The 144179-nt window shown below is 42.4% G+C and overlaps 3 protein-coding genes across 3 annotated transcripts in view; 1 reads left to right on the top strand and 2 right to left on the bottom strand.

Moving 5' to 3' along the window:
* The window catches only part of LOC120545642 (steroidogenic factor 1-like), a 20967-nt gene extending 687 nt beyond the window's left edge, over positions 1-20280 (bottom strand). Inside the window, exons 1-8 of the mRNA XM_039780177.1 lie at positions 20236-20280; positions 20138-20150; positions 19910-20018; positions 19643-19784; positions 8359-8918; positions 6354-6473; positions 5737-5884; positions 1-57 (exon numbers count right to left, since the gene is read on the bottom strand). The exon at positions 1-57 is cut by the window's left edge and continues 687 nt beyond it. Coding sequence (XP_039636111.1) covers positions 1-57; positions 5737-5884; positions 6354-6473; positions 8359-8918; positions 19643-19784; positions 19910-20017 — 1135 coding nt within the window. The 5' untranslated portion in view covers position 20018; positions 20138-20150; positions 20236-20280. The remainder of the gene's footprint in view (positions 58-5736; positions 5885-6353; positions 6474-8358; positions 8919-19642; positions 19785-19909; positions 20019-20137; positions 20151-20235) is intronic.
* A 34531-nt stretch (positions 20281-54811) lies between these two features.
* Positions 54812-56004, top strand: LOC120545827 (histone H4, major-like). The gene is made up of 3 exons (XM_039780443.1): positions 54812-54898; positions 55085-55194; positions 55884-56004. Exons 1-3 carry the CDS (start codon positions 54812-54814, stop codon positions 56002-56004), a joined length of 318 nt encoding a protein of 105 aa, XP_039636377.1.
* Positions 56005-58948: 2944 nt separating this feature from the next.
* On the bottom strand, positions 58949-137181 carry LOC120546092 (LIM/homeobox protein LMX-1.2-like). The gene is made up of 8 exons (XM_039780867.1): positions 136829-137181; positions 135108-135282; positions 89719-89951; positions 75246-75421; positions 72494-72571; positions 68236-68299; positions 66141-66305; positions 58949-60008 (listed from the first exon to the last, which is right to left on the bottom strand). The coding sequence occupies exons 1-8, from the start codon at positions 136878-136880 to the stop codon at positions 59851-59853; spliced, it is 1101 nt and encodes a 366-aa protein (XP_039636801.1). The 5' UTR covers positions 136881-137181; the 3' UTR covers positions 58949-59850.
* Between the last annotated feature and the right edge of the window lie 6998 nt (positions 137182-144179).

Here is a 144179-nt window from a genome sequence, read left to right as displayed (position 1 = left end):
CTTCAACCTGCTCCTGCATGCTCTCTATGAAGTGATGGTCTTCCAGCTGTTTCACATCTACTCAGCGGGGCAAAAGAGAAAGCAACAACCAATGATGCACATAGAACAAAGGTTGTCAAACATTTTCATATGTTTGAGTGAAGTACAAAAGAGTTGTAGAAGTATCTTCTTCTTTCTCTAACTGGCACAGTTCATTTAAAAATAATACCCCTGGAAGCCCTTGAGTAGTCTACACAGCCACTTTTTGACCAAATACTTTATCATTGATACAGGTAACATGTTGTCTAATTCACCTGTTGGATCTCAAGCACTGGGTGTCCCTAGTCATTGTGAATGAAGCTATACACAAGCTGAAGCAGCTGTCTATGTTTAACCAGTGAACAAAGTTCAGTCCTGCAAATTCCTTCTTTGACACCAGGAACCATGGCTGAGGAATAACATTTAGACCCCGGGTCCTCTAGTCCAAACACAGGTACAGTTCCCTAAATGACTTCTGTGAGCTTTAATGTAGAGCTGCTGACGTGCTGACGTGTACGGTGAGCGTATTGTGTCACTTCCGGTGTTCCCGTGTTCCCGTGTTACAAACGCTATTTTGCTGCTCCAGCAAAAACTTACTCAACTCTGCTTTATTGTTTAAATTAGCAGCTATTTGCCTGGATTGCATTTGAATTACAATTGTTCTACTCACTTATACTTCGCTTCCCTTACAGCGATTGCCTCGCTGATCTTACAGTTGTTAAAATGCTGTTAGCTACTTTAACTTAGCCATTAGCAATGGCTAATTCCTCTCCCTCTCCTGCTCTCTCTTGCTCTGTGTCAAATGTTTAGCTATTCCTCTGCCTCCTTTAGTGATAACGATACATGTAATAAATGTAGAATATTCGCTGCTCTGGAGGCAAAGCTTAGTGAGTTTGAGGTATGGCTCCGCACCATGGAATCAGAATCATATGCTTCCGTAGCTAGCCAGCGCCACGTAGCTGATGCGGGCCAACATACTGTAGCTTCTGCTAGCTGTCCCCCGGCAGACCCCGAGCAGCCGGGTGAGTGGGTGACTGTCCGAGGGAAGCGTAGTGTTAGATCTAAACCAGGGAGTGCACATGATGACGGTCGCTCTAAACCGGAGCATCTTTGCCTTTCTAACAGTTTCTCCCTACTCAGTGATACACCCGCTGAGAAGCCAATTCTGGTTATTGGGAGCTCTATACTGAGACATGTGAAGCCGGGCGCCCCAGCGGCTCGGTGGTCATATGTGTCCCGGGGGCTAGAGCGGCGGTATATAGAATCCCATCTAGAGCTGCTGGCTAAAAAGAACTGTAAATACAGTAAGATCATACTTCACGTAGGTGGTAATGGTTGTAAATCGGAGATCACTAAAATTAATGTTGAGTCACTTTGTGCATACGCAAAGACAATGTCGGACTCAGTAGTTTTCTCTGGACCCCTGCCAAACCTGACCAGCGATGAAATGTACAGCCGTACGTCATCCTTCCACCGCTGGTTGTTGGGGTGGTGCCCAGCTAATGATGTGGGCTATGTGAATAACAGGGGGGCGTTCTGGGGAAAGCCTGGTCTGATTAGGAGAGACGGCATTCATCCCACCTGGGACGGAGCCGCTCTCATATCTAAAAATCTGACCGAGTCTATTATCGGTCATAAACCATGACAACCCAAGTTTGATATTAGTAATCAGAGGTGAAGTGCAATGCACTCCTCTGTGCTTCCGTTGGAGCAGTCGCCCACTCATAGTCTAATAAGCACGGTGTCTGTCCCCCGGCTCAGATCGGTTAAATCAAAGGTAAACAAAAGATGTGCTATACTTAACAACCTAATTGGAATTAAAACGACTGCAACGATAGAACAAAATAGGAAAATTAGATGTGGACTATTAAATATTAGATCTAGGTCTAGGTCTTCTAAAGCAGTATTGGTAAACAATTTGATATCAGATAATAAAATTGATCTATTCTGTCTTACTGAAACCTGGCTGGGCCATGAAGAATATGTCTAAATGAAGCCACTCCTACCAGTCATATTAATACTCAAATTCCTAGAGGCTCAGGCCGAGGATGGGGAGTTGCAGCCATATTTGATTCAAGCCTGTTAATTAATCCTAAACCTAAACTAAATTATAACTCGTTTGAAAGTCTTGTTCTTAATCTTCAACATCCAACATGGAAAATATTACAGCCAATTATATTCGTTGTTATTTACCGAGCTCCAAGTGTGTATTCTGAATTTTTATCTGAATTCTCAGAGTTTTTATCATGTTTAGTCCTTAAATCAGACAAAGTACTTATTGTAGGTGATTTTAATATCCATGTGGACATTGACAATGATAGCCTTAGTACTGCTTTCAAGTCATTATTAGATTCAATCGGTTTAAGTCAGAGTGTGCATAAGGCGACGCACTGTTTTAACCACACCCTCGGCCTTGTGCTGTCATATGGTATTGAAATTGAGGATTTAATAATATTTCCGCAGAATTCGGTATTATCAGATCATTCTTTAATTACTTTCAAATTCTTACTACCTGACTATACTAAATTAGATAAAAGCTTCTACACTAGATGCCTTAACATAACAGAGGACCTTTATGTTAACCTCAGTCCCTCTCAAATTGATACATTTGTAGACGGTGCTACGACTTGCCTACGGACGACCTTAGACTCTGTTGCTCCCCTCAAAAAGAAGACGATGAAGCAAAGGAAACTTGCACCTTGGTATAACTCCCAAACTTGCAAATTAAAACAAATCTCGCGAAACCTCGAAAGTAAATGGTGTTCCACCAAAGTTTTACGAATCTCGTTTGGATTGGCAAGTAAGTCTCAAAACCTGTAGGAAGGCCCTAAGAAAGGCCAGATCAGACTATTACTCATCACTAATAGAAGAAAATAAGAACAACCCAAGGTTTCTTTTCAGCACTGTAGCCAGGCTGACAGATAGTCACAGCTCTACTGAGCCATCTATTCCTCTAGCTCTGAGTAGTGAAGACTTCATGACCTTCTTTAATGATAAAATTATAACAATTAGAGATAAAATCCATCACCTTTTGCCCTCAACTTCTAACGGTTCACCTTTAAACGCAGGACCGCTAGAAAGAACGACTAGTCCCGACATATACTTAGACTGCTTTTATCCTATAGACCTTCAACAATTAATGTTAAAGATATCCTCAGCTAAGCCATCCACCTGTCTCTTAGACCCCATCCCAACGAGACTACTCAAAGAAGCGTTACCCGTGGTTAACACTTCATTACTAGATATGATCAATATGTCCTTATTAACAGGTTATGTACCGCAGTCATTTAAAGTAGCTGTGATAAAACCTCTTCTGAAAAAAACCCACCCTCGATCCTGAGGTCTTAGCAAACTATAGACCTATATCTAACCTTCCCTTTCTATCCAAGATCCTTGAGAAGGTGGTTGCTAATGAGTTATGTTATTATGTTTTTTTCATGACTTTCAATCAGGATTTAGAAAGCATCATAGCACAAAGACGGCACTGGTGAAAATTACTAACAACCTTCTAACTGCTGCAGACAAAGGACTTGTCTCCATTCTTGTTTTACTAGATCTTAGTGCTGCATTTGACACTATTGACCATACAATCCTGTTACAGAGATTGGAACACTTAGTTGGCATTAAAGAAATCGCTCTAAGCTGGTTTAAGTCCTATTTCTCTGATCGATCTCAATTTGTTAATGTTAATGATAAATCCTCCAAGTACGCTAAAGTTAGACATGGCGTTCCACAAGGCTCAGTGCTTGGACCAATTCTATTCTCCTTATATATGCTTCCTCTTGGTAATATTATTAGGAAACACTCAATTAACTTTCACTGTTATGCGGATGACACCCAATTATACTTGTCAATCAAACCAGATGAAACTAGTCAGCTAGCTAAACTTCAAGTGTGCATTAAAGGTATAAAATCCTGGATGACCTATAATTTTCTGATGTTAAACTCTAACAAAACTGAAGTTATTATATGTATTATTATATATTATATGTGCTGGGCCCTAAACACCTCCGAACATCATTATCTAAAGACATAGCTACTTTGGATGGCATTGCCCTGGCCTCCAGCACTACTGTCAGAAATCTAGGAGTTATTTTTGATCAGGATATATCCTTTAACGCCCATCTAAAACAAACCTCAAGAACAGCCTTTTTTCATCTTCGTAACATTGCCAAAATTAGAAATATCCTGTCTCAAAACGATGCTGAAAAACTAGTCCATGCATTCGTTCCTTCCAGGCTGGAATACTGTAATTCCTTACTATCAGGTTGCCCAAATATGTCCCTTAAGACTCTCCAGCTGATCCAGAATGCTGCAGCACGTGTTCTGACAAGAACTAAGAAAAGAGATCATATTTCTCCTGTATTAGCTTCTCTGCATTGTCTTCCTGTAAAATCCAGGATTGAATTTAAAATCCTTCTCCTGACCTACAAAGCTCTAAATGGTCAAGCACCTTCATATCTAGAAGAGCTCCTAATACCTTATTGTCCCACTAGAGCACTGCCCTCCCAGAATGCAGAGTTACTTGTGGTACCTAGAGTCTCCAAAAGTAGAATGGGAGCCAGAGCCTTCAGTTACCAGGCTCCTCTCCTATGGAACCAGCTCCCAATCTGGGTTCGGGGGGCAGAAACTGTCACCGCATTTAAGAATGAACTTAAAACTCTCCTATTTGATAAAGCTTATAGTTAGGGAGTGAGGAGTTGCAGCGTCCGCCTAACCAGGCCCACATGCTTCTCTTCATAGTCGTTAGATTAATAATATAACAAAAGTAGAGGGAGGCAGGCCAGCACAGCCCGATCCGGCAGGGGAGAGTTCCAAGCCCGAACAGGCAACCTCTCCTTATGACCTGTCTCTCTTAGTTACGCTGTTATAGTTCTAGACTGCTGGGGGACTTCCTTCCTTTGACACACTGAGCTGCTCTCTCCCTTTCTATTACCATTTGTGGTGCATCCCGTCCCAGAAATGCTTGTTATTAATCCTAGCTTCTGGGGAGTTTACTCCCCGGAGTCTTTATGTTTTTTCACCCAGCGTATTTCCTTGGAGAACGTTGGCACCAAGATCAGCTGTCGCCGTGGTCCTGCTGCACTCCCTGCTGAGCTCTGCGGTGCCCTGCAATGTCATGCTGCGTCCTGCTGAACCCTGCTGCTTCCTGCTACGTCCATCCGTGCTCTGCTGCGCCTCGCTACATCCTGTAACGCCCTGCAGCGCACTGATATGACATGAACTACTACAACTACCATTTTAAGTCACTGTTCCATTATTAATGTGACTATTATCGCCACTGTTCATCACATCCCCAAACGGCACCTTCAGACACCACCTACCAAGAGCCTGGGTCTGTCCGAGGTTTCTTCCCAAGAGGGAGTTTTTCCTCGCCACTGTCGCACTGCTTGCTCTTGAGGGAATTACTGTAATTGTTTGGGCTTTGTAAATTATAGTGTGGTCTAGACCTACTCTATCTGTAAAGTGTCTCGGGATAACTTGTGTTATGATTTGATACTATAAATAAAATTTAATTTAATTGAATTGATCCTGGAAAAGCTCTTGTGTTGGAAGCAGGCCCTAATATTTCATTTGCATTATAAGTTCTTGAAAGGTACCTTGGCTAAAACACACTTGAGAAATTATTCACCAAGAATCCATCAGATCCTTATGGAGCTCAAAGACATTTTTACCAATATGAAGCTTTATGAATAAAAAGCATAATTTGTCACTTACCTGGGTTAAAAAGCGCGAGGAACTTGATGCAGGCAAACTCTTGGCGGTCCACCTTTAGGAAGTGGAGCTTCTTAACCAGCTCCTGTCCTCTCTGGACTAGGCTGGCCACGCTAAGACCAGCATGAGAGGCTATGTCGGACAGCTCCATCTGAACCAAAGAACAGACATGTCCCTTAGTACTGCACAACTTTCATATTCAATGTCTGGGGCTTAAGATGTCTGCCACACCAAATGCTTGCTTTTGGAGGTGTGTGTGTGTGTGTGTGTGTGTGTGTGGTGGGGAGGGGGGTCTCAATTATAGTGTGGTCTAGACCTACTCTATCTGTAAAGTGTCTTGAGATAACTTAGTGAGGATTTGTTTGACACTATAAATAAAATTGAAATGAAATGAAGTTGAATATTACAATTAAGTGTGTAAGGCAGGGAAATGGGAGAATTGGATCACCTTGCTCCAAACAACACAGATGCTATCATATCTGGATCTGGATAAATCTAATGATAATATAAAAAATATAATATTGACCTAAAGACAGAGGACAGCAGTGTAATACAAAATATCTTTTCATTGGTACAAATAAAAATGACAAAAAAGAGAGAGAGAAGCAGAGCAGAGTTACCTCCTGCCCAGTGACCAGGAGCAGGCGGCCCTCTCTGCCAAACAGAACCTGTCTGGAGATGAAGTCCAGCAGCAGCAGTTCACTCCAGCAGCTGTGCAGCAACTTCATCTGGTCATTCACCTTGGAGCAGAGAGAAGAAGCTCATCATGTATCTGCTTTTTAAGACAAGACCCTTTTCTTTTCTTCTTTCATCTGAGCTAGCTCTAAATTAAACAATTGCTCTGTTAGCACGCTCACGAGGACAAATGTTGTCGAGATATTTCAGTCTGGATTGACATACATTGCCGTTCCTAAAGTCGTACTGCTAGTATGGTGTAGTGTAGGAACTTCCTGTTTAAACATGATCTTGGTTTCTCCATCATGCATACACAGTGTCCATTTGGGGTTGCTTAGTCTGCAGACGACTTGAAGAATTTTTATACTGATTTATTTGATATACATTTTTCATTAAAAAAAGTCATGATCCACCTGATTCCCTCATACAGACAGAAAATAAAACTTTATAAACCTGTTGTGAGGACATCTACACAGTGGACTAGTGAAGCTGTGGCAGATCTTCAGGGGGGTGTTTGGACTGCACAGACTGGGATGCTTTCAGGACTGCTACCACCAGTCTGGATGAGTATACCAAGGCTGTGACATCATACATCAGCTGCTCACAGGACCGCTGTATACCATCATGTACCACGGTGAGGTACAAAAATAATAGGCCCTGGTTCACAGCCAAACTCAGACAGCTAAGGCTGCTGAAGGAAGACACATTTAGGGGTGGGGACTGGGAGGCAGTGAGTGATGCTAAAAGACTGTACTCTGAGAAACAACAGTTCTCAGCTAATGACTTGGTTTTTGTCTGGAGGGGGCTCAGACAGATCACCAACTACAACCCCCCCCCGCCCCAACATCAGTGACCGGCGCCTGGTAAACCACCTGAACACCTTCTACTGTCGTTTTGAAAGATAATTTATTCCTGTCTCCATCCCTTGTGACTCCTTTCAACAGCTCCAGCATTCCAGCCCCACCTCCCTAACCCCAGCAGGTGTCAGGGCTTGTTCATTACTACCCTTCCCAGAGTCCTCCTAGAGTCTCTGGTGTTCACAGACATTTTAACACCTCACTGGAGACATGCCATGTACCAGCCTGCTTAAAGTCCTCAACCATCATCCCGGTCTCATCCCGGACACAAACTGTTTGAACTTCTCCCCTCTGGCAGGAGGCTGCAGTCCATCAGGACCAAAACCTGACGCCATAACAACAGTTTCTTCCCCTCTGCAGTCAGCCTCATTAACAAGGCCCTGGAGTGGGAGGTCTGGGGGTCGTCTATGTGATTTTGAGTTTCAGAAACTTCTTTTCCTGCATTCTGGAGTTTTTAATGCACCAACTGCAAAGTCCTATGCTACTCTCAACTTAAATTAAGGAAATAAAGAGTCATAAGAGTGGAGCACAGTTGCATCAAATGTAGAAATGATTTAAACAGATCAGAGACAATTATGTTTGGTCAATATTTCCATGTTCGGCTACTTTCTACTTGTACTCCACTAAATGTCAGTGGTAAATATTTTACTTTTTACTGCACTACATTTGTCTGACAGCTTTAGTGGCTTCTCCCCTTCCTGTCCAGTGAAAACCACGATTCTCTAGATGTGTTGATGTTGAATGTTTTAAAAAAAACTGAAGGATGAAGTGTTCCTTTATGTGTTGAGAATCTTCTCCTCCTTCTGAAGCTGTATAAAGTCTTTAATGCGCAGAGGTTTAGCATGAATTTGAGGAACTGGTATTATTGTGGTATGGTATTATTATTCAGTAGCAATGATTTTATCAAACTGGAATGTGATTGTAAGATGTCATCTCAAACGTGGAAAGTTTCAGAAAATGAAAGTAAAATACTGTAAACCATATTAAACATGAAGCTGAAGAACAACATGGACACACATATGATGAACATAGCGTAAAACTTAAGCAGGGTGATGTGGGCTGAGTGTGTGTTTGGTGTAATAGTCAGTCTGACCTTAAGTTGTTTGAAGAAGACGGATGTGCGAGCCCACTCTACAATGGAGAGCAGCGTGTGGTCAGCCACGAGGCACAGCAGGCTGAAGGTGCTGGGGTTGGCTGGCTGCTCCCGCAGGAGACCAGCACTGATCTTACTCTGCAGCTGGAGCTCATCTGGATCACATCGCACAAACTCCATCACTAGCTCAGGCATCCTGGGGCCATGTGGAGAGAAGGGTCCTGGGTCTGAGCTGACTGTTGTAGCAGAGCCTGGGGAACAGTTGCTGCTGTGCTTGGACTTCCTAGTCCAGTTTGAGAAGACAGCACATTGATACTGGGGGGCAGCAGGAGAGTTGGATGACAGTGAGAGTGAACACAGTGATGGAGGCTGGTAGCTGATAGGATCATTCTTTGCTGGGGGCAGTGGGCTGCTGTGAAGGGTCAAGTCTGAGTAGCCCAGAGGTGGGCTGTGGTCTGTTCTGATTCCCATCGCTTGCACCAGAGCCTTTCTCTGCTGCTTCAGTGCACGATCTCGTTTGTACATGGGGCCAAACTTGTTTCTGCCACCTCGCATCCGATCTGCACGAACAGCTGACGGGAACAGTTGATTTGTTTAGAGCAGTTTTTCAAGCAGATTTTCACTTAAATGTGCACTGTTTTGATTTGATTTATTAATTTAGCACATTTAAAAAACAACAACAGTGTTACATTATGAAAAATTAAGTAAACAAGACATGCAAAGGAAATCCAGAAAACCCTCAAGGGGCTTGGCATGTTGTGTTCCCTAAAATAATTCAACGAAACATAGCATATAGAAAATAAAAAAAATAAAAAACACAGTCTATAAAATAGGGACTAAGAAATTAACAATTAAATGAGGGGAGAAAATAAAGAATGAAGAAAGAGAGAAAAGAAAAGGAAAGGAAAAAAAACAACAAAAAAAACATGTTAGGCTACTGATACAGTAAAATATTTTTCACAGATTATTTAAATGATAGAGGAGAAAGTTTCTGTAGGCTGGGAGGGAAAGAATTCCATATCTTAGAACCTCTGTAATTAATTCTGAATTGGGATGAAGTGCTTCGCATTGACGGGGGCGAAGCAAAGTAGTGTTTTGTTTAACGATCCATGAAAAAATTGGGCAACTTGAAGATTGTTGATTTGGTAAATGCTAACAATGCCAAATTTGCAAAACTGAGGAGCCAATGATCCTGACTGCTTGCTTTTGTAGACGAAAAATCTGTCGCAGCTTAGTTTGGTGCGTGCTAGCCCAGGCAATATTGCAGTAACTAATAAAAGGATAAATCATAGAATAAGAGACTGAGGGAGACTTCTGTTTAAGGAGATAATTAATTAGTCCAGTTATTCCAATGCTTTTGGCTATTTTGGATGTAATAAGTAAAATATGATGTTTCTAGGATAGGTTTTCATGAATAAGTACACTAAGGAAACAATTTGATTTTACATTAACTACTACTCTGTCATAACCTGACAAGCCAGACCCACATCCAGATGTTGGGTCTGGGAACACACCATTGGCAGGGCTCAACCTGAGGGGCGGGATAAACGGTTGTCTTTCAAATTCCCTCTGCACGCAATAGGATAATGCTACAACCAACCAGAGCAACGCTAGCTGATAGATTAAACTTTTGCAGTATCCGGTCGGCAAAACTCTGAACACATCTTCCTTTTTTGACTTCAGTGCTCCAAGTCTTCCAGAGTCGCGAAAGTTCACCAGCAGCAGCAGCCATCTTCTTTGTTTTCAAGTAGCAGGGAATTCACGTGGAACTGTTGCAACTCTGCCGTCATTATGTTAAGCCTGCCCACCGACTCGATACACGATGTGATTGGTCTGACTAGAGTTTGGTTTTTCCATCTTTGAGATGGCAGGTAAAATGGAGACGGGTCTGTAGTTTAACGGATCATCTTTGTGAATGGAGATTATTTGGGCTGTTTTTAATTCCTGTGGCACAATTCCTTTGGTAAATGATGAATTAAATATATGGGTCAGTGGTTCGGCGATGGCATTAATATTGTCATAACCAGGAGCAGAATCTTTTAAAGATCCTTTTATCTTGCATACTTCAGTGGAGGTGACAGAGCTAAAATGAAATCCGGTAGTAGTAGGTGATGTTATAAATTGGAGGGGACTTTCATTAAACACAGGGATTTTGGAGGCTAATGTTGGTCCAATTTGGGTAAAAACTGATTAAAGTTAACTTTAAAGATAACTACGTATATTGCTTATTCTAAAAGGTGAGTAACCCAGTCTCACATCATGTGTATTAGCTAAGTTGGTCCACAGCGCAAAGCGTAGTACTTTTACAATATCAGCTCCAAAACTGCGATATGGCTACGTTTTCTTGGCCTGTTCTTTTCTGTTTTATTGACCTGCGTCCACCTTAAGTCAATGTCAAGTTTATTTCTCTTAAAACAAAAAAGGTGGAAACTATTTTAATAACATTTCTAGCGAGAAATGTGCATTTTATTTTCATAATCTTTGTTCAGTGAATGTGTGTGATCTTTAGTTTGTTAGTTAGTATGAAGATTCTTTCAGGAAAATTGTTGGAATTCATGGTGGTTTCTTTTCTATTTTATTTGTGTTGTGTATTCATGTGAGCTGTTATGTTATTTGTGTTATTTTATGTAACTCTTTGTTGAACTTAAATTTTAGAGTGCCCCAGAGATGATGTATTTCTTTTCTTTTTCTTTGGATTTCCAACAGACCAGGCACACTGCTGTTGCCACCCTCCGGAGCTGATCTGTTTTGATTGGGTAACCCTAAAGGCTCTGACACACCAACACGACAGCCGACCTTCGGCAGAAAAGGCAGTCGGACTGACCGCCTCCCCGAGTTGGTCAAAAAAGTGCCTCGGAACACACCGAAGCGACTCCAACTTGAGCGTACGTTCTTCTACATAATATGTCTCCATAACAGCAGGTGGCGCTAATCTGTATTGTTGCCCAAAAAATTAAAACCGGCAGCTGATTGGATGAATGTGTCACGTGGGTCTGGCTGCTCCCGGATTTTACAACCGAGCATAATGGCGGCTCGTTCGGAATAGGATCTCGTATTTTACGAAGATAGTTCACCGAAACGTGTCTCTGAAAACATTTTAAGTGAGAAATAGGCCGCACAGTTGCTGAATCTGTCTTCATTTCAGATCGACAAAGGTCAGTTTAAAAGATTTGCCTCAGATTTTGAGAGACTCTAGTCACGCTCATCCCGCTCGTCATTTCCAGGTTAGCACTCCACCAATCAGATTGGCCAGTGAGTCCGATGGCCCACCTTCTGATTCAACATGCCAAATCGGCCAGAATCAAGGCCGACGGCTCCTCAGACTGACGACGGCACAGAACACACCGAACAGACTCGAGTCACTGACCTCGCCAGACTGTCCGACGGCCGATAATCGGGTTGGTGTGTCAGCGCCTTAACACAAACCTAACCCGGAAGTTATGTACACAGCAAGCTAGCTAGGCTAGTTAGTTGTCATTAGACTAAAGATTGCAATGTCACGAAATACAGCTAAACTAGTTATTGTGCTATGTGAAGTTTAGCAGTAGTATAACATACAGCTGAAGAGAGACAGGAAATGGGGGAGAGAGATAGGGGATGCTGTGCAGCAGAGGGCCTGTATGGTTGGTTTCCAACCCGGGCCGCCTCATACAGTAAATACATTTTGTCTAACAAGATATTCTTGGGCTGGTTGGGTCAAAGAAGAGAGCGCACCCAATATGTGATGGCATTTATCTTGGCCGGAGTCTATAAGGATAAAGAAAAGATGGCTTCTATATATTATTTAGGTGTTTGGTTATATTACCGATCTGGGTGTTTCACAAAGTGTAAATAGTGTTCTTTTTGACAATATGATAGGAAACTTTCCAACTATTTTATGATTCAGTTCAGAAGATGAATGTAAACTATTACACTATCGTGTAACCCATACATTTTCCAACTAGATCTAAACATTTCAAACATAAAACAAAACTACAGACACAAAAATATAAATCAAAAGTGTGGAAGTACAGGGAAGAAGACTAAAGGAATAAGAGGTTAATAACAGTTTTTTAGAAATAAATGACACTGCAAGTATTTTCTACAAAATACTGTCAGGAAGAAGACAGGAAACGTGAAAAACTGCTGTAACTGTGCTGATTTCACAATTAAATGCCGCATTTAATGTAATGTATGTACTCTATGTATGCATGTACTATGTGAGGACGGCTGCTGCGTTGATGAGATTCAGCCATGTCTCTGTGACTCTGCAGCTGCTCGTCAGTGTAACCTGGAACACCTGAGTGTGATCACAGCCTGGCTGCCTGCTGCTGTTTCACATCTCGCTTCCTGTCTGTTGCTCTGGTTATGTTGCTTTAGTTGATCTTAACCCCTGTAATGTGGTAGAAAGCTGCACACATCTTCTGTGTGGGCGTGTCAAATTTGACCCGTGATTTAACTCAGCCCAAAAAACAGATATTATCATCCAATAAAGTGTTTAACCTCATAACTAACTTATGTATTAATTTGCATCTAAACACTGTTTTAAATGTGTGTGTTTTTGGCCCCATGTATCTTTAATCTTAAAATAAACCATTCGTTCATATTTGCAAACAAATATATGACTCTTTTTTTTTATAGACTTTTTAAAGAATATACTAAAATTGTGAGATCTTTTGTTTTGTTAGAACAGCTGTTTCTGGGGATATTGTGAAGCCTTGTTCCAATAAAAAAAGTAAATGGTAAATTTTTTTTTTATTGGTCAAATTTGACCCTAACACAATATAAGGGTTAATGCTTTGTCTCACACACACACACACACACACACACACACACACACACACACACACACACACACACACACACACACACACAAGCAAGGCAACAGGTTAGTTTTAAATAACAGTCTAAGACATTTTGGTTTGGTTTTTCTCTTATGTTAAAGACTAGCAGTTTCCCCTAAACACATCCATACCCATCTCTGTACAAAATGCAAAGAGATTAAATTGGTATACTGTTTATCATCGGATCCTGGGTTTAATGGAAAACAAGCATATTTATCAAACTGACAGATTGCTTATTTTAGCGCCTTAGTAGTTTCAGTGGAGTCCCATTTTCCCATTTAGAATATTTTATGTATATATCGATGCTACAACTCAATCTTAAAGCACACATATCAAGGATAATGTCATTGTATTGGACATTCATCACAGCTAAATAAATTATTTCTGTAAAACCTTATGTTATAGTATGTTGTAGCTATTTGGTATATATTGTGTATACATTTGTTTCTGTATTTATTGTTTATTTCATATTAATGTTCAATATGTTGTTTGTTGATGAATGCACCACTCACCAAGGTGACCACCAAGGTAAGTGTAACTTCCTTTGGTTGTGTCTCCTATGTGTTGTGGCCTGAGAACAGCATCAGAACACCAGAGTAAAGGAAGAACACAGAACAGAGGGCAGTAAAGTTGTTACTGGATAAGACAGGAAATGTAAAAACGTGCTAATTTCACAATAACAAATATTTATGGCTTTATGTATTATATTAAAAAATTAAATATGATAAATAAATGAAACAAAAATACTTTTGGAAATTTTGTTTTAAAGTTTTCAAATATGTAGTGATGTTATTTTTAATATAGTAGAGATGAGTATTGCTGCTGGGGAGCAAGGGTGCACATATGGTTATAAAATAGTTACATATACAATAAATGATCTCTTGGAAGGAGACAGTTCTGTGTAGTCATAGAGCCCTTGGCAGCAGCCAAATGTCCCCAGGTGTCATGGTAGGTGGGGTGGGACATAAACTTATGCTTTACACTAATTCTTTTTTTTAAGCACTGTGTATTTTGTCCGTCTCTGTTATGCCGGCGTTTGTATCTGCGAACTGGGACTTAGCACGGATGTTTACCTGGTGAGTTTTATTTGTTTGTGTGACTGATTATCATGTTATATTTATAGTATTAGCGTCACACAGCGTCACACAGCATCACACAGCTTTACACAGCATTACACAGCATTACACAGCATTACACAGCGTCTAGGTCTGTCATAAATGCAAATTTGTTACCCCTTTAGACTGTAAAAATAATGGACGTAACAACAAGGATGAGCTAGCTGACCCAATGAAACTGACAGAGAGCGCTGGTCACAGAGTGTGTGTATGGCCAACACATTCTCACTCCCATCGTGTTAAAAAGCGACACTTGGTCCGGTGCCTTCAGCATTTGTTATTGCCGCTAAAAGTCTCCTTTAGCGTCATATTTAGACGCGCTTGGTCGGGGCTCTTGGCGTCACTTTTTGACGCTCTGGATCGGGACGTGCGTTTAACTGACATGCAGCACAAGAACGGGACAGTTAGGTTTAGGAAAAGATGGTGGGTGGGGGGTTACACAATGTACCTTTCAGTGACATGCGGGACAAGAATGGGACATGAACCCCGGACTCCTGGTTGAAAGTCCTGTGTTGTTTGACCCCTACGTCATCTTACAATGCCGTGATTGAGCGGCTGCTCTGCCCGATGCGTTCTATACAGACACTAACGGGGGATGTTTGAGTCCGTATCTGATGCTGAGAGACACTGACCAAGCGTCATATTTTACGAGTTCAGAGAACGGGTTGTTATGGTAAACTCATAGACTGTACAGTAAATAAATACCGACTTAGCATCTGTGACGTCAGCCATCGGTTTGTGAACTGCTGTTTTGAAGCCTTAAGTTTTGCATCTTGCTAAGGCTACATTTGCTACGTTTTGGTTTTTAAGTGGAGTTTTGAGCCAAAAGTGATCTCCGTGCACACTGCGTCTGGCAAGTTATTCTCCTACTCAGCCTCTCAGTGGACAAAAATTGAGTCTCAGATTGTCGAAAACTGACAAAACAGAAAGGAAACCACGCTCATACGAGGCAGACAGCTGACTTGCTTATGGTTATTATATCGTGCCTGCATGGGATTGCTGTGGCTATTGATGTTGTTGACTTTACGTTCTATTCATACTGTGATGATCATTTGCATCTGTCTGCATGCACAAAATGAGTGGATCAAGGGCTGGTTCAACTTCAACTGAAAAGGAGAAAAGAAATGATTCTGACTGAAAAGGTTCTGGCAAGCAAGATTGAGTCAACAAATTAACGGGCCAACATCAAAGCACAGTTTGATGTTCTGCTGCAATTGTCTGAAAATGCCACTGCATTGCACAACTCACTGATGTCTTTAATCCCATCTGATGAACATAAAAAAAAATATGGTTGACAAGCATCACTGAATCCAATCAAGGATTTATTGAGGATGTTAAAGTGTGGCTTCCAGAAACCAGGAGGCCTCTTTCAGAGCTAACTCATGATGTTGAGTGGCACCAGGAAGCTCTGGCAGTGAAAGAAAGTGGGATTCATGAGGATGTGAAAAAGGGACAAGAGCATCCATCTTCTCAACATGATGACAAGGATGACATATTGCCATTTGACAGTATATCAAACCTGCAGCGACAAACAAGGTTCAAAATCAAATGTTTCCAGCACCTCATCTGCACGTCTCAGAGCAGAGGCTCAAACGGCTGCTCTGCTTGCCCGTCTAAAGAAAAGCATCCTCTTGAGGAACAGAAAGAGAAATTAACATCTTCAGCTTGAAGCCGATATAGCTGCATCAATGGCAAAAGCAAATGGGAAAATCAGCAACTGGAAATGCTGTTTTACAGTTTGGAATGCCAAAACAGAAAAGGGCAGACATTACCAATTATCTCCAGCAGAGGCCCCCAGAGCTTATGAGACAGAGCCCAGTTCTAAATACTGGTACTACAGCGCCTCCAGTGTCTCATCACAGAGATGTCCATACATGTTTTTCTACAAATACTAACAGTGACCAGAACCACATGTTGTCTAGAATGGAAAAACAGAATGAGATAACAGCAATGCTGGTGCATCAGCAATGTCTTGCATCACTGCCTAAGAGAGAGATCCCAATAAGATTGCCCTACAAACTGAGAGACAAGTAGCGAACAGTGTCATGTGACATCCAGGAAAGGCATCGCTGGAGAGCTATGTTTGTTGATATTGTGACTTTTATGGAGCGCCAAGTGAAAATCATAACAGATCCTGTGTTTAGAAACCTACAGGATACTCCAATGTTTGTGGCAAATAAAGAAGGCAGCAGGACAAAATCACCTCGCTTAAGACCTAAAGGAAGTAGCTTTGCCACTGCTGCTACTACAGTTGAAAAGACACTAACAGAACACAAGGTTAAAGATGGATATTCACCTGAAAAGACATGCCTGTACTGCAAGTGTGGAGTTTTGTACTCTACTGGAGAAGAGAGCTCAAAGTGAGAAGACTGATTTCCTGAAAAAGAATGGAGTTTGTTTCGGCTGTTTGTGTACTGGTCACAGTAAGGAGTGCAGGAAAAGTCTCTCTTGCAAAACATGCGGCTCAAGACCCCCTAGCGTGCTTCACATTCATCACATGGACAAGGGAGCACATGCAAACAAAGGCAGGAGCAATTCAGAAAGTGCAGTTCTTTGGTTGCAGTCCAAACCAGTGGTCTAACTGGGGCCGGTGAACAAGACTTTAAGGTTGCCATCGTACCAGTCAAGGTCAAATCTAGGAGAGTTCAAAGGACAGTGGAAACATATGCCTTTTTGGACTAGGGTAGTTCAGCAACCTTCTGCACAATGGGTCTGATGGATAGACTGAATCTCTCTGGGAGAAAAACAAGGATTCTTTTGCTCACCATGGGCCAAGAGAGAATTGTGGACAGTAGTATTGTGTCTGACTCTGAGCAGCCAGGACTTTCAAGGGAAGACTGCAAGTTCTTGGAAATGGCAAACGATACTGTGAAACTAGTTGATGGCCATTACAGATTGCTTTACCTCTAAAAGACAGAAAGATAAGCATGCCTAAAAACCGTAAGATTGCAGAACAATGCATCCTTAATCTGAAGAGAAGCTTTATCAGAGATGCATTATTTCACAAGGACTACACTGCTTTCATGAATAACCTTGTATCCAGTGGATATGCAGAGAGAGTGCCAACCACAGATCTGGAACACAGTGACGGAAAGGTTTGGTATATACACAGTGTATACCATCCGAAGAAAGGAAAGATCTGAGTTGTCTTTGATTGTGCAGCATCATTTCAAGGCGCATCACTCAACACACAACTCCTGAATGGTCCTGATCTGACTAGTACGTTGATTGGATTCCTGACCAGGTTCAGGAAAGAGCCTGTTGTTCTGATGTCTGACATTGAGGTGATGTTTCACCAAGTTCAAGTTCCAGAGGAGGATGCAGACCTGTTGAGATTTCTTTGGTGGTCCAGTGGAGACTTCCATCAGTGTATGGAGGAGCAACTTCTTATCCAAGCGGCGCAAACTTTGCAAACTTTGCTCTCCGAAGGTGAGCAGAAGACAACAAAGACTTCTTCAGCCAGCAAGTGTTTGTACACTGTATATCATGTACAGTTTTTATGTGGATGATTGCCTTGCTTCTGTGGCCTCAGAACAGGATGCTATATCCCTCTCTATCAAGACCTTAAAACCATCTGTGCCAAAGGCAGCTTTCATCTAATAAAATGGATAAGCAACAGTTGCAATGTGTTGGCATTAATACCTCAGGAAGAGAGAGCAAAGGAAGTCAAAGACCTGGATTTGGACCATGACTCACTACCTGTTGAGAGAGCACTGGGAGTGCGTTGGTGCATCAAGTCTGACACCTTTAAGTCCAGCATAACCATTCAGGAGAGACCATTGACCCACAGAGGGATCCTTTCTACTGTCAGCTCTTTCTATGATCCTCTGGGGATCCTAGCTCCTGTGGTTTTTACAGCTAAAAGGATTCTTAAGGACCTGTGCCGGAACCGGCAGGATGGGATGACTTTATACAACCAGCGGTTGCTCAGGAGTGGATGGACTGGTTGAAGGAGCTACATCAGCTGAAAGGCTTCAGCATCAGACGATGTTTAAAACCACTGAACTTTGGAGAAGCAACCACTGCTCAGTTTGCATCTTTTCGCCGACACAAGTGAGGAAGGATATGGTACTGTTACCTATCTGCTGCTGCGCAATGAATACTCCCAGGCACACAGCACCTTCACAATGGGAAAATCCAGGGTGGCACCTTTAAAGCCTGTTACAATCCCACGCATGGAGCTGACAGCTGCTGTTGTAGCAGCTCGCATGGACAAACTGTGGAGAAAGGGGTTAAGACTACAGCTTCAACACTCTGTTTTCTGGACAGACAGTACCTCTGTACTAAAATACATTAAGAATGAAACTTCAAGATTTCTAATCTTTGTGCCCAACAGGTTCTCAAAGATTTTCAAGGTTTCTAACGCATCTCAATGGAGATATGAGAACATTGCACACAAGACCTTGCCTCCAGAGGTGTGAGGGCGGAGCCATTCCTAAAGAAAGAAACTTGGATATCTGGTCCCTCATTTCTCTTGCAATCAGAAGAAGACTGGCCTGTTAACCCAGACATGTTGCAAGAACTTCCACGTGGAGACCCTGAGGTCAAGATCTCAGCTGCAACTGAAGTTTCTACCGTCAGGGACGAAGATGCAGTGACATGTTTGATCAACCGCACCTCATCTCGGACACATCTAACAAGAGTGATAATAATAATAATAATAATAATAATAATACTTTTTTGTTATCTTTTTTAGCCCAGCAATCTCTTTCAGTTAAGAGACCTGTTCATATTGTATCGACTGATGAGAAATTCTTTCTTTGTATCTATCAACGCCTCAGAACATCACAGCAAAATGCAGAAGGCTACCTCAACACTGTTCCACTGGAGGAACACACTCTCTTATTTCTGTGTCTTCACCCTGTTTGCTCTGTAACTTGCATCTGATCAGTGAGCTTGTACTACAGTATACATGTGCATTCAGTTAAATACATAAAACTCTACTGTCAACTATTATTAATAGTATCATTAAAACTGTTTTATTTCAGCTGTTACAGAAAATTCAAAAGAAAACAAAAAATGTTAAAATGTGAAGCAGCCAACGAAGTCTCCATTAAATGTCATCTTTTTAGGATGAGATAACATACTTTTATTTCTTATTCAATAGTTAGGGTTAGGGTTAGGGTTTATTATTTAAAAAATATGTTTTTCTGACTAACATGAAGAAATAATTCCGCTAATGGGTGGCACTACCCATTTCTATCTGAATTGGCTTTAAAAAGTAACCATGTTGTAACTCTAGGGTGCCTGAAGCAGCTTACAGTCTCACAGTATGCATGGGCATTAAGAAAGGTTCTGCAATATACAAGATTTATTTCTGTATGTGTGGACAGCTGCCCTCCTTACCTTCCAGTTGCATGCCAACATGTAGACACTTTTGAAATCTGCAGAATGGACAGCGTTTCCTTTGAGTTATATCAATTGTGCACTCCTGGTTTTCTGCGCAGATGTACTTCTTGTTGTTTTGAACTGTTCTTTTGAAAAAACCCTGCAAGTGTGAAAGCAGAGGAAGGGTCCATTTAAAGAAGGCAGTTCTCTTGTCTATCTGTTCATAACAATAACTGTCACAGTCCCAGTGCAACAGGAACAATGGAACAGAAAAACTAAATGCACCTTGCAGCTTTCACAGGTGAGCAGACCGTAGTGGTAACCGGAGACTTTATCTCCGCACACTGGACACAGCTCGTCCAAAGCCACATCGTGTCCGTACTCTGCGTTCATCCTGAAAAAGGCAACACCACACGGGTCTCTTTTCAAACAATGACACACATCACGCAGATTATAAAATAAAGACTGTGAAGAATATGCAGAAGTTGAACCAGTCGCTTTGCAAAATCACACCTTTTGATTGAGTCTGAAAGCAAAATCCAAAGTCTGTAACAAATAAAAACATTGTAAATGCTCTCCTGACAATCCAGTGAGAGAAATGCACTCAATACCTGTCCGGATCAGAAGCTGGATCAAAGGGAAAACTAAAAACAGAGTGATCTATTAGTACAATCAAGTGTGTATTAGTTCTTATACTAGTGTTCGTGACTGCCCTACCTGTTGAGTCAGTGTCCGGTGTAAATGCTGAGTGTGGAGTGTCCAGAGCATCACTGCTCTCATGTCCAGGAGGGACGCTGAAGCTCCAGCCAATCAGCTCGTCTGATCATTGACTCACCTGTTTAGGTCTTTCAATACTACATACCGTCACTGGTCCACTGGGTGACAGCAGACGATAATGATTCTGGAGTGTTTCACATAAGAAAACTGAATGCTGCATGCTGTTTATGAATAATTTCCTAGAGTTTCATCATTACAATGGGTCACAAAGATCAAGTCAAACACTTCCAGAGCGCATTGAATACATTCAGTACATTGTAGTGGTAAAACATGTCTGCTTTTATTATTTATGTATTATATCTGCAGATTTAGTGTACTAGCTCAGACTAGTGTAAGTAAAAAGATGTTTTCCTTTTACACATTTTTTATACATCTAATTTAAATGTGTATATTGGTTTGATTATATATTTGATAATTTCAAGTCATAGTATTGATCATGAACTGCAAAGAACTAAACTTTGTCGGGATATCCCTGCCTCTGCTGCACACATTCAGACTATTTGTTGTGAAAATGTCTCCATGGGAAACCAAGACTACATTTCTGGAGTAGCCATTAAAGGTTCTGTACTCAGAATATTATTAGTAAAGATAAAGTGGAGTGATGGAGGGAGTCACACTCCCTCTGTGTGTTGTACTCTGAACTTCTCTGTTCTTTGTTTTGATAGCTAGTCCCGCTGTGAGTGCAGGTGAGTGCACGTGAGTACCTTGTGCATTGGAATCAGTTGCCCGAAGATCGTGACAAAACGTCTGTATTTGATGAGTTGGGGAACGGTCTGTGAGAGCCATGTTGAGGAAACCCCAGACCTTTTTCTTTAGTATTTCAAGTACAGCCCCTTTACAACAGCAGGCTTTAGATTCATTAATACTGAGGTCAATCTGTGTTTACATACATATGTAACACATTATTATGTGTCCACAGCGCTAGTCCACACAGCATTCCTGGATGGGAGAAAAATGTGCTCTGGTTTATTGGCATTTCTTTAAACCAATCACAATCATCTTGGGCGGTGCTAAGCTCCGGACAGGGCCACGGTGCCTCTGCTAAATAGTCTCAGGAAGGAACTTGTTTTGGTGGAACATGTGTACGTTCAAAAGTAGTTTTTGTCATGCGAGAGAAAACTCAGATTGGACAGATAGTCTAGCTAGCTGTCTGGATTTACCCTGCAGAGATCTGAGGACCAGTTAACCATAGTCCTCACAAATCCACCGGAGGTTAGAACGCCAACACAGAGACAGAGGAAGGGGACAGCCATCGGCAGAAAATGAGGGACATCTGGCAGAATTTCCAGTGGCACTGGAATAATCCCAGAAAGGAAACGTCGTCGATGTAGACTATGATCAGTGTAGTCCTCAGTATGGGGATCTATTTCTCCTGGAAACAGCAGTGAGCAGGAAGAATATCATAGAGAAACACAAAAGTACAGTCTGAGTAGAAGTCGACAGCAGCTCAGAGGAAACAGCTAGTCCCTCGCTGCTAACGTCTTCGCTCAGACAGTTCACAGCAAACAACTGGATGTATTTAGCACCTTTCATGCAGACATGCAGCCCAAAGTCCTTCACAGAGCAACATTTAAACACAGATGAAATACTACAAACTGACAAAAACACAACACAAATGAACAACAGTAACATTTTTAGCATGACTAAAAATTACAATATGACGGTAAAATGTTATGTTAAAAAAATAAATAAAAGCAAACAGAATAAAATTACGATATAAAACCAAAAATTAAAACTTAAAAACTAACAGTTAAAAAAGTCAGATAAAAAGAGGTTTTGACAGTGTGGCCAGTCCTCAGCGGTACTGACAATGGGAGTTTGTGGACAGTATATTGTTTGAAGTATGAAGTATCTTGAACACGTTAATCCATTTCTACTTTGATCAACACAATCACAACATCAGAAACTCTACACATGTAAAGAAACTCATCCATTCTGACTGCATCTCGGCCCGTTAAATAAAGATTGACTCTAAACTTCTCCACCTCTCATTGTTTGGAAATGTAGAAGTAGAACTTGAAGCAGTTCAGCATATATCATCAACTTCATGTAAGGGGATGATTCTTGCACTTTTTCGGTTTCTATCTACGAATTTAATGCACTGTAAGTTGTTTTGGATAAAAGTGTCATATAAAGTAGAAAGTAATGTAATGTAGTCCTCTGAGTACTAATAATAATAATAATGTATACTTTATTAATCCTGTAAGGAGAAATTACAATGTTTTTGTTTGTAATATTGTTGCTATGTAAGCGTATGAATGGAGTTTAAAGACGGATGATCATGTTGAAGCAGCCAGGACTCTGGATGAACAGCAGACCAAAAGTACTCCCAGCATCCACTGTGAAGTCCAGGAACAGGAAATAGTTGTAGTCCCGTATGACCAGTAGATGGAGCTGTTGTATAAATCCTGAGACACTGCCAGATGATATTACAGTTCGATTCCTCAGACAGCTGCCTCTGTATGCCTTGTGTTAAACATCATTTAGCCTTTACTAGATACATGACAGGTAGACACAGAAACATGGGGACAGAGTGAGGGGAATCAAACTCTGCCCATATTACAAATTCACTCTATTACCACTATTTTTTTTTTTTTTCCTTTTTTTGTTTTCTTTCTTTCCTTTCTAATACATTTTATTATCTTTAGCGTGTTTTTTCTGTGTATATTGTCTCAATTTCTGTCCATTCCCTCTCTCTCTCTCTCTACACACACACACACACACACACACACACACAGGACATGCACATACATTTTGGGGGGCAGGGGCTCAAGTGAAAAAAGGACAAATAACTAATAAACAATTAGTTATTTAAAAAAAAAACAGGACACCCACGCAACTGTATAAAATAATTCGTTGACACAGAGACCCTGGTCTTTTTTAGGATTCACTCGGTTTATCAGCGCAGAGCAGGCAACAGCAAAGCAAACTGTTATCTATGCTACTAGTTTCAAGAATATATTTAGAATAACTGACGGCACCAGGGAGACGGACATAGTTTCACTAACAATTTCTTTATTTTGCTAATGGCAATAAATTAAATTCTTTTGCTGTTATTGGAATCAATAACACTTCACACAAACTGAAAAAGGCTGTTGCTGCAAAAATAATAGAAGTAAACACTGTTATTATTAGATGAGGAGCCTAGTATCAAAATGATGAAGTTACTGTTTAACGCAGGTCACTTTTTTCATCTCATGGTCAATTTGAAGGTTTTGCTTCCATGACTTCTTTTACTGTAATGGAAAGAAAAAGTCTAAAATACACATTTAGATCTTTGTTTTAGACCTACTACCCTCCGTCTGTTTGCATCTGTAGATTTTGGCAACGGCTTGAATGTAACGGACATTCATTAATACAAAGTAGTCATGCACCATAGCTTTAACGCCTAATTTGCATATCAATGTGGCTATTGTGATGATGTTATTAGACACAGATTGTGCTGTATTCACCTGTAGTGTCTCTATTAAGTACAGTACATTAGCCAGTATGGCCATGATATATTACCTAGCTAAACCTTAGCTAACTTGTTACATTAGTTAGTAGCTCATGCATGTTAGCAAGATATAAGTTAACTATATTTGTTTTTGTCTTTTGGATAATTAGCTGTAATAAATGTCTATTTCAGTTCTGTATTTTTCACAGCTATATAGTTTTGAGAACATTATAGATTCAAGAGGAAGCTGACAGAAGGGGGAGGGGACTCAGAAAGAAAGTTGCAATTACATATCTGTCTGCTACTTCAGCACCACAGATTTATTAACACGCAGTTAGTTGCTGATGTTTCAGAGCTCTGACTGTCACAAACCTCAGCCAGATGAAGGATCAGACCAGACTAACATGTTCACTCTACAGGGGGATGGAGAGGGAGAGGCAGGTTATCAAGGGGCAAGCATTTAGCTACTGTTTGTTCCTATTATTACCCCTCTGATCTTCTAGAACCAGCTATAAGTTAGCTATAATTACATTTATCACATGTGAAGCAGACTGCCCTGTTGAATGCTTTTACTTTTCTGTCCTATTCTTTTTATATTCTTTACATTTGAAACCTGTCACTTCCTGTAGTGACATCACGTCTTCTTGTCTCTTCCTTACTAAAGCCAAAGATTATACCTTGCCACAATTTTTATTAACAAAATGAGCAGTACCTCTAAGAGGTGCTAAAACAAAGTCAAGCTACTTTCACTTTTGCTCCCAGAAGACAGCTGTCATTATGTGCACCGACATCACTGGGTAACGGAAAAAGGTGAACCGGTGTTTTTTAGAATTTGAACAAATCTGTAATTGTTCAGTTTTTTGTCTGTCGATATGTTATGTCCAGATGTTTGCTTTACCACCTCCAAATTATTGACATACTTTCACTTTGTACACTAATTTCTAAATCCCTTAGCAGTGCCGAACAGCTTACAGATGTGTGAGAGAGCAGCATTATGTTGTCTCAGCCGATAACCTTAGTCATATCTTTTACAATACCAACAAGTTTTAATCATTAAAACAACTCATTTGTGGTGAAAGCCCATAGTCAGACGTCTAAGAGGTCCATAGAGCAGGAATAGTGAAGATATGCAGAAGATGAAGCACGCAGCAGTAGATGTTTGAACTTTTGGTCCTTCCAGTGTGGATCCTGAGAGGAAAGCTGAGAGCTTGAGCATCTGGATCCAGGCGGGCAGAGCATCTGCTGGGATATGGGGCAGCTTTGCTTAAACCAGGAGCTCAGGGTGACTGCAGGCACTTCTGGCAGAGCTGCTTTCTGTACTGGCAGTGACTATAGACAAAGGTGAATGCTCTCCGCCATCTGTTTGACCATGGAATGGAAGCAGAAAGTACACCGTTGCAATCAGCATCTAATATTTAATCATGGCTTTTTAATGTCTCTTAGTTGTTTAGCCACATTTATAGCTAGATTTAAAGATATGGACGGGGTTTCCTAAAGGTGACTGAGTTCAAGTAAAACTTTTCATTTGAGTATAATAGACAACGCAAACCAATGATCTTTTCATTAAACAAGAAAGTATTTCCACCTGTTTGGAATGAGCATCTTTTCATCTGTATTCCTGTCTTACTCTCCAGATCCCTTGGTTTGTGTGTGATCCATGTGCAAAGACTCTCCTGCCCATGCTGGGTCACTGAACAAATAAAGCATATACAGGATGTTATCTTAGGAAACATACAGTTGAGGTCCAATGTGTGAGAGTTTACTGAGCCATATGTAATGCTTGTCAGTAATAGTACAGTCTATGGAATGATTTTAATCAAAGGGTACATCCTCTGGAGAGTATGAATCTGCTCAATGGTAAGAGAATCCTACTACATTATATTAAAAACTCTTAATGATTTACTCTGTATTTTTGTTGTTGACTGTAGCAGTACTTATTCTTCATTCCCTTTTTAATATGTTTGTTGTTTACCGTATGCACCATACACTATGGCAAAATGTTTGGCAATAAATCAGATTCTGATTAAATGATAAGATATTGTGTATGAAGATAACATTTTGTCTTGAGGGTGCTCATGAAATAACTAAAAAGAAAAGGGTTGAGTGAATGTGAATGTGAGTGAATCAATGTCCTCACAAGTGCCATGGTATTGTGTTTGTTGTATTGGAATATTGTTGTGTGCATGTGCAAAATATGGCCTAGAGCTAAGGCTAAAGCTGGCCATCATGATTCATCCTCTGGTAATTATAAATTACCACAACAAATGCCATGTCTTTCAGTTTTTAACATATATACTACATTGTTATGGAGCAGGTCCTGTATAACGAAGCAATGTTTGCCAGTCAGTGACAAGAAAGAAGAAAGGTAAAAAATCATTATAAATTGTCCTCTGGGGACCATTAATATTTACACACCAAATGTAATAGCAGTCTTGTTTTCAAGATCTCTTGGACTGGGCCAAACTGTTGGATATATGGATGGGCTGTCATTTCTTATCCAAACAATACATTCTAACTGGTTCATAAGCTAACTGGATTGGTTGGTTAGGACCGTACAATGTGACACAAACATGAACATAACTGTGCATTTATGTCTTGTAACAATTTTCCCCAACTCACTCTATCCGTTCTGTTCTGTAATATTTTTATTTCAAAGGCAAAATCTACGTATGCATCCACTGCGAATATGTCCATAATGCTTTCATAAGAAGCTGAGTTTGTCTATGAGTTTATCTATCTCGCTGTGTATCTAACATGTGGTTTCCACACTGAAGCACTCTGTTTGAGGAGCAAACTAAGTGGGGTTTAGAGGAGAAAATATGAGCCATATGTATGACAACTTTCACCATTGGTTCCTTTGTTTATGTAGCCTCTGGGTCGCGGCTTTTGTCTGGAGTCAGAGTACCTTGGATGATCCTTGGATATGATAGTTCAGGCCTTACAATGTGTCAGAAACTCCTCGCATTCGTATAAGACAGTGTGAAATGCAAAGCTGAGACTTATAAGAACAAGCTGATTTTCTATCATAGCTCCAACAAACCACATGGGTACAAGACTCATTGGTAGAGAGGTTACAGTGACCTCCTGATCACCTGTACTGTTTCAGCGAAGAAAGAAATGAAAGAAAACAAATCAATCACAATGTAATTTTTGGATCAACTATATGTTTTCACCTGTGTTTAATCAGTACCAAAAGGAGATTTACCTGAGTGTAGAGATCTGTAACGTTCACATACAAACCTTTAATAGGAAGGCAAACACAGCAGCCAATGTTCACATTGGAACATTCCCTGCCTCACTATGCATGTCCAGTGACAATACAGGAAGCAGTGTGGCTTTTATTTCCTGTAGCAGAGTGCAATGAATGTCAAGAGTTTTTGTTCTTATTTTTCACTAACCTTGACTTAAGTGCTTCACTTGCCCAGCCCATTTATTTTTACAATAGTTTATTTGCCATAACCACAATCACAATATCTATATTGTAGAAAGAAAGTATTTTGGAGGACTGTCCAATGTCGTACTGGCAGTGACTATAGACAAAGACAAACACAGCTTCCCTGGGGGGCAACACATGTAATAAATCCAAAGTGACTTAGGCTTTAATTTTCTTGTTTTTACTAACATAATGATGCACTGATGATGAAAAAAATCAATGTTGAAATTTACATTACATCACATCTTCATTACAGTGCGATATGGGTAACAAATAGAATACTGCCTTAGACAACCTTTAACTATAGTCAGTTAATAACTATAGTCAGTTAATACAAGTTAAGTTGGAATATCATAGTTGACTTTATGAACAGTGAACATGTTTCAGTCTTCCAAAATTTTATGTTTATAAGAACACCATAACTCCTCTGTTCCCCAACTAAGAACAAACCAATCAATACATGGAGCTAATTTAATGCTGGAACCAGTTAGGCAGGCAACGGAACAAAACCCCGCCGCAGCCGGAAAGCCTTGTGGAATCCAGGTTTAAGATTGATTCTGTGGATTGTACCAAAACTAAAAAGAAAAAATCTTTAGTACTGGTGATCACTGGCACTGTATACGGCCGTGTGTCAGAAACAAATGGAGATAGAGACATGGTGGAGACATCTTCTGTTGTTGGGATTACCCATTTACCTGCCCTTAGGAAATGAGTGTCTCTGTTTTGTAACCAGACAGCAGATTGCTGGCTACGTTCCTTTTCCTGGATTGCTCAGGTGCTGCCGGAAATTCCACCTAATGTCCCCAATTTCGGCCAGATGCCCATCCCCTTCCTCTGTCTCTGTGTTGGCGTTCTAACCTCCGGTGGATTTGTGAGGACTATGGTTAACTGCTCCTCAGATCTCTGCAGGGTAAATCCAGACAACTAGCTAGACTATCTGAGTTTTCTCTCGCATGACTAAAACTACTTTTTAGCACCTTCCTGAGAATATTTTGAACCTTAGCCCCGCCCAAGACGATTGTGATTGGTTTAAAGAAATGCCAATAAACCAGAGCACGTTTTTCTCCAGGAACACTGTGTGGACTAGACAGACCTTCCTCCACAGCACTGTGGAGGAAGAAGGTAACAGACATCCGGACGGAATGAGGGACATCTGGTGGTGTATCAAGAGAATCTGACTTTATTGTTGAACGTTCTTGAATTTTTGCATGTCTTTCCCTCACTTGTTATAATAAAATATCAATTCAGAAGAAAATGGCCTGCTCGCAGTGTACAATATCAGGTCAACTGTAATACGTACCTATACCTATGTCTTTTCCAACAGCCAGTTGATGCTGAATGTTTAACTGGTTGCTAAGGAATACATGAAAAACATGGTTTCAGCTGCCATGGTATAAAGCAGCAGTGTGCGTGTCAGAGCCAGCTGGTGACAAACGTCTTTCAGACTCACCTGAAGCAGCAGGTCACAGAAGGACACTCCTGGCACCGGAGCACGCTGCTAATGGAGCTGCAGACAGGTGTCAGCCATCTTGAATGTTTATGACAGAGCTCCTTTCCCTGTGTGCTGCTGATGTCATCAGGAGCCTGCTGTTATTAATGAATAATGTCTGCCAGAGGGAGCTCAGCTTTCAGCCTCAAATGATTCCATAGCTTCACATGATCTCAGCAGAGAAGGAGCTCTTTATGAAACAATAAACAAATCAGCGACATAAGTCAGGAGAACCACTCCTATTACAGGCCACGGTAGGGCCACAGGGGCCTCTGCAATGACAGACTGTAGTATGGGGCCTACTGAGCTTACACTCACTTATTAGTAGGGCTGGGCATTGTTTGGATTTGAACAATTCTGATTTTAATTCTGATTCTTCCTTTCGATTCAGGTTCTTATCGAATGTCAATTCCGATTCTTTGAGGGGTGGAGTTGAAACGGGTCACATGCTTATTTCACAGATAAGAGGAACTAAAGCCAGACTTTAGAGCGCTGCTTACTGAGCTCCATGGCTGCAACACAACAAGCTCCTGGAAGTACAGTGGTCGCTACGGAAACCAACACTTACGTGTGTTAAATTTGGAACCGATGATCGGATTTGAAACCAAATTTTCCAAATGATCTTTTTAGACACCTGTGTTAGCAACCTTAGCTTATAAATAAAATAATGATAAAATAAATATTAATATTAATACAATTTATAAAAACAAACAAAAAAGACTGATTGATTTTAACTTATTGTATTGCCCTCAACAAACACATAATCTTTGAGCCCATTTGTGCGTTATTTCTTGCCAGATACTTGGCAGCGCTTGAGCTCACAAAGCTGAGTCACATTTGCTCTAATGGACGTTCCAGATGAAACTCTGAATACAGCTTCAAGATGGGCATCTGTAAGCCTTGATCTGTACTTGCTTTTGGTAAAGTTCATTGTTGAGAACAATGTTTCACACACACATGTACTTCCAAAAAGGCACAGTACATGACTGAAAACTCGGGACAGCTCTGGGAATGATGGAAGCAGCTCTCTCAGAAACATTCCAATCTTGTCTGCTTTTCCCTGTGCCTCTCTGAATTTAGCTTTTAGTTCACTGTTGCACTGCAAGTCAATAAGTTCATTTTGCAAAACGCTGGGTACACTCTCCACATCAGCTGAGAAGGGGTCTGCAAATAGCTGAAAGGTGTCACGGCGTACCTTAAAGTCAGCAAAACGTTCATCAAACTCTCGCTGCAGCTTTTCAATAGCAGAGACATATTCCTATTACCTATTACCATTTGTGTGCATCCCGTCCCAGAAATGCTTGTTACTAATCCTAGCTTCTGGGGAGTTTACTCCCCGGAGTCCTTATGTTTTTTCACTCAGTGTATTTCCTTGGAGAACGTTGGCACCAAGATCCTGGTTGCAGCTTTCGCTGTGGTCCTGCTGCACTCCCTGCTAAGCTCTGCGGTGCCCTGCAATGTCATGCTGCGTCCTGCTGAACCCTGCTGCTTCCTGCTACGTCCATCCATGCTCTGCTGGGCCACGCTACATCCTGTAACGCCCTGCAGCGCCCTGATATGACATGAACTACTACGACTACCATTTGAAGTCACTGTTCCATTATTAATGTGACTATTATCGTCACTGTTCATCACATCCCCAACCGGCACCGTCAGACACCGCCTACCAAGAGCCTGGGTCTGTCCCAGGTTTCTTCCCAAGAGGGAGTTTTTCCTCGCCACTGTCGCACTGCTTGCTCTTGAGGGAATTACTGTAATTGTTGGGGCTTTGTGAATTATAGAGTGTGGTCTAGACCTACTCTATCTGTAAAGTGTCTCGAGATAACTTGTGTTATGATTTGATACTATAAATAAAATTGAATTGAAAAATTGAATTGAATATTCATCAGCCACTGAAAGCTGTGCCCTGTTCCACCAAAGATCTGCATGCAGCGAAATGACAGAGGTTTGCTGCAGACAGTTGAGTTTTCCACAATCTCAGTTTTGTGGAGAAAGCTTTCACACTCTCATAGGCTGTTGTGATGAGCTGACCAGGGCCCTGCAGCTTTAGGTTCAGGATGTTTAGTTCTTGTGTTAAGTCCACAAGGAATGCCAAATCCATTATCCATTTTGCTCTGGAATATCCAGCCTTCCATTTTCCATGAATCTCTTCACTTAAGTTCTTATCTCAAAAAATCTGTTCAATATGTTTCCCCTGCTTAACCAGCGCACCTCAGTAAAGTACAGCACATCACCGTACGATGCCTCAATTTCTTCCAAAAAGGCCTGGAACTGGCGGTGTTGTAAACCTCTGGACCTGATATAATTAGCAACTTTGAGTCCTTGAAAAGCGCTATACAAATTCAATGTATTATTATTATTATAATTAACACATTTCAGGACGACAGACACATGTTCAAAATTCAAGCATTTGCCACACAGTTGGTGTTGATGTATAATGCAGTGCAGAACAATAGCTGGACCAGCATATTCTTCCTCTAACTTTCTCTGTACCAGCACTACCAGTCCGTTTTTCTTGCCTGTCATGGATGGTGCTCCATCAGTGGTAATGCCCACCAGTGTGTTCCACAGCACACCAAGCCACTCAATCGCACAACACAGCTGCTGAAATATGTCTTTTGCTGTGGTCCGGCCATACATTGGACACAAACTCAACAACTCTTCTGTCACCTCAAACTTGTCATCAACACCCCTGACAAAAATTGCTAGCTGAGCATTGTCCGTTTTGTCAGTACTTTCATCAAGCGCAACAGAGTACGCAATTAAACTGTCATGTTTCGTCCCTGTGTCTAGTTGTTGTTTGAGTTTGTGTTACATTTTCTGTTTTGTTTTCCACTTCCTGTTTTATCTTGGAAGTTTTCTCTCTTCCTGTTGTGGTCTTGTTTTACGTCCTGCTAGTATTTTTCTGCTTGTGTGATTGGATTGATGATCGGAGTGGGTGCTGTGGCTTCTTCGGTCCAGTCGTCTGCCAATCCCTCTGCTCTGCCTCATCTGTCCCGACCTGAACGCTTTTGAGCTCCAGGCTGTCCATTACCCTACGGACAGAGCTAAGATTGCTTACCTGATTTCTCACCTGACTGGTCGAGTGGAGGCGTGGGGCGCAGCAGAGTGGGAGAGGAGGTCGCCCCTGTGCGATTCATTTACACTCTTCACTAAGACATTTGTACAGATATTTCAACACGTCACTCCGGGCAGAGAAGCGGCTCGGGCCTGGTGAGCCTTCGTCAGGGCAGACGGAGGGTGTCGGACTACGCCATCGACTTCTGCACGGTGGCCACAGAGAGTGGGTGGAACCAGACTGCTCTAGTGGATGCCTTTTTGTGTGGGTTGTCCAGTGTGCTGAAGGACCGGCTGGCAGCACTGGATCTTCCAGAGGACCTTGACGCTCTCATCGCTCTGGCCATCAGAATCAACAAGCGGCTCTTCGATCGTTACAGAGAGTGGGGTGGTGCCAAGGATTCCCCACGGGATCTTCCTAGAAGGGGTTTCTCGGTCACCAGAGATTCTCCATCTCCACGTCGGCCAGCTGTTACGACACCTCAGACCGCCTCCGGGGAGGAGCCCATGCAACTGGGGAGGGCTCGATTTTCCACAGAGGAGAGACAGCGGAGAATCCGGGAGAGAGCTTGCCTCTACTGCGGGCAGCTTGGACATTTCATCGGCTGTTGTCCGTTAAAAGGACAGGCTCGTCAGTGAAGGAGAGGGTACTGGTGAGCCGTGCTGTTGTGTCTAACTCTCCCTCTCAACCCATGTTCCCCGTGACAGTATCCTCAGCTGAGATGTCCAGATTCCTTGAGGCAATGATTTGGGGGCTGATGCTAGCCTCATGGACAGTTCCCTGGCTAAGGAGTTGGGTCTGAGTTCTGTTCCCCTGCCTGCCCCTTTAAGAGCTACGGCACTGGACGGTCGGCTGCTCTGGCAGGTAACTCACCAAACCATTCCTGTCACTCCTGTCAAGTTTCCTGACCAACATTCTGAGACTATTGTTTTCTTGTTGGTAGATTCCTCCCTCCACCTGGTAATCCTCGGGTTTCCCTGGCTCCTCAAGCACAATCCTCACATTGACTGGTCGTTGGGGGTTGTTACGGAGTGGGGCGAGGCATGTTCCAGTGTGTGTCTTCAGTCCTGTCCCAGGGAGTTTACTGAAGGTGTTTCCCCTGTTCCTACAATGGCGAGGGTGGCGGTGGTTCCTGTTTCTTCTCCGGTTGAACCAGGGCATGCTGTGGCGGGGATTCCTGCTCTTCCCTCTGTGGACCCGGAGTCTACGGTGCAGGGGGATTTTCCTGATCTGTCTTCTGTTCCCTCCTGCTATGGGGACCTTAAGAAGGTTTTCAACAAGGCCAGGGCTACTGCTCTAACTCCACACAGACAATATGACTGCCCCATCGAGTTATTGCGTGGGACTTCTCCCCCCAAGGGGAGGTTATACTCCCTTTCTGCTCCTGAGACTCGTTCCATGAGGGACTACATCGATTCTGCTTTGGAGGCTGGGATCATCCGACCCTCTTCCTCGCCCGCCGGTGCGGGATTCTTCTTTGTGGGGAAAAAGGATGGATCTTTGCGACCCTGCATTGACTATCGTGGTCTCAATGACATTACTGTAAAGAACAGGTACCCTCTCCCATTGTTGTCCGCTGCCTTTGAACTGTTGCAATTTGCTACTATTTTTACTAAATTGGACTTGAGAAATACTTATCATTTGGTGAGGATAAGGGAGGGGGACGAATGGAAGATTGCTTTCAACACTCCCAGTGGACACTACGAGTATTTGGTCATGCCATTTGGTTTAACTAATGCCCCAGCTTGTTGGCATCTGTTAACAATGTTCTCAGAGATATGTTGAATATTTTTGTGTTTGTGTACCTGGATGACATTTAGATTTTCTCCCCCAATCTGACTGAGCACGTTCAACATGTTCGTGATGTTCTTCTGAGACTACTTAACCATGGGCTGTTCGTCAAAGCCGAGAAATGTGTTTCATGTTCCCAAGGTGTCCTTTCTGGGATATGTGGTGGCGGAGGGGGAGATGAGCATGGATCCTGAGAAAGTCAAGGCAGTCATGGATAGGCCGGTCACCACCAACCGCAAAGAGGTTCAACGTTTTTTGGGGTTTGCCAATTTCTATCAATTCAATTCAATTCAATTTTATTTATAGTATCAAATCATAACATAAGTTATCTCGAGACACTTTACAGATAGAGTAGGTCTAGACCACACTCTATAATTTACAAAGCCCCAACAATTCCAACAATTCCAGTAATTCCCTCAAGAGCAAGCAGTGCGACAGTGGCGAGGAAAAACTCCCTCTTGGGAAGAAACCTCGGACAGACCCAGGCTCTTGGTAGGCGGTGTCTGACGAGCCGGTTGGGGGTGTGATGAACAGTGGCGATAGTAGTCACATTAATAATGGAACAGTGACTGGATGTAGCGGGAAGCTGCAGGGTTCAGCAGGACGCAGCATGACATTGCAGGGCATTGCTGAGCTCAGCAGGGAGTGCAGCAGGACCACGGCGACAGCTGCAACCAGGGTCTTGGTGCCAACGTTCTCCAAGGAAAATACGCTGGGGAAAAAGAAGCAAGGACTCCGGGAGTAAACTCCCCAGAAGCTAGGATTAGTAACAAGCATTTCTGGGACGGGCTGCACACAAATAGTAATAGTAATAGTAACAGTAATGGAAACAGTAATAGAAAGGGAGAGGAGAGAGCAGCTCAGTGTGTCAAAGGAAGGAAGTCCCCGGCAGTCTAGGACTATAACAGCGTAACTATAACAGGTAACTAAGAGAGACAGGTCATAAGGAGAGGTAGCTTTTTCGGGCTTAGAACTCTCCCCTGCCGGATCTGGCTTGGCGGCCTGCCTCCCTCTACTTTGTTATGTATTATTAATCTAACAATTATGAAGAGAAGCAGTTGGGCCAGTTAGGTGAACACTGCAACTCCTACCCCTAACTATAAGCTTTATCAAATAGGAGAGTTTTAAGTTCATTCTTGAATGAGGTGACAGTTTCTGCCCCCGAACCCAGATCGGAGCTGGTTCCATAGGAGAGGAGCCTGATAACTGAAGGCTCTGGCTCTCCCTTTCTATTCTTTTAGAGACTCTAGGTACCACCAGTAACTCTGCATTCTGGGAGCGCAGTGCTCTAGTAGGACAATAGGGTATTAGGAGCTCTTCTAGATATGATGGTGCTAGACCATTTAGAGCTTTGTAGGTCAAGAGAAGGACTTTAAACTCAATCCTGGATTCAACAGGAAGCCAATGCAGAGAAGCTAATACAGGAGAAATATGATCTCTTTTCTTAGTTCTTGTGAGAACACGCGCTGCAGCATTCTGGATCAGCTGGAGAGTCTTAAGAGACTTATTTGAGCAACCTGACAGTAGGGAATTACAATAGTCCAGCCTGGAAGTAACAAATGCATGGACTAGTTTTTCAGCGTCGTTTTGAGACGGGATATTCCTAATTTTGGCAATGTTACGAAGATGAAAAAAGGCTGTTCTTGAGGTTTGTTTTAGATTGTGTATCGTAAATTTGTCAGAAATTTCAGTTCTGTTGCTGCTCCTCTGCATGTCCTAACCTCTGCCAAGACCAGGTTCATGTGGACTCCTCAAGCGGACTCGGCCTTTCAATCTCTCAAGAGACGCTTCGTGACGGCTCCCATTCTGGCCATGCCGGACCCTAACTGACAGTTTGTGGTGGAGGTGGACTCCTCCAATGTTGGCCTGGGTGCTGTTCTCTCTCAACGCCTGCCCACAGATGGTAAGCTCCAACCATGTGCCTTTCTCTCTCGTAAGCTGTCCCCTGCAGAGAGAAACTATGATGTTGGAAACCGGGAACTGTTGGCAGTCAAGGTGGCATTGGAGGAGTGGAGACACTGGTAGGAGGGGGCGGAGCATCCGTTCTTGGTCTGGACTGATCACAAGAACTTGGAGTATCTTCAGTCAGCGAAACAGCTGAATTTGCGGCAAGCCAGGTGGGCTTTGTTTTTTAACAGATTCAATTTCTCACTGTCTTTTCGTCCAGGCTCCAAGAATGTGAAACCGGATGCCCTATCTAGACTGTTTGACCCCTAAGTCTGAGGAGACCATTCTACCCGTTTCCTGTGTGGTTGGAGCTGTGTCTTGGGAGGTGGAGGAGAGGGTCAGACAAGCTGCTGGAGACCTACCTGTCCCGGTCGGCTGTCCGCCTAATCAACTGTTTGTTCCGGTGGAGCTTAGATCCCAGGTCATCTATTGCGCCCACTCCAGTGTCCTGTCATGTCACCCGGGGTTAAGAGGACAATGTTCGTGGTGCAACAACGGTTCTGGTGGCCCGGCAAGGGGGATTCTGTGAAGGAGTACGTGGCGGCGTGTCCTGTGTGTGCATAGAATAAATCTTCTCACCAACCTCCAGCCGGATTGCTGCACCCCCTACCTGTGCCTTCTCGACCCTGGTCCGATATTTCTCTGGACTTCATCACAGGTTTGCCTCCTTTGGATGGGAACACAACTATCCTCACCATAGTTGATAGATTTTCTAAAATGGTTCACTTTGTGCCCCTGCCTAAGTTACCTTCCGCCAAGGAGCTGGCGGAGGTTATGCTCTCTGTGTTCAGGTTACACGGACTTCCCAGGGACGTGGTTTTGGACCGGGGACCCCAGTTCGTCTCTCGTTTCTGGAAGGCGTTCTGCACTCTTCTCGGCGCCACTGTGAGCCTATCTTCAGGTTATCATCCACAATCCAAGGGCCGGACCAAACGTTTGAACCAGGAGTTGGAGGTGGGTCTCCGTTGTCTGTCCTCCAGGAATCCTGCTAGTTGGAGCAAGCAGCTCATATGGATAGAGTACGCCCACAATACTCTGCTATGCTCCTCCACCGGCCTAACTCCATTCCAGTGTGTTTACGGGTACCAACCACCCCTTTTTGGGGCTCTGGAACGAGAAGTGGGAGTGCCATCCGCTCAGGCGTTGGTTCGCTGTTGTCGGCGGACATGGACCAGGGAACGACAAGTTCTGCTCCACAAGTCTTCCCAGTACAAGAAGTCTGCAGATCGCCAGAGGTCCACGGTTCCTACCTACACGAGGGGCAGAAGGTTTGGCTGTCGACTAGGGATCTTCCTCTCCACGTCGAAAGCCGTAAGTTGGCGCCCCGTTTTGTTGGTCCGTTCCCTGTCAGGAAAGTTATTAACCCTGTTGCTGTGAGACCAAAACTTCCCAGGACCATGAGGGTGCACCCCACTTTCCATGTCAGTCGGGTGAAACCTGTACGGGAGAGTTAGCTGGTGCCCGAGACTCCCGCTCCGCCTCCTCCGCCTCCTCCGCGCATCATCGATGGGGGCCCCGTCAATATCTGGTGGACTGGGAGGGGTACGGGCCCGAGGAGAGGTCTTGGGTTTCTGCCAGCAATATCCTGGATCCTGAACTCATTCAGGACTTCCACCGGTTGCATCCTGGAGATCCTGGGCCGTCTGGTGTCGGCCTTTAATGGTGGGTTACTGTCATGTTTCGTCCCTGTGTCTAGTTGTTGTTTGAGTTTGTGTTACATTGTCTGTTTTGTTTTCCACTTCCTGTTTTATCTTGTAAGTTTTCTTTCTTCCTGTTGTGGTCTTGTTTTACGTCCTGCTAGTATTTTTCCGCTTGTGTGATAACCTGTCCCCGCCCTAATGTGTTGCACCTGTGTCTAATTTGGTTGTGTATTTAAGTTCTGTCTGCCCCTCTCCCCAGTGGGAGATTGTCTGTTTCCTCCTTCAGCTGTTGGCCTGTTGGCCTGTTGGCCTGTTGGCCTGTTGGCCTGTTGGCCTGTTGGCCTGTTGGCCTGTTGGCCTGTTGGCCTGTTGGCCTGTTGGATTCCCTGGATTTTGGACCTTTGCCTGTTTTCTGGATTTTTCCCTTGCCTGTCGTTATTTGGATCCTGCTGCTGAGCAACTCACAACATACAGTCCTTCACAAACTGCCCTTCTGTGAATGGTTTTCCCGCTTTGGCAATCAACTCACTGACTACATAGATTGCTTCAACTGCAGCATCAGCATCCTTACCGGCTTTGTGGAAAAGTTCTTGCTGGGATAGTAAAAGCGACATACTTTCCCTCCTCATTGTCATCTTCGTGTCATGAACTTTGTGTTGTTCCACACCTGCGCATGTTTGCAATTATTTTGCATTTTCAAAATAAGTGTTTTTTTAATGAAATTGTTTTTTTTATTACCTAAAAATGTTGTTATCTTAATTATTGTGGGGGTAAAACAAAAAAAAAAAAGTAAAATACCCTCAAGGGCCGAATTACATTATTATTTTGACATCGCGGGCCGGAATTGGGCCGGAAGTGGCCCACGGGCCGGGAGTTTGAGACCCCTGCTTTACAGATAGAGTAGGTCTAGACCACACTATAATTTACAAAGACCCAACAATTTCCCCCTAAAAGCAAGCATTTGGTGCAACAGTGATACACTGACACTGATACAGCTATAGAGACATATGTACAGTGCCTTGCGAAAGTATTCGGCCCCCTTGAACTTTTCGACCTTTTGCCACATTTCAGGCCTCAAACATAAAGATATAAAACTGTAATTTTTTGTGAAGAATCAACAACAAGTGGGTCCCAATTATGAAGTGGAACGAAATTTATTGGATATTTCAAACCTTTTAAACAAATAAAAAACTGAAATATTGGGCGTGCAAAATTATTCAGCCCCCTTAAGTTAATACTTTGTAGCGCCACCTTTTGCTGCGATTACAGCTGTAAGCGCGTTGGGGTATGTCTCTATCAGTTTTGCACATCGAGAGACTGACATTTTTGCCCATTCCTCCTTGCCAAACAGCTCGAGCTCAGTGAGGTTGGATGGAGAGCGTTTGTGAACAGCAGTTTTCAGTTCTTTCCACAGATTCTCGATTGGATTCAGGTCTGGACTTTGACTTGGCCATTCTAACACCTGGATATGTTTATTTGTGAACCATTCCATTGTAGATTTTGCTTTATGTTTTGGATCATTGTCTTGTTGGAAGACAAATCTCCGTCCCAGTCTCAGGTCTTTTGCAGACTCCATCAGGTTTTCTTCCAGAATGGTCCTGTATTTGGCTCCATCCATCTTCCCATCAATTTTAACCATCTTCCCTGTCCCTGCTGAAGAAAAGCAGGCCCAAACCATGATGCTGCCACCACCATGTTTGACAGTGGGGATGGTGTGTTCAGGGTGATGAGCTGTGTTGCTTTACGCCAAACATAACGTTTTGCATTGTTGCCAAAAGTTCGATTTTGGATTCATCTGACCACAGCACCTTCTTCCACATGTTTGGTGTGTCTCCCAGGTGGCTTTTGGCAAACTTTAAACGACACTTTTATGGATATCTTTAAGAAATGGCTTTCTTCTTGCCACTCTTCCATAAAGGCCAGATTTGTGCAGTATACGACTGATTGTTGTCCTATGGACAGAGTCTCCCACCTCAGCTGTAGATCTCTGCAGTTCATCCAGAGTGATCATGGGCCTCTTGGCTGCATCTCTGATCAGTCTTCTCATTGTATGAGCTGAAAGTTTAGAGGGACGGCCGGGTCTTCGTAGATTTGTAGTGGTCTGATACTCCTTCCATTTCAATATTATCGCTTGCACAGTGCTCCTTGGGATGTTTAAAGCCGCGAAATCTTTTTGTATCCAACCGGCTTTAAACTTCCACAACAGTATCTCGGACCTGCCTGGTGTGTTCCTTGTTCTTCATGATGCTCTCTGCGCTTTACACAGACCTCTGAGACTATCACAGAGCAGGTGCATTTATACGGAGACTTGATTACACACAGCTGGATTCTATTTATCATCATTAGTCATTTAGGTCAACATTGGATCATTCAGAGATCCTCACTGAACTTCTGGAGAGAGTTTGCTGCACTGAAAGTAAAGGGGCTGAATAATTTTGCACGCCCAATTTTTCAGTTTTTTATTTCTTAAAAAAGTTTGAAATATCCAATAAATTTCGTTCCACTTCATTATTGTGTCCCACTTGTTGTTGATTCGTCACAAAAAATTACAGTTTTATATCTTTATGTTTGAAGCCTGAAATGTGGCAAAAGGTCGAAAAGTTCAAGGGGGCCAAATACTTTCGCAAGGCACTGTATAACCCTTGTGTTGTCTTCCCGTCAACCTTGACGTTTTTGACGCCTTTTTTTCTTTTGTTTTTGCTTTTTCCAATGTTTTAAATTGTTAAATTTTTCTTCTACACATTTTCAGCGCTTATTTCTACTTCCCATATTTTCTGATATAAAACAAAAATTGAAAACGGGTCAATGTGACCCAAAGTCAACACAAGGGTTAATTATAGCAGTTGGAATGATGAACAGTGGCATTTATAGTAACAATAGATAAAAGATAAAAGATAGTGAAATAATAGTTGTCGCTGTTCAGGGAGTAGTGGGGCGATTGAGGCCATCAGATCACAAGATGCTTCTCTGTGGACTTGGCTCCAAACAAATTATTATTAAATGCTACTAAAGGGATATTTTAAAGCTTGGATTGGGTTCACTGCTCATTGCTATCACTGGGTCAGAAAATCCTAATTTTGTGAAGTAGACTTGAGGCAAGCAGCTAATTACAGTTTTTTACGATCACTATGACACTTTTTTCAATACTTTTAACAACTTTCCTAAACTCTTAACACAGTTAGCACAACATCCGTCTGTGTAGGCTATACAATTAACACATTTCTTGTTGCTTTGACACAAAATGCATACAGTTAACACAAAGTTTAAATGCTTGAACTTCTTTTACACACAAGCTCCACCAAAACCAAAACAATGGATCTTTACTGCCAAATTTACAAATGCTTTTTTTTTTTCATTACTGCATGTTACAAACAATGTTTTTAAAAAAAATTTTATAAAAAAAAAAAAAAAATTTTAAAAAAAAAAAAATCCTTTTTTTTTATTTTTTTTTTAAAAAAAACCTTCCCTTAAAAAACATGGTTGGGGTTCAAAAAAAAAACCTATTTGAACAATATACTGTAGATGAACACAGAAAATAAGAAAAATGCCTTCACAAGGGAGGAAAAGGAGTACCAGGACAATTCTGCCTCTGTCTCCTTTTTTTCCTAAACCGTACATTCTATAAAGCTACTCTGAGATGGGTCAATCATTTTTTGTACTGAATCTCTGCAGCAAAAGAAACAAATTGGTGAGCAGGTAGAGCAGGCGCACATATACCTGGAGGTTTGTGCCTCGACGCAGAGGTCCAGAGTTCAAATCTGACTTGTGACGATTTCCTGCATGTCTTCCCCCTCTCTCTCTCTCTCCCCTTTCTCAACTAGCTGTCCTGTCAAATAAAGGCGGAAAAGCCCAAAAAATAATCTTCAAAAAAAATTTACTAAACCCCACAAAACAAAAATGTAGAGAGGCTTCAACAGAAACTACAGTGCAATATGATCAATACAATCACTTGTGTCTGTTGTATAAGGGCAGACCTGACTGACACATATAAAATAATGCAGTTTCTGTAATTCCATGTGATGTTAGTGTTTTGTATGACATTGTGCAGTGATTGACTAAATGTTCCTGTTGGGAGAGAACATGTGTTAGTGTTGTGGAAGAAGTATTTGATTTTGAGACATGATTGCATTGTTTTGGTAAACATAGTGTATTGTGTTAGTGAATTATTGTATTTTGAAAATCAGTGTTGGAGTTTAGTTTACAATGTGTGATTTTGAGCATGAAATTAACTGTTTTGCCAATCGTGTGTTGTAGGTGTGTTGGTGCGTTAAGAGTTTAGGAAAGTTGTTAAAAGTATTGAAAAAAGTGTCATAGCCATCGTGAAAAACTGTAAAAAAAAAATGAATGAATTCATCAAAATGGCTGTGGAGTGTGTGATGAGAATGTTACTTGAATATAATTTGATTGTCAGTTCTAGCTTGGAGGATGTTTACCGGAGTTTAGAACGCCAACACAAAGAGGAAGGGGACGGACATCCTGCCGAAATCAGGGACATCCAGCTGAATTTCCAGCGGCACCGGAACTATCTCGGAAATAAAATGTTGTCGGTATAGGCTATCATTATAATTATCAAAACACAGTGGGTGTATTGTTACGTTTCAGTTGTGGATGGACGTTTTAAGGTGTAACTAAAGATGAGTTTATCAATCTGGAAAATTGCAAGTTTGTGTGCAGGCAGGACGGAATCCAGAGTTGGCTTGGCTGGAAGCAGTGCTGGAATGTAACTAAGTAAATTTACTAGTACTGTACTTAAATATACATGTTGAGGTACTTGTACTTTACTTGAGTCTTTTCTTTTCATGCCACTTTCTACTTCTACTCCGCTACATTTCAGAGATAAATATTGTACTTTTTACTCCACTACATTCATCTGTTACAGCTTTAGTTACTAGTTACTTTAGTTACTCCACTACATTCATCTGTTACAGCTTTAGTTACTAGTTACTTTACACATTCAGATTTCTGCACACAGAACTCATGTAGTTTATAAAATCTGATGTTTGATTCTAAAGTAAACTAGCCAACAATATAACGGCTACAAGTCCAGCTGAGATGATGAGACCATTAAACACACAGCTGGTTGGATCCTTTACACTTTCTACAATGGGAGGAGAGCTCTTTACTTTTAATAGTTTAACTACATTATCCTGATGATAGTAGCTAAGTTTCCATCCACTTGTCAATTGAATTATCTGAAGTTCGGTAAAAAAACTCATGCCAATAAAGCTGGTGGAAGTGTGTTTCCATCCAACAGCTTTAAAGCGAATAAAAACCTGTGCGTAATGACATCACATGCTGTTTTGGGATTAAATTGGTATATCAAATTGATTTGAGACATTTTAAGGTGTTTCCATTCATTTTTGCACTGAATCGCACAACATTCAAGCAAACTTTTGCGAACAAAGTTTTGCTAGACAAAAGTAGTTGTTGTTGTTAATATTAGAAGCCAAGGAAGCTACGATGGGCCTTTGGCTGAGGATCTGATCCAGCTCATCAAAAAGGTGGAACTTGCCTTTTATTTTCCCTCCGCCACCGCTGCGAGACAACTCTCTTTTTTGAGCCGTGTATCACTGTTTGAGCGCCTTCCATTTTTCTCGCAGGGACGTTCCACGGCTTGTCGTAAGGGACATTCTAAACGTTAAGCGTTAATCGTGGTTTAATGTATCTAAACAACGATCAATCATCACCAGATGAATCATGGTCATATCTTGTCATGAACAGTTAAGCCTGTCAAAAAAACTAAATCGAAATCCAACGATTATAGAAGTTATCTCACGTTAATGTTTTCTTCATCATTGTGTCCGATAACGTCCATAATATTTGGACATTGGGTTAGATTTTACCGTTTTAAGTGGTTATGATGAGCAATATAGGAGAGGATTTTTATGGTGATGATTGATCGTTGTTTAGATACATTAAACCACGTTAAGCTTTTTCACATTAGGACTTATAAAGCCAATGAGAACCATAGAGAGTCAACCCCCAGCCGCTCCGCTGCCCTGCTGTGAAGCAGAAACGCTTTGTCAGATAACGTCCATAATAATTGGACATTGGGTTAGATTATTTGACAGTTTTCAATGGTTATGAGGGGTAATATGAGGGAGAAATTTGGTGATGATCAATCATTGTTTAGGTACATTCAACGTTTAACTTTTCCATAGGCTCTAATGAAGCAGAAACACTTAATGTCAGAAAATGTCCATAATAATTGGACTTTGGGTTCGAGTTTTTGACAGTTTTCAGTGGTTATGAGGAGCAATATGACAATAGAAGTTAATATAATATAATATGGTAATCATTGATCATTGTTTAGGTACATTAAACCACGTTAAGCTTTTTCCTCGCCATAGGGCCAATTGATGTAGAAAACATTAACGTGAGATAACTTCTATAATCGTTGGATTTCGATTTAGTTTTTTGGACAGACTTAAGTGTTCATGACAAGATATGACCATGATAAATCTGGTGATGATTGATCGTTGTTTAGATACATTAAACCACGTTAAGCTTTTTCACGTAAAGCGTTTTAGAATGTCCCTGTCGTAATCTTTGTTGGTCATTTCCTTTGCGAGCTCCTGATAAATGATGGCGTTTCTTAGATTTTTGCTATCTAAAATAGTCGTTATATTTTTCTGGTAAATTAAATTTAAAAAGTATCTTGTCTCCTCGTTTGTCCGCTTACATCTGTTTTTGTTGACAGCTGTCATGTGTGCAAAATGAGCGGAAATATGGGCGGAAATGAACTGAAACTTCTTCGTTTTATTGCGGGTTGCAACCATAAAATGACCTAAAACTTAATCACAATTCATTATTTATTCGGCAAATAACGTTTCCATCAGCTCTTTTAACCTATTTTATCCTCTTTCTTTCTACTTTTTTTACTCTTCTAGCGAAGAGATTGTGTGTTTCATATATATCCTATGGATTTTTCAAACTTTAAAATGCAACCAAGAGCCAGCTTTCTCACTTACTCAAGAGAGGAATTGCTGGCTCTGCGCACAAAGGGACGAGCCGGGATACGGCACCCTATCCCGGAGGAGACCCAGGGGCTGCAAGGCTGGGGCTAAACTGAAGGACAACCTAGCGGAGAATCAGAGGCACTACAAGCCATCGATTCCATCCGTAATCATGGGGAATGTGAACTCGCTGCCGAACAAGATCGACGAGTTGTCGGTGCTGAACAACCAGCGGCTCTACCGTGAGAGCAGCTTGTTAATCTTTACGGAGACATGGCTAAACCACCTTGTACCAGATGCTAACGTGGACCTACTGGGATTCACTGCCGTGAGAGCCGACAGAGACACAAAAGCGAGCGGAAAAAGCAAAGGTGGGGGACTCATCATGTATGTCAACAACCGCTGGTGTAACCCAGGACATATCTCCGTAAAGACAGCCTCATGTTGCCAGGACCTCGAGCTGTTAGCTGTTAGCCTGCGGCCATATTATCTGCCGAGGGAGTTCAGTCATGTAATTACCTTCTGTGTTTACATCCCTCCGAGAGCGGACGCAGCCACTGCCTGTGAGAAGATTCACTCCGTCACAGCAAGGATGCAGACACAGCACCCGGAGGCCTTTATGATCATCTCTGGGGACTTTAATCATGCAACTTTGGATTCTACTTTGGCTGTTTTTCACCAGGTTGTAGACTGTCCTACGAGAAACAACAGGACAATTGATCTCCTGTATGTTTATGTGAGGGATGCATACAGAGCGAATCCCCTCCCCCCACTGGGGAAGTCTGATCACAACCTGGTTCACCTACAGCCACTGTACACTCCCCTGGTCAAAAAACAGCCGGTGACAACTCGCACCATCAGGAGGTGGTCCCCTTATATGGAAAGTGCCCTGAGAGACTGTTACAACACCACAGTCTGGGATGTGCTGATCAACCCGCATGGTGAGGACATAGAGGGGATGACACATTGTCTGACGGACTACCTGAACTTCTGCGCAGATGTGGTCTCCCCCATCAAGACTGTCCGTTGTTACCCTAATAACAAGCCATGGGTAACGCGGGTAGTCAAGGCTGTCCTCAACAAGAAGAAGGCTGCCTTCAGGAGCAGGGACAGGGAGGCCATGAAGGCAGCACAGCAGGAGGTGAAACACTGTGTGAGGGAAGCTAAGGACAGCTACAGGAGAAAGGTGGAGCAGAAGCTGAGGGAGAACAACATGAGGGAGGTCTGGGAAGGTGTGAGGACCATCACAGGTCACAACACAAAGACCAGAGCTACAGGAGGGACAATGGAGAGGGCGAATGAGCTGAATGACTTCTTCAACAGGTTTAACCAGCCCTCGTCCTTCTCCCCTCCACCCCCACTCTCACTGCAGCCATCTCTCCTTCTTCCCTCTACACACTTCACCCCTGACACCACAATCCCCCCCTCCTCCTCCCCCACCTCAACACAATCCCTGCCTCACATCACCACAGACCAGGTCAGGGGACAGCTGAGGAAGCTCCGGCCCAGGAAAGCAGCAGGCCTGGATAAAGTGTGTCCGAGACTACTAAAGACCTGCGCTGCAGAACTGGCTGAACCACTACAACAGATATTCAACCTTAGCCTACAGCTAGGGAGAGTGCCCACCCTCTGGAAGACATCCTGCATCGTTCCGGTTCCCAAGAAGAACAGGCCCAGCGAGCTGAACGACTTCCGACCAGTGGCACTCATTTCACACCTGATGAAGACGTTGGAGCGACTCTTCCTCAGCCTCCTCAGACCTCAGGTACAACATGCCCTGGACCGGCTGCAGTTTGCGTACCGGCCAAATGTTGGTGTGGAGGATGCCATCCTCTACATGCTACACCGAGTCCACTCCCATCTGGATAAGGGAAGCAGCACAGTGAGGATCCTTTTCTTGGACTTCTCCAGTGCCTTCAATACCATCCAGCCCCCTATACTTCAGGACAAACTGAACAGGATGGGAGTGGACCCCTATCTGGTAAACTGGATCAATGATTACCTCACTGACAGGCCACAGTATGTCAGGCTGAAGGACACCACGTCTGACACTGTAGTCAGCAGCACTGGAGCCCCCCAGGGCACAGTGCTGGCTCCTCTTCTCTTCACCCTGTACACCTCGGACTTTTGTTACAACTCGGAGCTGTGTCACATACAGAAGTATGCCGATGACACAGCCATCGTTGGGTGTATCAGGGGTGACAGAGAGGAGGAGTATCGGAGTCTGGTGGGGGATTTTGCTCTCTGGTGTCACACTAACTGCCTACAGCTCAACACCTCTAAGACGAAGGAGCTGGTCATTGACTTTGGGAGGTCCAGACCAAGACTGCGACCAATCCAGCTAGAGGGAGCTGAGGTGGAGGCTGTGCAATCCTACAAATACCTCGGGCTGTGGCTGGATAATAAACTGGACTGGACAACACACACCAGCCACCTGTACAGAAAGACACAAAGCAGGTTGTACTTCCTGAGGAGACTGTGGTCTTTCAACATCTGCAGCAAACTGCTGTTGATGTTTTACCAATCTGTGGTTACCAGCGTCCTCTTCTACACTGTGGTGTGCTGGGGGGGCAGCATATCCAAGAAGGACACCTCCAGACTGGATAAACTGATCAGGTGGGCCGGCTCTGTGGTCGGCATGAAGCTGGACTCACTGGTGACGGTAGCAGAGAGGAGGACACTGGACAAACTGCTGGACATTACTGACAATGCCAGCCACCCCCTGCACACCGTCATCAGCAACCAGCGGAGCCTGTTCAGTGGAAGGCTGCTCCTTCCCAAGTGTAGGACCAACAGACTCAAGAACTCCTTTGTCCCTCATGCCATCATACTCTACAACTCCTCACTCGGGGGGAGGAGGAAATAGGGTAAAGAGGACAGAACAGAGAACAGAACACTGTGCAATAAATTATTAATAATCTACTCACATACATACCTGGACACTCTAACTGCTAATTTATGCTAAATGTCATTTATTTATTAACTGTATAATAACACAACACCATACACAGTCCTATATATCTATATATCTATCTTTATTTACCGGTAGTTAATTGTTGTTTTACTGTTGTTTTTTTGGGGGGTTTTTGTAAAAAAAATATTTAGCTAAAAGTTTATCGTTATTCTTATACTGTATTTTTTCTATCTTTTTTCTATTTAAAGAGTGTTTTTGTAAGATGCTAAAATCTGCTGCTGGAAATCTAATTTCCTTGCGGGAGTTATCCCAAAGGGATCAATAAAGAGAAGTCTAAGTCTAGTCTAAGTCTAAGTCTAAGAGAAGAGTCCAGAGAAGGGTACAGATATGCACTTAAATTTACTGATGATTTTTCCAGTATAGTGTTTGTGTATTTCTTAAAGAACAAAAGTGACACAGTCCTAGCTACAGAGAAGTTTCTAGCTGACACAGCCCCATACGGCAAGGTGAAATGCATCAGGTCTGATAATGGTACTGAATTCACAGGAAAAGGGTACCAGACATTGCTCATTAAAAATGCAATCAGACATCAAACATCAGCACCTTACTCTCCTCACCAAAATGGGACTGCTGAGCGCAATTGGCGCACGCTATTTGATATGGCAAGGTGCTTTTTTTTTTTTATTGATTTATTAGACAGTAACAGAAATAAATGCATAACAAAATGCCAACACAGTGACATAGTACATTTATCAGAACTGTCGAGGATAACACAAGAAAGTTACAAACTTATTTCCAAGATGTCCAGGCAAGCTACAGATGACTAAAAGGTACCTTATGTACACTCAACCACATCCAAATACAAAATAAATACAAATATATACACTGTAATAATAAATATTCTTTTAAGACTACATAAAAGATTGAATCTAATTAGCATTTAACAACAATTCACCACATGCTCGATTAAAACAACGATCTGACTGGCTTAACTTAATCCCAACTGGGAGTTTGTTCCATTCCATTGCCTATGTCTGTGGCACTACCTCTCATTGAGTAGCTATGAGAATTTCTAAAAAGCTTTAAAATACCTTGGCTCATTCTTATACAAAATCTTTCTTGTTAATCTTAGTTTCAACTGTCTCACCCTGTTTTCAACTGTCAGCCATTTTAATTTCTTAAGTTCAGAAGAGCCAATATGTTCTCTATATTTGAGATTTAAAATCAACCTGACTAATTTATTCCGTGCCGTTTGAAGTTGAACTTTTATCCTCTTGGGTGTGCTACTGTACCATGTAGTACAGGCATAATCGAAGTGTGGCTGAATTAAAGCATTTGCCAACATTTTTAAAGTTTCTTTATTTAGAAACTGAGCCTTACGAGCCAGGAATTTTATTCTTTGGTTCACTTTTTTGACAACCTTTTGACTCATACTTTCTCCACTCACAGAACTGTCTAAATCACAGCCCAAATATTTAACACAATTTTTAGCTTCAATCTGGATATCACCCAAAGAAATTTTAAGCTCAGGAGTACTACTCAACCTTATTTTAGAACCAAATAAAATAGATTCAGTTTTCCCCAAATGCAAAGACAGTTTGTTCTCTATCAGCCATTCACTTATATTTTGTAACTCATCACTTAAATGATTCTCAATAACTTTTATGTCCTTATTAGAGAACACCAAGGCTGAATCATCCGCATAGAGAAAAAGATTACAATTGCAAACAGATTTCATATCGTTGATATACAAGAGAAACAACAATGGACCCAGGACACTACCCTGTGGCACCCCACACGTTATTTCTCTTGCCTCAGATAGAGTGCAGTTAATATCAACTCTTTGATGCCTTTCAGTCAAATACAATCGAATCCAACTACATGCCATACTGTTAAAACCTAGGGCTTTTAGTTTGATCAGCAAGATCTGATGGTCAACGGTGTCAAATGCTTTCTGGAGGTCTAGCAATACCATGCCACAAAGTTTACCCAAATCAATCTCTCTTCTTAAATAGTCTGTTAGATATAATAACACGTATCCGTAGAATAAGATGTTCTAAAACCAGATTGAAAATCATAAAACAAATCAGAATTACTAATGTAATTATATATTTGCTCATGTATTATTTTCTCCAAGACTTTTGAAACGACTCCCAAAATCGAAATTGGTCTATAATTACCCTCTTCTAATTTGTTCCCTTTTTTATATAGCGGAACAACCCTAGCAAGCTTCAGATCTTTGGGAAATCTACCTGACATAATTGAAAGATTAAAAATATGAGTGAGATATGGAGAAATAAATTCTGCAGCATCTTTTAAGAATCTGGCCGGTATTTCATCTAGACCAATTGCCTTCGAACACTTAAGTTCATTCAATAACTCATCCTGTGAAACCATAGAAAGGCAAAAAGAGTCTGCTACAACTCCAAGCTTAGAGTAATACTTAGACATGGCCTCACCATCATATAACCCTGGTTTTCTTGGTAAATTTTCAACTAAGTGTCCAGGTATAGAAATAAAAAATGAGTTAAATTTATCCGCAACCTTTAGTTGATTTGAAGAGAACTCCCCATTAATATTAAGGCAAATATTATTTGACTTTGTCTTAAGTCTGTTACTGAACCCCATTTGTTTCAAAGACTGACAAAGTTTCTTTGGGTTACCTTTATGCTCAGTTAATTTATCACGAAAAAAAGTCTCTTTTACACATTTTAATCATCTTTTGCACTATATTCCTGCATGCTAATCGAAAGTGGTTTGCCAAAACAACTGTGGACTTATGCAGTCCAGACTGCTGCAGTAGTGAGAAATAGGTGTTTTAATAAACGCACAGGGCAGACACCAATCCAGATGATGACAGGAAGACGGCCCAACTTGTCGAGAATGCAAAGGTTTGGTTCAGAGTGTTTTGTTTACAAACAAGACAAGTGAAAGCTTGATCCGAGGTGTGAAATGTGTGTTTTTATCGGGTACGACAAATACAGTCCTGCATACATTGTCTACTTTCCAGTCAGTAAGAAAGTGCAGAAACACAGACTGGTAAAGTTTGTAGCCAAGTCAGGTGTAGAACGACAGACACAGACTAGTTTCACACATGAGGATGATGATTCCATCCAGCACAGGTCCAGAAGTCCAGCTCACCGCGTTCTAGAACAGGAACCTGAAGGGAGCCACCACCAACCACAGACGGTTGAGGTCAAGTGCGAACCCGGATCTAGCCGATACCCTTCCAGAGAGAGGAGAAGGCCAGACAGATACACAGATTGCAATGTGTCTAAATGTATGTCTGAGGAGGAGGCTGATCAAGTCCAGAGTAACATAGATTACTGCTATCGAGTGACTGAGGGTAAGAAAGCAGTGGGGGGTAGATGGGTGTATGCTATTAAACCCAATGTTGATGGATCTGAGAAGTACAAGGCCCGATATGTTGCGAAGGGGTACAGTCAAAAGATGGGTGTGGATTATGGGGAGACATTTTCTCCTACCGCTAACATGACTAGTGTCAGGGTTTTAATGCAGAAAGCAGCACAGGAAAAGTTGATTTTACACCAAATGGATGTGAAGACTGCCTATTTACATGCACCCATTGACCAGAAGGGTACAAGTTAAAATCACACTCAGGCAGAGAATTGGTGTGCAGGCTAGAGAGGTCATTATATGGGCTTAAACAATCGGGCAGAAATTGGAACAGGTTGTTACATGAGTATCTAACACAAAACAAGTTTCTACAAAACCAGGCCGACCACTGTGTTTACACAAGGCAAGGAGAACATGAGAAGGTGATCATAGTAATTTGGGTCGATGACTTAGTAATTGCAGCAAGCGATGAAAAAGCTATGAACGTTACGAAGGATCAACACATTCTCACACCCAACTCGTAAAATAAGGACGTTCGGTCAGGAGCCTTTCTCGTTCTTATTTGACGTTAAAAGTCTCCTTTAGCGTCTCATGTAAACGTGCTTGGTCGCCACTATTGCCGTCCCTTTTTCGTCCCTTTTGACGCGCTTGGTCGGGACGGGTGAATGGAATCGCTGAGGTTTAGGAGAAAAACAACGGGGAAAGGACGCCTCAAAAGCCGGGAAACACACGCCGTAGACGGGGGAAAAAAAAGAAAAACAACAGGGAAAGGACGCCTCAAAAGCCGGGAAACACACGCCGGAAACAAAAGAAAAACAACGGGGAAAGGACGCCTCAACAATCGGGAAACACACGCCGGAGACGGGGAAACAAAACGCCATAGACGGGGGAAACAAAAGAAAAACAACAGGGAAAGGACGCCTCAACAATCGGGAAACACACGCCGGAGACGGGGAAACAAAACGCCATAGACGGGGGAAACAAAAGAAAAACAACAGGGAAAGGACGCCTCTAAAGCCGGGAAACACACGCCGGAGACAGGGAAACAAAACGCCACACGCGGGGCGCGAACAGAAGTCTCCTGAGTGAAAGTCCAGTGTTTTACCCATCCACCACCCCAACCACCGTCCTTACGCAGCAATTTCCTATTACATACCACTCGCTAAATCTCATCCAACTGCGGCTCTCCCCAGTACGTTACACAAATAGTCGCATCAGACGCTGAAGGACACTGACCAAACGTACTTATTTTACGAGTTCGGAATGAGAACGGGTTGGAAGGATATGCTTACAGCAAGGTTTAAAATGAATAAAACTAAGATTTTTTCTGGGCATTGATTTCACCCAGAGTGACAGCTGTGTAACAATGTCACAAGCAAAGTATGTTGGGAAAATTCTAGAGAGGTTCAACATGCAAGAATGTAAACCAAGGTCAACCCCTTGTGAACAAAAACTGAACTACACAGAAGATGCTACATTGATGAGTGATGTTTTGAGATACAGAGAGGCAGTTGGTAGTCTGATCTATTTAACTGTCTGTACGAGACCTGATTTGAGTTTTGTTGTAAGCAAAGTGTCACAGTATTTTACTGAACCTACTGAACAGCACTTTGATACAGTTAAACATGTGCTGCGGTATCTAAGAGGCACAAGGGATAAGGTGTTGTGTTACAGGAAATGTGATGAGAACCTGGGTATACAAGCTTACAGTTACGCGAACTGGGCTGGTGACGTTAATGATAGACGGAGTACAACTGGGTATTGTGTGAGCCTGACGAAGAGCGGACCTTTAGTGTCATGGAAGACCAAAAAGCAGCCCACTGTAGCACTGTCCACTTGTGAGGCAGAGTATATTGCTCTGGCTGCAACCATCCAAGAGTGTCTGTACCTCATTCAACTGCTAGACGGCATTGATAAATATCAGTATGCACTACCTAAGCTGTATGAGGACAACCAAGGCACAATCGCTTTGGCTAGGAATCCTATCAGCAGACAGAGGTGCAAACATGTGGATATAAAATACCATTTTGTACGGTCCATTGTGAATGATGGGAAGGTAATATTGGAGTATTGTCCTACTGAGCAGATGGTGGCGGATGTAATGACCAAACCTGCAACAAAATTTAAGTTGGCCAAATTCGCTAAGCTTTTGTTTGGAGATAACTAAAGGACAAACCCTGATGAAGTATTCATGTAATAGGTGTTTTTGTTTGTAATAATGTGAGAGCAAGTGGGGGTGTTGAATGTTGCTCTCAATTAATGAATGTTAATTTGTGTTTTCATTGTGATTTCATTTGTGATGAACACCACGCGCCACCTGTCTGTGGGCGGGGTTAATAAAAGTCCACCTGCACGCAGCTGATTTCAGTTGCAGTGTGGGTGACATTTGAAGCAGCAGCACGTCTCTCTGTCTCTTCCTTATACCTCCATGTTCGGTGCTATGTAGGCTACATTTGGGTTCACAACAAGCAGCCGCTGTAACATGCTGCTCTGTCAACATACCAGCTTTAATGGCACGGGTTCCTTTCACCCATCTTTATCCTAGTTACTTCCACACTAACCCTAACTGAAAAAGTCCAGTGTTCTGAATCTAAGAGTGAATTAGATACTGTGTTCCAAGAATACGTCCCTTTAACTCCAGTGAAAGCTGCACCTGGTGCATATTCTGAAAAAATTCTTCAGACTTCTTAATCTCAAATTTGGGCTCAAAGAGCATTAGAGTGCTTCTCTGGCCAAACTGGAGACTTTTACACTTTATTGGACCCAATGGCTAACATGTTGATAATACAGAGAGTCATTGTTTGTGATGTTTAGATGAATGTATTAATTATTTCACAGACGTATGTATTAATTATGTATTAATGTATTAAGTTTTCTGTGCGCTGAGACGCTGGAGGGCAGAGCTCGATAGAGGAGACTCTGCTCTAGCCTGATCCTATGTCCCGATTTTGTGCCTCCAGCTGATGACCCATAAATCGATCTCAACACACCATCCTAAAGGATGTCCCAATTCCTAAAATGCATCTCGAGGAGTGAAGAGGCTCTCCGGAGGAGCTATACTTGAGGATACGTGGGCCATCCTGGATGAGCCCCCAATATCGATAAATAAAAGGTATTTATTACCTGAAATAATATAAGTTCGAACTTAAGACATGTATGAGGCGTGAACATCAGTATCATCAGTATTGTGTAAGTGTGTAAAATGTGTGTAAAACAGTCTTAGGAAGGAACTTGTTTTAGTGGAACTTTTGCATCGAGGCAAAGCTCTGTGGAGGCAAGCTCTGGAAGGCTAATTCTCTCAAAAAAAAAAAAAAAAAAAAAAAGGGGGGATGGCTTTTTTTTAAAAAAAAAAAAAAAAAAAAAAAAAAAAAAAAAAAAAAAAAATAAAATTCTACAAAAAAAAAAAAAAAAAAAAAAAAAAAAAAAAGAACGAAAAAAAATAGCTGGATACATGGTTAAATGTCATGTGCTCTTACCAGTATATCGCCTTGTGTACTTCGTTCAAAGCAATCCCACCAATTGGTCCCAAAACGTTGGCCAGCCGCAATTTCGTCATCCATGTCTTTATTTTGCCCAGAGTAATAAACTACAGCTTCTCACCTTGACTGCAGAGTTTTCACCTGGTCCTCCAAATCATGACCAACGCCATTGTTATGCCATGTCTCTGTGTTTTACATTACCCTTGCTAGATCACTGCAGATGATAGGCCATGATTGGAAAATAAAACATTTTCCATAACTAGGGGGAAAACATGCTAGCACATCCCAGTTACAGAGTAAATGCTGTAAAAATATTGGTTTTGAATCTTTACAATAATTCCCCGAGAGAACCAAGCAGGTTCTTGTTGTACGATCCAAATTATGGTCACAAAAGAGCAGTTTTGTGTTGTTTCCCGTAGCAAAGAGATTTTGAGAACGGCAACACACAGAGAGCAGAAGGGAAGGGGCAAAGCCTGACATGTACTTCTGTTGTGCCGCACTAGGGTAAAAGACACTGTCAGCATAATAGAAACTTTCACTGAAAAAAGAGGGACATGACAAAAACAATGACATCAGAATGCAAAAAAATATCAATTCCTTGTCGCACCAGCCACAGGTTCATTTCTGACCTGTGGCCCTTTGCTGCATGTCATTCCCAATCTCTCTCCCACTTTTCTGTCTTAATCTGTCCTATCAATTAAAGCAATAAAAAAAAAACGATCTTAAAACAAAAAAGAAAAAATCAATGTATAACATATGAAGATCAATCTTTGACATGTTGTTTTAGAAAATGCAGTCAGGCTCTTTTTGAAGTCTACCGTTTGGTATACATTTCAAAACAAAGAGCTAAAAGGAGTCTACCAAGAAATGCAGCCCTGGTTTTAAGAAGAGGGAGTGAAAACCATCAAACATGGTGAGTGTGCCCTCTGGCCGCCATTCATCTGTCTCAAACAGAGGCTCCTGCTCCTCCTTTTTCTCTGAGGGGAAGAACAGTATGGTAGTAATGTGACTGAGGGTTACAGAGCTCAGCAGAGAGTGAGTTTGTTTCCAGACCTGTGGACACCAGGGTGTCAGGCACTGACCCAGGGTCAGCCAACAGCTGCGCTGTCCTCAGGACAGAGAGCTGCCTGAGTGGGGGCTCGGCCAGATTGACTGCTTTGTTCGCTCACATCTGTGATGTCAGATTACCACGGCGATAAGAGGCAGAGTAACGTCGCAGTGTCAGAAGCTGTCTAGCAGCTCAGTGCAGCGGGCCCCCAGCGGAGCCCCAGGGGCCACAGAAGAATGTGGCGTGTGAGAGGATTAGCATTCCTGTAGGTGAGATCACATCTACAGATGTGTGAAGAGGCAGAGCTGCCAGATCTCCACTTTTGAGCAAAATTGAAATTTTGAACGTCAAAAACTTCCAGTGAATTTTTCTGCAACAATTTATGGTGCAAATTTCTTTATTTATGTAAAGGAAATTATAATAGGTGCACTGGCCAGTTTTGATTATTGGGGGGGGGGGTTGTAACACACCCATCCCCCCTGTAAAATACGCCTATGGTTACAGCGGTAAACGGGCAGCAAACAGGATCAGATCACAATCTGCAAAAAGTCCATCAGTAACCAGCGGCCAGTCAGCGACTCCAACAGGTAACAGAGATACAAAGAGCTTCGAAACACTGCTGGACTGAAGAGTTAATGCAGCAGGACGCAGTCCGATCATTAACTCATAATGTCAACGCATGATCAAAACAACACAAGTACCCACAGGGTTGCACACTACCACTTAACTTCATTACATGAACTTAAGTTATTTTAGTAAATGGTACTTTTTGAAAACTTACTATAGATGTGCTATTACCGCACACGCGTTCTGTGATTTGGGCCTTGGGCCGCTCCGTAGTTTGGGAAATGATGAAGCAATGCAACGGTAATGTTGCGGATGGCTAGCAGAAAGCGTAATGTGCTCTGTGATACCATCCAGGGGTGTGCTGTAGGGAGAAAGTGATGGGTGATGATGCACCTAACACCGCGCACACCAAGAGCAGGACGGTGAGCGCCATGGATGTGGTAAATACTCTGAAGAGGCCGGGCCGCGCCCTGTACAGCTTCAGCTAAGGCTACGACCTGAATCACAAATTAAAGAGCCACACACTTCTTCTAACAAGACACTTCCTGTTCTGAGCTACAGACTTCTTTACGTACAATTTAAATAAATGAATGATCATTAAAAAGCAGCTCAAGACCCAAAAAAAGAAACAAAGCTCCCTGAACCGAAATGGATGAAAAAAGGGTCATTTGAATAACAAGTTGAGTCTAAAAGCCCTTCCAGATGGTTCTCTCCATAAGACTAAAGTTATCTGCATATACTGTTGATGTGAACTAATTTACCACTGCAGTATGTCCAGGCTCAAATACCACTGGAGCATAAAAAACTGAAAAATATCCCTTTAAAGTACATTTAGAACAGACAGAAATGTGCGATTAATGCCAAAGTTACACCAAACGACTTTTCAAGCGATTCCACTGTCGCAGACTACTTTCCTATATAGTAATAAAATTATGAGAGTCTTGCTAGAGTTGGGGTGCTCCCGTCGTGTGTCAGTGTTGTTTACAGTTGCTAAGCTAAACGCTAAAGGGAAAGTTGCTGATATCCAACCCTTCTGAAGCGAGTCATCCAACGAGAGATTTACCGGCAGATAAACACAGAACTCCGGGTACTGGAGACATTCATCTGCATGTACAGCAGAACAGAAAATCTGCTAACTTTCCCTTAAAGTTATCAGCTAATGCTAGCGGTAGATAGCTAGCTTGGTTAAAGTTTTCAAAACAAATTTAGTTGTAGTCTTACAATGTGTGACCCTGCAAGATCCCCAGTCTTTAAATATTAGATGTGAGATGATTGTCTTTAGAAACATCAAAAATACCTTGTTTTCTCACTGACTGACTACAGTATAGTGGTACTTATTGAAAAAGCAAACATGTATTACATTTGTATAGTTCGGTGTTCGCCGTTTCAATAGTTACCGCTGCAGCTTCCTCGCCCACCATATTCACAAGTTTGAAAATACGTAGCAAATATGGCGACTGTTGAGGGCGAATAGTGTCCAGTAATCCATGCTCAACATTTTGACTGTTTGAGTGCAGCATCGTAGTGCTGCATTTGGCCAAACTTTGTGAGTGTGAATGTACTCTGTACTCAAAATAGCAAGTGGACAGAAGTGTTTGATTTGAGACACAGCACAGAATAGTGTTCTAATGCTCCAAAATCAGAATGACCGGAGGTTTCCCAGTTCTTTTCTTGAAGCTGCTAGTGTGGCTGTAGTCTTACTCCTCATTTCCACAGCATGCGTAACGGCTGCGGACCGGCTCCGCTGCGTGTCTGCTGCGTGCTCCGCCGTCCGTCAATACCCACCAGGTCCGGATTTGTTGCGGAACGGCTGCGGCCATGACTGACAGCTGTAGTCACGAGGACCCACAAGTTCTCGCAAATTCACGTAGAATAGAACCACAAAACCAACAACAGTTAGTTTCCATCCAGAGGAGTAGACGGGAAACAACTCTGAGCTGTGTTTTCAAGGTGTAGTGCAGGGAAATCCGCCGTGAGCATGGTGTATTACATTTTGAAAATTAACCGGATATTTATTTTGTTTCTCTGCTCGACTTTCTGTCCCGCACTATCTGCCGTGTGCTGAATTGCTGCGGAGCTCTCTGTCGTCCGTCAAAAATAGAAGCTCTGTGTATCTTCTGCGGAGGGCTGCGGACTGACGGAACTGGGACGGAGTAGGGACGCAGACGTTCTGCAGTCTGTGGAAATTGCCGGTAAGAGTTTCTGACTAAGTTACTGAAAGTCATCGCTGTTTGTTGTTGGTGACTTTTTTTATATAATATAGGTTTGCTATAGAAATATTAAAACGTTTTGAGAAATATTTTAAATGCATGTTACTTCTTGCCCAGTGAGGAGTGCTGCGAGCCGCTCTCTGGATCACCTGAGAGATGTTTGTTGGGCGGCAGGTTTCATCGTGCAGGAAGCCACTGACATCTGTCTCACTCTGTATCTTCCACCTGAGTGAACTCAAACCATGAGCAGTCTTTGTGTGCTGCCGTGTACACATCGCTTTTTTATGATCAATTGTTTGGCAAAGAGGCGGCTGTTTGTCCTTCACCCAGCAGCTTGACGGGGCGGAACAAATGGAGTTATTCCACTCATGCCCCCTCACAGCACATACAGAGCAGAAAGGGATTTGTTGCATGGTGGGTAAATATTGTTGCCGTCTGTCAGTGATGAAACCAAGTCAAAAGGTAGGTGATCTACATGCACTGTTTAGTGACCCAGATACAGCATGTGCATCTGCCAGGTAGAAACTCCAAAATGGAAATCCCACTTCAGGCGTTATTGGATTGCAATGTAAGGTGTGAGGGTTTACACAGTCTGTCTGGGCTGCTCATTTGTGCAGGTGTGCGTCTTCTATTAGTTTAAGGATCAAATGTCTCCAGGGTCAGAAGTGAGGAAACTCTAGTGTTAGGCTGGGCTTTAGATTAAGTGTAAAGTTAGGTCTATGCAGCTACAACTTTGGTTGCCGTAAAGTAACTGTTAAGATAAGGTGTTAGATATGGTTAATCAGGTTCAATCAGACTGTGCACTTGTGAATGAAATTTAGATTCCAAAGCTTGTAGTTAGTCACCTCTTGTGTGTGTGAGAATGTTTTACTAAAATGTGTTTAGTTTAGTTTATTTGGTAACACTTTATATAAAGGGGTGTGCATAAGACTGACATGACACTGTCATAACCATGACATGTTGTCATAAAGTGTCATTCAATAACAGGCACAAAATAGTTCCAGACATTCAGATATGTTCCCCTCAGGATAATCCGTGATAACTTTAATGATGATCTGATTTTTCATCTACTACCATCATCAGATCAAATTTATAGTATAGTATATTTATAGAGAGTATTCTGGATTAAAATATCTTGTATGTACCAATATCATTTCAGTTTAATTTTCCTGCCAATGTTTATTGACTGTTTCTCATGTTATTCAACAAAAGAAGACGAGAATTCAAGAGAATACATTTTTTATTTTAAGTACAAACACTTTTGATAAGTAATCAAATTTAAAATGCACTTTTGATAATGTCCAGATGATCTGAATGGAATAAATAGCAAAGCAATACTGATTTACACACTCCTTAAACAACACAAACACCATGATAAATAGCAGAATCAAATAATTACTGTAATGAATGAGGATGTTTGTTTTTTGTAATTTACAATGGGATCATATTGTCTTTTTAAATAGAATGTTTTGATTTATTGTGTACCAGCACGTTGGTCAGAAATAAACACATAGCTGTCCATCCTAAAATGCAAAACTGGATGTTTCTGAAGAACAGTAATTACATTTAGAACAGACATTCAGCAACAGGTAACAATTAGTTGGCTCACAGACTTCTGTGGTAGTTTGCCAAAATTACATTACCAATCCTATATTTCCTTAATTGTCCCATTAAAAACAACTTACAACATTTTAATGCCCCTATTAAACTGTGTTACATGCTGAGAAACATGTAGTCTAATGTTTCTGTGACACTGTCACCAAATCTCTGACATGAACTTTAGTCCAACTTTTCATACCACTACTAAACACTTGGAATGTGATATCTGTACAAATATTGACAGCTATCTCTCCAACATAAAAGAACCCAGCGGAAAAACCAAATGCACTGTTTCCAACCCCCGTGCAGACAACGGGCGGCATGTGAAATTTCAGTTTGAAATTTTTTCCCTTTCCTTTGGCTGGGGGAGGTCAGTCAGGTATATTTGGTGGATTCTGCCCCACAGCCACTTTTCCCTGCTTGCTGATTCATGTCTTGCAGGACCATTCTGTAGCCTGTGTGTCTAGTGTGTAGCACTGTTCATCAGCCGGGATGTGGTGTGGTGCCAACAGTAATGGTCACGTCTCAAGAGGCAAAGTAGGAGCTCTGCATGGAGTAGAGGCGGTCAATGGGGTTCCCAGCACGAGCCTGCAAGGAGCCCACATCTGGAGTGGCCATGAAGCAGTCACTTAGACTGGTCAGAGAGGTGTCACTGTCAATGTCATGGAAGATGGAGCCAGAGCCTGTGAGGAGCCGAGAAGACATGGGGGAGTCAAACACAACTGCTGCTGGGGCAGAACTGCACACTCCGCTGACAGACACACAGCCCTGACTTCCTGTATGACTGCCAAACAGTGGAAAACGCTGCATGCTAATGGCAATGTCACTTCAATTCAATATGATTTATAGTGTCACATCCTAACAGGAGTTATCTCAGGACACTTTCCCGATCATTTACAGAGACCCAACAATTCCCCTCAAGACCAATTGCAATAAAAATTCTATTAAATTATGTCACTTTTAATGCAAAGTTGGTATTATATGAGATGTTTGTGTTATGACAACTTGACAATACAATCTATAGCAGGCCTATACACTTAAGGAAACTATTGAGTTTTACGTGGTAACATTACATCAAGCTGTCATTAAGTGGTTGGTTTTGACATTGGCTGTGATGAGACGCTCCCAGTGTGTGTGTGTGTGTGTGTGTTGGTTTAGTTTCAGTTGTGGTACCAGAAAGGGGACCATGTCATCAGGTGAGGCTTTTGGGTGAAATGGAAAGCTGAAGATGGCTTTCTGTAGGTATAGTTAGGGTCAGCATAGCAATCTATTTGTTCCTTAGGGGAGAAAAAGGAGAAGGGATGGATAAGATATGGATTGCACTCCTCCTTCAGGGTACCTGTGCAGTAGATGAGAGAAAAGAAAAGGAAAAGAGCAAGCAGTTCTGAGAAGCAGTATATCAAGATAAAGCTAGGTGTAGGTTTGGGAGGAACGAGCTGCAGCACAAATGTCAAGCAGGTTTGCTGTCAGGATGATGGAGCAGCAGGCCAGGTGTTGCCTAACATCTCACAGCGTTACACACCTCAGACCAAACTTTAACCTACTGATTCCTGTTAACTCCTGACTCTCCGACTGTCTCCCTCTCTTGACTCTCCTTATCGTTTATCTCTGTCATTCTAACCCTACCCTCTCCCCTACTTTTTCTGCTCATCATTATTCATTACATCACAGCTTAACAAATGTAAATCAACAGTGGTGTGGCAAGTCTGCCTGCTGAGCCCCATTAATCAGTACCAGTGAAGAGTGAATTTGAAATCCTTAACGTTAATTACTAACCCGTTTGCCATCTCTTTTCCATGGATCCGACACCTGATTGACAGGCTGTGACCGTCACTCACTGCTGCCAGGGGACAGCTAACAGGAGCTACATACCTGATAGGTCAGCACCGACTATCGGGGGCTAGGTTACAGCCAGGGTTCAAAATTTAATTTTTCATCCACCAGCCAAATGTCTAGTGAATGTTCAAATTTGACCAGCCACCCATTACCATAGTTTTTTTGCTGGTGGGTGAATCAAATCTATCTGCCACTTGCACCATTTGCACCATGATTGGCTAAGCCTAATATATTCCAGTATTATTTGTTAAATATGTTTTCTACAGTATATGACATATGTGAGCTCCTGCATTTTCCCTCTTAACTTCCCACCAAACTGCTTACCAGGCTTTAAATCATTCAGAACTCTGCTGGGCCATGGCTCTGGGTCAGTCAGTCAGTCCACCACTTTGGTCCAGACTGACACGCCTGGGCAGTTTTTTCTGACATTCATGGTCCCCAGATGATGAATCCTACCATCTTTGGTGATCTCCTGAGTTTTCATTTAGCATGAACCACAAGGTGTTTGGTTATGAGTCAAATGTTCACGATGGATTGCCATGAAATTTAAAACTGGGATTTATTCTCCCCAGTGGATATGTCCTAAGGACTTGATAGTGGTGGTTGGTGAGCCTCTGACTTTCTATCTAGCCCCTCCAGCAGGTCATAGTTCTCAGCTTATCTGGGTGGTGATGGCACAGTGGATATGACACATGCCTTTGGTGTGGGAGATCTGGGTTCAATTCCCACTGCGATACATCAACCAATGTGTCCCTGACCAAGACACTTAAGCCCTAGTTGCTCCAGAGGTGTGCAACCTCTGACATATGTAGCAATTGTAAGTCACTTTGGATAAAAGTGTCAGCTAAATGACATGTAATGTGAAATATCTCAGTATCTATTAGATGTATTGGCACAAGATATTTGTACACAGGGGCTAGAAAAAAACTATCTTTTAACAGGCAGAAACCTCAGACAGAACCTGGCTCTAGGTGGGCAGCCATCTGACACAACCGGTTGGGGGGTAGTTGATGAAAGTGAGACTCTATCATACAGGGAATTTGATAAAACTGAACAGTGTTTAGACAGCAAAGATTACAGCTAAAATGTTGGTATAGGGCATGAGAAGAGAGCACTTAAACCATTCTACTAAGGATGTCAGTAAACACGCTGCTGCTGACAGATTGTAAAGCCTTTTCAGGCAAATTTTTCAGAGTGATGACAGACTATAAAACAATGACCAGATTTTCATATGATAATGCTAATTTATCTTAGTATGTGGATAGACAAGAAGATGAGTTCCAGAACCCTTTGTTGGAACCCTTTGGCTCTGTGAGAATGGAAAACAAAGCTGAACTTTAAAACTATTATCTAATCTGTATGTTGTAGCTCCATGTAATTCTGCCTTTAAGAGACAGAAATGAAAAAACAAACAAAAAGAAATGGTAATTTCAAAATCCCAAAATGTGTGCTTACTTCCTTTTCCCTGTTATGTATTCTGTTTCCTGTTTTGCTGTATTGTTTTTGTTCTTTTCCGTTTCTGTCTTTGTATTCTTGTTCCTTGTCCATGGTTATGTTTGGTTTGCCGTGTTCTATTGTTCCGTGTTCTCCGTTTTGTTTCTCTAGATCCTTATATGTTGTTGGCATGCTTTACTTCCTGTTTTATTTTGTAGTGTTGGGTGTCATGTGTCTGGCTTTGTTTTCTGTTGTTTTCTGTCTGGCTTTGTTTTCTGTTGAGTGTGATCAGTCCTTGATATGTTCCACCTGTTCCTCGTTACCTGCCTCCCTTCCTTGTGGCTGTTCTCTTGTTCAGTGTCGGTTTGTCTGCGTCCGTTCCTGGCTCTGTATTTCGAGTTTGTAGTTTCCTCCACTTCGTTGTCTTCCAGGGTTTCTGGATAGTTTTGGTGTCTGTTTTTTGTTCTGTCAACCTGCCAACTGGTCTCCTGCGTTTGGTCCTCCTTTTGAATTTGCAAACTGTCACACTATATCCATGGCACCGTGTTGCTACGGTTTCCTGATTGAAGAACATGTTTCCTCGGAACGGCGCAAAACGGCATGCAGCGGCTTTTATGCTATGTTTACACGTGGCCGGCTATTTTCACAAATGAACATTTCAACCTCTCCATTTTCAAAAATAACATCGTGCACAGCTGTCAGTTTTCAGAAAAGTGTTCTTTTACACATCCCCGTGTATATATGCCGTCAATAGCATGCCAGACCTGTAGGTGGCAGTGTTACAAGAAGCTCTAGCCCACGTTAGCCAATCAGAATCCCAAAAACAACAAGAGCAACGAATCACTTCCTCTTTCTCTCTCTCGGCTGACTAAACCTCCGTTTGTCTCAGTTTACATACAAATGTGCAAACAAAGTTTTCCAAAACCTCCACTCTGGCCGGAGGTTTTAGAAAGAATTCTCCGTTTGCGAGTAAACAAACGAAGGTAAATGTCTCAGTTTTTTGTGTACGTGTAAACGGGATAATAGTTTTCTCTGGTTTGGTGGGCGTGTCTCGGCTGTGTCCCAGGTGATACCCAATCAGCAGAGAAGTGTCTGTAAACTCGTGGTAATAAAAAGGCAGAGCGCTTGCGCAGACAACAGGGTGTTCCACGCATCCCCGTTTCAGTTGCTACGTTTTGTCGGGGCTGAGCGTGGCCCTGTTCACACAAGTGAAGACTTTGACTGTGACATTTTACTAAATACTTCAAGCTCATGTTGATAACATTAAATCAGGTAGTGCCATCGCACAAGTTTATCAAGTACACAAAGTAGTCACAACTTCCTGGTCACATAAATCTGACACATTAAATATTAAAATCAAATTCGGTCCGTGGCCTTTTTTTATATCCTCTTTTTGACTTGAGCATGAAAACAGAAGTAAAAGTAGCAAGCCTTTTTTAGTTTTTTGTGATGATAACAACATATTTTTTTTAATTTTGTGATTTTAAAATCCCAATTGAATCTGAAAAGAACAAATCCACAATGTAACAGATTCTGACTGAAATGTTGTTAATGCTGTTCTTACTTCTAGAAAAGTGGTTCGGATACCAGTTGAAATGAACTTGTCCTGCCACTGGGATTCTGTTGCCACATTAATAATATAATAACCCATCAAAGCTGATGCAGCTTTTAAAAAAATATACCTTGTCCTTGTCAGCACAGACAGAAAGTAGCCTAGCTGTAATAGCAACAAATAAACAGTTCGAAGATATGGAAATAATAATACAATAACTTGTGACAATCAGACAAAATGAGCTCTGTTAATGGAAACAATTTGGAACATTTCTGCTTAGAGAGAAATTATGTGTGTGTGTGTGTGTGTGTGTGTGTGTGTGTGTGTGTGTGTGTGTGTGTGTGTGTGTGTGTGTGTGTGTGTGTGTGTGTGTGTGTGCGTGTTTGATTGCAGGGATGTGTCACTGGGTTTTATTGGGCTCACTGACTCTAAATAATGACATCTTGACGGCTCTTCAATTTTTAATAAGCCGTCACGCTTTATTGGTTAATTCCCATCACTGCCAATAAAACAGGAGGGAGGTTAACATAGGTGTCATCATGGTGAGCGTAGGAACACAGGGGAAGGGTCAATACATCAACACTATTGTTGGTACAGCTGGAGACCACGAAGGACAAGAGTCTCCACGTCATATTAATATGGGAGGAAAGAAGGAGAGCACAGAGAACACATGTAGAAATGCCACAGCTCAGGCTACATTTACATTTCTACGTTTTGGTTTAAAAAGGAATATCTTCTGCTACGTTTCCCCCTCTCATTCCCCCTGCTCTGGTGTTTCCCCCTCTCATTCCCCCTGCTCTGGTGTTTCCCCCTCTCATTCCCCTGCTCTGGTGTTTCCCCCTCTCATTCCCCTGCTGTTCGGTGTTTACCCCTCTCATTCCCCCTGCTCTGGTGTTTCCCCCTCTCATTCCCCCTGCTCTGGTGTTTCCCCCTCTCATTCCCCTGCTCTGGTGTTTCCCCCTCTCATTCCCCTGCTCTGGTGTTTTCCCCCTCTCATTCCCCTGCTCTGGTGTTTACCCCCTCTCATTCCCCTGCTCTGGTGTTTACCCCCTCTCATTCCCCCTGCTCTGGTGTTTCCCCATCTCATTCCCCCTGCTCTGGCGTTTCCCCCTCTCATTCTCCCTGCTCTGGTGGTTCCCCATCTCATTCCCCTGCTCTGGCGTTTCTGAGCCTCTAAACCGGAGACCTTTGACAACAGCGACACTGACTCCAGTGTTTCTCCTCCTGATTGGGTCTTATCAGTCACGACGTCTGGTTCTCTGAGACTAAAGGCCGTTTTACAGTTGTGCGCAGGCTCCACACAGAGCTCTCGCCGTAGCCTACGTAAGTGGCCTGATGTTTATACTTGTGCGCCGGTGTGTGTGTCGAGGCGGGACGTGTGTGTGTGTGTGTGTGGAGAGTGGGTGATAGAGCGAGGGAGAAGTGAGAGTGACGGCAATTAGCTTTGGAGTGAGTAGTGACTCTAGAGTCCTAGTGAGAGAAACAAAGTGTCTCCCCTGTTCTTTCTGACCACGGTGGGAAATCTGGAGCAGGAAAAGTTAACCCTCTCCTTGATTTTGTGTCCTTGGAGAAGGAGAACCAGGAAATGAGCCGGGGGGAAATGTAATGCTACCAAGCCACGGCTGAGCGACATGCGTCGCTGTGACATGTAGTTCCATTTTTTGAGTGGCTACAGGCTACGGTGTAGGGTCTGGCGTAGACGCAGGTCTGCGGGGCTACACCGTCGATTTTACGCATGACTATAAAATGGCCTTATAGCTACTAACGTTACCATGGTAACTACCAGCAGGGGGAGGAGTCTCCACGCAGCCTCCTGTTTATGTCCAGTATACCAGAATGATGATGAGATATGAGGTTTGGGACTGTTAGTTTAAACAGAGATTAGTTCTTCTACTGGAGATAAAAAACACTTTTGGCTCAAAACTCAAACACTTAAAAACCAAAACGTAGCGATGGAGATGTAGCCTCAGTCAGTACAGAGTGTGATGCTCACCGTAGGGGTTCATGTGGTCACCAGGCATCTGTGGTGGTGTGAGGCCCTGCTGGAAGGCCTCAGTGTTATAGCCGCTGTGTTCCATGGTCAGCTGCTGCTGCTGGCTGGGGGGCAGCTGCCCAGAGAAGGAGCTGAGCAGGCCCTCCATACACCCTGATACTGCCTCTGAAAGAGTCAGGTTACAACTCTCAGCTGGATGGTCACACATGCATGCACACATTGTCTTCTACATGTTGTCAGGGCATCTCACCATCACCCACCGTCACAAGTTGTGTTTCCATTCAACTGTCAAGCGGATTAAAAGAAAACTTGAAAATTTCGCACAAAAAATGTGAATGAGGCGCGTTTGCATCAGCTGGGTTGGAGCAAATAAACCAGGCTAAAGCATAGATGTTGGCTTGGCGCTATTGGCGCTATATGTACGTACATGTATAAATACGATTGTCTTGCTCTGGAGCTGTTACATTAAATCTTATAATGTACATAGTGTAAATGCAGTGTCTAAACTGATGGCTGTCATCTCTTGAAGACATCTCAGCAGTAGAGTTTAGATTCTCTGCCCAAGCCCGAGCCCGACCCGAGCCCGCCCGACTTTTGGGCCGGGCCGGGCCGTTATTTTCCGCCACTATCCTCGGGTCGGGCCGGGCCGGGCCCTTGATCAAGCATTTTTTTTAAATCATTACTATAGCCTAATTGGGTGGGGAGAAAGCGATGCCATAATCAGAAATATTATCTATATAGGCTATATTTAGGCCAAAGTAATAAATGTGTCCAAAAAGTTACACAAGCTAGACTACAGTTACAAAATGCAACATGTGTCATGCGCGGATTCTTCTCTCGCACACATCACACCCGCCAGGCCTGCGGGCCTGTATTGTGGAGCTTAAGTGCAACATGGAGCTTGAGGATGTAAAGAAAAAAAGAAAAACAGGAGAATTACCTTTGAGCAAGTTTGGAGGAAAGTCTGAGGTATGGAACCATTTTAAACAAGTCGTGGGAAGTGACAACATATGTGTCAGCTTTGTCGAGTGCATTAAGTGTGCCACGCTGTTCACGCCTATGAGAGCAAATAAAACGGGGACTTGGATGATGAACAGACACATGAAGCAGGCTCGCCGTGGCAGAAAAGATGATAGTCAGCCTTCAACGTCTTCTGTTGTTACTTCTCCAAGCATAGAATACCCCTGAGGGCGAGGCAAGCCCTCACAGAGAAATACGTTGAGTTTTTTATTTATTTTTTTTACGTTTCTTCATTCAGATCCATTTACGATCCGTTCCATTCAGAACAAACAAACAGAGCAGTTTACCTACTTCGTCCTTGTTGCATTATTCATTAAGCTCATTTTAAACAGATGTCTGCAGTTCAAACAACTCTGAATTGTAGTTGAGAACATCAGTTATAACGGCCCACGTATTAAAAAAGTGTTGGGTTGAAATCGGGCCCAGGCTCATAATTCCAGTTAATGTGTTGGGCCGGGCCGGGCTCGGACACAACGTGCACGGCCTCGGGCAGGGTCGGGCTTGATTTTTGGGCCCGATCTAAGCTCTCCTCAGCAGCCATCCAGGAGAATTCATCTCATCCTAACATCAGTTTCAAACAACCCACATTTGCTGCCCTGCTTAGCTCATTTGGTTACCAGCAGCAGCCTCCACTATAATAAAGCCTGCTGCTCTGCCAATATTGACATGCTGGGAGTCCCTGAACAGATAGAGGCAGCGCCTGCCAAAGCGCTGGGACACTTATCTAAACTGTGTGCTCATATACGCTGTGAGCACCCAGTGGCAGCGCGCCTGCAGCTATGGGAGCTGGGCTGCACAGAGAAGCATGGCTCTGGCTTCACAGTGTGGGACTCATTCTAAAGCCCACAACACTGGAAGTGTTTGCTGAGTGACTCCACTCTGTTTATTGCTCCCATAATAAATGTAATATTTCAAGCTGTTTCTCCAAATAATTCATAAATTACCTAGCTCTCAGTAATCACCGTCATTACAGTTATAATGGCAGACACATGCACGCACGCACACACACTCACACACACAGACACACACACAAACACACGCACACACACACACACAGATGGTAATGTGTCTTCACCTTGGCCTAGCCTCTGGATGTTGTGTTGCTCCTGCTGCTGTTGTCTGCGGGCTAACTTCTTCATCTGGAAATAGATACACAAAGTAAAAAGCTAAATTATAGATTTAAAAATTAATCAAACAAACAAAAGTCTGAAGTGAGTCATAAATAACATTAACAGTGTACAAAATAAAGATAAGGAATTCCAACCTGAGACCACAAGAGAAATATCTTCCATATATTATTATATACATTATATTATCATAAGATGCACCTGAGATCATTACAACATACACTTTATTATGTACATTTTAAACAACATAAAGATGATAACATGACAGCTGTACATCTCAATGGCACACTGTAACTGAAAGCAAAGGGTTAGTGTTTATCGGTGGTAAACCTGCGAGGTAGGGCGCAGCGCAGAGAGGCAAAGCACAGTGCAGGTATATGTCGTCATTGCTTCTGGAATTGGTTGCACCTTGAAAGTTCAGCAGCAACGAGGTAAAGTTGAAATAATTTGAACACTGAGCACCGTCTGGCTGGGCGACCACGCCCTCCCCTGTAGGAAATCAATGGAATGAACAGATCGGTTTTACTGTGGATCATGTGTAGGCGGTTTAAGTGTTAAAACAAAATAAAAATATAGGGTTTGGGATAGGATATTCTATGTCTACGACGTTCCAGTTCCGGGATTGCTCCGGTGACGCCAAAAATTTCGACCGTAAATTCCCCCAGATGTCCCTCATTTGCGGCCGGATGTCCGTCCCCTTCCTCTGTCTCTGTGTTGGTGTTCTAACCTCCGGTGGATTTGTGAGGACTATGGTGAACTGGTCCTCAGATCTCTGCAGGGCAGCGGCGGTGCCAGGGAGGGGCTAGGGGGTGCTGTAGCTACCCCTAGGTTTGCCATAGCACCCCCTTAGCACCCCAAAGAAATTGCTGTGGTTGATTTATAAATAAATAAATAAATCGTTAATGTGTAAATAGTATAATTTATATTTGAAAAATGAATAAATACAACACATTATTTTTAGGCTAAAAACAGGTGATCGTATTCGGCCAAAGGGTGCAGCACACATTGAACTTTTGACCTTACTTCCGCAGTAACTATTCACAAAGAAGAAGAAGAGCTCAATATTTGGAGACGTTAGGATTAGAGAAGTGAGTCTAACGCCAGCAATGGATAGTTTTTTACTCCCTAAACGTCAAGGTGTGGAGACTTTATCAAAACCTGTAAATGAGACTGAGAGATATGGTGAACTTGTCACCAACCGGGACGAAGAAAAGCAGCCGGAGGAAGGTAACCTGACCACGGCCATGATTGCTGCTGAGGATGCTTAACGTCACCCTGCTGTAAATGACATTAGACCAGGGGACCGCACAGCCAGGCCGCAGTGGGTGAGTCAGCTGATAGGGGTCCATGCAAGAATTTTACTCTTATCTCTTTCTCGTAGAAGAGCATTACAGTGAACATATTTAGCAATACTGTATGTCAATATGGTCATGCTAATAAAGCCTCTTTGAATTTGAACATGTGTTTTACAGAAATGTGAATAAATGGATCACCGAATCTAAAGTTATACAGCGCACTGGACATCGGTTTATTTTTAGCCCAGAAAACGTGTTCGCCCTTAGTGGCTTATTTAGATATATTAAGTCGCTCACTACAGATATGACTACAGTATTTTGACCATATGTGCAAGTGTGAAAACTGTGTGAGGATACATGCGCGTGTGTTTTTATGTGTGTGCTTGGCTGTGTGTGGTGTATTTGGCCTGCTGCATTACTCTTCTGAGCCACTGTATGAGAGCTGCAGTAATGATTGTTTGAACCCAGCTTGTTAGCTGATATTTGAAATATGTTTGGTGGGCTAATCAGAGTTCTATGGTGCTGTTGTTTCGGCAACTTTAAATCAATCTCTCTCGTTCACTCGTTTAGTAAACCGCGGCGGAGGTGGGTGGGCATCTGCGCGAGTGTGTGTAATGTTAGCCTATTTGTGTCAAGGGAAACTCAAAATTTCAGAGCACCCTCACTGAAACGTCCAGCAACCCTAAAGCACCAGCAAAAGAACATCTCTGGCGCCGCCACTGCTGCAGGGTAAATCCAGACAGCTAGCTAGACTATCTGTCCAATCTGAGTTTTCTGTTGCACGACTAAAACTACTTTTGAACGTCCACATGTTCCACCAAAACAAGTTCCTTCCTGAGACTATTTAGCAGAGGCACCGTGGCGCCGTCTGGAGCTTAGCCCCGCCCAAGACAATTGTGATTGGTTTGGGCCAATCACAATTGTGTCTGACTACTTGTCTGACTTCCTGTCTGTGTCCCTCAGCTCCAAGCCCATTGGTTCCTATTGAGAGACGTACAACTTTAAAAACCAAAAAATACAGAGTTTGATCTGTCATTTTCTAAAATAGCTGCACACACAGGAGGAAACAGTGAGTTTGTTGGGAACTATTTCCAACGGCAGATTTGGTGCTCCAGCAAGTATTTGTGTCAGCAGGATGATGTGTGTGGGATTGAGTCAGAATAAAGTACAGTGTGTGTGTGTTGATGATGATGAAGGAACACTGCTGAGTTTTAATGATCCATCAGGCTGTGATACACACACAGTACTGGTTAGCAGAGACATTCACTGCTGGGTTGGCTCATGTTGATCATAATAAAATATCTAAACATCATCAGACTTTAAGTATCAAAATTGTCTAAGTATTGTGATCTGGTCAAGCAGTGGTGTTTTTAATAGCACTGAGCAGAACAGGGCTCTGACAGAAAATGGAGGAGACTTTATAGAAGAGCCCACTGGTGGCACAGGGACTGTCACTATGTCTCACTATATGTTGTGCTGCTGAAAGCTAATTCCACTGACTCTGATTGGTTGTCTTACATTTTTGTCCAAAGAGTACAAACTATAAAACAGGGCATTACAACATAAACCATCTGTATCAAACATTTCAGCACAGACTGTGATATACTGCAGACTATGTGAGTGTGATGCTTCCAGATTACCAACTGACTCCAGTAAAGGCCTGTTGGATGTTCAGACTGACCAGCTTATTCTTCCAAATGCCACCAAGCCGAGCAAATAGTAGATTATAAATTCTTGATCCACTGAAGCTCAACTGATGTAGAACTGGTTTAGACCATTAAGCACTTCTGGCAAAAAAGACGGTGAGCCCCCGGTATTGCATGTGATCTGGATAACGACGGCATTGGGATCGTATCGGGTTACATATCAGGCAGGCCAAGTTGGTGGACTTTACAACAAACATGGCAATGTGTCCCCTCCCCGCACCCCAAACACACACACTTTTGAAACCAAACCTACACTTGTCAGCCGCTGTCTGTGGATGTGATGCTCACAACTCATACACATGGAAATGGAATGCTACCTTCCATCTAGTGTATATCGATATTGTTCCAGAAATTCCCCTATTTTCGGCCGGATGTCCGTCCCCTTCCTCTTTCTTTGTGTTGGCGTTCTAAATTAAGATTTCTGAGGACTCTGGTTAACTGCTCCTCAGATCTCTGCAGGGTAAATCCAGACAGCTAGCTAGACTATCTGTCCAATCTGAGTTTTCTGTTGCATGACTAAAACTACTTTTGAACGTACACATGTCTCACCAAAACAAGTTCCTTCCTGAGACTATTTAGCAGAGGCACCGTGGCTCTGTCCAGAGCTTAGCCCCACCCACGATGATTGTGATTGGTTTAAAGAAATGCCAATAAACCAGAGCACATTTTCTCGCATCCAGGAATGCTTTATGGACTAGCCAGACCTTCCTCCGCAGCGCTGTGGAGGAAGGTCTGGCAATGCGAGATTACCTTAGTTTAGTTTTTAGTTTAATTCTTTTTTTCGGTCATCTGTAACTCACAACAGTCAAACATACATAGAGACAAGAAACAAACAAGACCGAAAAGGTGTAGGCTGAAGCCGGAGCTTATTACACCTACTCTTTTTACATAAAAGTATATTTTTCCATACAAAAATTAAAGTTACAGAAACTAAGTACACACTATATACCCCACCTTATATTTAAATAATTTTTTTAATCGGTTGATTGTGTTACACTTTTTCAAGTCAATTTCAAATTAATTCCACAGTTTAACTCCATACACTGAGACACTTCTTTGTTTTACATTTGTTCTGCTTTTTGGTCTAGTAAAAATACAGCTTCCCCTCAGTTCATAATGGCATTCTCTTATTTGACTTCTATCCAACATGGTGTGAACATAACATCATCTGTGTATCCAGTGTTTTGGTGTGCTGCTGTACTGACCTTTGCCCTCTGGTTCTGGAACCAGACCTGGACCACGCGTACACTGAGTCCAGTCTCTGTAGCCAGCGTCTCTCTCACCTGAAGCCACAGCACACTCATCAGCCATTTCTACACACTAATATCATGTGTGTGTGTGTGTGTGTGTGTGTGTGTGTGTGTGTGTGTGTGTGTGTGTGTGTGTGCTAGTGTAGTGTATAGTTCCAAAATGTCAGACAGACATTATTTTTATTTAAAGGAACACGCCGACTTATTGGGACTTTAGCTTATTCAGTGTATCCCCCAGAGTTAGATAAGTCCATACATACCCTTCTCATCTCTGTGCGTGTCGTTAACTGGCTAAAAAAGGTAACTGGCTCCATCTAGCCTAGCTTAGCACAGATCCTGGAGGTAAACGGTTCCAACTAGCCTACTGCTCCCAATAAGTGACAAAATAACGCCAACATGTTCCTATTTCCATGTTGTGATTTGTATAGTCACAGCATGTACAAATAACAAGGTCACATGAGACACAGCCGTCTTTTAACCGTATACAAACTGGGAACTATATTCTCAGAAGGCGAAGCACTGCTACTTCTGCTACTTGGGCGGAGTGATTTGCTCGCAGCACCTGAAACCCTATGGTGAGGAGCAGAGAGTTCTCCTGGAGTTTGCTCAGAGTTGGAGTAATAGAGTCAACAATTACTACAGTGCCTTGCGAAAGTATTCGGCCCCCTTGAACTTTTCGACCTTTTGCCACATTTCAGGCCTCAAACATAAAGATATAAAACTGTAATTTTTTGTGAAGAATCAACAACAAGTGGGTCCCAATTATGAAGTGGAACGAAATTTATTGGATATTTCAAACCTTTTAAACAAATAAAAAACTGAAATATTGGGCGTGCAAAATTATTCAGCCCCCTTAAGTTAATACTTTGTAGCGCCACCTTTTGCTGCGATTACAGCTGTAAGTCGCTTGGGGTATGTCTCTATCAGTTTTGCACATCGAGAGACTGACATTTTTGCCCATTCCTCCTTGCAAAACAGCTCGAGCTCAGTGAGGTTGGATGGAGAGCGTTTGTGAACAGCAGTTTTCAGTTCTTTCCACAGATTCTCGATTGGATTCAGGTCTGGACTTTGACTTGGCCATTCTAACACCTGGATATGTTTATTTGTGAACCATTCCATTGTAGATTTTGCTTTATGTTTTGGATCATTGTCTTGTTGGAAGACAAATCTCCGTCCCAGTCTCAGGTCTTTTGCAGACTCCATCAGGTTTTCTTCCAGAATGGTCCTGTATTTGGCTCCATCCATCTTCCCATCAATTTTAACCATCTTCCCTGTCCCTGCTGAAGAAAAGCAGGCCCAAACCATGATGCTGCCACCACCATGTTTGACAGTGGGGATGGTGTGTTCAGGGTGATGAGCTGTGTTGCTTTTACGCCAAACATAGCGCTTTGCATTGTTGCCAAAAAGTTCGATTTTGGATTCATCTGACCACAGCACCTTCTTCCACATGTTTGGTGTGTCTCCCAGGTGGCTTTTGGCAAACTTTAAACCACACTTTTATGGATATCTTTAAGAAATGGCTTTCTTCTTGCCACTCTTCCATAAAGGCCAGATTTGTGCAGTATACCGACTGATTGTTGTCCTATGGACAGAGTCTCCCACCTCAGCTGTAGATCTCTGCAGTTCATCCAGAGTGATCATGGGCCTCTTGGCTGCATCTCTGATCAGTCTTCTCATTGTATGAGCTGAAAGTTTAGAGGGACGGCCGGGTCTTCGTAGATTTGTAGTGGTCTGATACTCCTTCCATTTCAATATTATCGCTTGCACAGTGCTCCTTGGGATGTTTAAAGCTTGCGAAATCTTTTTGTATCCAAATCCGGCTTTAAACTTCTCCACAACAGTATCTCGGACCTGCCTGGTGTGTTCCTTGTTCTTCATGATGCTCTCTGCGCTTTACACAGACCTCTGAGACTATCACAGAGCAGGTGCATTTATAACGAGACTTGATTACACACAGCTGGATTCTATTTATCATCATTAGTCATTTAGGTCAACATTGGATCATTCAGAGATCCTCACTGAACTTCTGGAGAGAGTTTGCTGCACTGAAAGTAAAAGGGGGCTGAATAATTTTGCACGCCCAATTTTTCAGTTTTTTATTTCTTAAAAAAGTTTGAAATATCCAATAAATTTCGTTCCACTTCATTATTGTGTCCCACTTGTTGTTGATTCGTCACAAAAAATTACAGTTTTATATCTTTATGTTTGAAGCCTGAAATGTGGCAAAAGGTCGAAAAGTTCAAGGGGGCCAAATACTTTCGCAAGGCACTGTAGATAGTAAAAGCATAGTGCCCTTGTTATTTATACACACTGTGAATATACAAATCACAACATGTAAATAAGGTCATGTTGGCATTATTTTGTCACTTATTGGGAGCAGTAGGCTAGATGGAGCCGGTTACCTCCAGGATCTGTGCTAAGCTAGGCTAGCGGTGGGTGCGTCAGAGTTACGACACGCCCGGAGATGAGAAGGGTATGTATGGACTTATCTAACTCTGGGGGATACGGGGAATAAGACAAAGTCCCAATAAGTCAGGGTGTTCCTTTAATTCACTTTCTTTCTGCCTAAAACGGGAAACTTAAATATGAGCACATCATATGTTTAGAATAAGCTGCCACCATGCAAAGCTTTAGAATGCCCTTCAATAATTTGATCAGCTCATCACGTAAGTCAAATATCTCACTATACTCAGTCTTCTCGGCTTACCTTTCTGCAGGGTTTAGAGGAGACCTCGAAGGAGGCCTTGAAGGCTCTCCTCTGCTGGGTGGTGAGGATGGTGCGTGGCCGTTTGGGCCGACGAGGGTCTTTGCTGTCCTTGCTGGCGTTCCCTAGTGCAGGGCACTTCTCTGACTTCACATCCAGATCCTCATCCTCACTCTTATCTGTCACAGACAGAAATAAACAGGCTAAATGATTGGATTTGACTGCAGATTGGATTTGACTGACGTTTTGTGTGCAACTACATGGGAATTCTCTTTTTCTGAAAGTCAAACCCAAAGCGTGACGGAGGGGAGGAGCTAACATCAGGAAATATCGCAATGTGTGAGCCGCAAGGTCTGTAGTAAATGGTAATTGCACATTTCCCATTTACATTGAGTTACAGGCCAAAATGCCATACAGATACCTTGATTATAGCGTCCCCTAATGGCCGATCAACGTCAAATCCGGTACAGAGCCTTGCAGTGGCATGCCAAACAAGAATCCCAAGGTTTGTGTTGGTACCATTTACTCTGGCCAAGGTATTCTAACATTTGTATTTGTGCGCATTTTTTAACCAAGCAAAATTCTGATAAATATTTGTCAGGACCATCTGAAGATGCTATATGGCAAGTTTCAGGCAGTTCTGGTAAAATTTTCAATTTCAATTTCAATTTTATTTATAGTATCAAATCATAACAGAGTTATCTCGAGACACTTTACAGATAGAGTAAAAAACTCCCTTTTAGGAAGAAACCTCGGCAGACCCAGACTCTTGGTAGGCGGTGTCTGACGGGCCGGTTGGGGGTGTGATGAACAGTGGCACATAATAGTCACATTAAAAACCCTAGTAAATTGAAAAAGTAGGTTTTGCAAATATTGCGACCTGCGCGTTGCCTTGCATAATGACGTTAAGAGACCTATAGAGATGTACACATTCATTCATTCAAACCTTTATTTAACCAGGATAAAAAACTCCTTGAGATTACAAGTCTCTTTTACAAGAGTGTCCTGGCAAGTGGCAGCAGCTTGGTTTCAAATAAATACAAAGACAATAACAAGTAAAAACATAGACACACTTTCACTCATATTCAAACAACGATGTCATCATAAAAAAAAAATCCGGGTCCTAAATCGATTTAAAAACAATGACAGAGATTACATTACATTACGTCATTTAGCTGACGCTTTTATCCAAAGCGACTTACAATTAAGTGCTTTCAACTGTGAAGGTTCAAACTCCAGACAACAAGTAGTAAGTGCAAGTACATTAGCTTTAAATAAGCAAAGCTACAAAGAGACATATGAAAGTGCAGCTTCAAGCTTTCAGCCACCCTGATGTCAATGGGGAGCTCGTTCCACCATTTGGGAGCCAGGACAGTGAACAGTCGGGATTTTGTTGAGTGATTAGTTCTCCCTCGCTGTGGGGGGGCAGCAAGCAGTTTGGCTGATGCAGAGCGAAGTGGGCGGGTTGGGGTATATGGTTTGACCATGTCCTGGATGTAAGCTGGGGCTGATCCGTTCGTGGCCCTGTATGTAAGTACTAGTGTCTTGAAGCGGATGCGGGAAGCAATTGGTAGCCAGTGAAGAGAGCGGAAGAGCGGTGTAGTGTGAGAGAACTTGGGGAGGTTGAAGACAAGTCGAGCTGCTGCGTTCTGAATGAGCTGCAGGGGCCGGATGGCGCATGCAGGCAGGCCAATCAGGAGGGAGTTGCAGTAGTCTAGACATGAGATGACTAGAGCCTGAACCAGAACCTGAGCCGCCTTCTGCGTTAGAAGGGGACGTATCCTTCTGATGTTATGCAGCATGTATTGTTGAACGAGAGTATGTGAAAATCCAAAAAACAATTAAAAACTATACTCCTGCTTGTTGAAATATATTTGCTTTTTGAAATGTATTTGTATTAATCCAAAAAACAGCCAAACCTACACTTCTGCTTTTGACATGTTCTAGCTCAAGAACAATTGAGACTGTATTTCTGCTTGTGACATGAGTTTAACCCAAAAACAGCTAAATATATATTTCTGCTTGAAACTATAATACTGCCTTTGATTTTGGTTTGTGAGTACTAATGTGCCTTTAAACTATATGATTGCTTAAAAAGATAATCAAGCTAAGCGTTGTGTTACTGATATTGATATACATATGCTTAGAGACATTTTAGTGTGAATTACTGTGTGTAACTGCCTGTTTGACCCTGCAGCCGTAGAGAGGAAGTATTTGCAAGAGGCCTCAGATGGATAAGTTGTATTGTGTAACTGTCTGCTTGAACCTGCAGCTGGAAAGAGGAAGTGTCTAGTGAGGCCCTAGATGCACACAGGAGAGAGAAAGATGGCTGCATTGACCTAGTGATGAACTGAGCCGTTAGATTGTATGTTAGATGGTAATTGCATATGCATATAGGAAATATCGTCACAAGAGATGTTTTTACGTATGTCCAGCCTGATATTGTTGGGGCTTTGTAAATTATAGAGTGTGGTCTAGACCTACTCTATCTGTAAAGTGTCTCGAGATAACTTATGTTATGATTTGATACTATAAATAAAATTGAATTGAATTGAATTGAATTGATATCTGCATTAAGATTGTATTGCCATGTAAGGTCATAAAAAGTGGTTGAACACCCCCAAGCTGCATCTATGAAGGGAGGGGGATGAATTGTGTGTAAAAAGAGAAGCTTTGCAAGTCAAAGGGCCTCGTTTTTAGGGCAGCACCAGACTCCTCGTGCTCTCAGCACAGGGGTTCAGTACCTCCCTAGATGGCCAGGAAAAGGGCAGAGAGGCACCTCCCTGGGGGACCAAGAAAAAAAAAAAAGAGCTCTCGCTCTGCTTTTTGCCATACCCCCTTGGGCTCCATTTCTGCTCTCTTGACCGATACCCTTACTGTAGGGACCTCCTGTGTCTTAGAGCATTTTTTTGAGTGATTGAACTCTGTTCATTTTTTCATTTATTTTGTTTGCTTGTTAACTTTTTGCTTTTTTTAAAAAAAATAATAAAACCACCTGTGTTCGTCTTGAGCAAGGTGACCCAAAAAGCCTAGTGAGTCTTTTTTCGCTCTTTTAGAAGACTTTTTTCCCCTTTTTTCCTTTTTCTTCTTTTTTGCCACTTACTCGTGTGAGCGGGGACACCCCGAAAGGGGAAGTGGTTGCCTCCTCTTTAACCGTGCGGTTTGCAGCAACCCCGGGGACCGATCTGACAAGCAGACCTTTGATCCTCCAGCTGATCGGAAGCTTCTGTGACCAAGGCAGAAGTGGCTGTCCGAGTGTGAGTAATCAATTGTAATTGTTTGGTTGTAAAGATCTTCTGTGTGCTGTGTATTTCACATACGGGGGACATCTAGGTTGTCAATCAAAAGCCTCTTGTCTCGTCATCAGGTTTCCACTGTAGCGAGAACCTGCGAATGTGGGGGTGTGTGTGTCTCTCTAAAAATAATCTAAACCATAGGGAAGTATTTAAAACTGATTCCTTTGAACCTATTAATATTTATAATACAATATTTATAATAGTTGAACCTATGATGTTTCAATACCTACAGTATTAACCATAGAGAAGTATCTCAAACAACTCCTCTAATATAGGCTTAACCATCCGCCCCGCTGACAGTATCTGTAACGGCTGTACGGCTGAAGAGGGCTTAGAGGGCGAGGGTTATCGGGGGGAAGAAGGGGGGTTGGCTTTAAAAGTAAGTAAGTAAGTAAGTAAACTTTATTTATATAGCACCTTTCACAGACAAAATGGGCCCCACCGTGCTTCCCCCAAAAAAAAAAAAAAAAAAACCCACACACACAACGGGTCAATAAAATGCTTGTCTAAAAAGATGAGTCTTCAGATGTTTTTTAAAGGTTTCCACAGAATCCAAAGCTCTCAAGGCTAAAGGGAAAGAGTTCCAGAGTCCTGGGGCCACCACCGAAAATGCACGATCACCTCTTGTTTTAAAACGTGTTCTAGGAACAATTAAGAGTTCCTGACTTGAAGACCTCAGAGAGCGACCAGGAGTGTGTGCGTGCAGTAGATCCTGGATGTACGAGGGCGCTTGGCCACGTAAGGCTCTATAGGTAATAGTTAAAATTTTAAAATGCACTCTAAAACCAATCGGTAGCCAGTGAAGAGCCTTAAGCACAGGAGTAATGTGCGACCTCCTGCCGGTCTTAGATAAAAGTCTTGCTGCTGCATTCTGTACGACTTGCAGTTTGTCCAAGGATGATTTGTTTAAGCAGGTGTATAGTACATTGCAATAATCCAAACGAGAAGAAACAAAAGCATCAACAAGCATCTCCATCTCTCTTTGAGAAACCACAGATCTAATTTTAGCAATGTTCCTGAGATGGAAAAAACAGGAACGAACCACGGACTTCACATGACTGTTAAAACACATAGATTTGTCAAAAATGACACCCAGATTACGCACAGCATTGCGGTCAGATACTGATAGAGTCCCAATAGCCTGCTTAATCCTAGGGGTAATATTATCTGGGGCAAAGATCATCACCTCATTTTTGTCAGAGTTTAATTGCAGGAAATTGTCAGCCATCCATTCGGTAATGGAGGCTAAACAATTATGCAATAATGACAGTTTGTCTAGCTTATCAGGGCCGAAAGATAAATATAATTGGATATCATCAGCATAACAATGGTAAGATATACCTTCAAAACTACCAATAATCTTACCAAGAGGAAGCATATAAAGACTGAATAGCAAAGGGCCAAGCACAGAACCTTGGGGCACACCACAAGACAAAGGAGCAGAGTCTGACATGTAAGTTCCCATAGCTACAGAAAAACTCCTGTCTGAAAGATAGGAAGAAAACCATTCCAGGGCTGATCCAGTAATGCCCACCGTTGTTTTCAGTCTGTTAATCAGAGTGCAGTGATCCACAGTATCGAACGCTGCACTCAGATCCAGAAGGACTAGAACAGAACATTTATCCCCATCAGCAGCCATCAGAATATCATTAGAGACTTTTAGGAGAGTAGTCTCAGTTGAATGGAGCCCACTAGCTTAATAAAATCATTCAGGGACAAGGGGCAAAAGGAGTCCAGTACTGAAAGTCTCTGATGAGTAACAATATGGGGGCTTACTGATGGAATTATGCCTGCCCTGATAGCACTAACCTTGTCCACAAAATGAGACAAAAAATGGTTACAGTCCACATTTGAAAACACAGGGACAGTACACTTGGCGGGGGAAACAATATTGTTAATAGTCTCAAACAGAGCTTTAGGATTGTTTTTACAGGAAGAAATCAGCTTCGTAAAATAAGAGGCTCAAGCCTCCTTGATCGTTTCATTTAAGTCAATTAAGAGCTCTTTAAGATACAGGCGATGGACTTGGAGCTGAGTTACTTTCCATAAACGCTCAGTTCTCCGACAGATACGCCTCAAGCTGCGAATGGCGTCATTCATCCACGGGGTTGTATTAACAGAAGGTAATTCTCTAATTTTAAGAGGCGCCACTTTATTCAGCAGCAGGATGCAATGATCCAGAAACTGTGCACATGCATCGACATCATTCGAACTAAGAAAAAGCGATACTATGCCTCGATAACTGTCACATCGTTCCACAGTATCTACATGATTGGGTGTGTTGGGGACCAAGAAGCTGGTTAAACCTGATTTAACCAAAAGGCCTCAGATTGAGCTGACCAGAGAGACAAAGGAATCGTGGCCTGTATGTAAAACCCAAAGCCTGGTTAATTCACACCTCTATGCGAAAGTCCCAGCCAGAAGGGACAAGCCTCACAGCTGGCAGGAAGTCAAAGAACTACAAGATTGTAGTCTTCAAACTTTCAAGAGTTTTGAGTCTTCCTATTGGTTCAGCGGGACCATAAACGCAGCATGGGGTCTCAAACTATAAATAGCCTGTTAACCCCAAGATCGTCGCTTTTCCACGGTGACCCAGGTTACTACAGGAGGCACACTAGTCCGGGCTAGCTAGCCAGCATCACCTCGCTGGTCGAGTTTTGAGCTGGGACAATTTTATATCTGTCTGATATACAAAGGGGATCCGAGGAAATACTGGCCGAGTATTCCCTCATCTGCAGCGGGTTTAATCAGCCTGGATTCAAGAAAAGGACGGCGTTCTGTTTCTTGTTTTATCGACCTGGATTACGTCTCGTCCACTGCTCTGGAAGAAACGGATCGTTAACCTCTGGCAAGAGATTAACTGACAAACAACGCACACAGTAAGGAGGCTTTTACACAGTTCTGGGCAGACTTTAGAACTAGTGCGTTTTGGTTTTATTTATTCGCTTGTGCCATTAAGGTGATCTGTGATTGTAATCATGTATTGGCCATATCTGGTTATTAATCTGTTGCTGTGAATGTATAACTGATCACTATACTTTTGATTTAGGTTGTGTTAAGTAGCTGGGTTAAAACCGTAAGCGCTACCTGCTAAACCACTCCTTTCACGGAGTTTAGTTACTGTCTGCGAGACAATCGCGGAAATCAGCTGTTAGCCACTGAGCTGGCCGTTATCGATAACTAAGATCAGAGTGTTTCTTTTCTTTTCCTCCTTTATTCTGTTCCTTTTACTAACACACACACGGACATATAAGCTAGCCACGTAGCTCCCGAGCTAACGCTGCTAACTTAACCACGTGGAGTTTGTATAGAGCTAATAGGTGACCTAGCATATGGTATAAACGTGCGCGTTGCCTAGCAACCCCCACCTCGGCTTCTTCAGCCCCTCTCCGTGCACCCAGGACCACTACTGCCCTCTTGAGGCTAAATGGTTTTGTGCAGCTCACAGGAGTAGCCATTTTTGGAGTTGTTTTTGTATTAGAACTACACTTCGACACCGCCCCTCCTCTTTCACTCACTCTCTCTCACACACACTCACACACACACACTCACACACAGACACAGACGTGTCCATGACATGCTGCTTTTGTTTTTGCTTTGTTTGGTTGTGATATTGTAAAAGGTATATACATTTTAATATTGAAGGATTATTGATTGGCTACTGATAATTGTGACGTTAATAAATTCGACTATACTTAATTAGCAGTTGCTGGTGATTATTTGTGTAGGCTACTTGTTGTGATAATTGCTGGTCGAACGGGTCCGCGCTCGAAATCACCCCTTCCTTTAATTCCTTTTTAAAGGATATTTTTACAGAAATGAGACTGTTCCACAGTTTGATTATTGGTCCCTGACTTGCAGGGTGGTGCCCCGTTTTGATTGTTTGTCGATTTGATAAAGTTATTAATAACCATATTCATAACTTTATTAATATTGATAAAACATATTTGATAATTTACCAATGATCAAATCTGTACCCTACGTGTATCCTACAGGTGGTTGCAGCAATGTTAGCAGTGAAGGAGAGTTGGTCGTCAAGTGTCACACCCAGGTTTTTAGCAGTCTGGGTGGGGACTACCACAGAGTTGTCAATTGTTATAGTCAGGTCTTGGGTAGGAGAGCCCTTCCCTGGAAGGAAAAGGAGCTCAGTCTTGTCAAGGTTGAGTTTCAGATGGTGTGTGGACATCCAAGAAGATATGTCAGTCAGACAGGCCGAAATATGTGCTGCTACTTGAGTTTCAGACTCAGGAAAGGAGAGAATTAGTTGGGTGTAGAAAAGCTGTGCAACTGAATGACAGACCCGAGAGAGTTGGTGTACAGAGAAAAGAGGAGGGGACCCAGGACTGATCCCTGAGGAACCCCAGTTTTGAGTGGGAAAGGTTCTGAGCTAGATCCTCTCCAAGTTACCCGGTAGGTTCGGTCTGCCAGGTAAGATGTCAGCAAAGAGAGCTCAGAGCCACAGACACAGAATCTGGAGTGTCGAAATGAGGATCTGGTGGTTCACTGTGTCGAAGGCAGCAGAAAGGTCCAGAAAGATGATGATGGAAGAGAGAGAGGTTGTTCTAGCGATGTGAAGCTGCTCAGTGACAGCAAGTAGGGCAGTTGCTGTTGAGTGACCAGCCTTGAAGCCAGACTGGTGGAGATCAAGAAGGTTGTTCTGGTGGAGATAGGTAGAGAGTTGATTATGAATGGCACGCTCAAGAGTTTTAGATAGAAATGGAAGAAGGGAGACGGGTCTATAGTTATTTACATCAGAGGAGTCGAGTGTTGGTTTTTTGAGTAGTGGAGTCACTCTTGCCTCGTTGAGGGCATCGGGGAAACAGCCAGTTGACAAGGAGATGTTAATGAGATGAGTGAGGAAAGGAAGAAGGTCAGGAGCAATGACCTGGAGGAGGTGAGAAGGGATAGGATCCAGGGGGCAGGTGGTTGGTTCGGGCAGAGGTAATCAAAGTAAGAATTTGATTTGGAGATAGAGGGGTGAAAGAGGAAAGAGTACTGGATGTGATGGATGGTAAGGTGATTTTAGGAGGTGTGGTGGAGAATGAAGAGCGTATGTCATCTATCTTTTTTACAAAGTAGTTGAAAAGTGGGTTGGTAGGAGGGAGGAGGGAGGAGGTGGACTGGGGGAATCTAGCAGGTTAGGGAAGATGGAAAAAAGTTTTTTGGGTTGGAGAAAGAGGATTCAATTTTGGTTTGATAAAAAGAGCTTTTTGCTGCAGAAATAGAGGCAGCGAAGGAGGAAAGAAGAGACTGATAGGTAAGCAGATCATCTGGGTGTTTAGATTACCGCCATTTCCTTTCCGCTGCCCGTATAGTTGATCTTTCAGCACGTACTGAGTCAGATAACCATGGCGCTGGGGAGGACTTGCTAGCCTGTCGTGAAGTAAGAGGGCAGAGAGAGTCGAGAGAGGAGGATAGAGTATAGAGTAGAGTGTCTGTGGCAGCGTTAGGAGGCATGAGTAAGAAAGAGTCAATGGGAGGAGGGTACGTCGAGTTGCAGCAGCGCGGAGAGAGTGAACGAATATTATGGCGGACAGGTACGGTGTCTCTTGAGATATGGTTGTGAGCTTGGGAGAGTGGTAAAGAGTAAGGGATGAAGAAATGGTCTGAGGTATGGAGTGGGGTAACAGTGAGGTTGGATGTAGAGCAGTTTCTGGTGAATATGAGATCCAGGTGGTTGCCAGCTTTGTGAGTGGGTGGTGAAGGAGAGCGTGAGAGGGCAAAAGAAGAGAGAAGGTGAAGAAAGGTAGCTGACTTCTCTGTCTGGATGTTGAAGTCGCCCAGAAGTACCAGCAGAGGACCAGTTATAGGGATGTTTGAAAGAAGGACATCCAGCTCCTCCAAAAACTCCCCCAGAGAACCTGGTGGGCGGTAGATAACAATGATGACTAGTTGTACCGGATGAGTTATGGTGACAGCATGAAGTTCAAAAGAGAGTGGAGTGAACTGTGGCAGTGGGTAGAGAGAAAATCTCCACTTGGGGTTAATGAGTAGGCCTGTCCCCCCGCCTCTCCCACTGGGTCTGGGTGTGTGGGTGAAAGAGTAGGCAGAAGAGAGAGCAGCAGGGGTGGATGTGTTGGTTGGTGTAATCCAGGTCTCAGTGAGGGCAAGGAAGTCAAGGGATTTCAGGCTGGCAAAGCCAGAGATGAACTCAGTCTTGCGAGTGGCAGACTGGCAGTTCGACAGGCCACCTGCAACAAGGTGTTAGGTGTGTGTGGAACGGGTGGGATAGGTAAGAGAGGTGGGGTTGCGGAAATGTTGCGAGCTAGTGCGTGGTTTGTAGTATCTCCGAGAGGAAACAAGTACAGGAATGGAAAAGCAGCACATTTCCAAATGAAGACACCGAGCAATGTAAGTGAGATATGAGATATCGAGGCCACTTAACTTCCCACTTAGCCTCCCGCGAAGACACCTGCGTAGACTCCTTTGTCTTTTTCCTCCAAGTCTTTGTCCGCTGAAGCTGCCGCTTCACGCAAATGCTAGTGTTAAATACAAGGAGGAGATCGGTGTTTGCTACAGGTGGGGAGGCCACACCCTGGCTAATCAGTCAAAGCACCTGAGAGCCGTTAACCTCCACTCCCAAAAGTCACACTTCACACTAACTAGTTTCACTTTAACAAGAACCACTAAATTTGGCCTAACACAACCAGTCCAGCAGAAAACACACACCAGCAGTAGAAAGTAGAAAAGTAGAAGAAGCAGCAAAAACCCAAATAAAGTAAGTACTTAGCTTAATATCAAGCAGTCCAGTAGTCAGTTCCTTCAGAAATTAAAAGCACACTGACAGACGTCCTTTAAAAAGCCTTTAAAAGAATAAAGTGAGACCAACTCCTTCAACTGTAGTTCATTCTGAAGCTGATTCCATGCAGATGGTGCTGCAAAATTAAAAGCCTTTTTGCCAAAGTCAGTGCGGGCTCTAGGGACTGACAATAAAAACAGATCCTGTGAACGCAAGTGATATGTCCCTGCAGACCTCGGGAGGATGTAAGCGTTCAGATAAGGAGGAAGTAGTAGTTCTAAAAGTAGAATGGGAGCCAGAGCCTTCAGTTATCAGGCTCCTCTCCTATGGAACCAGTTCCCGATCTGGGTTCGGGGGGCAGAAACTGTAATCGCATTCAAGAATGAACTTAAAACTCTTCTATTTGATAAAGCTTATAGTTAGGGAGTGAGGAGTTGCAGTGTCCACCTAACTGGCCCACCTGCTTCTCTTCATAATTGTTAGATTAATAATATATAACAAAGTAGAGGGAGGCAGGCCAGCAAAGCCCGATCCGGCAGGGAATAGTTCCAAGCCAAAAAAGCTACCTCTCCTTATGACCTGTCTCTCTTAGTTACGCTGTTATAGTTTTAGACTGCCGGGGGACTTCCTTCCTTTCTTTGACACACTGAGCTGCTCTCTCCTCTCCCTCTCTATTACCATTTGTGTGTATCCCGTCCCAGAAATGCTTGTTATTAATCCTAGCTTCTGGGGAGTTTACTCCCCGGAGTCCTTATGTTTTTTTCCCCCAGCGTATTTCCTTGGAGAACGTTGGCACCAAGATCTTGGTTCCAGCTGTCGCCGTGGTCCTGCTGCACTCCCTGCTAAGCTCAGCAGTGCCCTGCAGTGTCATGCTGCGTCCTGCTGAACCCTGCAGCTTCCTGCTACGTCCATCCATGCTCTGCTGGGCCACGCTACATCCTGTAACGCCCTGCAGCGCCCTGATATGACATGAACTACTACGACTACCATTTGAAGTCACTGTCATAAATCATAAAGTCATAAATAAAAAGATGCCAGTGCATCCAACGCCTAATTGAGAGGGAGAACCACTCGACCCGAGAGTACAGCAAACAGTGATGAGTATGAGATTTTAAGTTTGTGATGAATCTTAAGGCTCCATGAAACACCATGTCCAAAGCATGAAGACACTGGGAGGTTGAAAACATAATATAAATGTCAGCATAGTCCAAAACAGACAAGAATGTTGCATTTACAAGTTGTTTTTTTGCTCCAAAGGATAAACAAGACTTGATTCTGAAGAAAAAAACCTAACTTCAACCTTTGACATGCAATGTAAAAGACAGTGATTGATCAATGATAATGCCCAAATATTTGTAATGTGACACTTCTTCGATTTCTGTACCTGAAAGTGTACAAATGGTTGGGACATTGTTTTTAGATGATTTTCCCCTAGTGAAAGTCATGACTTTTTTTAGAGTTTAGAACCAATTTTAAAGTAGCCAGATTATGTTGCAAGATGTTAAAAGCAGATTGTAAATTTGTGATTGCCTGACCTAAAGTGGACCCAGAACAGTAGAGAACAGTATCATCAGCATAGTAATGATAGTTTAATTTATTTATATTATTGCAGAGGTTGTTTATATAAATGCTAAAAAGAAGTGGCCCAAGGACTGAGCCTTGAGGCACCCCTTTTGAAATATTTAGGGAGGCAGACGTGAAGCCATCTACTTGCACACATTAGCCCTCATTTATGAAACGTGCGTACGACCTAAAACAGGCATAGGACGGGCGTACGCCGATTCCTATGCAAAGCTCGGCATTTATCAATTTGAACGTGAGCGTAGGCTGCGATAAAATCTCACGTCTGGTCTGAACTCGTGTACGCAAGTTTCCGAGTCAGCGTGGCCTTGCGGTGCAGCATATACTAAGTTTAACAGGAGAAGGAGAAGTCATCAGTTGCTCACTTATCAGCAATGGCAGATCTGGCTCTTTTAGAAGACCTCTATGAGCCAGTACAACAGTGCACACGTACGCGCACGTGCCACGGTGGAGCGCTCCATCGGATTGTTTAAGGGCAGATGGCTTGCATCAGCAGGGGGGGGGACCCTATACACGGCAGAAAAAGTCTGCAACATTGTTTTAGCCTGTGGGGTTCTGCACAACATCTCGCAGGAAAACTGGGTGCCATAAATGTAGCGATGGAGCCAGATGACCCGATGCCCAGAGAGCAGTGTCCAGCACAGCCCCAACTGGGGGCTATATATTATTCCTCGCTTTTAAAAGGTAGCCTATCGTGTTATGTTTGGCAATGATATTCAATACAGGAAACATGACGATGCACATTTTTATTTATTATTCAGGTTTTCATTTCTCTGTCGTGAACGATTTATTTCTGCCATTGACCGAGTTATTTCGGCTTGTTTTTCCAGCCCCTCTGCTGTCAGGAGACAGGGTTGGGGTGGTGGTCCAGCACGGGGGGACGGAGGACACGCACTCTCCCTCAGCTGTTGCCTCGTTCTGACTCATGAAAAAAAAAGACACTGCATAAACTCCGCTACTGTGTGTTTATTTAAATATAGGTACACCATGTAGGCCTAAGAGATTACAATAGAAGCCTGTATATTACTATTAGGACTATAGAAAATGTGTCAAGGATGTATAAATTAAATAGGCTAAACTTCAGCTGGAGTACAATTTACTACGGCAACACTGTTGACCGCATCAGTGATCTCTTTTCATCCCGCATTCTTTCTACAGCCTTTAATACCAGTTTTCAGGCTGCCAAATAGTACACACGTTAGTGCAAATGAACCTGAGATATCAGGGTTTCAATCTCCACCTCTGAAAAGTGCCACTTCTCAGCCGGATTACGTCTCACCATGTCGTAAATTGTAGGGGTGAGGCCTCAAAACCAAGAATATATTGGGGCGTGATATTTAAATTACGATTGTTTCCAGCCGCTGCATTTATCAATGTACGACCATTCTTACGCTCTGATTGGTGTGATACGAACGTTTTATGAATCACACGTGAAGCCTGTCATAAGACGATTTCTGCGCTCATATCTACGTTAGGTTGATAAATGAGGGCCAATGTGTTCTCCCTGTTAGATAACTGTTGAACCATCCCACTGCTTGTTCTGATTGTCCAATAGAAGTGTCTTTGAAGAAGTATTTTATGGTCCACTGTGTCAATAGCTTTTGACAAATCAATAAACAGTGCTGCACAGGGCCTTTTATTGTCTAAGATTTTGACCAGATCATTTACAACTTTTGAAATAGCTGTTATTATTATTATTATTATTGTTGTTTCCTAAAACCAGATTGAAATTCATTCAGAATATTGTTATTAATTAAATAGTATTTTAATTGCATGCTGATGACTGATTCCATTAATTTAGCTAATATTGACAATTTAGAAATAGGCCTATAGTTAGTTAGTTTTCAGGATCACCACCTTTGTGAAGGGGGAGAACATTGGCAGATTTCCAGATGGCTGGTACTTGATTTGTGGTTAAAGAAAGGTTAATTAAATACGTAACTGGATTTGCTATCAAATCTTTTTCGATGTTTCAGAAAGGAAATAGGCGGATTTGGCATTATGGATTTTTACAGTACTTAAATTCTGTAAACGCCGAAATTTCAACCAGTCAGACTCGAGCTTTGACTTTCTAGCTTGAGCCCAGGCTGGATTTCGCTCTAGAAGAAGGTCAGACAATTCATTGCTAAACCAAACATTATTTCGCTCTTTCACTCTATGTCTTTTGAGTGGGGCATGCTTATTTACCAGGTCTGTGAAACATCATAAAAAAATGTCCAAGCATTTTCAACATCATCAATAAGACTAATTCTTCCCCAATCAAAATCATACAGATCATGTAAAAAGCCCTGCATTGAAAACTGCTTCATTGCCCTCTTAAAAATTATGCGCGGCCTTGTTTTAGGAATTTTTGTGTTCCTTACAGATGCTATAAGACAATGATTGCTTATATCATTTGCAAAAACAGAGGCACAGGAATATTTGTGAGGGGCATTTGTAAGAATGAGATCAATTAATGATTTTTCTGGATGTTTTAAGTTTGGTCTGGTGGGGCTATTCACAATCTGAAAAAACACAAAATGATTTAAAATGGTCAGACATTGGCAGAAGCCAGTTCCAATTAAGATCTCCTAAAAAGACAATTTCATTATAATTCAGACTTGTTAAAAACTCCCTCAGAGAGGAAAGAGTGCTACTGTCAGCTGAGGGAGGTCTATAACAACCAACAACCATGATGTGAAGACTCTTAGAAACTTCTAAGTCAAGGGCCAACAATTCAAATTGTCTGCTTATTGACTTTGAGACAGTTACATTCACAAGAAATGACTTTTTCACATATCGTACATATGTACATGTACATTAAGTTATTAATTGGCTGTGTTTTAAACTCACTGGGTTTGTAATAGGCTGTGAGGGTTACCTGAGTCTGAGCTGTCTGGACTGACGGTGCTGAGCAGCTCCCTTTCCTTCTCATAGTCGCTCCTGCACAGCAGCTGACCTTCTTTCAGAACAAACTGGTCTCCTTTGCGCAGCTGGCGCTCACAGACGCAGCAGCAGAAGCAGCTGAGATGGTAAACACTCTCCAGAGCTCGCATTACCATCTCCGTGGCTGCTATCTTCTCCAGACAGCCGCTGCACTTGGTGGCAAACAACCTGAGAAAACACAGCAGACACACCAGTGCTAACAATGAAGACAGTGGAGGGATTTCTGGAGGGATGTTCAGGGTGAGGTTGGGCAGATTCTGGGCATTAACTGAACTTTGGATCCAGCACTTTTCATTTTGAGTGTACCTCCTGAGACTATGACACATAGTGGCCTGATCTCCTTACTCTTAAAATTTCCACTGAATGCAAGAACGTCTGTGGACCGGCTCCGCTGCGTATCGGCTCTGTGCTCCGCCGTCCATTAATACCCACAAGGTCCGGATTTGTTGCAGCACGGCTGCGGCCATGACTGATAGCTGTAGTCACGAGGACCCACAAGATCTCGCAAATTCCCATAGAATAGAACCACAAAACTGTTGTTTCCATACGGAGGAGTAGAGGGGAAACAGCTCTGTGCTGTGTTTTCAAGGTGTAGTGCAGGGAAATATGATCCGCAGTGAGCACGGTGTATTTTATTTTGAAAATTAACCAGATGTTTTATTTTGTTTCTGTGCTCAACTTCCTGTTCCGCACTATCTGCTGTGTGCTGAATTGCTGCGGAGCTCTCCGGCGTCTGGCAAAAATAGAAGCTCAGTGTATCTGCTCCGGAGGGCTGCGGACCACTGGAGCTGGGACGCAGTCGGAACGCAGCCGTTCTGCAGTCAGTGGAAATACACCCACTGACTTTAATGGAAACCTAATGACTCCGCCGCCGTTCTGGAGCAGATCCGCAGCCGTTACGCAGCCAGTGGAAATTGGGGGTTATTGAAGATTCTGCTTCTAATAGCCAAAATGACAATAACAGCAAGATCACAGCTGAAAACAGACAGGTTTGCTGAAGAATGGGCACCAGTGATACAAGCAATGCCAGAATTACAGTCATCTTTTTTTTCTTCTTTTCTTTAGTACATTGTTTATTTGTATTTGTGCTCTTGGTACACTTATATCTTTCTGTCTGTTTCTTGTAATTCAGGCCATACATGGGGCCGTCTAACTATAGTGTTGGTTTATGAATAGTATGAGCTGTGGAATGACGTGTTACTCAGGGAAAGGAAATAGAAAATGACCCTTACCAAAGGGAAAAGGACTATCTTATAACTGACTTGGAAGGACTATACGTTTAAATTAATGTACATGTTAATTCATCTCCATCTTGTTATTTGTTGTGTGTACCACTGGACCTGAGGCCCTCTGTCCCTGATAACTCCAGTTATATACTGGTTAGTCTATATCCTTGACGTTCCACTTCTGGGATTGCTCTGTTGCCGCTGGAAAATCTTCCGGATTTCACTCATTTGTCCGGATATCTGTCACCTTGGGTGTCTTTTGTGTTGGCGTTCTAACCTCCGGTGGATTTGTGAGGACTATGGTTAACTGCTCCTCAGATCTCTGCAGGGTAAATCCAGACAGCTAGCTAGACTATCTGTCCAATCTGAGTTTTCTGTTGCAAGACTAAAACTACTTTTGAACGTACACATGTTCCACCAAAACAAGTTCCTTCCTGAGACTATTTAGCAGAGGCACCGGGGCTCCGTCTGGAGCTTAGCACCGCCCAAGATGATTGTGATTGGTTTAAAGACATGCCAATAAACCAGAGCATGTTTTCCTCCCATCAGAATGCTGTGTGGACTAGCCAGACCTTCCTCTGCAGCGCTGTGGAGGAAGATCTGGCAAAGCCAAACTAGCCTTTACTGTACGCAAGCTGATCATGCTCACTGTCGTGCGTAGTCGTCCCCCCCCCCCCAAAGGCCCATTCTGAGCCAGAATAAACTCTGCCATCAGGCATCTTGTTCAAGTTAGTGTTGTCATGATACCAAAATTATGACCGAACTCCTCATGTTGAACCGACGATAGCATGAAACTGATCAGGAACAAACCAACAACATCAGAGGCTCTACTTTCCCATTTCGAAGGTGAAAGTACAGTTGTACTGCCAAACAGGCGAAATCCCTCCATAGACACGTTTTGCAGACAAGTTGATTTTATTTATTCAAAATCAACTCAGTTGTGCCTCTTGGACAATTTAGAAATCTGGTTTTAAACCTGCAAACTTCTACTTGTAACTGCTTTACAGAGATGTACTTTGTTTTGCATCCTTATTACACTAATTTATCTATCAAATAAATAATTTTCTCTGTATTTCTTATGATTGTATTTTCCTTTATGTTCTGTTTTTGTCTTTGTAATTTGACTCAATGACTGATTGGAAATGAGCGTCACCCCTCAATGATCTAAATGCCACGGCATGCTTGGAAAGTAGTTTGTGCAAAGTGTCCTCTGAAGGCTAAAATGTATAAACAGGGGTGAGACAAAATGTATTATAACAGCATACACTTTTGGAGAGTCTCTTCTCAAAGGCATTCTTGGGGTTTCCCTCAGTTGTACACACAAAAGGTGCCCAAAGTAGTTGTGCAGTTGTGTTCTCACTTTTTGTTTGACAAAAAACAGCTTTAGAGAGACATTCACAAATCTCTGGAAGTTACAAATATTGTCGTAGAAGAAGCGAGGGATTGCCTATACACCTCCATTCCTGCCCTCAGAGGGATGTTTTGTTGTCTGGACTCCCAGAGAGTGCTGTGTGTGGATAACATCTATAGTTTTAGTATGATGACGTCAAGCTGAAGAGCAACCGCGCTCAAGACCCGAGCCAAGACTGGGACTCAAGAAGAAGACAGAGCCAGCACAGAGCTCATTCACACACATTCTTCTTTCATTCATCATTCTTCTTGGTCACTTAGACTGACACAAACCACCCAGCATGCACCCCACCTCAATCGATCCTGATTGGCCACATCGAATCTGAGCAGAGCTCATCTTTTTTAATTGCAGTATTTTGTATTTTATTTTAATACATTTGATGAGCAAACCTGTGTAATTGTGTATTTGTGCCCATCGGTGGGTGTGAGAGCAGAGGCCGGCAGACTGAGTGTTGAATCTGGGAACAGGGCTAAAAGGAGGGCAGGGTGGGGGGAGGAAGGAGGTGGCTCGAGCAGGTACAGAAGGCTCAGTGTTTGGACAGCTGCACTCCTCCTCCTCTCTGAGTGGGACTACCCTCCTCTATTCAGCAGCCTCTCCATGCTGTCCAACTCCCTCCTGCACATTTACACAACAACAGTAGAGAAGACGGAGACGCTCACATTATCGTCGATATCAGTAGCTGTGAAGGCGAGTATGGTTTGAATGTGAAGCTGTTAATACAGTGGAGAAACAGCTTGAGGGGCATTTAGACCAAAAACAGCGATCTGGAGATTGTGTGTCAATGAAACGGCCCATTTGTGTGACGTCCTGTTGTGTTCTTTAACCCCCCAACAAAGCACAAATATACTTTATATTTCACATTGCACGTGGCTAATTCAAATTCAACTATGTGGTTAGGTTTAGGAAACAAAACCACGTGGTTAGGGTTAGGGAAAGATCGTGGGTGAGGTTAAAATAAGTAATGTCACTATAGTGACAAACAGGACATGAGGGACATCCTGGGTGAAAGTCCTGTTTTGTTTGACCCATCCACCACCCGACCCCCTTTCTATGTGGACGTTGGCACCCATTCTTCTGGAGCATTTGCTCTGAGCATCTAATAATAATAATCTAATATTGCCGCTTGTGCGACGGTATCAGACGCAAAGAGCTGAGGCAAAGCGTCGGTATTTGACTCCCTGGGAATGACAACTGGCTCTATAGACATCTTAATATGAAACACCATCCATTCCAACCAATAAAAGTAAGCTGCAACATCATTTACAGGTATGTGAAAAAATAATAAAGGTAATGAAAGGAAATGTAACATCAATTTGTGTTGGTTGTTTAAATATTGAAGAGAAAGAATGAATGGAAATATAATAAATGTTTGTCTGCTGGTGTAGGGAGCCGTCATCACATGTGAGTTCATGGGATTTGATCATTTGTTTGGCGAGATGGTGAAGCAAATGATACTGATATGGTGAACTGTGTTTTAATGTTTACATTAAACTTCAGATTCATTTAGACAAGACATTCAAATTCTAAAGTCTGACAAGTATTTTCCCCCTGTTGAAACTCATAGGTCAGACCTGGACAATTCATGAGGATTGTTTTTTTCTGTAAGCGAGAATTCAGAGTTTTCAAGGATTCAAAATTTCATGAATCACTTGTGCGTATGAGGCCCAGTGAGACAGTCCTCAACAGAAAAACAACAGCATCGTTTGTTCACTCATTTCTGTTTTGTTTTGGAGTTCTCCCTGCACCACTCTTTGTCTAAATGTCAGTTGAGCACATAAAATCTCCTAATCTAAAAGGCAGATTTTCATGTAATTTACACATTTTTGATTTTAAGGACCCCATGACCTTTTCTCAGGACAAACACATTTAAATAATAAGAGTATGGTTCTTTCCAACACATGTGGGGTCTGCAGAACCTCACAACTTCAAGGAGTAGCTACCGGGGCTGAGACTTTTAGTCTGGCTTATTTTTAAAACCTTGTATGGTGCAGCTTTCACTGTGAGTGAAAGTTGTTTCCAGCAGACCATTCATGAAAAGTCCTCAGCGGCTCATTTAAGTGGACCACCACTGCTAGGAGCCATCTCTTTGGAGGGGCCACCTCTTTGGAGGGGCCACCTCTTTGTAGGAGCCTCCTTGACCCCCTGGCCCTCTTCCCCTATGCTTGCACACTACTCCAGCGGCTTAACAAGCATAAAGAGGTACAGGATTAAAGAGGATAAGAGGAGTGGAGAAAGGATGAAGCAGTAAAAACAGACTGTGTGTGTTTCTTCACTGTTCTCTTGTTTGTTCTCCCTCCTCGGGGAGCTGGGTGACCTAAAGGACGGTGCTGGCTGGGTGGGTGGCGGCTTCGGGTGGCAGCTTGTTGGTGTTTTAATTAGTAGGCGTAATGAAAAGATGATTGTAAAGGAAGCAGGGGGAAATAAAAGCAGGATTCAGAGAGTGGGGATGAGCTGTTTGCTCAGCCAAAGCTCAAGAAGTCAGAATAAGGCCCCAGGATTCTCTGGGGACTCACTTCAACATGTTTGTTAGCAGGGAAATGATCTCAGCAATCAATCAGATGCACTCCTTTATTCACCTTCTGCTGGTTCACCACACACTGAAGAGTCATCAGAGGTGGTGGTGGAGGACCCAGTACAGTTTGCCTACCCTACCAACCGATCAACGGAAGACGCCGTAGCACACATCCTCCACACCAACCCTATCTCACCTGGAAAAGAAAGGAAGCTATGTGAGATTACAGATCAGTTTCCAACACCATAGTTCCCTCCAGACTTGTCAAGCTCATGGACCTGGGATGAAACACCTCACTGTGCATGTGGATCCTTGATTCCTGACAGCTAGACCCCAGGTAGTGAGGGTGGGCGGACACGCCTCTTCCACCCTCATCCTTAACACCGGAGCACCCCAGGGCTGTGTTTTTTTAGTCTCCTGCTGTATTCCATGTACACACACGACTGTGTAGCCACTTTCAACTTCAACAGCTAAAACACAGGACTTTCAAGCCAGGGAGCGGAGTTCACTTCCCGGGGAAAGCAAGTCAAGTCAAGTCAAAAAGTCAAAAATGTGTTTTAAGACGAGACTTAAAGATCTCGGCAGTAGAGGAGCACCTAATATGAATGGGAAGTTTGTTCCAGAGTCTCGGGGCCACAACGGAGAAGGCACGATCACCCTTTGTTTTCATCCGAGACTGTGGAATAGCTAAAAGGAACTGATTAGACGATCTGAGGTTCCTGGAGGAGTGATGTAGGGTAAGGAGATCAGCAATATATAAAGGGGCCAATCCACGTAATGCCTTAAAAACAAGTAACACTAGAACTGCAAGCAGATATGACGGGGTCCAAGCCTCCACGGCGCGAGTCGCCCCCGACCCAAGGAGCATGCGAAAGTGGAACCCAAAGCAGTGGGGAGGGAAACATCAGGAACTATTGCGAGGTGTGAGCTGCAAAGTCTGCGGTACATTGCCATTGCAAATATCCCATTAACATTGATTGAGTAAAAGGCCAAAAACTTGTCTACGTTGACTATAGTGCCCCCTTATGGCCGATCTTCGCTCGAAAAAGTTGGTTTTGCACATTGCGCGTTATTGCGAAAAACCTTAGCAGAAATGGACGTGGCCTATATCATCAGATTCAGCTCGATTCAAGCAACACGTGGATGTAAGGGTTTTTAATGTGCAATGTGGGAGTTACAGGCAAAACACGTTTGATGTCATTATAGCGCCACCTAGTGGCATGTGTAATTTTTGGTATGTGAGGTCCATGAACCATTGTACATCTACACCGTAAATTTGAAGTTGCTCACATTAGTGTAAGTGGTGAATCCAAACCTGGGTCCCCTAGGCCATGCCCATTTTGACGAATCAGTACCCCACTGTAGGCTTGGCCTCAGGAGTGGCCCTAGATGGGCGTAATAACTGGATGAGCCGTTCATGAGATATAAACTTTTTGTACTTGTAGCGCCCCATAGTGGCCAATTTTCGTAAAATGTGTTGGAGAGCCCCAGAGGGTCAACAAGAATCTAAAGTTTCGCGTTGATAGCATTTATTTTGGCCGAGATATGGCAAAGTTCGTGTTTTTGTAACTAGCTACACAAATTTGTTTGTGTGTAATATGCGCAATTTTCATCCGATAAAATTTCTTTTGACAACTTTTTGTCAGGTCGATCGGGAGATGCTACATACAAAGGTTTGTGCAGATGGGTCGCACGGTCTAGGAGGAGTTTGAAAAAGTAGATTTACGATAAATTGCGATTTTTCGCACATGAAAGGTAGGCAGATATGGGCGTGGCCTATATCAGGAGATTCAGCTGAATTCAGGGAACGCGTGGATATGTGTCTTTGTAATGTGCGATGTACGGTTTGGGAGTTATATGGCCAAACACGTTCTTTTCTGCCACCTAGTGGTGCAAGTGGGTGAATTTTTGTCTGAGGTCCTTGCAGGGATCTGTACCATTCCTGTACGATTTAGGCTGTAGCGTGACTTTTATCAACAGAAGAATAATCATCTTTGGGAAAACAATAGGGTTTTGCTGCCATGGTTCTCCCACCCCTCGGGCTTGAACCCCTACTTACCTTAAAATCAATTCTATATTTGACAAGTAACCAGTGAAGAGCAGCCAATATCGGCGAGATATGATCCTTTCTTCTGGTACCAGTCAACAATCTAGCAGCCACATTCTGGACAAGCTGCAGGCGTGATAAAGATGAATAGCAAATCCCAGAATACAAGGAATTGCAGTAGTCAATACGAGACGAAATAAGAGCATGAATAACAGTCTCCACGTCTTTACAACAGAGGAAGGATTTTAGTTTAGCAATAGTCCTGAGATGAAAAAAGTTACATTTGACAACAGAACTAATTTGTTTGTCAAATTTTAATGCTGAGTCAAAGATGAAACCTAGATTTCTGGCAAAGGGCGCACACTTGAGGCTAAAGTCCCCAAATTTTTGTTATGTTTGTTATGTTTGTGAAGAATGGAGCCCAATGGGAGCATGTACAAAGAGAATAAAATTGGCCCTAAAATCGAACCTTGAGGTACACCGCATTTAATCACTGCCGAAGAGGAGGAGATATTTCAAATTTCAACAGAAAAGGTTCTATTTCTTAAATAAGAATTGAACCACTGTAGAGCAACAGCCTGGATCCCTACCCTATGCTGAAGGCGATCCAACAAGATGGCATGATCAACATTGTAAAATGCAGCACTAAGGTCCAGCAAGAGTAAAATAGCACAATTTCCTCCGTCACCGAACAGCAACAAATCATTTAGCACTTTAAGAAGTGCTGTTTCTGTGCTATGGTGTACTCTGAAACCAGACTGAAAATTGTCCAAGACATTATTTTCACTTAAAAATGAAAAGAGCTGAGCAAGAACAACCTTCTCCAAAATCTTGGACATAAATGATAATTTAGAAACAGGCCTAAAGCTGTTACAATTAGTAGGGTCAAGGTTGGGTTTTTTAATTAGAGGCTGAACCACAGCAGACTGATCTCATGAAGTGGCATATGCCATTATTGGCATGTTATCAAGACGCATACTCGCTTTTTAGCGTGTTTATCAATGCCGTTTGGCCTCCATTGACTTACATTACCTTGCGATTGCGTGTGAAATTACACCGTAGCGAGTCGTATGAAAGGGCGAAAATCCACGTAGGGAGGTTGGTTGGGGTTTCACCCAGGAGACCAGGGATCATGTCCCGCGTTTCACGTTTCCTTTGTGTCCCACGTGTCACGTTAAAGTCAACCATCGCTTTCTTCTTTTCCTAAACCTAAATCCGTTATTGTTTTCCTAAACCCAACCCATTTGCCGTGATGGTAATTCCTTGACCCGTCTTTCCTGCTTCGTCTCTGTGTCGCTCGTTGTCCCTGGCAACCGATAGCGTAGGATCCCAAAATGGTGGGCGGGCTCAGACGCCTCCCACAGCAAACATCTGCTACCATGACACGCAGCGTAGACATAAATGCGTACAGATAACACGCCACTCGGCTTTAGGAAAGTGGTGTGTATGTTTACGCAAAGTCATGATGTCATGTTGACCACAGCATGTTTAAAGCTAGATGGGACTGTGCCATTCATAAGAGAGCTATTTATTACAGACAAGAGGCTGGGACCAATAGTATCAAATACCTCTTTCAAAAGACGAGAGGGGACAATATCTGAAGATGAATAGGTAGGTTTCATGTGTCAGTCACAGTCAGTCGACATGAAAGGACGCTGGCGCTGTTTATTCGCCGCTTCTCCGTCGCTATTCTCTTGTGTTCCTGTTTGTTTGTGTTCGCTGTACCCCCTACCTCTGGACAGCCTCTGGACAGCCTCTCAGCTGGTTCCCGAAGCCGCCTGGGCTCCTCGACCGGACTGTTGCCTCGTCGGTTACAGCTACAGCGGCTAACCCGATTGCTGACCTCCTTCTCACAGGCAACCTCCACCAGATGCAAGATGTGACCGAGCCTGGACTTTCATCTCCTCCTGTCATGCCGTGGATCATTTTGGCGCTCACATCAGTCATCTACCTCTGTGCCCCTAGTCCACAGCTAACCGCTATCACGGAGCTATCACGGAGCTCTCAGTCCCTCCACTCGGCATCATGTTCAAATATTCAACTCTGCAACTGGTCGAACTCATCAACTACTCCATTCCATCCTGCACCCAGTCATCAAACAGCTCGGACTTCTACGTCGACCCCGTTACATCCACAGGATCTCTCGTCGCAAGTTTTTCTTCCACCACAGACAATCCATTCCATCCATCTGGTCACCTGCACGCTCTGTTGCAGCTCTCCCACTTCAACTGAATGCTTCGCCCACTGGATCACATAGGGCTGAACGCACCGCCAGGCTGCACAGAAAACCCGGACTGGACTACAGTGCTTTCCGCACTTCACATACACTTAATCATACTCTCCAATCATTTGCAAATCCGCTCACTGTCCCCCCTCAACTGCAATACCCCACACCCCACCGACCACACGCACTGCTAACCGGGACAACCTCAGATCTCTCCAGCCTGCCCCCATCCCACCACCCTGTCACCATGCCAACTTTGCCCTCCTCAACAACCGATCGCTTAACAATAAAGCCCCTGCCATCCATGAACTAATCCTCGACAACACTCTGGACTTCCTTCTGCTCACCGAAACCTGGCAACAACCCAACGACTTCTTCTCCCTCAACCAAGCATCCCCCCCGGCTACAACTACATCTGCAAACCCCGCCCCTCCCGCCGTGGAGGTGGCCTCGCTGTTATCTTCAATCAGAACTTTCGGATCACAGAACTCAGTATGACCGTTTGAATATCTCGCCTTCAAAGCTCTTTCCTCCATGACAGACATCCTCATTTACCGGCCACCTAAACCAAATCCCTCCTTCCTCTCTGATTTTACTGAACTCCTCACACTAGCCTCATCTCTCTCTCCACGTCTGCTGCTACTCAGTGATTTAAACATCCACATGGACTCCCCCACCTGCAAGCTCTCATCAGAATTCACCATTTTACTGGACAACTTCTCTCTCACCAAACATGTCACATTCCCCACCCAAGAAAAAGGACATATCCTCGAGCTGGTCTGCTCCACTAACCAACCGGTGCTCGACCTCCATCCATGCCTCTTTCCACTCTCTGATCACAAACTGATATGTTTCACCATCCCTTCTCCAACCCCACGCCCCTGCCTCCTCAGAGAAATCACCTTCCGCAACCTCAAATCTATCGATCCCCACCATCTCTCTGACCTGCTCTCCACCACTTTCCACCTGGACTCAACCCTCACCTCACCTGATGACCTCACAAACCACCTCAACTCCACCTTGTCTACCTCCCTCAACGCCCTGGCCCCCTATCAAAACAAAAACCGTCACTTTTAACACCTCTTCACCCTGGTACACACCTGCACTCCGGAAAATGAAACAAACTGGCCGTCAACTTGAACGTCTGACAATAAAATCATCTCTCACAGTCCCCCATGAAGCCTACAAACTCCACCTCATTGCCTACAAAGACACCCTCATTGCTGCTAAATCTGCCTACCTCTCCACCATCCTCACCAACCCCTGTCAAAACCCCAGAACCCTCTTCTCCACAATGAACAACCTCATCAAGCCTCGGACCAACACCCTCCCTACCTCTACTCCGGATCTCTGCAACTCATTCCTCCACTTCTTCGCTGACAAAATCAACATCATTTACAAATCTCTATCACCTGTATCTGACCTCCCAGGATCTACTCCAGCACCTACAACGACCCCTCTTCTCCCCATCCCTCCTGACCTCCAGACCCCTCCTCCACACTGCCTCCTCTCCCAGTTTGACCTGGTCACCCCTCCTGAAATCTCTAAACTCATCAGCTCTTCCAAACTCACTACCTACTCCCTTGACTCCCTCCCTACTCTACTCCTGAAGTCCTGCCTCCCCGTCCTATGCCCCTACCTCACTAACCTTTTCAACTCCTCATTGTCCCTTGGCACTGTCCCCTCTGCCTTCAAAACTGCCACTGTCACCCAATCCTTAAAAAACCTGGTCTGGATCACTCCTCCCTCAACAACTACTGCCCAATATCCAACCTCCCCTTTCTGTCTAAAACCCTGGATGGCATTGTCGCCTCACAACTACAAACCCATCTTCATGCCAATAACCAATTTGAACCTCTCCAATCTGGTTTTCAGCACAGAAACCGCTCTCCTCAAAGTCCTCAACGACCTCCTCACCTCTGCTGACACCAGTTCCCTCAACATCCTTATCCTCTTCGACCTGAGCGCAGCCTTCGATACTGTGAGCCATAACATCCTGCTCACCAGACTAAAAGACCTCGGTATCGAAGGTACCGCACTCAGCTGGCTCCGCTCCTACAGACCTTTTCAACAGATCCCTCTTCATCTCTCTCCATAACCACACCTCTGCCACAGCCATAGTCACTCAAGGTGTTCCCCAAGGCTCCGTACTCGGCCCCCTCCTCTTCATCATCTACATCCTCCCTCTTGGTCAGATACTCCGCCACTTCAACCTGGACTTCCACTGCTATGCTGACGACACCCAGATCTACCTCAGCACCAAATCCCCCCACAATCCCCCCCTCTCCCACATCAACTCCTGTCTGTCAGCTATTAAAACCTGGATGCAACACAACTTCCTCAAACTCAACAGCGATAAAACAGAATTCCTCCTCATAGGCTCCAAATCCACACTCAGCAAAATCAATAACCCCACTCTCACCATCGACAGCACCATTGTCTCCCCATCTCCCCAGGCCCATAACCTTGGTGTGATCTTTGACTCCACCCTCTCCCTTGAGCCCCACATCCGTCATGTCATTAAAACCTCCTTCTTTCACCTCCGCAACATCACCAAAATCAGACCCTCTCTCACACCCCCCGCTGCTGAAAGAATCATTCACCCCTTCATCTCCTTTCGACTGGACAACTGTAACTCACTTCTTTTCGGCATCAGCTCGACCAACATCAACCGACTCCAACTGGTCCAGAACTAAGCCGCCCGACTCATCACCCACTCCAAATCCTGGCATCACATCACTCCAGTCCTAAAACAACTCCACTGGCTTTCTATCTCCCACCGGATCACCTACAAAATCCTGGTCCTCACCTACAAAGCCCTCCACCATCTGGCCCCCTCATACCTTACTGACCTCCTCTTCCCATACCAACCCTCACGGTCCCTCAGATCCACCTCAGCTGGTCTCCTCTGTATCGAAAAAAAAATCAACCTCTGCAGTTTTGGGGACAGAACATTCTCCAGGGCAGCTCCCTGACTCTGGAACTCCCTCCCCCAAGAGATCCGCACCTCTGAGTCCCTCACCATATTCCAGTCTCGCCTCAAGACCCATCTCTTCACCACTGCCTATCCCTAGCCCCACGCCCCTCCCCTTTTCATCTGTGCCTGAATCTTGTTTTGTTTTGTTTGTCGTTATTATCTATACCTACCCTGTAAAGTGACTTTGAGTTTGTGAAAAGCGCTATATAAATTAAATTTATTATTATTATCATGTGTGATACAATATCCACCAATGCTGACAGGGCCACAGGCACAAAACAATTCAGAGAAGCAGGGCATAGGATTGATTTAGAATGGTCATTATCAGTAGCTGAAATACAAGATCTGATAAAAAAGCTAAAGAAATGTTCAGTGATTTCAAATGTAGCATCAGGGAGTGCAATAGAATGATTTAGTGCAGTATTTATTGCACTAAACAAAATTTTAGGGCTATGTGCATTTTTAGCTATGATATCAGAAAAATGCTTTGCTTTAGATGCTTTGATAAGGCGTTGGTAGGACACCTGGTGATCTCTCAGTATCTCATAGGCCACTTGCAATTTATCTTTTTTCCTCTCTGCTTTTCTACACTTTTGTCTAAGGGCACGAGTCTCACTGTTTCACGTAAGCCAAGGTTGGGCTTTGACTTTGGGTCACTATAGTTTAAACGGGGCAACAATATCAACAATATCAAGAACATTGTTAATACATTGTTGAACATTGTTAATACCACTGTCACAAGTGACAGTGGTATTAACCCTCATGCCCTCCTTAAAAAAACTTACTCTCGACACCTTCGAGGCAAAAATGTCCACGCACACAAAAATTATTATTATTAAATCATCATATATCAATATTTTTTTCTACTTTTTTTTCATAAATCACTTAAACAACTTCTAACTTAATCAAAACTACCAAACATTCAATCATTTTCAGGATTTTAACCCTTTAAATGCCAGTTTATGTATTTGAAGTAGTTCATTTTTTATTACAAAAAACACAAAAAATGATTTTTTTTCCATATAATGAATAATATCTAGATGGGGCTTTGGTGGTGATTAGAGGCTTGGATATGTCAAAGATAAGCAACAAAATTAATTTGATTGCATTAGTATTTTTTACATAGTTCCAGATACTCCCTTTGGACACCTTCGAGGCAAAAATGTACATGTCCAAAAAACTGATATTAAATCATCATATATCAATATTATTTCTGCTTTTTTTTCATAAATCACTTAAACAACTTGTAAATTGCTCAAAACTACCAAAAATTTAATAATTTTCTGGATTTTAACCCTTTAAATGCCAGTTTTAAATCTTTGAAGTAACAATTATTTATGAAAAACCCAACAAAACATTAATTATTTTCCATAAAATAAATCATAGGGGAATGGGGCTTTGGTGGGGATTAGAGGCTTGGATATGTCAAAGATAAGCAACAAAACTGATTTGATTGCATTAGTATTTTTATGTAATTCCAGATATCCCTTTTGGACACCTTCGAGGCAAAAATGGCCCCATTGACTTCCATTATAACCACATGTTTTGATCTCACTGCCTTTACAGTATAAAACCATGCATTCTGTAATATCAGCATTTCATTTGGAAGAAAACTAGTCATATTTTGACATTTTTAAGTATTTCACCAGATTCAACCATTTTGCCTATTATGGCGCCATGCATGAAATTATATATTTGGGGTGTGTGTGTGTGTGTGTGTGTGGGGGGGGGTGGTGGGGGGGGGTGTTATATTATGGAGCTGTGTGTGTGTTTTTTTGTTTGTTTGTGTTTTTTTTTTTTTTTTTTTTTTTTTTTTTTTTTTTTTTTTTTTTTTTTTTTTTTTTTTTTTTTTTTTTTTTTTTTTTTTTTTTTTTTTTTTTTTTTTTTTTTTGTGTGGGGGGGTGTGTGTGTGTATATGTGTATGTGTGTGTGTGAGAGTTTGCGTAAACCTGTAAGCAAGCAATGATCACTTTAGGGCTGAAAAAAGGCATCTTTTGAAGGATGCATTTCATGTGTCTTTGGAGACGTGCTTGAATAAAAACATTGTCTCCTGCACGTGCTGTAAACTGGCGTTATCATTTCAAATGGTTTGTGGGACATGGTGGCCCTGAAGACTGGTCTCCCACTATGGACATCCCACAGGCTCGGGGGGTGGATTCCCCTTTGGACCGGTACACACCAGCCAAGTGTGAAGTCCCATGTATGTTCAACTCTCTTGAGCATCCACATCACTCCATTCTGAGCAGGGTTCTAAATTAGCACCGTTTACCAGCCAAATGCTGGTGAAATATGCAAGTGGCTGGTAGATTTGCTTCACTCACCAGCCAAAAAAACCAATGGTAATCTATTGAATGGCTGGTAATATTTGAACATTCATTAGCCATTTGGCTGGTAGACGAAAATGTTAATTTTGAAGCCTGATTCTGAGATTGAACACCTCCCGTGTAGGTTTGTCATTTCCTGAATCAGCTGGATCAAGTCAAGAGTGAAGAAAAGGTGGAAAGAGGATGCCACATCATGGATTCTTGATATGGCATATCTCGTGGGCTCTGGCATCATGCCGGTCGGTGCTTGAATGTTGCGTAGCGTCTCAGTATTAGATGGAGACCAGACTTGCCAATTCTTCACTGTCCATTCAATGTTAGGATGGACAGGATCTTCGTCTCCACACCACATTCAGAGGAAGGGTTAGAGGCACTCACAGAGTTGGAGGACACCAGTGACCATTTTGTCAGACTCCAGAAACTTGTGTCACCTTCAGATGAGTCCTGCAGTTGGCTGGAAGATAAAGGCTCCTTCTCTCTGCTCCAGGTCTTTCTCCTTCTCTAGAGCCAGGTGCATCAACACACTAATAGTTGTTTTTGTTTACAACAAATGCAGGAAACAATGTTTTTAGTCAAGCACGTCTTCAAAGACACATGAAATGCATCCTTCAAAAGAAGCCCTTTTTTCACCCAGATTTACACAAACTCTCTCTCACACACGACATGCATGCATGCACACACACACACACACACACACACACACACACCACGGCTCCATAATATAACTGGCTAAAGGTATTGCGTTTTTTCACCACTAAAATTATCATTGTTTGTTTACAGATTTACACAAACTCTCTTTCACACACAGACATGCATACATACATGCATGCACACACACACACACACACACACACACACACACACACACACACGCCCGCATACATACACACACACACACGCTACATACACGCACACACACACACACACACACACACACACACACCCAACCCACACACACACCCACCCACCACACACCCACAGACACACACAAATATACATATACACACACACACACAGACACACATACACACACACATATACACACACACACATACACACACGCAGGGGCGCGCGTGTATACCCACACACACACACACACACACACACACAGCTCCATAATATAACTATAATTTCATGCATCGGCCTACAATGGCAAAATGGTTGAATCTGGTGAAATACTGTAAAAATGTCAAATATGACTAGTTTTCTTCCAAATGAAATGCTGACATTACAGAATGCATGGTTTTATACGTAAAGGCAGTGAGATCAAAACATGTGGTTATAATGGAAGTCAATGGGGCCATTTTTGCCTCGAAGGTGTCCAGAGGGAGTATCTGGAATTACATAAAAAAAATACTAATGCAAAACAGTTGTATTAACAGTTTTGTTGCATGTCTTTGATATAAGCTTATCCCCACCAAAGCCCCATCTACATATTATTCATTATATGGGAAAAAAATATTTTTGTGTTTTTTTTATAAAAAATGACATACTTCAAATACATAAACTGGCATTTAAAGGGTTAAAATCCTGAAAATGATTGAATGTTTGGTGGTTTTGATTAGGTAAGAAGTTGTTTAAGTGATTCATGAAAAAAGCGAAAAAAATATTGATATATGATGATTTAATAACAGTTTTTGTGTGCGTGGACATTTTTTCCCCCAAAGTGGTCCAGAGGGTACAAAATGAATCATTTAAGTATAAAAGACATGTAAGAGTAAAAAACACTGGATTTAAAAAATTTGACTGAAAAGAAGGATTCCTACAAAATTTCATGCCATAAGAAGTAACACAGCAAAAATGATCACGAAATGAAAAAAAAAACTTGAGAAAAATGTACAAAAATGACCGAAGAGGGCATGAGGGTTAAACTGAGTAACTAGCTCATCTGTAGACAGAGGCGGAGGGTATCTCTGTAGGGTGATAGAAAAAAGTTATTTAAAATTAATGTTTTTTTCAAAAGTGATTGCACATTCAACAATGCAAATTTGAAAGGGATTGTATCCACAGCCCACGCTGATCCTATTTGATCATTTGAACAGTGAAGGCAACGGAGATTACCATAGTTGTCTCCTCGTCTTCTGCGGCCAGGGGAGTGATTATGTCCTCGGATGTTTGTAATTCTTGTGGGAATGTTAATGGAAGTGGGGTTATAAAAATGGATTGCCCTGTTGGACTGAGGACTTGTGTAGGGTTTGTTCTTAAAGGGGTGATAGAATGGTTATATACGGTATTTCACGCTGTTCCTTAAGGTCTCCTAATAGGGTATGTATCATTGGTTGGGCTGAAAATGTCTCTTTGCTGTTTTTTTTTGGCCCTAATGCTACCAGTTAAATGGGACTGGACTGCAACGAGAGATTTTCTGCCTTATATGGTCTGCTCATGAATATTTAGATGAGCTGCACACTGATTGGTTGAGCTTGGCACACACACACACACACAAACAAATGCGCACCGCCCATTGCGAGTCCACTGCGCCACTGATTTAAATCCACATGTCCCGCTCAATTGTCCCGATATCTACTCCTTTTCTCTGGGTATCTCCTGAGAGAGCTCCAGCCAGCGTGCAACGGGGTCTGACAGTCCAGGCAGAAAGTCAGCGATCTGGACAGGCACTGCGCCGCTGTCACGGCATACTGTGGAGCTCCTCAACTCCGAAACAGTCGTACTAAATTTGCTATTAGCCATCAATGTTTGTAAAATAGCCCATATTTGAGCTTTATATAGTTTATTTCTCGCATAAAAAAGTCTCAAAAGTGAATTTAGTAATGCAACAGCAGATGAACAATGTATAAAATTTCTGAGATTTGCATGACCTAGATTTAGAAGACTAACTGACCTCAGATCAGTTAGTGGCCTATGTAAATTTTGGGACATTACAAAGATAGAAGGCAGGGCCAAATAAGGAGGAGTTGAGAAGTTGACGTCAACTTTTAGCTTTGTTGAGATTCGCCCGTTTTCAGCAGCAGTTTCAAATTGTGAGATTTGCAGAGGAAAAAGGTGTCAATGGGATTTAGAGGTTCTATGTATGTCCTATTTACCCTCCAAACTGTCGTTATTCAACTATGACAGGATAAAATCGGTTTGGCATTCTATCACCCCTTTAAGTGAGCCATGCTCTAACATTAGACAAGCTCCATGATGATTGGAGCAGCTCATGAGGTGGGTGTTTATAGAAGGTGACAAGGGAGAGTAGGTAGTATCTGACAAGGGGGGCCTGCAGGAAAGCAAAAGACTTATAACTAGATGTTTTGGTGCCTAAACGTAACTTTCGCCGCATCATAACGCTCACATTTTGTCGTATAAATTTAACTGTGAGGTCCGCTGAAATGACCGGCAGCTCTAGGTGATCTGTACTCGGCTCAAAGTCACCTATTCTCGGGGTAATTGAACCACCAACTACCGCTGATGTGACGGAGCACCATGCAGGGCACCAAGCCGAGCACCATACAGAGCACCATGCGAAGCAGCATAGCCGGCGTCACAGAGCTCTGTAACGGCTAAACACATCTACTAACTGCTGCTGATACAGCCTAGCTGTGACGGAGTTCTGTAGCTGGCTTCATAAAGCTCTGTAGTGGCTTAAAACAACTAGCAACTGCCACTCAGCGTCATGGAGCTCACCACTGTAGCCGGCGTAATGTCTCCTAGTTAAGCACTATATTTTACGTTTGGGTGTTTTGGTGCTTCATAATACGGACCCGTTCATGAGAATGTGTTGCAGTAAAAGTTTGGTCTGCTTGTGAGTTTGGCCATCAACTTATAAATGAAGCTTCTCCAGTACTCTACCAGTTGGCTTCTTAGATGGTGTATACATATCAGATTAGAACATTAGTAGTCAAAACATTAAGCCAGCAGACCTGAGCATGTTGCACACACTCACAAAACAGCGACCATCTTGGATAATGATTAGACCAGTGACATGACATTAAACTCTGAATCTAACTGTAAACTGCTGATACTTTCTAATATACAGGCGACTTGAGATACATATAGGGAGAAAGGAGACTTTGTAAATTACTGCTCAGGGACAGTGAGAACATTGCATTGTGGGAAGGGGCAGGTTGCCATGACAGCTGTTGGCAGGTTATCTGATATTAAATCTTGGCTGTGATGGAGTGGTGGTGGACACCCTACGGGAGACGGGTGAATCCTTACAAGCTTACTTCTGGATTGTGTGTGTGTGTGTGTGTGTGTGTGTGTGTGTGTGTGTGTGTGTGTGTGTGTGTGTGTGTGTGTGTGTGTGTGTGTGTGTGTGTGTGTGTGTGTGTGTGTGTATGTATGTGTTTGTGTGTGTGTGTGTGTGTGTGTGTGTGCAAAGCAGCATGCAAGCAAAGCAGAACACAACCTGATGCCAAGTTCCACACAGAGAGAGTGAAAGAAAGAGAAGGGGGTGGGTCAATAGCGCAGAGGTCCTGACGAGATCCTCAGGTCCATTTCGTGACAGTGAAAGAAAGAAAATGCAAATTGGATGACACTGACATACAGTGGTAAATCCAAAGAATGGACATGTTTTGAATCAGGTGGTTTATAGCATTAATAAGAATCAGAATAAGACAGCAGACAAACATTCTTTTCAAGAAGCAATCATTGGTTTGCTTGGTCACCTGGGACATCGGAACAGCTTCTAAACACAACACTGACATGCAGTATTATCACCTTTAAAGTTGTGGCAAACGAGTTAGCAAACACATTGCGGCATGGGAAGTGGGCACGGATTTAAGGGGCCTGGATTTAAGGGGGGAGAAATATGTGTAAAAGTATTCAACAACGATTTAAACATGGAAAAACACACTCCGGGGTTGGTTTGCTAAGCATCAACTTAAAGAACAGTGCACTTTTGTTGGTTGGAGGATACTCAAGAGACAGATATTTTAGAAAGAATGGTCCAAATCTAAGCAGCAGACTAACTTCTAGTCCCCGTGCAGGCTCCAAAGATCCCATAGAGACTCTATCAGATGTGTTGTAAATGACAGCGTGACAAGAGAATGAAAACAGAAATGCAGTGATTTCAATAATAGTGCACACTTGTCTCGTTGCAGATTTTTTTTCTGAGAGCTGTTAGGCTTTAAAGTTGTTCAAATAGTCTCTAAATGACAGCCTGACAGGCTGAGTAGCTGTCTGTCTGTTACAGACAGTAAGAGAAACAGACCAGCAGGACAGAGACACACAATAGTCTCAGAGTCTAGTTACCATGACAACGGGTTGAACATCACAATAGTGACACTCCCCATAATTCTGTAAATTAGTGACAAACACTAACACACACACAGAGCAAGTGTTCAGTGTTTTTGGTTGATTTTATGATTTGTAGACTGTATATTAATATTAACAGTCTATGTTTGTACCTTTTTCTTTTTTATGTCATCATATTACTTGATGCTTTGTCAATATTGCCATGTTACACTCATGCTAATACAGCGTATTGACTTGTACATGTGTGGTCTGTACTGACTGCTTTGTGGATGCTGTTTCCAAAGTTTTCGCCTTTTCGGATATTTGTTGCCTTTTGACGTTGATCGAACATTTTTCAAGGTTTATGTCTCTTTTCACACGTTTTTTTCTACAATTTTTTCAATTTGTTTTTGTCGCTTTTCTCAATCCATGCAGACATGTCCCCCCAATGTTGAACCCAATGTTACACCCTTGCGTGGACATACAGACTGGAGAGTGTATGGAACATGTACCTGCCTATCTTATGATGCATTCTATCATTTTGACTTAATATCAGAAATGTATTTCTATATATCCAGAGTAGAGGGTATGACTGGATAGTAAATCTTAGCACAGCAAAGCACGGGTGCAATAAATACACCAGCACTTTTTGCACTTCACACTAGAGCTGGGCAATATATCGAATATCCTATCGATATCGTGATATGAGACTAGATATTGTCTTAGATTTTGGATATCGTTATATCGTAATGTGGCATAAGTGTTGTCTTTTCCTGGTTTTAAAGGCTGCATTACAGTAAAGTGAAGTCATTTTCTCAACTTACCAGACTGTTGTAACTGTTATATTATTTGCCTTTCCCCACTTAGTTATTAGATCTCCATTACTGCTGATTATTTATCAAAAATCTCATTGTGTAAATATTTTGTGAAAGCACCAATAGTCAACACTACAATATCGTTGTGGTATCGATATCGAGGTATTTGGTCCAAAATATCGTGATATTTGATTTTCTCCATATCGCCCAGCCCTACTTCACACTTTAATTATTACAGTTAATTCTTGGGATGTTGTGTTGTCTGTGCTGTCATGTGTGTCCTTCTTTTGTGTCCCGGGACGCTTTGTCGATCTTATGTTTATGTTGATTTTATTTCATGTTGATTTTAGAATGTTTTTTCTGTTACATGTTTGTGTTTGTAAGGCAAAAGATTGTAGCACTATGTCCAAGACAAATTTCCCTTTGGGGACAATAAAGTGTATTCTATTTTAATCTATCTATAATACCATGTGAGTGAGTGAGAGATTGTGTGTGTGATTGATCTAAAGGGGCTTTTTGTTAAACAATCACATAATTTTTGGAGAACTGGTTAGCTTGTACAGTAAGTTTTTGCGAAGCAGCACGCTGCTGCATCCAATGAACTCATAGAGTTCTTAATTTATGTTGCATGTCATCAAGTCACTCTTTACATCTTTCACCCTGCACACAGATTTCTATAAGCCACAGACCTGTCGGGGGGATTAGAAATGTATATTTTTCTAATGTGCTGTTCATCACTGGCAAAACCAAAATGTCACCAATATTCCAATCCCAGCCAAAAACACTTTAACAGCCACACCCACACGTATGTATACACACACTGGACATAAATATACATGTACACATTTACAACGTGAAGGTCCAAAAAGCCAACGTGTCCAGGTTTCCAAAAGAATCAAGATAAAGCCATTCTAACAGTGTGAAGAACAAATCCTATCCTATCTTTCAGCCGGATGGCCGTGGTTTTGCAGGGCGCAGCAGTGCACGCTAGACAGTCACGTGTCCACTTGGGCGAGCTCGGTGACCGTCAGCCCATGCTCCGAGTGCACGTTCATACTTTATATGATAGCGTGTGCACCTTTGAATGCAGAACAAAAATCCTGAATTATTTTGCTGTAATGAAAATGACAAGTTGGACTGAGTGGCAAAGTGTGGGCTAGTTTTATTATACATCTTGGAAAATTAGTCAAACTAGACTGAATAATACACACAAACAATATGAGAGCAATTTACGTGATGCATGTCAAGTATGAAGGCAACAGAATATTCATGTTTTTCCTATAATTTGTCTCACAACTAGGATCATCTAGGATAATTTAACATTAGTCCATCCAAAGTCGATATTCTGAGGGACCTAAGAAGGAAAAATTAATAAAATAGAATGTAAAAGGGGCAAGTGTAATAAGCAAATACTTCAACCTTTTCGGTCAGTATTGATTATTAGTTAAGATGACACTGTATAAATTAAGGTGACACTTTGTTTTTAGTTGTTTCACTATTTATATGATGTATGTTATGTTGTATATCTATGTGGTCAAAATAAACTAAACTAAAAATATATTTGAGCACTATTTAGTTGTACATATTTTCCAGTATAATGGTGTGATGGTTGATTTGAGAATTTATCAGGTAACTCTGCAGGGAAGTCTTGTTGCGGTTGCAGTAACGTATAAGGAGCAACAATCTTAGTGCATCTTCATGAATCCATGATCACAAAACAACTATCTCTGTTAGAAGTTACAATTAGGCATGGCTGACCCACTGCTGCTGGGTCTAACATTAGCGGTCCGCTGACCCACTGCTGCTGGGTCTAACGTTAGAGGTCCGCTGACCCACTGCTGCTGGATTTAACGTTAGAGGTCCGCTGACCCACTGCTGCTGGGTCTAACGTTAGAGGTCCGCTGACCCACTGCTGCTGGGTCTAACATTAGCGATCTGCTGCTGGGTCTAACGTTAGCGATCCGCTGACCCACTGCTGCTGGGTCTAACGTTAGCGGTACACTGACCCACTGCTGCTAGGTCTAACGTTAGAGGTCCGCTGACCCACTGCTGCTGGATTTAACGTTAGCGGTCCGCTGACTCACTGCTGCTGGGTCTAATGTTAGCGGTCCGCTGACCCACTGCTGCTGGGTCTAACGTTAGCGGTCCGCTGACCCACTGCTGCTGGGTCTAACGTTAGCGGTCCGCTGACTCACTGCTGCTGGGTCTAATGTTAGCGGTCCGCTGACCCACTGCTGCTGGGTCTAACGTTAGCGGTCCGCTGACCCACTGCTGCTGGGTCTAACGTTAGCGATCCGCTGACTCACTGCTGCTGGGTCTAACGTTAGAGGTCCGCTGACCCACTGCTGCTGGGTCTAACGTTAGCGATCCGCTGACTCACTGCTGCTGGGTCTAACGTTAGTGGTACGCTGACCCACTGCTGCTGGGTCTAACGTTAGAGGTCCGCTGACCCACTGCTGCTGGGTCTAACGTTAGAGGTCCGCTGACTCACTGCTGCTGGGTCTAACGTTAGAGGTCCGCTGACCCACTGCTGCTGGGTCTAACGTTAGAGGTCCGCTGACCCACTGCTGCTGGGTCTAACGTTAGAGGTCCGCTGACCCACTGCTGCTGGGTCTAACGTTAGAGGTCCGCTGACCCACTGCTGCTGGGTCTAACGTTAGTGGTACGCTGACCCACTGCTGCTGGGTCTAATCTTGCCGGTCTGCTGACCCACTGGCGGGGTAGCATACAACCAAACCAGTTTAGCCTGGTACACCGGACCTAACTGGTGAAAAAGGAAATCAACATAATTCCATGCTCAGGTGTGAAACTGAAATACAACCTAGGAAGTCCAGTTTGATATTAATAGATCCATGAGTTTAAAGGCTTCTCACTTACAAAACTCTGAACAGCCATTTAAAAAACAGACACACACATCTCCAGTGTGTCCCCATTAAACACTTTTGCTTCACTGTGTTGTTGACTGTGTCAGAAGTAAAGCTGTAATAATGATTCCTATATTTAAAAAGCCTAATGCTGGAGTGGTGAGCCTTGTCAAAGAAATGGAGGCTGAAGGAAAGCAAAGTCTTTAGCACTATTCTGGGTCACACACAGACATCAGTTATCCCAAAGTAAAACACACAAACACACACACACACACACACACACACACACACACTGTCATAAAAACAATAAAAGTGCTGCCTCACTATTTCCAGCCTCTGAGATGACATCATTATATCCAGGCCCAGTAATAAATGAAGGCGGGGTCAGGGTGTTGTGTACACCAGCAGCATGACTTGTGTGTGTGTGTGTGTGTGTGTGTGTGTGTGTGTGTGTGTGTGTGTGTGTGTGTGTGTGTTGTGTGTGTGTGTCTAGTGTCAGCTACATGCAGCAGCTAAAAGCCAGAGCAGAACAGCTGTGGATAGATAAAAAAAAAGAGGGAAAAAAAAAAAAAAAAAAAAAAAAAAAAAAAAAAAAAAAAAAAAAAAAAAAAAAGGGGGGGCCCCGACATGGAGCATTGATTGGTGGAGTATGATTCAAGCTCAATGAGGAGCTCTAATATCGCTGCTCTGTGGTAAACACACTCTTCCTGTCTGTAATGTGTCACTGGTGAGCTCCATGCTGTAGGCTGTCAGTAGTGATGTAGCATTGAAAAACAAAGATCTCATTGTTTTCAAAGTGTATTTGGATAGCTTGGAATTATCTCCTTAAAGCTGCACTTGGCATCTATGGATTGTGGTAGCACCAAATGGCAGGAAGTAGTAACTGTTCATATCAGTAGTGTTTGATATGCAGGGCCACATGGAATCTGCTAAATTCTGCAGATTTTCACTCTGGATCAGCGTTGAAAACTGAAAAAACAAATAATAATCTGCAGATTGTGTTTGGGCCTGCTGATATGTCAATTGGCATCAGTTAACTTTGGACAGCGTGCACGTGTTGGCCAGACAGAGAGAAGCACTCTAAAGCTAAAACTACGTAGGATTTGAAACTTAAGACTGTAGTACCTAGATCCAGCACAAGTTTCAAATATAGAATAGAGTCCTTCATTATTCCCTTAGCTCATCAGCTACGGCAGCTACATGTGTACAGCCTCGTGAGACCGTCCTGATCTCGCGAGCTCCAGTTTTCCACTCGCAGATCAGTCTGGCATCTTGAGATAGAGAAAATTTGGAGCCGTTAGCCAAACGACCGGGCCAATCAGCGTTGGTTTTGAGGTGGGTTAGGTGGTGATAGACAGATGGTTTATCCAATCAGCTAACCAGTATTTTCAGACAGCGGTAGCCCTAATTCTGTTAGCCACTCACTAATGCTTTTTTTCTCTTGGATCCTTCTTTTGGAATATGGTCCAGGAACCTGAAATGGTGCCTTTTATTACTAAATTCTCGTTACACAAACGGAAAATATCCTTTACCGACGTGTTGCTTGCTTGCAGGAGCTAACGAGCTATGCTTTGCCTGCAGCAGCAGGGGCGGGCTTGTGGTTGTATTTTCATACACTTCGTGGATCTGATTGGTTGATTTGGCCCGTCTATCACCAACATAGGTGATAGACAGATGGTTCATCCAATCAGCTAACCAGTATTTTCGCCCCTTCCCAAAAGTTCTCCAACGGAAAGTTCCCAGATGGATATGCTGAGCAAATGCAAAGCGATCCATCTGGTGGAGTCAGGTTAACATGTGTAGTCCCTTATTGCCTAGTCCACACAGCATTCCGGGATGGGAGAAAAACATGCTCTGATTTATTGGCATGTCTTTTAACCAATTACAATCATCTTGGGGGGTGCTAAGCTCTGGACAAAGCCACGGTGCCTCTGCTAAATAGTCTCAGGAAGGAACTTGTTTTGGTGGAACATGTGTACGTTCAAAAGTAGTTTTAGTCGTGCGAGAGAAAACTCAGATTGGACAGATAGTCTAGCTAGCTGTCTGGATTTACCCTGCAGAGATCTGAGGACCAGTTAACCATAGTCCTCACAAATCCACCGGAGGTTAGAACGCCAACACAGAGACAGAGGAAGGGGACGGACATCCGGCTGAATTGAGGGACATCCGGCAGAATTTCCAGTAGCACCAGAACTATCCCGGAAATGAAACATCATCGATATTTTTTATTTATTTTTATTTAACCTTTATTTATCCAGGTAAACTGTTTGAGAACAACTTCTCATTTACAAACATGACCTTAAAGGAATATTTCACCGCTGGAAAGCTGAATATATCTTTAAATTGGGTCATGTAGTAGAAATGTCTCAGGGGGACATGAGGGAGGGAAGCACGGTCATTCAGAAATACTATCGGGTTTCTACTGATAAAAAGCTGAATGCTAAATCGGTGAAGTATCCCTTTAATTGGGCAGTGATGCCATCCTGTAATAACAGGCTCAAATCAATGTGAGTGTCCCTGGTGTCCCAGACTGTGACATTATTGTCTAAAGAGAGAGACAGGCAGGCAGAAACAGAAAGAGAGTGCCCAGAGGCAGATGTCATGTATGCTGCAGTCAAACCACACCAACGCAGACGTCTGTTTGTCCTCATTATTAACAAAAAAAGGGGACAATTTATGCAAAGGATCCACAGCAGTGTAATTAGGCGAGGAATATCAATGAAGTAATTACTGTTACACTGGTGGTGGAGATGCTCTCCGACAACACACACACCTTCTTCCTCTTTCCCCAGGGACGGACCACAGGAGGAAGGGGAGCAGAGAGCAGGAGAGGGAACAACAGAGAGACAGAACCAAGCAGTGTGTGTGAATGGTGGAGGTCTCCTCTGAGAGCACCGAGCTAATAATGTGGACAGCTTGGAGCAGGCAGCTTTTGGATGAGCCCTTGGGGTGTTGAGTGGTCTCAGCCTGCTAAATGCCAGCCAGATTCCCAGGAGATGCCAGCTCGCCGATACAAATATTAAACAGAGGGAGGGGAGAGAGACACAGCCAACCACAGTCTTGCAGACATTTTCTGTCAGAGCAGAGAGCTGCTGGGCTCTGAGATAATGTTCAAAGAAAGCAAAAAAAAAAAGGGCTCAGTCATACCAGCAGTAATATGATCATTTTCTGACAGGGCAAGAAACACGATCAGACAGGTTGGAAACAAACCTCCAGGTTAGTCAAACTTTTTGGGACGAGAAAATGAAGGAGAACCATACCCAAACTGTCAGTCTACATCCATCACAGTTTAGAGAGCAACTTGGTTCAGCTGTGACCTCCTGTACTCACTGCATGAGGGATTATTAACAAGACATTTTAAAACAATATGAATATACCCTCAAACAGACAATATGTTGCTCACCTCATCTTATCCTCAACTTAATTACAGTATAAAATACAGTATAAATAAAGAAAAAATAAAATTAAAATTAAAACAAAGTATGTTCATGGGCTTAAGTTAATTTGGTGTATGATTACAATTGTAATTGTCCCTAATCCAAGATTTAAGATGTTTTTTAAAAGAGAGAGACTATTACACTCCCTTAATTCATTGGGCAGACTATTCCAAAAAATTGTGGCTCTGACAGAAAAGGCTGTGCTTCCAATCCTACTTTTTCTAAATTGAACTATGCAGTCCCCTCTGGTGGTTGCTCTGGTTACTCTATTGACCTTATCTTTCTGTTTTATAAACTGGCACAGTGGTGGTGGAGCAAGCCCATGGAGTACCTTAAAGACAAGACAGGCATCAGCAAAGTTTCTGAAGTTTTCAAAGCTAAACATGTTGTGTTTTTTAATTATGTGACATTGATGATAGCTATTACCATCCAGAGTACAAAGTGCTCTCTGACGTTGTGTCTGTGGCCAAAAGGAAACTGATTGATACCTGATGATACCTGTTATCTGAACAAGTGAGCTTCATCAGTGGTTTGGTCTTGAAGGAGGAAGATACTTTAGAACAAAAGCATATAGCGCTGGACTCGGTCGAGACCAAATAGAATATTTGGCGAATTCAATGGTCCAAGTCTGAGACAACATAAAAACGTGATGTGTCATCTTTTTCAGCTCTTCTGAGTTTGCAGGTATGTTATTATCATGTTTTGATCAAGTATGAAAAGTAAGCTAAAGTGGAAGAATGAAGTAAAGTAGCATATTTCATCACTTTACATAGTCCAAAATCAAATAAGAAATAGTAAAAAAGAAAAGGGCCAGCAGAAGATGACTCTCCTCATCGGCCAAACACAGACAGACAGCTGCATGAAATACTGCAGCCTCCTCATTTATCTGAATGGGATCAGCGGCGGGGGGGCAACACAGAGGGCCAAAACAAAAACACACAGGCTCGGCCAGAACAGAAGGGAACATGGCAAGGTCTGCTGCAATCAGTGTTGGAATGTAACTAAGTACATTTACTCCAGTACTGTACTTCAGTCCAAATGTTGAGGTACTTGTACTTTACTTGAGTCTTTTCTTTTCATGCCACTTTCTACTTCTACTCCGCTACATTTCAGAGAGAAATATTGGACTTTTTACTCCATTACATTTATCTGTTACAGCTTTAGTTACTAGTTACTTTAGTTACTCCACTACATTCATCTGTTACAGCTTTAGTTACTAGTTACTTTAGTTACTCCACTACATTCATCTGTTACAGCTTTAGTTACTAGTTACTTTAGTTACTCCACTACATTCATCTGTTACAGCTTTAGTTACTAGTTACTTTACACATTAAGATTTCTGCACACAGAACACATGTAGTTTATAAAATCTGATGTTTGATTCTAAAGTAAACTAGCCGACAATATAACGGCTACAAGTCACGCTGAGATCAGCAGGTCAGACTGTGGTTGTATATGGCAGCTTCCCGGTATGAATGGGTAACTGTAATATTTATTTTGTATTTTATTAGTAAATTAATCAACATTTCTGTAAATGCGACCAGACAGACACATTTTCAAATGTAGTCCTAGTTACCTAGCATGCATGTCTTCAAACCGGAGTACGCAGAGGAAAGCCACGCAAACACAAAAAGGCCCTGCCCAGACCAGGGACCCAACTCTGCCCAGACCGGGGGCCCAACTCTGCCCTGCCCAGGGATCCAACTCTGCCCGGACCGGGGGCCCAACTCTGCCCTGCCCAGGGACCCAACTCTGCCCGGACCGGGGGCCCAACTCTACGCTGCCCAGGGATCCAACTCTGCCCTGCCCGGGGATCCAACTCTGCCCGGATCAGGGATCCAACTCTGCAGTGCCAACTTGCTGTGAGGGAGAAGTGCCTACCACTGAGCCACCATGCTGCCCTGTGTGAGCGTGATCAGGGCATTCTGCAAACGAGGCTTCCTATCAGTGAAACTCCCCAGAATAAATAAAGGTAAAAATATGTACAGTATATATATTGGTGGATTGTACCTGAAAGCAGCCAATGTGTGACGAGTGGAAGTGGGCTGTGAGCACAAAAACAACAGACTACTTGTTGTTGTGGGAAGTAGTCTGGCCATGTCTTGGGCAAAGACATGACATAGTGGGGGACACATAAAACACACACTAATCACTGTCCGTCTCTCTGTCGCTCACATAAGAACTATTGTTGTGAGGGACAGCGAGGATCTGGTTCTTATTTTCTCTCTGGCTTCTTACTGGTAATAAAAATAATGAATTCAACAAACTCCTCAGACATGCCGTCCCACCCCTGGATGCACTATGAATCCAACATGACATGCCCCCCCCCCCAGCTCCACCCCCTGGTGGCTCTGCTGCTTTGATCCCCCGGCCCATTATCAATCTGCTGCATAAACACATGCATGTCAGAGACACGTTTAGAGCTGCAGCTCTCCATACGCAGACACGGAGGAAGTGCAGAGGTGGTGTTGGGGTGGAAAGTGAATTTTCACAGATAAAACCACGAGTGGTAAAAATGTGGTATGTCTGCAGCCACTATTTATTGGCTATTGGCTTTCACTCAGGCCTAAGAACCCAGAGGCCAGGGGTGTACACACAATCGTAAAAAAAAGCTGCATGATCTCAGATTGTTCCTGTGGTGGAAATTTCCCCTTATTATGTCATGTCACAAACACAGCGTTAGTAAACTAAGGAATGTTCATCAATCCAAAATAAAGCATTCTGTTGTTACTGTGACAGTAGTCTGTATCTACGACGTTCCACTTCCGGGATTGCTCCGGTGCTGCCGGAAATTCCGCAGGATGTCCGTCCCCTTCCTCTGTCTCTGTGTTGGCGTTCTAACCTCCGGTGGATTTGTGAGGACTATGGTTAACTGCTCCTCAGATCTCTGCAGGGTAAATCCAGACAGCTAGCTAGACTATCTGTCCAATTGGAGTTTTCTCTCGCACGACTAAAACTACTTTTGAACGTACACGTTTTACCAAAACAAGTTCCTTCCTGAGACTATTTTGCCAAGTCTGACGCTTAGTGACCAAGATTGGGCAAGGAGAAAGGTCTGGCAATGCGAGACGGTGGCCGGAGGGCATCATTATCTTTTGCCGTTCAAGTCTTACAAGTTGCTACCTGAAGCTTATTGTCAACGTTTCATACGTGGACAAAGGGGGATAAGCAACACACCTTGAATTTGCTGTGATTTGACCGCTCATTTTACATGCTGGCATTCCGCGTTAAACGTGGAGAGTTTAGAGGAGCTGTGTGACTGATACTCATGAAGGAATTTAAAAACTCTTTACCTGAGAGTATTGCCATGTACGTTAGCGACCAAAAGGTAAAAACAGCTATTCTGCTGCTACTTTGGCAGACAAATACATTTTAGGCACAGACGTAACTTTGGGGAATTGCGCACTCACGGTTCTGTTTTTGGGGAGAATGCAGAGGTAGATGCGTATTCTTCTGTGAACTCAGGCAGAACCCAGGTGAGGTATGCTTATCATGATCAAAGTCAGGGGGCATTGGAGCGCTTCATCAGACACTCAAGTCGCTGTTGCACTCAGACTCAAGATTTATTGTGATATTTATTGTCATGTGCACAGTAAAGCTTACACAATGCAATGAGCTTACTACGCTTGTCTTCTACACAACAATACAAAATAAAGTGAATATGACACAAGAAAAGATAGAATAAACAATTAAAAAGTTATAATAAATGCATAAAAATAAAATTTTCTAAAATGCACTGTGCCTCTCACAATATGCAAAAGGTTAAATCCTCTAATACTCACCTTCTAATTGAAGAGGTTTTGTATTGTATAGCCTATGATATGGTGATGGGGTAGCCAGTTTCCATGGAGGGGTGCTATAGCAGGGCCTGCTGTGGGTTTGTGGGCGGAGCCAATCAGTGCAACTGGGATCACCTGGCCACTCTCCCGGGAGTCTTTAAGATCTGGCTGTCAGCCTGCTCACTCGGCGTTTCTCCGTTCTCCCAGCCCCATGTTTCTGTTGGGTTGGCTTGAGCCTGGTTACTACAACACCTCTCACTCATCATCTCACCGCTGACAGACTGGCAACACTGACCAACATTCCTCATAACTTTATCAGGATGTCAGGGATGGAAGAAGTATTTAGATCTTCTACTTCACTAAAAGTAAAAACTGTGAAAATACTCTGTTACAGTAAAAGTCCTGCATTGAAGATTTTACTGAAGTTAAAGTGTGTAAGTATCATCAGGTAAATGTAGTTAAAGTATTCTCCCATTGTGTAAAGAGTAAAGGATCCAACCAGCTGTGTGTTTAATGGTCTCATCATCTCAGCGTGACTTGTAGCCGTTATATTGTCGGCTAGTTTACTTTAGAATCAAACATCAGATTTTAGAAACTACATGTGTTCTGTGTGCAGGAATCTGAATGTGTAAAGTAACTAGTAACTAAAGCTGGAACAGATGAATGTAGTGGAGTAACTAAAGTAACTAGTAATTAAAGCTGGAACAGATAAATGTAGTGGAGTAACTAAAGTAACTAGTAACTAAAGCTGGAACAGATGAATGTAGTGGAGTAACTAAAGTAACTAGTAACTAAAGCTGGAACAGATGAATGTAGTGGAGTAACTAAAGTAACTAGTAACTAAAGCTGTAACAGATGAATGTAGTGGAGTAACTAAAGTAACTAGTAACTAAAGCTGTAACAGATGAATGTAGTGGAGTAACTAAAGTAACTAGTAACTAAAGTAACTAGTAACTAAAGCTGGAACAGATGAATGTAGTGGAGTAACTAAAGTAACTAGTAACTAAAGCTGGAACAGATAAATGTAGTGGAGTAACTAAAGTAACTAGTAGCTAAAGCTGGAACAGATGAATGTAGTGGAGTAACTAAAGTAACTAGTAACTAAAGCTGTAACAGATGAATGTAGTGGAGTAACTAAAGTAACTAGTAACTAAAGTAACTAGTAACTAAAGCTGTAACAGATGAATGTAGTGGAGTAACTAAAGTAACTAGTAACTAAAGCTGGAACAGATAAATGTAGTGGAGTAACTAAAGTAACTAGTAATTAAAGCTGGAACAGATGAATGTAGTGGAGTAACTAAAGTAACTAGTAACTAAAGCTGGAACAGATAAATGTAGTGGAGTAACTAAAGTAACTAGTAATTAAAGCTGGAACAGATGAATGTAGTGGAGTAAAGAGTCCAATATTTCTCTCTGAAAGTAGCAGCAGAAAGTGGCATGAAAGGAAAAGACTCAAGTAAAGTACAAGTACCTCAACATGTGTACTTAAGTACAGTACTGGAGTAGAAGTACTTATTTACATTCCAATACTGCAGGATTTTGATGTTCAGTAAATAAATGTTAAACCTTTTAGTTGAAAACTGTGTCTCTCCTGTCTTTGGTTATGGCTTGTGAGCCAGGTCATGACCTTTAATAGATCTAAAAGAAATATTTGTATTAATGTTAAAGCAATTACCTGGAAGATTTTCATGTAAATAAATGTCTGAGTCACTGTCTATGTCAGATAGATGAGGTCACACAGTGGTGGTGGAGCCCACTGATGAAAGCTTTGGTTTGTAGTATTATGAACTGGGTGTATGATAACAACACTAGTCTACCTAACAAAAATCCGGCAAACATCTCCATATTCACCACTATTTCTGACCAGGAGCTACTTAAGCTAGTGAATGAAAGTGAGAATGCCACGTAGTATTAAGGGAGCCAACGGTAGAGAGTAGTATGAAACCCCAAAATTCCGAGTAGATTGGTTTGAAAGTCCTGTGTTGTTTGACCAATGGATGGGTCAAACAACACAGGACTTTCACCCTGGACACTGGGGTTCATGTCCTGCGTGTCACTGAAACGTTCATTTTATAACCCCACCCACCATCTTTTCCTAAACCCAACTGTCCCGTTCTTCTTTTCCTAAACCTAACTGTCCCATTCTTCTTTTCCACGTCACAGAAATGTACCTTTTTATAAGCCCACCCACCATCTTTTCCTAAACCTAACCGCGTCAAAAGTGACGCCAATAGTCCCGACCGAGTTCGTTTAGATAAAGCGCGTTTAGATCGACGCTAAAGGAGACTTTTAGCGTCAGTAACAACGCCAAAGGCACCTGACCAAGTGTGCGTATTTTATGCAACTGGAGTGAGAATGTGTTGATACATCACTCTGTTGGAAGGATCGTTAACATCTCTCTTGAAACTGGATGTTTTCCAGAATTGTTACACATTGCAGCTATAAAACCTCTGTTAAGGAAAACCAATTTAGATACTGATGTTTTAACCCTTGTGTTGTCTTTCCGTCGACCATGCAACTTTTAGTTTTTCTGGGTAAAAATGTAGATTCTTTTGTCGCTTTCCCTATGTTTTTGTCACTTATTTTTACGTTTTTGAAGCTTTTCCCGACGTTTTAGTCACTTTTTTAGTTTTTTTGTTCTGCACTTTTTCTTTTTTTTATCATTTTTTTTTTCAAATGCTATACAATTGAATAAACCACCTAAATTCAATGAAAGTAGTGAACTGATCATTTATTTTACTTGTGAAGAGTGTTGTATGGAACCATCCACATTGTTTTTTTGGCAATTTGGTTGAAAGAAACCCAAATTTCTGATATAGAAACTTTTTGAAAATGGGTCAAATTTGACCCAAGAACAACAGGACAGGTTAAATAACTATAGGCCTAAATCAAATCTCCCGTTTTTAAGTAAAGTCCTGGAAAGGGTGGTTTTTAACCAAATTAATTATTTTCTGAACAAAAATAATATTTTAGAAAAGTTTTAGTCCGGGTTCAGGTCCAATCACAGCACGGAGACAGCCCTCGCCAAAGCTGTCAGTGATCTCAGGACTAGCACCGATGCCAACAAAGTCTCAGTTCTAGTTCTGTTAGATATAACTGCTGTCTTTGATAAAATTGACCATCATATTTTAATTGAGCGCCATGAGAAGTGGGTCGGCCTCTCTGGGAGTGTTCGAAACTGGTTCCGCTCTTGCATATCTGTAGATATTCTTTTGACTTTCACTATGTGAGATCATGTATCACAGAAATATGAGTAACCTTTTGGAGTTGCTCAGGGAAGCTTCCTTGGTCCTCTGCTTTTCTCATTGTACACGCTTCCTTTAGGTGAACACCAGCTAACGTTCCACAGTCATGCTCATGATACACAGCTATATTAATTGGACCCAAGTGATTACCAAACCCTTTGCTATTTAACAACTGGTTTGGCTGCAGTAAACAAGTGGAAGCAGAACAACTTTCTGAAATTAAATGTTGAGTAAACAGAAATATTATCAGTTGGTCCACAAGAAAAAGAGAGCTAGTTCTCGCCGAACTTGACAGTTTGGCCTCACAGGTTAAAAATGCTGTAGGTAGGATTGTGAAGATCCAGGACTTTGAACAAAAACATTGAACATCGACAACTTCTCAGTCCCTTTCTGCTAAAGCCCAAAACTGTCTCTTAAGCCCCTCCCGCCACAAGGGAGAATTAATGTGTGCATGAGAAGTGATTGGCACACAGTTAGACACCCCCTGGCCCTGATTGGTGCATCTGAACAGGGAGCAGTGGATTTTTGCAAATCACACTACAGGCTGTAGGTGGTGCCAGAGGAGCTGGATTTATTTTTTAAATGACCTGCTTCATGTAGTTCTACTGGAACATAGGGTCAGTTTCAGCAAATATGACAGAAAGTTAGTTTTATAAGTCTTACCTACTGCATCTTTAAATCAGAAGTCACAACTCTGGGTATTATTTTTGACTCAGACTTGAATTTTAAATCCCACATAAAGAAGGTAAGCAAAGCAGCTTTCTTTCACTTAAGAAATACTGCAAAATTACAGTTGTTTCTATCCCAACAATATGCTGAAAAACATGTCCATGCATTTATTGGATTACTGTAATGCGCTCTTCACTGGCCAAAACAATCAATTGACTGGCAATGGACAGGCTTTTAACTAAAATAAGGAAAACCGAGCATATTACACCGGTTTTAGCTAACTAGCACCGGCTCCCAGTGTCTTTTAGGTAATGAAAAAGTGAAGTGCAGTCTATGACAGCAGAAGTCAGACGTGCTCACACCCATCCACCCCCCACACCCACATGTGAACTGGAAAACAGAGTTTTAATGGACACGCTGCTCACTTTTTAAAGGGTGTACAGTTTTCAGTCATTATATTTGAGTATTGCACAATGCCCCCACTGACCACAAGCCACTGCTCTCTAAACCTCAGAGAAGAAAAGAAAAGAAAGTTCCAGCTCTTTTTACTGTGGCTGGACCTGCGCTGAGTTCCAACAGCTCTGCTGTGGTGTTACACCATGATTGATGGCGTGGCGTAAACGTTCCCATGCAGATTGATCATGTCCTCTCAGAGGCTGCCCACGGCCCCTGGCCATGATTTGTGGCTCTCTGAACTTTTAGAGTGTGTCCCAGTGTGGTAGAGGAATGCCAAGCTGTTCTGAGGTCAGTGCAGGAACACAGATGACTTCCTAAACGATTACCACCTAACCTCGTGATAAAACACCAGGAAGCTGATGATGTGAAGGAAGAGTGTTTCTGATGCAGTAGCAAGGAAATTCTGTGAGCCAGCATTTGAAGTTAGAAAAAAGCTAAAGATGATTCTTTTCTCACTTTTATCTCATTATGACTAACATTATTTATCTTCTATTTTTCATTTGTGTCATAGTCATTTTACAAGTTGCTTTATGTTCTACTTTTGAAATGAATTCATTTTCTGTACTGGTCAACATATGAGCAGACCCAAATGGAACCTTTTTACAGTAACCTTTGTTACAGTTTTTAGCGGTGATCCACAATGAAAATCTACGGAATTTAGAGGATTGTTTTTCTGCTTGGGGTGGAGACGTGGTAACATTCTGAGTTTAATTTTAATTTTGTTTTAAAATCTATGAAAATTTCTGCAGAAGTTTATGCTTTGTCTTGGCAAGGCTGCGTTGAAATTGAGAATGTGTTCTTAATCAGCCTACCTGGTTGAATAAAGGTTAAATAAAAAAAAAATTAAACAAATCTTTACACCCAGGATATGTCATGTTGTCCTACAGGGCTTTTCATTTGCCCAAGTCTGTATTTTAGTCATGCATTATTTGAGTAGAAATGGTGATGATTGTGTTTCCTCAGACAGTAGCATTAATAGCTCCCTGTTTCATGTTGCTCTGTTTGAAGTCGGAAGGGGGGTCAGAGGACCAAGGGGCATAAATCACTAGTTAGATGAGGTTGGGGCTGGCTGCCAGGGCGAGAGTGTGGAGAGGCGCTGAAACCCAATCTGCAGAGTTTTCACCGGGGCTTGTTTTTCTATGCTGAGCTGGGCTGTTGATCAGCTGTGCTATCCAAACAGAACAGGGCTTTAAGGAGCTCCTGCTGCTTCTCCCCCCCCCAGGGGGAACAGTGTATCTAGACTCCTGGACGGCCTGCTGCTGTACTCTGGGATCCTCACCTGAAGGCACTGTAGCTCCTCTGCTTTCTAGTCAAATAAAGCTGCTCAGTTTTACAATCACATATCACACATACTGTACCTTCGTGTTCAAAAGGGAGCGAAACAAAGGGAACAAAGACAAAAGCTCTGAACAGAGTCAAAGACTGTTGGGGAGGGGGAGGAGGAGGCATGAAGACTGTTAGCACATGGGTTAGCATCTATGGTTAGCATCATTCAGCCTACAGGCTGATAATCCAAACACATCAGTATCACACACACACACACACACACACACACACATACACATACCCCCACACACACACACACACACACACACACACAGTATGTAGAAGAGACAATATATGGCAAATTTCAATCAAATGTAAAAACATGACTGACATGACTATTTACATTGTAGATTCTCACTGAGGGCATCAAAACTATGAATGAACACATATGGAATTATGTACTTAACAAAAAAGTGTGAAATAACTGAAAACATGTCTTATATTTTAAATTCCTCAAAGTAGTCACTCTTTGCTTTTTTTATTAATAAGGGAAAAACTTCCACTAATTAACCCTGACAAAGCACACCTGTGAAGGTAAAACCATTTCAGGTGACTACCTATTGAAGCTCATTGAGAGAACACCAAGGGTTTGCAGAGTTATCAAAAAAAGCAAAGGGTGGCTACTTTGAGGAATTTAAAATATAAGACATGTTTTCAGTTATTTCACACTTTTTTGTTAAGTACATACTTCCATATGTGTTCATTCATAGTTTTGATGCCTTCAGTGAGAATCTACAATGTAAATAGTCATGAAAATAAATGAAACACATTGAATGAGAAGGTGTGTCCAAACTTTTGGCCTGTACTGTATGTACAGCAGAGGTGGGTAGTAACGGGTTACATTTACTCCGTTACATTTACTCCGTTATATTTACTTGAGTAAGTGTTTGAAAAAATTATACTTCTAGGAGTAGTTTTAAATCACTATACTTTTTACTTTTACTTGAGTAGATTTGTGAAGAAGAAACTGTACTCTTACTCCGCTACATTAGGCTACAACGAGCTCGTTACTTTTCTTTTTACCTCTTTGGTATTCTACGCGTCATTGTATTATCTATAGACAGTATATAATCCCCCCGCGTATGCCTCATTTTAATGTTTTATTTTGACAGAGAGAGAGAGACTTCCGCTAAAGGCTCTACCACGTGACTGTGTTTCACCAATCAAACGTAGTTGTGCAGTCTGGTCATGTGACCATACTCAATCTCAGCGGCGGGACGGGTTAGCTTTACAGTCGCAGCAAAACAAAAATGACAATGTCAGAATCAACCGTCGGCAGAGGCCAGATCAACATGTCCTGGATTTATTATTTATTACCCGGCTTCACCTAACCTAACAACCGCGGTCCTGCAAGCTGTGTCACGACGGTGGTTAACAACTAGTTCAATCAACCATCAGGGTTTCCCAATCTAGCGGCGCGTGCTCACATAAAAGAGGCAATGTCTTCACAACATGACCAATAGCCACTTATTTTACAGAAGAACAGCAAACTATAATTCTACATAAATATGAAGAACACAGACACGGTTTTACAGGCAAAACGCAATACAGTTTCTGCTTCCTAAAACAGGTGGACAGCTGGCAAAAAAAAAATAGCTGACGCTGTAGATGCGTAGGTTACATCACTTATCAATATCCCCGTCAGTCAGGCACAATATCTGACCATTATTACACTTGTACTTTCCATAAACTGCCGTTGCTTTAGCCTATTATTTCAGTTGCAACCCTGGCAGTGGAAGCGATCGTGAGAGCAAATAAAAAATATAAAAACATAATTCAAACCTCTGTGCACATTACACACGGCTCAAGAAGCCGAGAAATAGCCGATATGTAATATAAATATACCCAATAAACTCTGGTGAACCTGAAGTTACCTCGTTAACCCCAAATCTTGCTTCGTAGTCCAGGCCTCTGGCCTCATAATGAAAGCATGGTTACCTTAGTAAAAGTGCCAAACAGCAGCTCCATTACCTTGTTCTAGTTCTGCCTGCAGAGCCTGGTAAAAACAGTATAAAGGTTTGGAAATTTGTGTTACTTGTGCTTATTTATTTTTTATGTATTATTATTTTATTGATTTTATTTTTTAAGTACTTGAATTTACCTGGATTATTTTAATTTAAGCTATTTTGTAATTAATTAATTTTAATTTATTTAATTGATTGGATGAACTATAATTTGCCTAAAGATGATTATTTTGTATTTTTGTCTGTCTGATTGAATGCTTGTGTTAAAAAAATAAATCAGAAGTTACTCAACAGTTACTCAGTACTTGAGTAGTTTTTTCACCAAGTACTTTTTTACTCTTACTCAAGTACTTATTTGGATGACTACTTTTTACTTTTACTTGAGTCATATTATTCTGAAGTAACAGTACTTTTACTTGAGTACAATTTTTGGCTACTCTACCCACCTCTGATGTACAGTGGGGAGAACATGTATTTGATACACTGCTGATTTTGCAGGTTTTCCTACTTACAAAGCATGTAGAGGTCTGTAATCTGTGAGAGACAGAATTTAAAACAAAAATCCAGAAAATCACATTGTATGATTTTTAAATAATAAATTTGCATTTTATTGCATAACATAAGTATTTGATCACCTACCAACCAGTAAGAATTCCGGCTCTCACAGACCTGTTAGTTTTTCTTTAAGAAGCCCTCCTGTTCTCCACTCATTACCTGTATTAACTGCACCTGTTTGAACTCGTTACCTGTATAAAAGACACCTGTCCACACACTCAATCAAACAGACTCCAACCTCTCCACAATGGCCAAGACCAGAGAGCTGTGTAAGGACATCAGGGATATAATTGTAGACCTGCACAAGGCTGGGATGGGCTACAGGACAATAGGCAAGCAGTTGGCGCAATTATTAGAAAATGGAAGAAGTTCAAGATGACGGTCAATCTCCCTCGGTCTGGGGCAACATGCAAGATCTCACCTTTTGGGGCATCAATGATCATGAGGAAGGTGAGGGATCAGCCCAGAACTACAGGGCAGGACCTGGTCAATGACCTGAAGAGAGCTGGGACCACAGTCTCAAAGAAAACCATTAGTAACACACTACGCTGTCATGGATTAAAATCCTGCAGCGCACGCAAGGTCCCCCTGCTCAAGCCAGCGCAGGTCCAGGCCCGTCTGAAGTTTGCCAATGACCATCTGGATGATCCGGAGGAGGAATGGGAGAAGGTCATGTGGTCTGATGAGACAAAAATAGAGATTTTTGGTCTAAACTCCACTCGCCGTGTTTGGAGGAAGAAGAAGGATGAGTACAACCCCAAGAACACCATCCCAACCGTGAAGCATGGAGGTGGAAATGGTGGAAATCATTCTTTGGGGATGCTTTTCTGCAAAGGGGACAGGACAACTGCACCGTGTTGAGGGGAGGATGGATGGGGCCATGTATCGCGAGATCGTTGCCAACAACCTCCTTCCCTCAGTAAGAGCATTGAAGATGGGTCGTGGCTAGGTCTTCCAGCATGACAACGACCCGAAACACACAGCCAGGGCAACTAAGGAGTGGCTCCGTAAGAAGCATCTCAAGGTCCTGGAGTGGCCTAGCCAGTCTCCAGACCTGAACCCAATAGAAAATCTTTGGAGGGAGCTGAAAGTCCGTATTGCCCAGCGACAGCCCCGAAACCTGAAGGATCTGGAGAAGGTCTGTATGGAGGAGGGGGCCAAAATCCCTGCTGCAGTGTGTGCAAACCTGGTCAAGAACTACACGAAACGTATGATCTCTGTAATTGCAAAAAAAGGTTTCTGTACCAAATATTAAGTTCTGCTTTTCTAATGTATCAAATACTTATGTCATGCAATAAAATGCAAATTAATTACTTAAAAATCATACAATGTGATTTTTCTGGATTTTTGTTTTAGATTCCATCACTCACAGTTGAATTAACTTACTGACTTATAAATTACAGCTGTATATGCTCAAATATTTGTATCTTCTTCCATTGTATATATTTATATACGTTATAGCCATAATACATCCATATATCCATATAAATAATACAAGCCACAGAACATAATATATATATATATATATATATATATATATATATATATATATATATATATATATATAAAATATATATATATATCTATATATATATATATATATATATATATATATCTATATATATATACATATATATATATATTTATATATATATATATATATATATATATATATATATATATATTTATATATATTTATTTATATATATATATATATATATATATATATATATATATATATTATATAAATAAATATATATAAATAAATATATATATATATATATATATATATATATATATAAATAATACTTTATTTAGTTTTAATCAAATTATGCAATCTTTTTATTTCTTTTTTAAATGTACAAACGGGTCAAATCAAAGGATTTGAATGAGAATGGACAGATAGGAACATTTAGTAACCACTATCCAAACAGAGCATGTCCAATATTTCTAAGCTACACAATATGTGTAAGATAATGCAACATTTCCAAATTCAAGCTAGCGTTTAAGCACTTTGTTGGTTAACCCTTTTTTTATATAAATATTATTTACATATTTTTTCCGGTAATTGTAAAATATCCAGTTTGCCACTGTTATCACTCTAATTCATCACTAAATGTTTGATTAATAAAGCCCTCCTGATGCTCAGAAAAGAACCCTGAACACACACACACACACACACACACACACGATGCTCAGTTAGAGCCATGTCTTCAACAAATGGAGACTGTTACATTGTTTGAACTCATCAAACCACCAGGATTCCTTAGTGTACATCTTGTTTTTCTTATGCCGGGGTTTTGTTTGTATATAATAAATTATAATAAATATAATAAATAATATTTTCCATCACTGCCTGCAGAAATCTTGGTTTTATTTTGATACCAAGCTGAATTCAGCATGTTGCTTTCTGCACTCTCAACATTCAATTCAATTTTATTTATAGTATCAAATCATAACAATAGTTATCTCAGGAAACTTTACAGATAGAGTAGGTCTAGACCACACTCTATAATTTACAAAGACCCAACACAAGACCCAACAACTCCAGTAATAACATAAAATATACATCTTTTTTTATTCTTTTTTTTTGTCTAATTTGATTGTTAAATTCTATTTTATTCAATCTCAGTAATTATATTTGATCTCACTTTTATTTTGGCATTTTTTGGGGTTTTAAGTCATGTGCAGGTTCAGGGTTTAATAATAAACCTGGTACAGCTTTTATTGGAATCAATCATCTAAATGTAACGATGAAATGTTTTCAGATGGTATTATAAAGAAAAAGGAACTAACTGAAAGATGAAGAAACAAGGAGAAGGTGTAAGGATCTCTGACCTTCCCTGTTTCAGATGTGAGTGTGTCAGACACAAAGGGCAGCCATGCAGCGGCTCCGAGACATTCAGGGACAGTCAGACAGCCCGCTGTCAGCACGCTGTCTGGAGACACGCTCAATACAAGAGGCAGGACCACCCAGCTGCAGGGTATCAGACACATCAAGCACATCACACTGCTTTATCACTCTGCCTCTGTGCCTTTCTGACAGAAATCTGACTTTTAAAGAGTCTTTCATTCTCATAACCGGAATAATTCCGCTGCTCTGATTTCTCTTATTGTTAACTGTTTGAATGATTGTTAGGTTATTCATTTCTGATGATTGGGTTCTAAGGTGCATTACAGTCTCTGGAGGCCTGGCAGTCATCTTGTGTTAGATATACACACACTGCACATACTGCACACACACACACACACACACACACACACACACACTGCTAAAACAAACTGCACACAATGCACACACCGCACACACTGAAACAATTATACAACTGCAAACACGCTTCACACACACTGAAAACACACACACACACACACACACACACAATGCTGCACACACACACTGCAACCACAAGCTGCACACACACTGTACACACACTGCAAACACGGTTCACACATACTATACACGCACACAACACACACTACACAAATGCACACACACTGCACACACACACGCTTCACACACACTGACAACACTGCACACACAATACACATATACAACACATGCTGCACACAACACACATGCCGCACAAAAAAAAAAAAACTGCACACACACTGCACACACACTGCACACACTGCACACACACTGCACACACACTGCACACACTGTACACACACTGCAAACACGCTTCACACACACTGCAAACACACTGCACACACACACACACACATGCTGCACACCTGCAAACACAAGCTGCACACACACTGTACACACACACACACACACACACTGCACACACACTGCAAACACGCTTCACACACACTGCACACACACACTGCACACACACTGTGGGGACTCGAGTCTGCACAAACAGCTGACTTCAGACTTGACTTGCGACCCAAAAGACTTCAGACTCGATCTTCGAGACTCGTCAACAACCTGTTTTCATGCAATTATTGCTTTTTTAAATCTAAATCTATTCATGTATTTCTATTTTCTTTTATTGGCACGTAAGTTGGGGAAACGTATGACGAGCTGTCCCCTGCCCTTTGCCATAATGTGCAACGTAACACATGCGTTATGCCTTATGTCCGCACACTCACATATCAACAAATACATTGCCGATGGCGACACCAAGTCCTCCCGGAGTTGTGCCTTTTGTCATTAGTTTTGTAAACAGTGGCAGTAAGCTAACAGCTACATGCACAGTGTGTGGCACCAAGGTAAATGATGCTGGATCAACAACATGGAACTTCATCAGGCATCTCTAAACGCACCCAGATAGGTCAGTCACTGGATAATGTGATAGAGACGTTACATTTAGCATATATCGTCACAGGTAACAAGCTAACCATCGCTAAGCGTTGTGCTAATGACGGGGACAGGCAGATTATATCTTTATAGTTGTATCCATATGATGTGACAGACTTAGGTTAATATTTCATCAGGTCCGAGGGCTAGAGGGATATGTTAAGTAGACCTCATAAAGTTATCATTCAACTGATTTTGATGCTCTACTGTCTGGATGGTAGCTACAGGACATGATCTGAATTCATAAGATTTAACATTACACACACACTGCACACACTGCACACACTGCACACACACTGCACACAATGCACACACACTGCACACACACTGCACACACGCTGCACACACTGCACACACACTGCACACAATGCACACACACTGCACACACACACTGCACACACGCTGCACACACTGCACACACTGCACACACACTGCACACAATGCACACACACTGCACACGCAATGCACACACACTGCACACACACTGCACACACGCTGCACACACTACACACACACTGCACACAATGCACACACACACACACTGCAAACACACTGCACACAATGCATACAATGCACACACTGCACACACACTGCAAACACACTGCACACAATGCATACAATGCACATACTGCACACACACTGCACACAATGCACACACACTGCACACACAATGCACACACTGCACACACACTGCACACTGCCTCATTCTGACAGCATGGACAGCACTATCAATTACAATGGTATGATACTTACAGATATTTTACATTTTTTTCCAATTGCTAACACACTAAAATGACATGCATAGCACAATTATTTAAACTGACACACAGAGAGCAAAACCTCTTCTCAAGTCTCCAAAAGTCTAAACACATTTTCTGCTTTACACACATTTTGCAATTCAGTGGCACTTTTTAAATTCACTGAACACGGTTCTCTGCATAAGACCCAACAATCTGACATAAAGTCACATGTTTGCCATTTCAAAACACTGCCATTCAAAATGACACTACATGAGCTAAGTGGCCAATACATGTGCCACCTGGCCAATCACCTCAATGGTTAATGGTTACCACTTCAATCAGGAAGTAAGCACTATGATGTCTCTTTTTTTCTAGATATTTTTTCTGCACATTTTTTCTGCAATTTTCTTTTTCAGTTTACTGTTTTTTGTGAGCATATTTTTGTTCAGTCCAATGTAAATATATCTGCTGTGCATATGTTGCACTGACTTGTTTGGTGAAAAATAAAAATGTTTCAACAGCATGTGTGTGTATCTGCAAATATTTCTGTGCATGTGAACAATCTGAAGAATTTTCTACAATTTGAACTATTATAGTATGATGACAAAGCACAATAAAATATGAGAGTGCTTTTCATTATTTCATTATCCCAACAGTGTGTAGTTGGTTAGACAAAAATCTGGTAACATGAATGAAGTGTGCACCAGGTGGTGCAAAAGTTTGATTTTGATAATACTATATGTAGTTTTGGTTGCAGTGCTTCATTTTGCAGGATATATATGAGGTATTTTGCAGTTTGGGTGTGTGGTTTTGTGAATTGTGTTAAGTATTTTGATAAAACCAGCCTAGTTTGCAAAATTGTGTTTTAGCAGTTGGAAAAAACTGTAATTATAGATGTCTGATATTATAGATATTTATATTAAGAACAACACAGGAATCCTGCAGTCATTCATCAGATCTGGGAATTATTACAACAGAATACAATACATAATGCCAACTCTAATGTATATTTAGTGTCATATTGAATAATTTCCATCATTTCAGCGTGATGTTCTGTTCCTTGTTTCAGCTGCTGGACTTAAAGTGATCGACACTCAAATAGTTTCACACACAAGGCCTGCAGGCCCGCTGTTGGTTTAACAAACACTGCAAGCCTGTGGCTCAGACACAGCCAGTTAGGTTCTGGTAGTTCTCTTACCCCCGCCCCAGCCCTGAGCACACAAATAATTCATATATAAATGTAGTTTAGTACTAGTAGTGGAGAGAGCTTACTGCTGGTAGTGGGCCCGGCAGTACACGGTGCTGTCTCTGATGAAGCAGGTGACGGTGAGCGGCCGCTGGCACGCGGCGCACTGCAGACACCCCTCGTGCCAGGACGCGCCGCTGACCCGCATCAGGAAGCGGTCTGAGATGATCTGCGTGCAGCCCTCACACACGCAGGCCCCGCCTGACAGACACAGAGCAGGGTCACAGATTCACCTGAGTCCTGGTTCAGTTACAGTTACTAAAACACTAAAGCCCATTCTCTGACCCAAATGCTGAGTGGTCAGAGTGCATGGGGGGGCACAGGAGCAGTGTTAGTTTGTTAGTGGACTGTCATGTGCTTTTCATTTAGTTTTCTTTGTTCTTTGGCCTTTTGCAGTTGGACTACTGTATAATACCTTAATATACCTAATATACAGACATTCAGTATTGGAGTACTTGCTCTACCTGCAGTGTACAAGATATTCACTGTACACGTTGTGATACACTTTTCTTTCTGTAAGTACATGCCCTGAACACTGTGTTCTTGATTTTTTGAGGTAATATAATAATGAATGCTCTGTAGTGTGTAGTCATTGACTGGCTGTGTGTATGATCTGAGAGCATTGTTTGATTTTGAATATAGTTTGAACGAAACTCATGAGTCATGTCTCATTGAAGGAAATGTCTCAGTGTTGTGTGATATGAATAAATAAAGGCAACATTTACCCAGCATGCTCTGTGCTCACTTTGTTTGTTCTCACTCTTTTATTAGAAGATAACACCACAGTATATCTGGCTGCAGCAATATCCGCGCTTATATTTATATATCATCATTTACACTTCACAAGCTCCTCTGATGATGTTTCAAGGTCGCCCAATGTGGGGCCCGCGGGCCAAGTTAGGCTCGGTCCTCCCTTTGTTTTGGGCCGCCATAGTTTTTGACATGCTCGTGCTTATTCTCCTCTTATTATGAAAGTGCTGTAAAATCCTACCAGAAATGAAATGTATATTTAGTGCAGCTAAAAGTACTTGGTCTGAGTTGTATGGGGATGTAAGGCACCGCCGGTGATCTTCCACTCTTCATCACAAAGGTGAACAACTTTTAAATATGTTTATGCTCCCAAAAAGATGCATATGGATCATCTCTGCAAATTAATACAATTACTGTAAAGCAGTGTTTTTATTTTGAAATTTTATTTTAGATTTAGAATGTTAATTTTCTATAAAATATAAAACATTTTAGTTTAATTTCACACAACCTTAAACATTTATTTTTTGCCCGTGGCCTTCCATCCAGATGCCCCTCTGACCCTTCATATGAAAGACTAAAATATAGTATAAATGATCATGATATGACGGGTCATGCAGCTGAAAAAACAACTGGGTGTATAAAATAAAAAGAAGAAGAAGAGGCAATGGACACCAAACATGACAACACTGTTTGGATCCAGATCAAATTATACTTCATTATATTTCATTACATCTGGAACAAATAACACCTCTCTCCTCAAAGGCACTTTTAGGCTATTAATACAATCATATTAATAATAGCCTAATAATTATATAACCTATATATATATATATAATACCATAGGCCTAAGGGAAGGCAGAATAAAATAAGACGTTTAGAAATCATCAGTCCGTCTGTGTTTCAGTGTGTGTGTGTGTGTGTGTGTGTGTGTGTGTGTGTGTGTGTGTGTGTGTGTGTGTGTGTGTGTGTGTGTGTGTGTCTGCAGAGAGAGACTCACCACTCCTGAGTTCGGTCCTCTCTCTCTCTTCTGTCTGAATGTCTCTCAGCATGGTGGAATCCGCAGCAGGGAAGAGCGCTGCCGACACGCGCCTCTCCGCACGCTCCTGACTAGCCTAGCCTACTATAGTCCCGCTCGGTCCCGCTCTGTCCCGGCCTTTATAGTCCCGCTCGGTCCCGGCCTTTATAGTCCCGCTCGGTCCCGGCCTTTATAGTCCCGCTCTGTCCCGGTTTGTCCCGGTCTGTGGAGGACTGTTGGGCCCCTCTCACCTGTGGATAGTGCAGGCTCGCGCTGCGGCTCCGCCAGAGGGAAGTCTGGGAGAGTTGTGTTCCCGGGGAGCAGAGATGCTGAGATGATGGAGATCAGGAGAGACTCGCAGTCCCGGACCTGATGGAGCTCTGAGGACCCGCCTTCAGACAGACACACACACACACACACACACACACACACACACACACACACACACACACACACACACACACACACACACACACACACACACTTGAACATCTGAACTGACTTCTCCGCTGGCAGGACTTTACTCTGAACCATTTGCGCGTGCTTCTTGTGGCCATCATCCGGTGCTGATATTTATTTGATATTTGATATTTGATCTTTGAGCGGCTGTTAGAAGGCTCTTTTATCGGACTTAGTATTTAAAGAAGAGTTTAGTTCTGGCTGATCACAAACTGCTTTATTCTTCTGGGTTGGGGATTTATTTACCCAAAATATAGATTCACATTCGACTGAATTTTAAAATACGAAAAGTATAAATGAGTCTTTTAGCGTAATGGAGGTGCGGGGCCTGTTCATGCTCATTGTATATATTCTGATTCTGCTGTGGAAATATTTTATTGCTGAATAATTCCGGACGCTATAGGCCTAGGCCTATCTATATTTAAATATATCCTATAATGAAATATATTTGATGGTCGCACCATGATAATATCTGGAAATATTGCACATGTTTAATATATAAATATATATCCATGTATAGAATTTAATTAATATTAATCATATTGATAAATATGACAATAGTCCTACTGTAAACAGGCCTACATTTGACTATTTATTCTCTTTACTTATATTTATTTATTGTTAGTTTATCTTTATTAATCCCACAATGGGGATTAATAAAGGATTTTGAATCTTGAATCCTGACGGAGGATCTGCACAATAACCCGCGCTGATAAAACGCCTTTTTTCACAATAGCCTACATATTAATATTCAGCTTTTAATATGAATGATTCCGAGCAGAGATGTGAAGCTGCAGGCCTGAGATCAGCTGCACCGGGCCTATATGAGATATGGCTTGTGATAATAATGGGAAATTAAATATGGAAGATGCGCGCGGGTCAGACTCAGATACCGAGGACAGAACCGTATAGACATATATATGAATCATATATATGTTATAGGCCTATATAGTCATATGATACAAGACTGTAGGGATGGCTTGGCTGGGTTAAAAAGCAAACATTATATTAATGACGCCTATTTATGGGAGAAATGGCAGAACAAAATGAATTTTGTGAAGCTGAGAAAACAAAGAGATATGCAGTAGAATTATAATTATTCCGAGTTTTGGATTCTCCAACAAAATCGATTTCAAAATATAAAAACATCCTGTCAGCACTGATTTCTAGTTTCAGCTCGCTGCTGGGAGAGGAAAAAATATAAAAAAATAAATTAAGTGATTTCATCTGAAAGTAAAAAGGAACGGAATAATGTGAGTCATCTTGTGGAGCCTGTTAATGTCAGATGATCCCTTACGTTCTGCTGAAACATTTCTACACATGCTTCTTTCATTTGAACAATGGAAGTCCTGTAGAGTAGTAAGGGTGAGTGTGAGTGAGGGCCCATGCTGCCCCCCCGTGGTCAACATGGAGCCCAGCCTGCAGAGAGGGAACAGCTGCAATTGGGGCCCAGTGCCTCAGACAGTAGGATGACTTTAAACTTACATCATGTCTTACATCGTGTGTGCACATTGGACTGGAAGGCTAGTTGTGTTCTTATTGTTTTGATAATCCAGTGTGACAACTTACCCGCCGATGGAGCAACTTGTCACAAGTACACACTCTCTATTCAACTCCAAAAATGAGACAATATATGAAAATGTAATGAATACAAAATATGGGCCCAAGACTTCCTTCTTTCATTTGGCATGACATTTATACAATTGTGATGTACGGTGTCCAGTAAATGTTCGACTGCTCTCCCCCACTCTATCTTTATATAAAACGATGAAATACTGGAGTTCATCTACCTGTATTCTTTTATCACTGAATCATGGGCAGGTAGCCCTGAGGAGAGCTGTGTTCTACACACTTTTTACTTCTTCTGGCTGATGAGAGCAGGAGTGTTAAACTCCATTTCTCTAAGGGCCACCCATGGAAAATGAGAATCATGAAGGGCCAGACATGTTTACTTCATTGAAATGTTTTATTTACTGCAAAAAGTAACATATTTTTGACTGTATTATTTCATGTCTCTACAGCTTTCTCACATACAGTTTGGTCAACATAAAGCTCTAAAAAAAGTCAACAACAAAGTTGTTAGCCATCACAGAGTTTAGCAAATAGCAAAACAATTATTATTACATTTTTTAAAAGCAGCCGACTCCCAGCAACCTGTTTCACAGCTGGAATATGAAAACACTCTGGTTGTGTGAAAAGTTTAGTCTCAAAGTCGCCAAATTCTGCTCTGAGTGTCACGTGATTAAAGTTTGAAAACTGTTTCATCTTTTTGGTTTGGCGCTCAAAATGTATCGTGAACCTAAATTGATATATATGATATACGGATCAAAACCTGGCCTTGAGTTAGACTCTGCTCAGGTAGAAGAATTTATTAGGTCACAAATCTTTTCTACCAATAATAATGGTAAGCTGTCATTTGTCCCGCCCTAACAGGAGACTCAGAAAGATGTCAACCAATCAGTCTAATCACACCCACACAGTCCTGATTGGTCCAATCAGACAGATTAGCTGAAAACACCTGTATGTCTGTTCACTGACGTTTTGTGAAATGTTCTGTTTAAATATGGAAATGGGGCATTATCTAACGCTAACTATGGTAAATTTAGGAGAAATCTACAGACACATATAGACAATGTGGAGTCAAATAAATGTCTGAAAAAAGAAATGTTATGGAAAATAAATAGATGAAAAACATGTTTTTGCCTGCACTGTCTCTCATGTAAAGATGTTAAAATGTGATGTGATTAAGAGAAGAGGAATGTGACGAGAGCTGACGACCAATAATATCCCAGATATCCTGAGATGCGGGGGGTTTGCTCTCACACTTTATATTAGAATAAATGAATTGGAGCAAATTATATTTGTGACAAGGCAATTTTACAGAAATCAACTTTCTCAAGACTTCTTTACCTGCACACACAGAAGAAAGGAAACACTGTCATCAGCTTGTCATCAGTGCATTTTAAAGCTTTAGTGCATAACTTTTATTAAAGCTTTTGGCTTTAACAATGTTAACAACTTGTATCCAGAGACATGTGATGTTGTTGAATATGCAGAAAGTTTTGAACAATACAGCAGTTGAATTAGATTCAATATCAATTTACATTCAATTAAATTATGTGGGAAATGGAAGTGTTTAAACCAAACCTACGGCCTTGATCAAAGCGATACAAAGAGAAGAGGTCTGTCTCCCCAGCCATCAGCAGCCGCTTACTGTCTGTAACTGGGCGGGGAGGGGGGGGGTCTCAGAGCAGCCCCCACACATCCACCTCTATCAGATTAACAAGCAGCAGCGTGTGTCACAGAGAGCTGGTAAAGGGTTTCTGAGGAAATGTTGAGCAGCTGGTGTCCCTGTCAACATGTTTTATAATGTGTATGAAGTCAGTGGTGGAAAGTTGGGCAGCCGCTGTGGTGGTACCGACACAAAGCACTCTGGGTAGTTGTGTGCAACACACTGCAGTAAAATAGAGACCATGTTGTACACACGTGCTGCCGGTCTGTGTAGCATTAAAGGTTCTGTACTCGACAATCTGTTTTTACCAGAGGTGTGGACTCGAGTCATGTGACTTGGACTCGAGTCAAACTCGAGTCATGAATTTGATGACTTCAGACTCGACTCGACAAAATGTTGAAAGACTTGCAACTCGACTTGGACTTCAACATCAATGACTCGTGACTTCACTTGGACTTGCGCCTTTTGACTCGAGAAGACTTGCTACTTCGCATGAAAACTGGGGGAAAAAATGTTCACACGGACGCGCCGCTCTCAGTTTATCTGCATCTGTGAAAAAAATGTGCACCACCTGTGTGCATGCAGAGAGCACGCGCACTGCCTGCACGACATCCAATCACTGTAGTCCCACGTTGTTTTGATTCGACAGCATCTAAGCAGGCACATTGCAAGACAACCAATGAAGCGCAACAAGCAACAACGCGCCAGTTGGTAAAATGATACCGAAGATAGTTTCGTTTGGCTATAAAAATTACGAGGTAGTTGACAAAAAACGAGTTGCAATTTGCAAAACATGCGGGTCAAAGATTACAGACGGAGTTGCCACAACGTCCAACTTTGTTCGACACCTGAAGTTGCACAAAGAAAGGTAAGTTTTGAACGAATGCTAAGCACCTTATCGGATGTACCGTAACTTACTAGCTGCTGCATATTTACTATATCAACGAGACCGTAAACGCACGTCTCCCTTGCTGGTTCATGCTTACAAAAATAGGGATTTTTGAACCCGGATTATATGAGGTACATGAGTGTAGCACACTCAGATGGAAAACCTCGCCAACATCATGTCAACGTCCGTTTTAAAGTACCATAACACAGTCACAGTAGATCCACCATTAGCCTTCCCTTTTCATATCATGCCCAAACAGCAGGCAGCACATGGACATAGAGTGCTACGTAGTCTAGGTCTGTGAGGCAGCGCAGCATTGGGATATATACAGTATATAATAAAATAACGATTATAGTAGTAATGTTCAGAGATGCAATAGATTATTATAGTGCAGTTCTTAACTAATGGGAATATTGTTTAGTTTATTTTTGGTTTAATTTGGTTTACTTTAGTTATTTAATTTATCCAATTATTTTGTTTTGCTATACTTTTCATGCCAACTTGCCATGGCCCCCTAGCATCCCCTCGCGGCACCCAGGGGTCCCCGTCCCCACTTTGAAAACCACTGCTATAAAGCATATGACTTCAGTTTCTTGAGGGAAAGGGCTTTCTTATGACTTTTGAAGCAGTGAAAATATTCTTAATATTGCATACACTGAAACTGAAATGTATTATCGTATACCGTAGTGTACAATAGACAATGAATATTAACACAACAACATTGATATGAGTAAAGAGTAGTTTCAAATACAACATGTGTGGCTATAAGGGATTTTCTGACATCTGTTTCGTATTCTTCTCTGTTACAGGTATGAAGAATACCAGATGAACAAAAGCATCGTAGATGAATCACAACAGCCTTCAATCTCACAATTCCTGGACACTCGTGTAGGGCGTTACAGCATGAGCCACCCACAGCAGAAGGCCATCTCCAATTCGATACTGTCTGACTTGATTATTGATTGCAATTTTCCTCTGTCTATTGTGGAAAATAAGAGCTTTCGTCACTTTCTGGCTGTGCTGGACAGCAAGTATACCCCAGTCTGTCGCCGAACGCTGACAACAAAAACAGAGAGCCTTGCTGAGGAGAGACGTTCAAAGTTAAAAACTCAATTGAGCAACACTGACCATGTTCAGTCACTGTGGACATTTGGTCTGATCGAAAGATGAGGGGATTCCTTGGTGTCACTGTGCACTGGATGGAGAGAGATGCAGAGAGGGTACAGCTAAAGACTAATCTCTTGGCCTGCAACCGCTTCAAAGGCTCTCACACAGCGGAGTGCATCTGTGACCAATTTGAGGCAATATGTGATGAATACAACATCAAAGCTAAATTGGACTATATCATTAGTGACAATGCTGCTAACATGCGCAAGGCATTTACGGTCTGCTTCCCCAGCGAACAGGAGGAATATGATGATGCTGGAGATAATCTTGATGATCCTGAGCTATGGCATGACTTAACCCTAGAAGACCAGCAAACCGTCGATGCTGCTATGGCAAAGAAACAGCGCCTGCAGTGTTTTGCACACACATTGCAGCTGGTTGTGGGAGACGGTTTGAAAGAAACAAAAGCGGCATGTCCTTCTCTCTCCAAGTTATCAAAACTTAGCTCCCTGCTCCACACAAGCACAACGTTTAAAGACATCTTCGATGGTGAATTTGGGGAGCACAGAGGCATCCCTGCTGCAGTGAGCACGAGGTGGAATTCCACACTGCGGCAGGTGAAAGCAGTCCTTCATTGTGATCAGCAAAAGCTCTGCGCAGTTCTTGAGAAGGCCGGGCATAAAGAACTGTCATTCACACCACGAGAGTGGAATCTGCTGAAGGAGTTGGTGGACATCTTGAAACCGTTCGGAGAAGCAACTGATTTGACACAGGGGGAGAAAGTTATTACAATCAGTGCAGTTGTTCATCCGTCTTGTCCCTCAATCACCATCTTGAGAAGCTGAAGCCTCAAGTTCGTTTCCTGAGCGGCCTGGTCAGAGGTCTGCAGGCATCCCTGAAAAAAAGATTTCTTGGGATCTTCATTAATGTGAAAATGGCCCAGTCTGAAGAAGGGATCACTGCCCCCTTTTCAGACACAGTCTACCTGAAAGCAGCTGCCTTGGATCCAGCCTTTTGTCTGCTGTGGATTGAGCCCCATGTGCTGGTCAACCGTGACATCGAGGCAGAGGTGGCACAACGACTTAAAGGTAAATATTATTGACTTGCAATGCAACTTAAATGCAACGTAAAATAATTTGATCTTAATCTGATCTAGGATCTAATGTGATATTAATCTGACTTTAACAATAATAACAATTTTCAGTCTTGCACAGTATCATCAACATCAGTAATGGTAATAAGGGCTCTTTTGTTTCTGCTGTTGTGACACGTGTTTTTTTAGAATTGATCCTGCAAGATGCTGCAGAGACGGAGCAACCTGTGCCTGCTGAAGAAGAACTAGAGGACATGGAAGGAGAAGGGCTGTTTGCTGCATACCATAAGAGGCAGAAAAGGGATGTTGGGACCCCACCAGCAGTACAGCTAAGTCACTACATTGACATGGCAGAAGGACAGAATGCCCTTTTGTTCTGGGCACTGAACAGTAAGACTCTTCCTTCACTCTTTCAAGTAGCCATCCGAGTCTTGGCAGTGCCTGCTTCTAGTGCTCCAGTGGAGCGAGTTTTCAGCCATGGTGGCATCATTCTGCGTCCCCATCGTGCTCAAATGACTGACAGACTTTTGGCCAATTTGATCTTTTGCAAGTG

Source organism: Perca fluviatilis, chromosome 17, assembly GCF_010015445.1.
Source record: "Perca fluviatilis chromosome 17, GENO_Pfluv_1.0, whole genome shotgun sequence".
Taxonomy (NCBI): domain Eukaryota; kingdom Metazoa; phylum Chordata; class Actinopteri; order Perciformes; family Percidae; genus Perca; species Perca fluviatilis.
Note: the sequence above shows the minus strand (reverse complement) of the source record. Positions and strands in the feature narration are given on the sequence as shown.

Bases quoted from the DNA above. Each gene is read 5' to 3' on its own strand.
- LOC120545827 (XM_039780443.1), top strand. From the start codon at position 54,812: ATGGTGAGTGTGCCCTCTGGCCGCCATTCATCTGTCTCAAACAGAGGC. The intron at 54,899-55,084 runs GTAGTAATGTGA...CTGTGATGTCAG, and splicing joins CTGAGGGGAAGAACAGTATG to ATTACCACGGCGATAAGAGG. The intron at 55,195-55,883 runs GTGAGAGGATTA...GGTGTGCTGTAG, and splicing joins GCCACAGAAGAATGTGGCGT to GGAGAAAGTGATGGGTGATG.
- LOC120546092 (XM_039780867.1), bottom strand. From the start codon at position 136,880: ATGCTGAGAGACATTCAGACAGAAGAGAGAGAGAGGACCGAACTCAGG. The intron at 66,306-68,235 runs GTGAAGACACAT...TGACTCTTTCAG, and splicing joins CATCCAGAGGCTAGGCCAAG to AGGCAGTATCAGGGTGTATG. The intron at 60,009-66,140 runs GTGAGCATCACA...GGCTCCTCACAG, and splicing joins TGACCACATGAACCCCTACG to GCTCTGGCTCCATCTTCCAT.